Genomic DNA, 144,179 nt, shown 5'->3' with positions numbered 1-144,179 from the left:
AGGACCATGAGGCCGCGGCACACATGTCCTCCACCGACACACCGCGCAACAACGCAGAGGATGTCGCAACACCTCGCGTAGAAAGCGCCTTGATACCCTTCTGGGGAACCTTGCCCACGGCAGAGTATGCCAACGCGATCGCCTCCACTATCCAGTGTGATAAGCGATCCTTGGAAAGGGGCCCGCCCTGGGCCCTTTGCCCAAAGCAAACCAACAGCTGATCTGTAATGCGTAAAGAACGCGTCCTGGCCACATAGGCCGAGAGCGCCCTTACGGGGCACAGCATGAGCAAACGTCTCTCCTCGCCCGTCTCTAACTGAACGGCGGGGGACAGAATGCTGATAAGTCTATGACCATAGACCTAAAGCTGACATCAATAATCTTAGGTTGGTAAGCCGGGTTAGGTCGCAACGTAACCCTGCTCCCATCATTACCACACAGGCCTGCTGCACCGAGAGGGCAATCAGGTCACCAACTCTCTTTGACGACAAGGCCAGCAGCAGCGCGGTCTTTAAAGACAGAACCCTTAAATCGGCGGAGTCCAAGGGCTCAAACGGATGACCCGTTAGCCCGTCCAGCACCGTAAACCAGGTCCGGTTTGGGGGAAAAACGCACCGCGACGGCGGGCGCAGTTTACGCGCCCCCTTCATGAGGTGCAAGACCAAAGGGTACGCCCCCACGGGGCTCCCTTCAATTCCCCTATGGCAAGCAGAATCGCGGCTACGTACACCTCAAACGACTGCGGGGACTGACCCGCGTCAAGCAGGCTCTGAAGGAAACTGAGAACTGGTCGCACACTGCAGTTCACTGGATCCACGCCCTTACTTGCTGCATAGTGCATCCCACATTATCAGGCAAGCCATGGGCTAGCAACTGGTCCGGTTCAGGAGCCAGACCGCTAGCTTCCACCTGCCTGGGGAGGGGTGGAACACCTCCCCCTCCGCCTGGGATAGGAGATCGGCCCGTACCGGCAATGCCCAGGGCGGATCTTGCGCCAGGGAGACCAGGTCCGCAAACCATGTCTGCCTGTGCCAAACAGACTAAAACGAGCCGGCGGCGCTGTTCCCTCACCCTGTCCAACACCTGACGGATCAGGGGGGGTCGGGGGAAACGCATATGAGCCCCTCCCTGGGGCTGTCCTCCTGGATCGAGAACCACAGTGGGCAGTGTGTCGCGCGCCGCGATGCGAGAGATCGACGCAGGCGCGACCAACCCTGGCCCAAACCTGTTCCATCACCCGAGGGTGGAGGCACCACTCCGTATAACGGGGATTGCCTCGAGACAGCAGGCCGGTCGTAACTCCGCCGTTCCGGCAGATAGACCGCTGACACTGAAAGGAGACGGGGATACACCCACAGGTGAATCCCCGCTATGGTTCAGCGACCCCGACCGCACACCGCCCTGTTTGTTCAGGTGGGTGATCGCTGCCCCATTGTCCGAGCGAATCAGCACATGGTGCCCATGTGTGAGCCGCTGGAAGTGTTACCTCCGCATGCCGGGGGGACTGCGGAGGCAACGTTCTCTTTCGAGTCTGGCCGCACGCGGACTTGTCCGGCAGTGCGGTCCCCAAGAGAGCTCCCAACCAACGATGGGCCCATGGCGCCATTGATGGTGGGCCTGTCCTGAGGCAGAGCCCGGCGAATCGCCTTCAGCTCTAGCACGTTTATGTGGCGAAGCTCCTGAGCCTCCCACCGGCCGTTCGCCGAAAAATGCCCGCAAATCGCACCCCCTCCCCAGAGGGAGGCGTCTGTGCGAATCACCATCCTGAGCGGGACAGAGCACCACCAAGTACCTCTCGAGAGGTAACGGGGGTCCGCCCATATAGCCATCGCCCGCCAGGCCTGACCTGTCAGAGGAACCCTGCGATGACGGTCCCCGGCCGAGTCCAGGCGAAGCCTGAGAACCATATTTGGACCACGAGGGCATGTGTAGCCTCCCTAGCGGGAGCACATGCAGTGCTGAGGCCATCAGGCCCAACATCACTGTGCACTGATGCACTGACACCGAGGGCACAGACCTAACGTCCTTGGCTTGCTGTCCGAACCGTGCGAGCCTGTCGCTCTGGCGAAAGGCTCGCAGGAAGTATAGCTCGAGCCCCAGGAAGGTCGCCGCCTGCGCTGGGACGAGGCAACTCTTCTGCCGGTTCACCAAAAAACCCTAAGGTTTGCCGGTGATCGGTCACCACCTTGGTATGTTTCGCGGCACCGACCCTCGAGTCGGCCGCTAAGAGAACGACGTTGAGATATAGGAAGACGCAGATCCCCCTCGCGCGGAGGGGAGCCACGGCTGCCTCCACGCACACCGTGAGGGTTCGCGGGCTCAAAGACATGCCGAATGGCAAGCCACAGAACTCGTAAGCCTTCCCCAGGAAGGAGAACCTCAGGTATTTCCTGTGTCTCCTGACCATGTGGACATGGAAGACCGCACCTTCCTGGAGCCGTCCATGGCCTCCTCCTCCACGGCCAGATCGGGGGTCCCGTCGAACGTGGGTGGGCAAACTGTAGCGCGTATCCCCTCTGGAGGGTGCGCCGTAATGGGGACGGGGGAACATAGATGCATCTTGCCCTGTTGGGCAAGATGGTCTCTTGTGGCCAACGGAGCGGAACCCGTTCCACCACTCGGATCATACTCTCTCCCTCAATGTCCCCATAGGAGACAGTGAACGGTCATCAAAAGCAGAGAGCATATGAACTGAATCAAGTCTCTCTGCCCGCTTCGCGCTCAGAAAAAAGTATCACCGTCTCATCATCGTGGATAGCGAGACTGAACATTTTTAGAAACACATTTCTCAAGTTTAGAAACTATAGAAATGATCCCTGAAATATAGTCATGAGCATATTGCTGGGCCCCGGGACCTTTCGATCCGGTGCCCTGATGGGGGGGGCGGGACGTGAGAGGCTACGCCCCCCCGCCGCATGGACAGTTCCGTAGAAGCTGTGCATGCTGGGGGAGAACTTCTTACGCAAGCTCCGCCTACTGACGCGCTGTTGTACCGAAGTAACCCCCCCCCCCCCCCCCCCTGCCGTGCGCCTTTCGCAGGCTGGGGGGACTGCGGAGGTAACGTTCTCTCTCGAGACGCACGTGGACTTGTCCGACAGTGCGGCCCCCAGGCGAGCTCCCGACCAGCAATGAGCTGTTGGCGCCATTGATGGCGGGCTGTCCTAAGAGCCTCTAGCCGAGGCCAGGCCGTAGCCATGGACCAAGGCGAGCCTTGATGCTGGGTATGAGACCCTGGGCGAGCTCCCGACCGAACTCGGGCCATGGGCACCGAGGACGGTGGGTCCAAAGCTACAAGCCGCAGGCTGGACCTAAGCCCAGCCTTGGTGAGCCAACCGGTGGGCTTGCCTGCTGCCAACCGAGGCCAGGCCGTGGCCATGGACCAAGGTGCGCTGTGCCCCCAGCCAGGCTCCCTGCACTTGCAGGGGGTGCCCCAACAAGGGAGTGCGACCCATGGAGAGCTCCCAACCACCCCGGGCCTTGGGCACCAAGGGCGGTGGGCTTGTCCTTAGAGCTACAAGCCAAAGGCTGGCACTGAGCCCAGACCTTGGCGAGCTGTACGCCCTGCTGGACGCGTAGCGCCAGCAAGGAGCAGTATGTCTATTGTAGCGGAGGTATCTCGCGCCCAATGTACTTAGCACACAGGTACTAACTGCACGGGTGCACGCCAGTTATCTGCAAAATGCTATCGTTCTGTGCTAAACAGTACTAATATTGCTATCTGCACCTATGCAAGGCACGCTAGCTTTAACACTTCTTTGAGAGCGGACCTTGGTCAGCTCTAAAGAGCTTAGCTGCGGACAAAACCGAAGGTTCAAGGCGCCTGTGCAGCGTGCTCGTGCCCAAGGCCGAACACGCACTTAACGTGCCGATTCATACTCGGCCAAGTAGTTTTACACACGGCCCATCCCCTCCCTGACCTTCCCTGCTCAGTAGCAAGAGGAAGCAAGAAGCTAACCACTAATAGCAAGCTCCCGCAGGGCGCACCCTATTAGCGGGAGTACTGCTTAAGCAAGCTAGCGAGAAGCACAGGCTAGACAGTAAGCAACCCGGAGGCTAGCGAACGTGCGCGTGCAATGGTAACGTAAGCGGCAATAGCCCATCCCGAAGGGGGGGCCCCAATACCCACAACCTGTTAACCCGAGAGAACAGACGTGGAAGCCACTAGCTAAGCTAGCATAAGCACTGAAACAAGCGTGCGCTAACACAAGCCTGCGTACAGGCCGGTGTAGCGCGTCTCTACCCTGAGTAACACGGGAAGCAAGCGTGACCGCAAGCAAAGGCCAGCGGCCCGTGAAGCTAGTCAATCAGAAGAAACTCCTCAAAGGGAGTTGCAATCTAGTAGATGCTAATTGCACGAGGCAAGCAACACTTAGCAGACAAGCAAGCTGGCTAAAGGCCCAATTATACTCAACGTTAAAGACGGAGACGGACAGTGTCCGTACTCTGCGTTCATTTCGTCCGTTTTCTGTCATTGTCATTGTGTCTCATATAAAAATATTATGTCCACATTCTCCTCAGTGAAGTTTGGTGTACCGCAGGGATCAGTCCTGGGTCCCTTACTCTTTGGAGTTTACTTACTGCCTCTTGGCGAAATTTTCCGTAGATATGGCATTAACTTCCACTGTTATGCCGACGATACCCAAATTTATATACCAATTAGACCAGACGATCGCTCTAAACTCGCTAATCTTGAATCCTGCTTAATCGCTGTTACAGATTGGATGTCAAATAATTTCTTACGACTAAACGCCAACAAAACTGAACTACTAGTTGTTGGCCCAAAAACCCAACTTCCATTTCTCACTGATCTTAGTCTGAACATTGAGAACTGCGTAATTACTCCAAACTCAAAGGTGAAAAACCTAGGTGTTACCTTTGATCCTACTCTGTCATTCGATGCTCACATTAAGGACATCACTAAAATAGCTTTCTTTCATCTTCGCAATATCTCAAAGATCCGTCCCTTGCTAAATGCAACGGATGCCGAAACCTTAATACACGCCTTTGTTTCATCTAGACTCGATTACTGTAATGTCCTATTCTCTGGCCTTCCACTTTGTAGCACAAATAAATTACAACTCGTGCAAAACGCCGCTGCTAGAATTCTAACTAGAACTAAGAAGTTTGATCATATAACTCCGGTCTTAATCTCCCTCCACTGGCTCCCAATTCAGGCCAGATCAGACTTTAAGGTGCTTCTGTTAACCTATAAATCTTTGCACGGGCTCGCACCTCCGTACTTATCTGAGCTAATCATTCCTTATGTTCCCACGCGTACTCTCCGCTCACAGGACGGTAATTATCTTACCGTCCCTAAAATTAAGAAAAAATCAGCAGGTAGCAGAGCATTTTCTTACCGTGCTCCACACCTCTGGAACCAGCTTCCTCTGTCAGTTAGGGAAGCTGGCTCCATTGAAATCTTCAAAACTAGACTCAAAACCCATTTATTCTCCCAATCATTTGGTTGTGCTTGATGGTTATGTTTGATGATGTCATTCTCTAGAAATATTTATTAGCTCTTGAGTACATACAATCCTGAATTGCTGAGCGGGCTGTCTCAAGCCAGCAATATCAGTATAAACTTAGACTTTACCTAATTTAAATAATATGGCATCAGTCGACCCAGTAGCCTAGATAGAAAATCAAATAGTTGGTGAATAAACTTAGTCCTGAACTGCTGAGCGGGCTATCTCAAGCCAGCAGTATCAGTATAAATTTAGACTGGACCTAATTTAATAATATGGCATCAGCCGATCCAGTAGCTCAGATATAAAATCAAATAGCTGGTGAATAAACTTAGTCCTGAACTGCTGAGCGGGCTATCTCAAGCCAGCAGTATCAGTATAAACTTAGACTTGACCTAATTTAATTTAATAATATGGCATCAGCCGATCCAATAGCTCAGATATAAATTCAAATAGCTGGTGAATAAACTTAGTCCTGAACTGCTGAGCGGGCTATCACAAGCCAGCAGTATCAATATAAACTTAGACTTGACCTAATTTAATAATATGGCATCAGCCGATCCAGTAGCTCGGATATAATATCAAATAGCTGATGAATAAACTTAGTCCTGAACTGCTGAGCGGGCTATCTCAAGCCAGCAGTATCAGTATAAACTTAGACTTGACCTAATTTAATAATATGGCATCAGCCGACCCAGTAGCTCAGATATAAAATCAAATAGCTGGTGAATAAACTTAGTCCTGAACTGCTGAGCGGGCTATCTCAAGCCAGCAGTATCAGTATAAACTTAGACCTAGACTACCTAGACCTGAATTAGCAGTATAATATTAGTCATCCTAAATAATCCTAATAAATATTGATTTGACCTAATTTTTATTGCTGTCTATAGAGTTAGTTCCACCTCTGCGCAGATTCCCCCGCTCTCTTCTCTCTCTCCCCCTCAGGTGTCCTCATTGGCCTGACGTACACCCCACCGCTGCAGCCCTAGGTCCGGCCGTCATCGTCCTAGCCACCTGTCGTCATTCTAGGCCATCTACCCACTACTCCTTCTACTGTCTGACACCCCGGGCTCATCACCATCACCGACTCCTATCCTCATCATCCTGGTCACCTGCTTGCCTAAGGGAAGGGGGGGGCGCCCCCCCAGCCCCCCCCCCGCCGCCTCATCATCACCTCCAACTCCTATCCTCCCCTCCTCTTAATCATCACCTCCGACTCCTATCCTCCCCTCCCCTCCTCTTAATCCATGTCACCAACGCGGACTCATGGATTCCTCAGATCATCCTCATGGAACTCCCAATCTTGTTACCCTTTTTGTCACCTAGCTAATTAACTAGTATTCTCTAAACCTACGAACACTTAGAGACTGCATTTTCTATTTCTTTTTGGACTCTACTTTTTAGATTTTCAACTCCCTTCCCTGATCTTAGGATAATTTAAAAATTACATTTTTATATCCCTTCTGTTGGACTCTTTTTTACATTTTCAATTTTCTGTTCTCTTGTACATTTTATTTCCATAATAAACCATTCACAGAGTTTCATTATCGGAAACTCTGTGCATGGTTTAGCCCGGCATCTCTCGGCCTGTCTCGGAGGGGAGTCCCCAGATGGGGGTCCGCTGCTGTGGCCTGGTGGGTGGGCCCGTCCCCCGCGTGGCCTGCTCTCACGCTCTCAGTCACTATGCTGGTGGCTGGGGGCTGGGGGGGCGGGTCGCGTGGGGGCTGGGTCCGCCTGGGCCGCAGCAATTGGCCCCTAGCACAACGACCTCACAAGGTTCCTCCTCAGCCAAGTCACTGGGGCAATCCATGCGGCGATCCATATGGTGGAAAGGTTTTCTTGCGTTCACTGGGGGTGAGGGGGTGCCGCTGTGTCCCGGCCTGGCCTTCCCTCCCACGCCATATGTGGGCGGGGGCCGGGTCGGGGGGCATCGGTGCTCTTCATCACTGGTCGAGGGCTGCCGGTTGGTTTAGAACAGCTTAGGTAGGCGATAGATTAGCTACAGCCTAAGGCTGACCTGTTAGTGTTCAGGCTAAAATCAGACTAGAGCAGGGTAGGATAGGCCAGATTAGGCTGTAGATTAGCTAGATACTATGTCCCAGTTAGCTCTGGTTAATGCTTAGAGTAGTCAGTTGTCTGATCTTCTCCCCCCCCCCTCTCTTTCCCCCTTTCCCCGCTTCTTCCCTTCTTCCCCCTTCTTGTTCTCCTCTCTTTCCATGCTCTTTCCTCCCCCACATCCCACCGCCCCCCCCTCCCTTCTCCTGCTCTCTCCTCATTCTCCCCCCCCTCTGCTCCTTCTCCTCTTCTCCCCTATTTTCCTGAATCCCTGCCACTTCCTGCTCTCCCTTCTCTCACATTCCCCCTGCTCTCCTTCCCCTGCACCCTCCCACCTCTCCTTCTCTGCCTCTCTGTCCTCCTCCCTCTCTCACATTCCCCCTGCTCTCCTTCCCCTGCACCCTCCCACCTCTCCTTCTCTGTCCTCTCCTCCTCCACATTTCCCATTTTCCCCCCACCCTCGCCCTAATCCGGGCCCGTATCCTACTCCCTCCCTCCACCCTAGACCCTACCTCTACTCTCTGTCCTCCCCCCTCTCTCACATTCCCCCTGCTCTTCTTCCCCTGCTCTCCTTCCCCTGCACCTCTACTCTCTGTCCTCCCCCCTCTCTCACATTCCCCCTGCTCTCCTTCCCCTGCACCCTCCCACCTCTCCTTCTCTGTTCTCTCCTCCTCCACATTTCCCATTTTCTCCCCACCCTCGCCCTAATCCGGGCCCGTATCCTACTCCCTCCCTCCACCCTAGACCCTACCTCTACTCTACCTCCCCTGTACCCTTCCACCTCTCCTTCTCTGTTCTCTCCTCCTCTCTGTCCTCTCCCCTCTCTCACATTCCCACTGCTCTTCTTCCCCTGCGCCCTCCCACCTCTCCTTCTCTGTTCTCTCCTCCTCTCTGCCCTCTCCTCCCTCTCACATTCCCCCTGCTCTCCCTCCCCTGCACCCTCTCCTTCTCTGCTCTCTCCTCCTCCACATTTCCCATTTCTCCCCACCCTCGCCCTAATCCGGGCCCGTATCCTACTCCCTCCCCTCCCCCAACCCTAGACCCTACCCCTACCCTGGCTCTCCCTCCCCTGCACCCTCATCTCTCCTCCCCTGTTCTCTCCTCCCCTCCCCCAACCCTAGACCCTACCCCTACCCTGGCTCTCCCTCCCCTGCACCCTCATCTCTCCTCCCCTGCTCTCTCCTCCTCCACATTTCCTATTTTCTCCCCACCTCCCCCCTCTCCTCCCTCCCTCCCTCCACCCTAGACCCTACCTCTACTCTACCTCCCCTGTACCCTTCCACCTCTCCTTCTCTGTTCTCTCCTCCTCTCTGTCCTCTCCCCTCTCTCACATTCCCACTGCTCTCCTTCCCCTGCGCCCTCCCACCTCTCCACATTTCCTATTTTCTCCCCACCTCCCCCCTCTCCTCCCTCCTCCCTCTCCCTCCCTCCTCCACTCTCCTGCTTTCTTCAAATGTTAAAATGTTATCTTTATTCTGTATATTCTTGTTACTGTGTGTTAGCTAGAATCAGCTAGACATACTTTCTGTGAAGCCCTCTGAGACATGCTTGTGAATTAGGGCTATATAAATAAACTTGACTTGACTTGACTTGTCCGTCATCTGAAAGCTTACAGATACGCATGAAACGGAGGAAATCACACACACACTCATGCATTTGACTCTCTACTGTGGTGGATGTATTACTTAACATGATACCAACGTGAAAGACGCATGGAAGCATGTGGACAGTGACGATTACACCGTTTGAAACGGACGCTCTTAGTTACGGATGAAAATGGAGTATAATTGGGCCTTAAGATGGCGTAAGTACTGAGAGAAGCGGCCCACACAAGGTGCGGGGCTCGAGCTCACCTAGCTAGCGAATCGCCCAGCTAAAATCCCAGACGCCAGTAAAGCTACACTACATATGTAGGTCACAGCAACGTGCTCCTGCCTTGCATGCACACATCAAATTAATTGTGCTGGTCGTAACCGGCCGGCGTAGCCTCACAGCTAATACAGCACCTAGCTGTTTACAAGGTAGTCCAGGCTAGCTGCACTGAGCAAACTAGCTAACTATCTAACGCGCGCGCTTTAAAGCCGGCGCCTAAAGTACCTAGCACACGAAAACTACCCGCACGGGTGCCAAGGTAGCTATCTGCAACAACTGGGCTACTTAGCCTCTTTGTTCCTGTGCTACGTGGTACAAGCTATTTGCACGTATGCAAAGCTTAACAGTTTGAGCGCGGACCTAAATCGGCCCTCAAACGAAAACGCTGCCCCAGCCAGGGAAGCGAAGCAAAGCTACACAGCGGCAGCAATAACCACTATACGGCGATAGCAGTAGAGCTACACGGCGGCAGCTACAGTAACAACAGTTAACTAAGGAAGATACTCTTAGCTTTAGATGACTTGTTCCGACGCCGCAGGGTGAAGGGTACAGGGTCGGTCTCCGAAGCCTGCTTTATCCCGTCCACGCGACCCTCTTGAGGTGGGCCAGTCAGCCGGAACGAGCCTAGTATCTAACGCTATAATATAACTCCTTGTTAACCGTCGGAGCTTTCACAACACGTCTTCGCAGCGGGTGGAAGAAAGCGAAAGTGATTATTCCCTGGACTGGCAGGACGTGACGTAGTCACGTGGATCCGTGTCAGTCCCAGGGGGTACCACGCCACCTAGGGGTGGGTGGTCAGGTTTTAATGAAAAGTAATTTTGGAGCAAAATAACAGTCTTCCATAGGGCTGCGTTGCAGCGTTTAAGGCACTAGTGAGAGCTTGAGTTCGAAACGAAGTAAAACACTGGGATATACTCAAATGTGATCCTAACTTGAAAAACATTGCCAGCCATCCTCCATGATTTTGTTTCAGAAGAGGTAGAAACGTAAGGGACTCTGTTGTCTCGTCAGTCTAAAAATCTCTGAGTGATAACTCCAATTGGCTGCGTAAGGAGTGTGGCCAACTATACGGTAGCTACCGTTGTGGGAAGTGCACCCACTGCTCCAATGGAAAGTCGACCAAGTCCTTTCACCACCCACATACAGGGAAGGAATACAAGGTCAAGGGTTTCATGTGATACAACCCATGTGATATACTGTTTAAAATGTCCCTGTGGTATGGTGTATGTTGGACAGACGAAGCGTAGTCTTAAATTACGCATCGCCGAACACAAAGCCGCTATTAGAAACGGCAATATGTTATACGCCATAGCCAGACACTATAGTGAGAGGGGGCATGGTGCGGCATCTACTCTCAGATTCATGGGGATTGAAAAGGTTTCCCTGCCGACTAGAGGTGGCGATATTCACAAACTACTGCTACAGAGAGAATCTTATTGGATTTTTACACTGAATACTGTTGAACCTTATGGTCTAAATGAGAGTCTGGTACTCAATTCCTTTTTGTAGACTACCGTAAACATGTAGGCTAATTTATTCATGTCATTGGATTTATGGCCGTATGTTATTCCTCTCTACATGTATGCTGCGTAATGATCGTTTACTATGATGTAAACATATTTATGTATTGTTTTTTGTTTTCTATGATGTAAACATATTTATGTATTGTTTTTTGTTTTCTATGATGTAAACATATTTATGTAGGCTATTGCTGATTGCTGATTGCTGTCTTTCCTGTATGATCTGATGGTAATTGACAACCGGTGTGTTGGTGGGTGTGTCTTCCTGCCACACATTATATTAGTTTGACTGGAACAGTCACTCAGTAAGATATGAAGAAGCGCAAGCGAAACGTGTTGTCTTTTTAATAATACATTTTTTCTATAAAAGTCAAGTCCTGGAGTGTGCTGTCCCTCCCTGAAAATGCTCTGAAGTAGGCTATATGGGATACATTCCTTCTCTCTCATCAAGTACTCCAGCTTTCTTGACCAGCACCTCCAGCCTGTTTGGATGTGCACAGAATCTTCCTTTGTTCTAATAATAGATCAGTTTTAGATCAGTATGTAAATATGGCCAAATGGTGTGAATTAAAACTGCAGTATAACACAAAGAAATCAAGTAATCTAAAAAGGATGGGGAGGGCATCAAATCGAAATCATTGCGTTGTCTAAAGACAAAAAATAAAATGTATTAGAAATTGGGACTGGAGTGAAAAACCACTCCTGTGTCACCCTCTAGTATGAACCTTCACTCTGCCCACTGATACGCACAGCACAGTGACTGTGTGTGTGTGCTCCCTCTACTTTCGCTAGCAAAGAGAATAATGAAGTAGTCTGCTTGTGTGTGTGCTCCCTCTCCTGGCCAGTCATTGTACTTTCATAACTGCTGATGTTAATTGCTAGCAAAGAGAATAATGAAGTAGTCTGCTTGTGTGTGTGCTCCCTCTCCTGTCATTGTACTTTCATAACTGCTGATGTTAATTGCTAGTAAAGAGAATAATGAAGTAGTCTGTAGGAAAAGTAGAAAAAAGAAGAACGCTGCTTGGCTTAAAAATGTTGTTGTTTTTTGTATGAGTACAGGTTATATGGGTGCTTAGAACACGGCTCTCTTGAATACTCGATTTTGATTGGTCAATCAACAAGATTCACCGGTCATTATTTCTCGACAACCGACCGCTGCTCTGCCACACCTGGATTAATCAGTTGATAAGAGCTTTTTGTCAGCAAACACTACTAATTAGGCCAACCAGTTGCAGCTGTGGTGTCTTGTGTGCCAATTACGAATGAAACCACTTTGTCGTTGAAAACGCTATTAAAAAATCTATTTGAATAATTATTTTTGTCAGATTATTGAATGATTTAGTTGTAGGCCGTGTTCTAAGCGGGATAATGTATATTGAGGCGGTGATTACTGGGAAATAATGACCTTCAGGTGATGATTAAGCCCTCCGCTGCACGTCGGGCTCAATCATCACCTGTCGGTCATTATTTCCCCCGTAATCACCGCCTCAATATACATTATCCCTTACTTATTCACTGTCATCCTTGATTGCGTAATTGTCTTGTATGTTCCCTAGTAATTGGTCGGCTGATTGGCCCCTGATCACTCTTAACACACACCTGTGTACTGTTGATTTTAACCTACCCCTGATGAAGGCAGATGTACTGCTGACACGCGTTGGGTTAAGCCATTCCTAAATAAAGGCTTTTTAACTTGGAGACTGGGTGCCTTTGGTTTTTGTAGTAGCTAGGGCCCACTGCCCAGCTACTTTTCTATTTTTAATGAAGTAGTCTGCTTGTGTGTGTGCTCCCTCTCCTGGCCAGTCATTGTATTTTCATTACTGCTGATGTTAATTGCTAGCAAAGAGAATAATGAAGTAGTCTGCTTGTGTGTGTGTGCTCCATCATTTTACTGTTGTAAAATTGATGGCCAGGAGAATAATGAAGTAGCTGTGTGTGTGTGTGTGTGTGTGTGTGTGTGTGTGTGCGTCTGTGTGTGTGATTTGTACATGCATTTGTGTATGTTGCGTTTGAGTCTGCTACTGCGTGTACCTGTGTGTGTGTGTGTGTGTGTGTGTGTGTGTGTGTGTGTGTGTGTGTGTGTGTGTGTGTGTATGGGCGCGCACCATCAATCCCTGTCCTGTCGTTAGCGCTGGTGCTAATTGCTAGCAGACAGTAATGGAACGCTCCCTCAGGACTTCTCAGCAGCCTCACACCTCAATACAGTCAACACACTCCGCTCAGTGACTGTGTGTGTGTGTGTGTGTGTGTGTGTGTGTGTGTGTGTGTGTCGGTGTTTGTGTATGTGTGTGTGTTAGTGAGTTACCAAAGGTCCCCTACCACTGAGTAAACAGACGACCCCTGACGAAGTGACACATTATATTTCATATTAGATTCAATCAGACACTGTATAAAAATTGACGTACATTAAATCAGACACTGTATAAAAAATATTTACGTAGATTAAATCAGACACTGTATAAAAATATTGATGTCACATTTTATGGATATTCATTTATTTGCCGACTTTCTGAAAATTTGATTAAAATTTGCGATACATTTGGATGAAAAACCAGCTATAGTCAAGCTGGCAAAGATTGTTTTCCATACCAAAGTAAAAAGAAAGGGGATAATTTATACTTGTCCTTTAAACATACAGTTCTGGATTATTGTCTATTACTTCACATCTGACCTGTGAGATAAATATTATTTTATGTTTATGTAAAAATCTATAATAAACAAAGAGCAAACTCGGAAGTTGGAACTGTCTACGAATTTGAGCAACTCTATAAACAAAATACATGGTAAGTTGACACACAATCACCTTTCACCTCAGAGGCTTGCATGTACTGTAGTTCTATGTCTGACCTAGTTCTTCTGTATAATGGACATTGGACCATATGCAAGCACATGGAAAATAAGAACAGAATTGTTAAACCTGTAGTGTGGAAGATGATCAGTCGCAATGAGAAGCTAATTTGAAAACATAAGTGGTGGATTCAAAACAAAGCTGTCCCCACCCACTCCCCTTGGCAATAAAGACTGACAACTTTGTAAACAACTTGATATGTATCAGTTATGTGTGTATGTTGAAAAAAAATTTGGCTGCTGCCCTATGCCATCCTTATTTTTTTTACTCAAGTGCTGTACCTGCTGACAGCAATGTTGCTCATTGGACTGTCGTGTGTCTGTACAAGGTCCTGGGCCTGGGTTAGGAGATGTTCCCTCTTCATTGGACCGTAGTGCGTATGTCCGTGGTACTGGGCAAGGGGTAGGTGTTCCCTCTTCTTTTGACCGTTGTGTCTATGTATGAGGTTCTGGGACTGGGTTAGGAGATCCAGAAATCCATATCTGCAGATTTTGACTCTTCCACAAACACCACATCTCCCTCCTGAGCACAGAAGTAAAACATGTAAAGTTATGCAATTGTACTGATATGCTGAGGTTGGGGGTGGATTTGATCACAACAGATAACCCTAAGCTAAGGGATATTTCAGATGTTGTGATGTTGGGTTGTATGAGGTACTTGCCGACACTCAGTGGACTACATGCAGTAGAATGACACTCAGTGGACTACATGCAGTAGAATGCAGCCGCCGCGGTCCCAGTTTAGACAAATGGGAGAGTGGCCGCATCAGGCAAGTACTAGTGGCTACAGTGCAGATCTTAGCTAAAAACAGGGTGTAACTGATTTATTTTCAAGTCAACTTGGCATTTCAGGGCTTGTGGAGACTTGGATTACGCCAGGTGAGCAGTATGGAAGTTTTGTTTTGTTTGTGTCCCTATTCACACTCAACAGACTGCTCTACTTGCCTACAGCCGGTCTCCCATTTTTCAAATCTCTCGAGACAGACTTTCGATTTGCATCGGAAATCTGTCGGCAAGCTCGGTGAAAAGCCGGATAGCAGAGCTCCTAGTGGTAACTGTCTGCCTTTCCGAAACCCTGCCACTCCGAACGTTAACTTCCATTATTCGGACTGGCGGTCCTTCACCTTTTTTTCATAGGTCCCACCATTACGAAAATTCCTGCCTTCATTATTCGAAATGTCGGCCCTTCCTCTTTTTTCTAAAGTTTGGATATTGTGGAATATGGCACAAAAGTGCAGACATTTCACTGTGCGTCTCAGCAGCGCAGCAGTAGCCTATTAGAACTGGGCTTTTACTGATGCTTTCTGAAGGCTATTTACTTGTTAGACTTCTATTTTCGTTAGGATATTATTTTTTTCGTTATTGTTTAATTGTTTTCAGTTAATCAGGCAAGCTTATCCTATTGGAATTTATAATTATTTCGTATGACATTTTACACAGCTGCAGGGCGCATGGAGGGACAACAGAATTAGGCTATGTTCCCGCGGGCGTGTCAGCATGTGTGTGCGCTGCTCTCTAAGCAGGGTGTGTGCGTTGTGCACCCGCCTATAGAGACACATAGCCTATTACTATCTTGCACATTGTGGAGTTAGAGGGAGCGCCAACAAACATCTTTGAACAACATGTCTTTATTTTAATTTTGTTGGGCTCCACAATCATTTCGAGGATTCGAGGCAACCCATTTAGCAGCATCTGAGAGAGGTGCCTGCCTGAACGAGGTTCACCTGCCTGAACGTGAACTGGAAGTCAAATCAAGTTCGGATGGCGGACCTTATGTGTTTGAAATTGTATTTATTAGGATAAACCCCTTGAGATGAATCATCTCGTTTTCGAGGGGGTCCCATAAAATATGGAAATGTATTTTTATGAAAATCGGAGTGGCGGGATTTCTGAGTGCCGATATTTCTGAGTGGCGGAACGTCGGAGTGGCAGCACGTCGGAATGGCGGCATGTAACCGCTCCTAGTTTAGCAACCTGAGAAAGAACGTCGTCAAACAGCTCGTCTGTTAGATCCATGGTTCCTTTTGCTTGTCGGACTGTAAGGAAGAACCGGATACAGCGTAAGATAAGCATATTAGCATAAAGGGGCGCAGCCGAGAGTGTTGCCCATTGAGTTCTGTTTATTCAGGCATTGAAACTAGCCTGCGCCCAGAGGTTAGAGACGTTTTTTGTTTTTGTTTTTTACCGATGGATTCCCAGATTGCCATTTCTCCAAACTGGGACTGCGCCGGCTACATCCTACTATAGTATGCTGACTGTAGGCAAATACCTCATACAACCCAACATCAAACAAATCTTAACTATCCCTTCAAGTTACAATTGGAAGCTGGATTTGTACAGCTTTGATCTCACATGCAAGTGCCATGGGACATAAATAGTTTTACCTCAGTTTCTGAGTCTGATGTGTTGTCGCAATGGTCAACGTGGAGAGAGCCAACATCTGCAATGGCATCACTTTCTTGCATTGTTTGCATGTTTCTTTTGGCATAGAAGCAAATTCCAGAGCATCTGCTGGTAGTGGTGTTTCTAGCTCATCTTGGAGGGCCACTAATAATACATTATTATTACATGTGTTTTCCTCCACCTGACGCTCTTTTGATGATCCATCTGCCTCTAATGCGATTGGAGACAGTTTCCTCTTCCGTTTCCGCCTTTAAAAGCAAGCAACATTTAAAATGGTGCATAACCCTAAAGCATCGTGCATTTACTTTTTTCTCAATTTTTGTCCGGTGTGTGCAGCATGCGGCAACGGCCCGTCATCTCCACTCGTCCATACAATTTGCGTGCCTATCTGGGGGACCTCCTGCGTGCCCACCCTGGTCTGCTCACACTCCGTTTTCTGGGGTGCCGCGTCTATGTGCCGACAGGCCGCAATGCCGATAGCCCACAAGCAGAACCAGGTGAGCGAGGTGGTGTGCAGCGTGTCGGTGGAGCTAACCTCTCCCAGCCCCCACGCCAAACCTAACCTCCCCCCATGCCTAAACCTAACTTCCCCCAGACCCTAACCCAAAACCTAACCTCTCCCACCCCCCACGCCTAAACCTAACCTCCCCCAGACCCTAACCCAAAACCTAACCTCTCCCACCCCCCACGCCTAAACCTAACCTCCCCCAGACCCTAACCCTAAACCTAACCTCTCCCACCCCCCTCGCCTAAACCTAAGGTCGGCATTGCGGGTGATCGGCATAGCGGGTGGACACCTTTTCTGGTCTGCTCACTGGTCACCGCTGTACTCCGCTTTCAAGTTGTTGCCACGGTTAATGGCCGTTTTCCAGTTGTTTCCAATGAGGACAGAAAGTTGTGTGCCAAGGCGCTGGTACACACATTAACACACATTAGGCGCTGGTGTCGGCTGCTATTTTTAACTAATCATGGAATCATGGAAAAACTATCACAACAGAGGGGAGCAGATTGGCTACACACTTAATATTTCTGGTGAGTGCTTTTATCACAGTAGGCCTACGTGTCTTGTTAACTTGTTAGCTATCAAGCTAGCTCCAGCTGCTGAGCTAACATTGTTTTCAATCGGCTTAATGAGCTAACATTGTTTTCAATCTGCTTAATTGCATATTGCATGCGGACCAGCGGCTGCTGAGCTGCTTTCAATCTGCTTAATTGCATATTGCGGGTGGACCAGCGTGTTAACTTGTTAGCTGGTAGCTATCAAGCTAGCTCCAGCTGCTGAACTGCTTTCAATCTGCTTAACTCATTGAGTGCCAGCCACTTTTGGAAAACGGATGCTCCCAGTGCCAGCCCTTTCAGAGCGTTTTCAGTGATTTCTCAAGACCCACAGAATATTGTGTGATATTACTATGTAAACGCCCAAAGAACGATGAGACTCTATTGTATCATCAGCAAAAAAAGTTTATTGATATCATTTTCTGTTCTTTAGTTATCAGCAGTAGAAGATAGGTTGGTTTCACCAAAAACAGACGTTTCAAACTAGAAGCTGAGATAATGAGCCCTTTGTGAAATGGAGCATTTCAAGCACATCACTGACTCTGAAGCTAATATTTTCTGATGTAGTGACACCTCAAAAATAATTTCCTTCAATAAAACAGCGAAAACAAAGGAATTTTGATGGCAAAATAATATTTTTTAGCTGCAACCAGCAGCGCTGGCCCCTGCGTGCGCAGACCCTACACCTTCTTGCTGGTCTTGATTTACTGCTGGTGGGCATCAGGTATTCTAGCTTGTTTGCCAATCTGTCCATTGAGCCTGCTGTCTGGGTCGGTGTTGTATGGTGCCCGGCGTGCCCCACCCCCCTCAACTGCAAACTCCTCTTCCGTGGGAGTGTCTCTGGTGGCTCTCTGCTCTGAATTTTCCGCTGCACATTTCAAGGTGCGCTACACCCAGGTCTATTTTCACAGCGCTCCGCCGTTTTTGTCGCCGGCTCCCAGCGCTTCCAGCTGAGAATAATTTATCTTTTCAGAAAGACGCTGGTGTCGGGTGCTCCTTTTCTGGCAACTAATCATGTGGAGGGGCTGTCGCAGCGGAGACGGAGGGGCTCAATTGTGGGAGCAGATTGGCTGCTGTTCACAGGCACAGCTAACGTTACAGCATGCATCGGTTTCCGTGTCCCCACGGCTTCTTCTCTGTTTTTTTCCTCACCTTTCTCTAATCTGGAGAGCACTGTCGCCACCTAATGGGTCCGTAAAATAGCTTATACACCTTCAACATCCCCCATATTTTTACAGGAGATGCATCAGGCTTTGATCCACGTCCCACCGTCAAAAAACGCAATTGACGTCTTTAGACGTCATTGGCACTCTACGTTACTATTTGAATTGACGTCTTTAGATGTCATTGGCACTCAATGAGTTGCATATTGCATTGTGACCAGTGTGTTAACTTGTTAGCTGGTAGCTATCAAGCTAGATCCAGCTGCTGAGCTGCCCAGCGAGCACAAAACGTTTTTTCAACGTTGATTTTTAGTTGAAATCTGGGTGATATTGGGTTTGAACGTCTAAGACCTAATTTCACCCTCTTTTCAACCGGCTAAAATGCGGTTACAACGTCAACGTGTAAAAAAACACAATTTGGTTCATCATATTGTTAAAACATTTGTTGTAGCTTGGAATAGAGGCAATATTGATAGTGTGTGGATTGGCATTTGTCCATTTTATTGTGTAACTGAGCGTTGAAATCTGGTCTATACGAAAACTACATTTCAACGCATTTTATGTCACATGAAATATCATAAATATGGGACTATATAGGCTATGTGGTGCCAGCAAAAAGCTTCCAGGACACAACTATGGTTAATAGTTTAGCGCAATACTATAAAATAATGAATTCAGTTCCTGCCGCAACGTGCATGCGCAAGTACTTAATTGCTAGCTATACTAACCGTGACTGACTAGACTAGACCAAAGCAAGTCTGCACCGGTCTGCACCAAGTGCGGAACGCTATGTTATTGTAACAGACTGTATACAAGGCTCTGTGTACCTCCTCAGTCTCTGGTGTTAAATGAAGTAACCTCTGAAGCCATAGGCTACAGCCTATAGACAACACACACACACAACATAATTTTAGTCTGTTACATTAATATAATAGTCTCGTACACATCACATAAAATAACTTAACTCCCGATCGTCGACAATCATGTAGTCTACAAGTTGTGTGCGAGATAGAGTATATATGTGCCCAGCTCTCTATAGAGTATAAGGAAATGTATAGCTCAGCGCGTTAAGCGGACTCGCTTGAATGTGGGAAAGCGGGGTTCGAATCCCGTGTGCGCTGCTGAATTTTTAATTTAAGAACCTGGTGAAATATGGTCTAAATCTGAACGTTCAATAAACGTCTGCAAATAGTGGGTGAAAAAACTTTCACTTTCAAACCTTCCTTGCACGTTTTTTCAACGTTGACCCTAAACGTTTTTTAAACGTCTTTTCAACCGAAAAATGCTCGCTGGGTGCTTTCAATCTGCTTAATTGCATATTGCAGGCGGACCAGCGTTTACTTTCTGTCTCCTTGTGTTTGAAGCGTAGCAATGTTCATCCAAACACATTCACTTCAACTTGGCTATCCTGCATCTCTTTCTACAGTCTGTGGTCACACTCAGTGGGTCACACAGACAGCAGTTTTGCTTGCTAGCCTGCATGAAAGACACCACTATGTGTTTTATGTTTTTAATATCTAATGTCTATGTTTTATAACGCTGCCGCTACTCTTCAGTGCGGTTACATGCTGCCACTCCGACGTGCTGCCACTCCGAAATATCGGCACTCAGAAAGGGGGTCTATATTCCCCGTTTTTCACTAACCTCTCCCAGCCCCCACGCCAAACCTAACCTCCCCCCATGCCTAAACCTAACCTCCCCCAGACCCTAACCCAAAACCTAACCTCTCCCACCCCCACGCCTAAACCTAAGGTCGGCATTGCGGCTTCTAAGGTGAACGACCGCCAGTCCGAATAATGGAAGTTAACGTTCGGAGTGGCAGCATGTCGGAAAGGCAGAGGAACCCCCTTCAGTGCATGTATGGAGTCTATACACAATTCTGCTCATTAGGAGTGATGTATTTGAATTGAAATGTTAATCAGAGGAAACAAGGTGATGAAATTTACAATGACAACAAAAAATACACATTCAGATGAAAATGTGTTGGAACCCTGATCATAATCAAGTCTGGTTCCTTACTTATAGATGCCTCGCAGGAAGCTTCTCATTTGCTCCTTTTCATGTTCAAGGGCCAAACGTCCGACAGGCTCATCAACGCTTTACCACACCGGCCATATGCTAGGTTTCCACCTAGTTTATGAATAACTTGATGTTGGGAAATGTCAATAATGACACTTTAAGTGTACCTTCTGCTTTGAAAACAAGCCATCTGTCTTCAAGATCATTCATCTTCGGATATGTTGTCCTTAGTAGGATTGGATAACTAATCATTAAAATAAAAAATAAAGTCAATATTGCATTAGCTTGGTAGCTCTATTGCCACACAACAAATACTCTAGATATACAGTATGTGTGCATAAGTTCATCAGACATCACAGCTCTGTATGCGTCAACTCTGATGTGATAGACAATGTCCTCTTTCCCAGCCCTGCGTGCACAAGCTCCAGCTCGTAGATATGGATGGAGTTGTGTCCGGTTTTGAATCAAGTAAAAAAACAAAACAAAAAAAAGTTAAATCAAGTGGCTTATACTTGTCCTTTAAACATACAGTTCTGGATTATTGTCTATTACTTCACATCTGACCTGTGAGATAAATATTATTTTATGTTTATGTAAAAATCCATAATAAACCTTGACAACTTTTGCTGGTCTCTGGCATCTGATAAGGTGACTTTGGTTTCTTCCAAGTTTGAAAGCTCCAGGAAAGGATCTATATGATTTTAGAAAAATGTTAATGTTACAAATCGATCAAAATCAGTCACTAGGCCAAATAGATGTGTACTGTAAACTATGCAAACAATTGCACTAAATTGCTGAAGCAATAGCACTAGCATACAACTGTACTGCCTACTTACTCATTGTGCGGCTCACGAGAATTTGGCAGCTCTAGAAGCTTTCTTTGGGGGCTCACTGCCGATATAACGCACCATATATCTGGCAACACTGCAAACAACAAAGCAACGCCTTGTGAGGTGTCCTTGTAAACAGGGGAGATCGATCACACTGGCTGCTCGACGCTTCCGTGAAGCGCTGCTTCTGAGATGCTTTTGGACTCGGAGGTCTGAGCGCTCACACAGCAGCACTGTGGCAGGTGCTGCAGGGACTGACTGTAGCGCTTTTCTGCTAGCCCGTTCGCCCGGCTGGGTGGAGTCAACACTTAATATTAAAACGGGCTATGCCACAGCGTGCATATTGATGTGTAACTTATGTCAGCTGGCGACTTCTAGAAACTTTCTGAGCAGCAACAGTCCCTGGAAAAGCTGGCAACACTGCTTCAAACGGCTTCTTCAACTTGAAACGAGACACCATCCATTCCAGTTTATTCATTCACGACAGACCAGCGTCAGTTCACACGTAGCATTTCCCCTTTCCACCTTCAAAATTAAAATGTAAACTCCTTCTCTGTACTAAACTAATTCACTCAGAGCCTGCCTTCAGATAGGAGGCAGGTAACTCAATAAACTGAAGATTCAAGACTAGAATTTATTCACCACTTTGTGGCTGTATTACAGCCACAAAGTGCCACAAATAGGCTACATTAAAAAAAGCATTACAGCCGCTGTAATGTTTTTTTTTACAGTACACATGTAGTCTTAAAGAGGCATTGCGATCTGACCTTCCGTTTCCCAGAAAATATCAACATTTCTCTGATTGGATAATGCAGGGAGGTCGACGCCAAATTTGATCCAATCAGAGAAATATATTGTAGCGTTCCAGGTAATCCAGGTATTACCTGTAATGTGATGTGCAATAGAAGTGTCTAGATTGCACCTAGGAACTAATGTGTGTGGGTGTGTTCCTAGGGGGAAGGGGGTATATAGGACCAGCGGCCGTGGGCCGGATGTCAGTCTAGCTATGGAGCGAGCTGAGACGGTTGCTGTGTGTAGAGCTAGCTGTGTGAAGCTAGCTGCTAGGAGCTGATCGAGCCTGTGAATAAAGACCCTGTACCAACTACAACTCTCCGTTCCTTGGCGTATGAGCGATACGCTACATTGGTGTCAGCAAGTGAAGCGGTAACGCCTGATTCGGTCGAGAGGGGAGAGTGACGAGGAACGGCGGAGAAAAGTTGGAGATCAAAGGCTCGAGCGACCTAGCGGTAGCAAGCTAGCTGTGTGAGCTAGCTGCTACGGGCGCCACGTGTGATGGTGCACGGTGAAGAATGGCCATTGGCGAACGGGAGAAAAGAGGAGCTGACGACAGAGATCAGCGGCGGGCATGGAAGCCCGTGTGTTGAAAGAAGTCAGACGGCTGGTGGAAGAGACTCCTGCCTGGGCAGTAGAGGTGATGCGGACGCTGCGGGAAGTCATGCAGCGGGTGGATTTGATGAGCGCGGAGGTAATACAGTGTGGAGAACGGCCGGAGGAGCCACAAAATAGACTGTGTTGGAGCTGTGGAGAACCGGGCCACGTGGCGAGGTGGTGCCGAGGCGGTCCCGGGAGACGGACCGGGTATGCGGGACAACGACATGGACAGCAGGGAGCCTGCTGGGCATGCGGCGCGATCGGACATTTAGCCAGAGAATGTCAAGAAGCTGTCGGGGACTGGAGAACAGCGGGAGAGAAGAGACGTGCAGGCGGCGGACAGGTGAGGCTTTGTTGGACTTGCCAGTCACCTGAACATTTAGCTAGAGACTGCACTAAGAGTGTGAACGCTGGAAGAGACACACAGCCGGGGGAGCAGCCGGAGCAACAGCCAGAGGAGCAGCGGAGTAGCGGAGCAGTGAACAGCCCGAGGGAAGCGGGAGACATCACCTGCAATGCTGTGGCAGTCGGGGAAGCGACACTCGAGCCTGCGGGTGAGCCTGGGGGGTTACCGCCGGGGGAACCGGCCCAGCCTAACCGCTACACACCCCCCACGGTTGCACTGCAAAGAGCCGAGGTGGAGATCGACGCCGGTGGTGTTTGCCCTGCTGCCCTCAACACGCCGCCCCCTGGGGGAGTGGGACGGGAGGACGAGCGAGTGCAAGACCGGGAGGATGAGAACGTGACTATGGAGGATGTCGATCTGGAGGAGTGGATACGCAGACAGGCGGAGGACGCTAGCGTTGGACCGGTGCACAGGTGGGTGGCGGCCGGATGCCGGCCTCGCCTGGAGGAGATGTGCATGTGTTCAAGTACCACGAAGGAACTGTGGGAGTTGTTTCCGGACCTGAGGGTGAGGGAGTCGGGGATTCTGGGGTTGGATGGGCGCGGGAAGAGTGGCAGCGTCGTGGTGGTGCCCAGCTGCCTGCGGGGACTGGCGCTACGGGGGGCGCACAGGGGCCGCAGGGGTCAGGGGCATCGAGGGCCTGAAGAAACACTCAGCCGCCTTTGTCGAGTTTTCTACTGGGTACAGATAGAGGGAGACGTAGAGGACTACTGCCTTAGCTGTGTCGACTGTAATGTGCTTCAGGTGGGACAGAAGCTTTGAAAGGGGGGATGGAAATGATGGTGGTTTAAATGAATGTGTAAAGAAGAAAAGAGAAATAAGGTAAATGTTGGGGTTATTGTCGAACTGAAATGATATGTGGGTTGAATTGAAAATGAGTGTAAAGAAAAGAAGGGGAAAACGTAAATGGGTTTGAGTTAAATTGAAATGTGTGTAAAAAGATAATTGAAATGGGTTAGTTAGTGTGCTAAAAAGAGACTATGTGGGGAAATTGATGTGGTGATGGAAAAATGTTGTGGGGTGCTGTGTTTTGGTACAGGGGGGATATGTGTGTGGGTTGTTGTGCATGTCGCGTGGAAGCGACATTATTGTTGGGTGGGGAGTATGTAGCGTTCCAGGTAATCCAGGTATTACCTGTAATGTGATGTGCAATAGAAGTGTCTAGATTGCACCTAGGAACTAATGTGTGTGGGTGTGTTCCTAGGGGGAAGGGGGTATATAGGACCAGCGGCCGTGGGCCGGATGTCAGTCTAGCTATGGAGCGAGCTGAGACGGTTGCTGTGTGTAGAGCTAGCTGTGTGAAGCTAGCTGCTAGGAGCTGATCGAGCCTGTGAATAAAGACCCTGTACCAACTACAACTCTCCGTTCCTTGGCGTATCAGCGATACGCTACAATATATTTTTTTTTTTAAAGATTATGTTTTGGGCATTTTTTGCCTTTATTTAGATGGGACAGTAGGCAAACAGGAAAGGTGGGGAGAGAGAGGGGATGACGTGGCAAAGGCCCGCGCATCGGATTTGAACCCGCGTCGGCCGCACGAAGGACCGAGCCTCCGTGGTACGCGTGCTACCAGGTGAGCCACTCAGTCAGAGAAATTATTGACATTTTCTGGGAAACGGAAGGTCAGATCGTGATGCCTATATTGGACTATAGGTATTTTTTCACCCCGAATCCAAGGCCGCCATCCAGCCATGAGTCTCTACTAGTTATGGTTGCAGAGATACATCCGCCCTGCATGCAGGGCTACAGGAGAGATAGAGGACAGCGGGGGGTTGGGGGTTCCAAGTCACTGACCAAACACTCTATCTCAGTGATTGCTGTCAGAATATAGAGCCATTTAACACTTATTTTAACACAAACACATCGCTGAATGCAGCTTTAATAGCCAGTCTGACCCACTTACGTGGCTCGTCAAGTCAACTATTTGTCTTCAGGCAAGCTGGGCTATTTATTTACAGTATATTGGTTGTTGGTTGTAACTTGAGCTGCACGTCTGATGTTTGTTAAGTGATTGCTGTCAGAATATAGAGCCATTTAACACTTATCTTAACACAAAAACATTGCTGAATGTAGCTGTAATAGCAGCAGCGGTCACACATGGAAAACAGTCTCGTCTTAACCCTTTATGTTCCTCCTCTTACCGGCTGCCTCTCGGGATTTGTAGACGTCCTGCAGAGTTGCAGGGCCAGCTCGATGAGCCCGCGCAGCAGGCGAGCTTAGGAATCGAGCGCGCGAGATGCCTAGTTTCGTAAAATGCTCATAAAATTGTTTTACTTTGTGAAACCAATTTATTTATTTAGAATCAGGAGAGACCACATTTCACTCGTACCAAAACAACAACAAAACAGAAAAAATCTGCTGGTTTTTTTTAACGTTTTGGTCTGAGTGAAATGTTCTATGCTCTCTCGTTTCTAAATATAGCTGAATTATTTTGTTTAATCTTTTGCGAAATGTCTATGGGAAAATAAATGGCGGATGAACTCTCTTGGTGCGCATGCTTAACACATTCAGTGCCAGCGACGCCATATGGCGTCAAGAGAAATTTACCGTACAGTGCCAGCGACGCCATATGGCGTCAAGAAATCCAAAATCATATTTTTCCATATTTGTGCAGCTTAAGGTCGTACGCAGCCTGTCAACATAATTTCCTTCAATGGATCTCACGGCGCCACCTTAAAAAATGGACGCGATCAGAGCGCGCCGCCCCCCCCGACTCCTTTGTCTTGACTGAGTTTGGGAAATCGCTTCAGTCCCTTGGTGATAGCAGATGGTAGCATACGATAGATAGCATTGAGAATTAGCATTGAGAAATAGCATTGAGCATTAGATAGTTATTAGCGGTATATTTAGATCAGATAGGTAGATAGATAGATTGATAGCATCAGATAGATTAGTTTGTGAGATTGTGGTGAGTGTTGAGCGTTTGGTGTATTTCAGGTGAGTGCTTGGGTGTTTGAGGTGTGTGTGTGAGGGCCGCGTGTGTGTGTGAGTGTTTGTGATAGCGTTAGGTCGATTAGTTTAGCAGGCAGCAGTAGTAGCGTTAGCGTATAGTTATTAGTTAGTGTAGTGTGTGTAAAAAAAAAACAAAAAAAACAAAAAAAATACGTGTTTGTGCGTCTCTGTCTGTCTGTGTCTGTCTCTGTGTGTTGTGTGTGTGTGTGTGTGTGTGTGTGTGTGTGTGTGTGTGTGTGTGTTTAGTTGGCTAGTTGGCTAGTCTAGAGCTAGCTTAGCTGTAGGGATGCCCAGGCGCAAGCGTCCCCAGCCTGCCTTCGGGCAGCTCACATTACAGCAGGCCCTGGACCGCGCTGTTCAGTCGAGAGGTCTCCCGGAGACGGACTCCGACGAGCCGGTCTCTTCCTCTGAACATGACGATGCTAGGGATTCAGACTGGCAACCGCCTGCACCGAGTGGTGCCTTTTTGGACTCCAGCGATGGTGAGATCGATTTACGATCATCTGATATTGAAAACACTTTTTTCCTTCAATCATATATATCATATTTTTATAAACTCTCACTTTGGATACAGATGAGGAGGAGGAGGAGACTCCTGAGTTGCCCGTGGCGTCGTCTTCTAGAGGTAAGAACCTAGATATATATACGTTATTATTGATCCTTTGCAGGAAATTCATGTGTCAGGTATACAGCTAAATCTACATTTCAGGACAAACAGAACAATGTATCATCATCATCTTCATAGGAGAGCAAAAAGTAGCCTACTAAAAGTGACTTACAGTATATAGCAGTGATGCCCAACCAGTAGATCGGGAGAGAGAGAGAGAGAGAGACAGACAGACAAACAAACAAAGAGGGAGTGTGTTGTGGCGACTTTACTATGCAGGCTGGAAACTGTGTCTTTGTAGTATACGTGTGTGCATTTGCAATGTTGAAACTGGACTGGTAGATCTTGGCAGACTGGCTTCTTGAAAAGTAGAGGTACAAATGTAAAAAAAATAAACACACACACGCACACACACCTTTTATTATTCAGCCATTTATTTTCGTAAATAAAAGCTTGGTAAGAATAACAATCCTGAATTATTTAGCCTATTCTAATACCATGTAAAATATACAATTTCAGAGTTGGAGGACAGTGAGGATGACGAAAACCAAGGGGCTTCCTCCAGCTTCCCACGTGTTGCACGTTTGCACTCCAGTGATGAAGGTGAGATCAATGCCATTTTAGAATTCCAATTCAATCTGATAGTGAATGAAAACATAAACTTTTTTCCTTCAAGAAATTTCAATTTCATATTTTTATAAATTCACTTTTACGACAGAAGAGTCGGAGGATCCACCACCACCACCACCACCACCACCTTCTTCAAGTGCAGTTGGGCGCAAAAGAGGTGGGAACCTTTTTTATTCAGTTTATTTTTGTCAACACAAGGCTTCTAATTATTGGATTTTGTCAAAAAGACAGCTTGTTTACATATCACAATTGTCTGAAGAAAAACCTTTTATTTCATATTATTTTTATTTTATTTTATTTTTATTCAGCTGGCAAGACTCGCCATCAGGAGGACCCGCCAAGCTGGCGGGAAACGGGTGACTGGAGCCCCAAGAGCTTGCCGTTCACGGGAGTGGCAGGTCCTAGCAACGCGGCAGCATCCATCCAGTCCGACCAGCCTGTCGACTTCGTGGAGCTCTACCTCTGCGAGGAGCTGCTGCAGCTCATTGTTGAGCAGACAAACACTTATGCACAACAGTGCATTGCTGTCCTCCATCAGCTGCGTCTCCCCTTCTCCAGGGCAAATGCCTGGGTTCCGCTGACGGTGGTAGAGCTGAAGCGGTTTTTGGGTTTGCTCTTCCTCACCGGCCTCATAAAGAAACCCAGCATCGCGGAATACTGGTCTCTTGAACATGCACTTGAAACGCCCTACTTCAGAAGAACAATGCCACGGAACAGGTACCAGATAATCTGGCGCTTTATTCATTTCAGTGACAACCGGGAGGTCGATGGCAGCGACCCGCTGCACAAAGTGCGTCTCGTCCTGGACCTGCTGCTCTGCAAATTCAGGGAGATGTACCGGCCCTCACAGAACATCAGTGTGGACGAAGGCATGCTTCTCTGGCGCGGGAGACTGCGGTTCAAGGTGTACAACCCGGCAAAACCAGTCAAGTACGGGATCAAGAGCTACATACTCTGCGATTCTGAAAACGGCTATTGCTACTCCATGAAGCCCTACTGTGGAACAAGCAACACACTGCAGGACACCGTGCGCTTCCTGGTCGACGGCCTTGAGGGTTTTGGCCACCGCCTCTACATGGACAACTTCTACAACAGTGAGTCCATGTGTCGACTTCTCCTCAGCCTCCACATAGACTCAGCCGGCACACTCCGTGTGAACAGGGGAGAACCACCGTCAATCCGGCAGGTCAGCATGTCGGATCTGGCAGTCGGTGAACGACGCGCTCTCCACAATGACGCAGTGATGGTCCTGGCGTGGCGAGACAAGCGGATCGTGAGGATGATCACCACCTTCCACACGGATGACATGAAGACCGTAGAGGTGAGACAGAAAGGCCAAAGTGAGAGAGTCCCCCAACAAAAACCAGCATGCGTCGTGGCCTACAACCAGTACATGAATGGTGTAGATCGGCTAGATCAGAAGATCAGCTATTACCCATTCATCAGGAAGACGGCGAAATGGAGCTCCAAATTCGTGGCGTACCTGATTGAGATTGCGATCAGCAATGCCTTCATCCTTTACAGAAACCGCAACCCAACGGCCAGCTGCAAAACGCTCAAAGACTTCACCCTGTCGGTGATCAAGTCCTGGACGGAGGCATCTGTCCCCCCCCCCCCTCCTCCTCCGGCGGCAGGTGACCAACCTCCTCCTCGCCAAGCCACGCCCATCCACCCGCGGAAACGGTCCGCTTCCGCTTCCGCGACTGTGGACTTCGAGGGACATGTCCCACAGCCAATCGAGGTGCCACCCACGAAGGACAAGGCCTACAGGCGATGTGTGCACTGCGCAGAGAAAGGAGTCAGAAAAGAGACTAAATACGTTTGCCCCAAATGTGACTACCTCCCTCTCTGCCTGTACCCCTGCTACTTCGAGTATCATTCCCAGTGACAGTTTCATCCTCTCCCCACTCCCTCCCCCACCTCACCCCCCCAACCCCAAAAAAAAAAAAAAAAAAAAAAAAAAGTAGATGAGGTCTATTGTTTATAGTCCGGTGGGCTGTCGTCTTTTCACACACTTTTTCCCGCAGGTAAACTAGACATTCTAACCTTTCATTCCAGCTATAGCATTTTGTTCAACTCAAAGGAGAATTCATTATTTGGCCTATGTTTACATAAAGTTGTCTTGATTTCCAAATATTTTGAAGGTCCATGTGAAGAAGATAAAACAGTGCAGGACATGTTGTGTTTTGAATATTGTTATTATGTTACACATCAAATGAAAGCTTTCAATGTGTAGTTTCATAAAAATAAAAAATAAAGGTGATATATTGTTTCCCTATGTAAATAGAGACTTCAATATCCAGCATGACCTCATGAAAGTGAGCATTTTGATGTTAGACCAAGATGTATACAGATATTTGTAGAAAATAAACAAAACATTCTTTTCACATACTTTTTCCCACCGGTAAACTAGACATTCTAACCTTTCATTCCAGCTATAGCATTTTGTTCAACTCAAAGGAGAATTCATTATTTGGCCTATGTTTACATAAAGTTGTCTTGATTTCCAAATATTTTGAAGGTCCATGTGAAGAAGATAAAACAGTGCAGGACATGTTGTGTTTTGAATATTGTTATTATGTTACACATCAAATGAAAGCTTTCAATGTGTAGTTTCATAAAAATAAAAAATAAAGGTGATATATTGTTTCCCTATGTAAATAGAGACTTCAATATCCAGCATGACCTCATGAAAGTGAGCATTTTGATGTTAGACCAAGATGTATACAGATATTTGTAGAAAATAAACAAAACATTCTTTTCACATACTTTTTCCCACCGGTAAACTAGACATTCTAACCTTTCATTCCAGCTATAGCATTTTGTTCAACTCAAAGGAGAATTCATTATTTGGCCTATGTTTACATAAAGTTGTCTTGATTTCCAAATATTTTGAAGGTCCATGTGAAGAAGATAAAACAGTGCAGGACATGTTGTGTTTTGAATATTGTTATTATGTTACACATCAAATGAAAGCTTTCAATGTGTAGTTTCATAAAAATAAAAAATAAAGGTGATATATTGTTTCCCTATGTAAATAGAGACTTCAATATCCAGCATGACCTCATGAAAGTGAGCATTTTGATGTTAGACCAAGATGTATACAGATATTTGTAGAAAATAAACAAAACATTCTTTTCACATACTTTTTCCCACCGGTAAACTAGACATTCTAACCTTTCATTCCAGCTATAGCATTTTGTTCAACTCAAAGGAGAATTCATTATTTGGCCTATGTTTACATAAAGTTGTCTTGATTTCCAAATATTTTGAAGGTCCATGTGAAGAAGATAAAACAGTGCAGGACATGTTGTGTTTTGAATATTGTTATTATGTTACACATCAAATGAAAGCTTTCAATGTGTAGTTTCATAAAAATAAAAAATAAAAGTTGATATCTTCTTTCTTTGTGGAAATATGGACTTCATTATCCAGCATGACCCCATGAAAGTGAACATTTTGATGTTAGACCAAGCTGTAAACTAAAATTTGTAGAAAAAAAACAACACATTCTTTTGACATACTTTTTCCCGCAGGTGAACTAGACATTCTAACCTTTCATTTTAGCTATAGCATTTTGTTCAACTCAAAGCAGAATTCATTCTGTCGCCCTTTCTAACATAAAGATGTGATTATCTCAGAAACTAATTTCACCCTGCTTTTTTCGGTCGAAAACACTCTTTTTCAGAGGGGTGTATTTCCAAAATGGAAATGGTTTATAAACAAACTTTTTTTTTTAAATGAAACAGAAGGGTTCAAAGTTTCATTGAGGCTATTGGTTGTCCATATAAGAGGAACACAAAAAATGATATGGCTATATTACAATGCATTGCGGCCTATGTGGCACAGCAAGCAACCTTTTGCCCAAGGGCCGTGGCACTGAAAGTGTTAAGCAGGAAGTGACCTCGACAACAACAGGTATCCAAGCGTAACAGTTATGAAGCGGTGAAACTTGCTGTTATTCTTCAGGGAGCACCCAGGGAGATGTCATCATCATACACCTGCCAATTTACCTTTTAGCCAGGTGGCTGGGGGGAGGAACAGGGGCCAGCTGGGGGAGTGAAGGCAGCTAAGGGTTTTCAACAAAATGATGACATCTGGGCCTGGGGCTGTGAAATACAGGCTTACCAGGTGTTGTGTGTTAAATTAATTGATTTTGTTCAATTAAATTAATTGGGTTGAATGACAGGGGACCTTGCACTTTGAAAACATGCTAACAATAATTGGCAACACTACAGCAAGGTCCACCACATGCTACCTTAGTTTGATACTGCAGAAAAACAACAATTACATCAAATTAATATATGGGAATAAGCACTCTGCAGTTTCAAGAACTACATTGACCAAATGTGGCAAAACACATAATTCAGTCCCTTACCTATCTGACATAATTTGTTATTGTGATAAATGTAATCTTTTTAATTTAATGTTAAACCTGACAAATCTCGCACTCTCAACACCCATATAACTGTTCTACACTTAGTTTAGTCAAATCTGAGTCAAAGGCAGCAGGTCAAGTACGTGGCAGTTGAACAGAGAATCGGAGCGAGAGAGTAGGGAGACTGAAGCTAGACTGAAACCATCGCTTATATATCTTGGCAGGTGTGATATCACCGATGACATCACAGCTGCACTATGACATCACCGATGACATCACAGGTGCACCTGCTCTCGTCATCGCTAGGTCGCTGGTTTGAATCCAGCCCGTGGGTGTTTGGTTTCATCAGTCGGCATGAGAGGGCCTTTTCTACCAACACAGTCTCACAGACAATTGTAAAATAGCAATGTTTTGGACCAATGTTGCTATGTTACAATTTTGGCTCCAAAATTGTAAAATGGTAACATTCTGAGATTTTAGGTTTAGAGTTAGGGTAGGGGGAGGAGGGGTTAGAAACGGAAAATCTCCGGAACCCACGCCCACCCCTGTATAAACGTACGTTACCATTTTACAATTTCGGAGCCAAAATTGTAACATGGCAACATTGGTCCAAAAACGTTGCTATTTTAAAAAAAAATTGGAGATCGCGGGCAATGTATACAACAGTGGCTCTCAACCATCTGCCAAATCAACTGCTGTAATGTTTGTAATGAAAACATGCTGACTGGACCAAATGTATACAATGTAACAAACACATGAATTTTGATCGGACCTTGGTCTGGAATTTTAGGTGTGAAAGCGCCCTAAGAGTTTGCTCTCAACCGCTTGGTTCGCCAGCCTGCTCTCTCTCTCTCTCTCTCTGCTGCATGCTGGCTGCTCTCTCTCTCTCTCTCTGCTGCATGCTGGCTGCTCTCTCTCTCTCTCTCTCTCTCTCTCTCTCTGCTGCATGCTGGCTGCCTCTAGGTAGTTGCGCGCTGCTACCCTTTAGTGTCGCACTTTTATACACATTGCCACGGTGATGCCACGGTGTGGTAAAAGCTGGAATTCAATCTGGCAACCACTGTGTGTGTGTATGTATGTACAGTATGTGTATGTGTGTGTGTATGTATGTATGTACAGTACATGGGTTTGTATGAAGGGGGGTCCTCTCGCCATTCCGAAGTGTCGGCATTCCGATCATTGACTTCTATGCTTTCGGAGAGGCGGCCCTTTTTATCTCCAAAAAAGGTTTCGCCATTGCGAAAGATATTAGGTCCGCCTTTCCGACATAGCATCTTGAGTTATTTAGCCTACAGGGGTGGGAGAGGTTAGGTTCTGGGGGAGGTTAGGTTTAGGCGTGGGGGGTGGGAGAAGTTAGGTTTAGGGTTTGCAGGAGGTTAGGTTTAGGCATGTGGGGTGGGAGAGGTTAGGTTTAGACGTGGGGGCTGGGAGAGGTTAGCTCCAGCCGGTCCCCCGGGTTAGGGTTCTTTCGCAATGGCGAGACAGATCTCCATTCCGAACAATTTTGTCGGAATGCCGGTATTTCGGAGTGCCGACATTTCGGAATGCCGGGGTGTCCCCGTATGTATGTATGATGTACATGTGTGTGTATCATGTACACAATTCCACTTTCTTTTGTTTCTTCTGGGTGATGATGTCATTTGGTTTCACATATAAAGAGGGGCGGTGATATGATCAGAATGTATTGAGGATGTTGCCTATCTGTTTTATCCTCTTGACATGTGTTCAGGAGATGATGTCATTTCCTAGAGGAGGGCGCATGCGCTGTGCGTCCAGAGACGATAAAAGATGGCGTCTGGCAGGAAGTAAGCGGGAGATTTGAACTGCTAGCCAGACGCTAGACATGCCCCCACTCCATAGAGCGAGGGGAGTATTCTTTCCATGCCAGTAACATATTACCAGGCAGATAGTGCTCCGATAGCTTCGAGTGAACGTTTGCTAGACACACGTTTTAGCCAGCTATTAGGAGGCCGACTGCTATCGATGAGGAAGACCCAGGGACTTCAAGGTGTGTTGCGCACCACGCCGAAGAAAGCCTGAGAGAGGACCTTCTCGTCCACCACCATCGCTGGTATTTGATCAAACACCCACACACAGAGCGAGCTCGCCGTGTCCAGCAGTGACACACTCACCAGGGCTTAATGCCGATGGACGATGAGGGAGGCGCGCAACACCACCGCCGCTGCATTCTGATCATATGTGACACCAGCTGGTGTTTTGACCCTCAATTAGGCCTAGGGCATTTTTCTGATTTTTACAGATTCTGAAATGGCAGACTGTAAGCTTTCAAATGATGTGTCACACATTGTAATCTGAAAAAAATTGAAGGAGATATGCTTATTTGATTGTTCACAATCTGGGAAGGTCTGGGGAGAAGAAACCTGAGAAAACCCCTCTCAAAGATTGTGAACTTTTCACACCTGGATGAGCCAGGCAGGGGGGAGTTAACAATGGCTCCTCATTTACATTGACCACTCCCAAACCATTAAGCAGTCAGTCTCTGTCACTGAGAATGACAGATGAGAGAGAGAGAGAGTGCACACAACTGTGGGTAATTTATTTTCACTATTATTCCACTATTATTCCATCCATAAGTAACAGAATAATAGATGGTCATGGGTGTCATACATTTCTGTATTAAAATATCTAAAAGCAAAAATGGGGGTCTGCGGTCTATTTTTAGGTGAAGTTTTGATGTGAAAGTTTGAGAACTATTGACCTTTTCCTTAAAGTTGTAAGCAGAAAACATATACCATTCAGTCAGTGAAAATGTGAAAATAAACTACAAAAATATTATCCTAAAAAGGCATTTATTATAACAAAAGGCATTTAATATAAAACCAATATTCAGTAATACCAGAGATGCTCACAGGTCATTTTTTGCAAGTCAAAGTCAAGTTTCAAGTCTTTGGTCACAAGTCCAAGTCAAGTCTCAGGTCTTTGGTCACAAGTCCAAGTCAAGTCTCAAGTATCTTATGGATGAGCGTTCTATCATCTGCTGCATGCCATCTGGTCTGCTTAGAACACTGCATAGCTAAAACTAAGGAATTCAAAGCATGTACTGTATTATCCTCACTCCTTTATCTATTAGCATACATTATCAGCATTGATTGGATGACATCAGTATAGATTTCCTTAATGTTAATGCACCAAAAAAAAAGAAAAAAAAGAAGTAAAAAGTAAAAAAATTTACAAACGACAGAACACGACAGGAAGTGCCTTGCTATCCAGGTCGGTTTCGTATGACATTCTTAACTAAACCACCAGTCCTACTTAACTAAAAGTTAAGTAAAAAAATATCAAAAGAACTTTGACTTCAAAAGCTCAAAAACGTTTGTGGCATTGCCAAACCCCCCCGGAGCAGGGCTGGGTCTTGAATGCTGGTTTTTTCAGGCTGGCTAGCGAGGCCTCCCAGCCTGTAGACATGCAGGTGGAGGGCATGTGATGTCTTGTGCTTCATCAGAACAGAATTCTCTGATCTTCTCAAAAAGATACTTCTGCCTGGCCATGTCCAGTCCAGGCGGAGTCTGTACAGGAAGAGGCTTTAATGGCGGACGGGCATCTACGTTGCGTAGCAGCTGAAACTCCACTGGTTCTGCTTCACAGTGTTTTCTGGCGACAACCACACCAGGCCTCTGCGCATCAAAGCTGTAAAAGAAAGAAATGGCACATTTAAAATCTTAATAAAATAAAATAAAATAAAATAAAATAAAATAAAATAAAATAAAATGGGAATGATAATTACCTGAAGTGCTGGTAACTCTTTATGTGTGGCAGTTTTCTGAAGTATTGTGTCAGGTGTTCTTGCCAGTCGTAGGTTTTAAAACACACAGTGCCGTTCTCATGTCCGACAAGCTGGGGGATGTTCACATGTGCCACAGGAGAGCTGTCAGTCACAACCTTTTCGATGTCGGCCAAAGTGCACACTTTGCGCTTCCTGAAACACTGCTTGACCAGTCCAAAACACCAGTCGGGGCCAAACTTGGTGTGGCCTACAATCAGGAAGTGAATGCTCAGCTTTAAGTGTTGTTTGTGCATCGTTCTCCATGCGGCGTACCAAAGAACAAAGTTATTTTTGTTCTGCCCACTGCAGTTGTCACAGTGAAGGTCCACATCTTCTTCTCCAACTCCATATTTCTTGAAAAAATGATGCAGGTAATTGATGACTGCATTGCTTCCCTTGCCTGATGCCATGCCCTCATCAATCAGGTAATTCACTTGCTTAGGCATGCCTTCACAGTGGACACCAAAAAGGCCACACTTGCGTGGAGTCAAAAAATAGACAGGCCCAGGCTGTTGTGGATCAGAGGGGTAGTGCACCTGAGAGACGGAGAGATAGGAAAAAGATGAAATACAAACTGTAATCTGTGTGTGTGTGTGTGTGTGTGTGTGTGTGTGTGTGTGTGTGTGTGTGTGTGTGTGTGTGTGTGTGTGTGTGTGTGAGAGAGAGGTGTGATAAGATAAATATGTATTCTCACCTGTTGTGCAAAATCAAAACTGTAGTGCATGGTGATCGGCCTGGTTGCAGGTTTGTTCTTCCCTAATGACAGCTGCAACTCGTCACAGGTCTTTCTACAGGCGGCAGTCATCTCTTGATAAAGTTTTCGCTCCCTTGCAACAGAGTCGAGATGCACTTGCTGCTTCTTGACACTGTCAGATTTCAACTCATCTGGTTTGTTGATGCTCTGGATGATTCGGTCGTTGTTTTGTTGGCACTGCCAGCAGAGATCCGTTTTAGGCTTGGTGCTTGCAATGTGAGGGACCAGTGACTTCCACAGCCTTGTGAAGCTGCACTCGCCAACCGCACGCTGCCCTGCAAAGACAATGTTTTTATGAGCATCACTGTACTTTACTTATCAAAAACAGATCACATAGAATAGCCTAATGGTTAAAGACACACACACACACACACACACACACACACACACACACACATTCATGTCGCATGTTTTATTGGGTCAGAGGTTTGGAATGGAGAAGGCTGCGGAATGTTTGCATAACTATGACAATAGAAGTGTGTGTGTGTGTGTGTGTGTGTGTGTGTGTGTGTGAGAGAGAGACTAATACAAACTTACCAAGCTGTTCCATAGCATCTTTGTACAGGCGCCAGACTGAAGCTTTAGAGGCAGAAGTTGGCAGAAGCTTAGCACTAAAGTCTCTATGCGCGGCATGACGACCGGGCAAAGGAATAGCGTGGTCCTCTGCATAGTTTGCTATGAATGTAACGACTCTTTTGATGTCATCATAGCCGAGGTAATTCTTGTTTGTGCGTGGTTGTGTCTTCCTCTGCCGTGGGACCAATCCATTCTCTTTGTAGGATTTGATAAGGGCTTTCAGAAGCTTTGTGCTGATGCTGGAATAAACAAAATAAAACATTAATAATCAGATTTATATTTTTTGAAACAGTCTTTATCCTGACATTATAGCCTAAGCTAGTTTGCAATGTTTGTCCCTTGCTTAGGCTATAAATGTCACGATATATAACAAAGACTGTTTCAAAACTTTCAATCTGTTTCAATAAACTCTTTCAATAAACTAAATCTTGTTTGTTTGCAAGGTTAGAATAACACTAGCGACTATCAGCTTACAAAGAGTATTTAATGCAAGAGTCGGAATTTCAGTCCTGAAAAACAATAGCGCGAACGCCATTTTGGCGCGCAACAAACAAAGACGACCCAACATGGCGGGTCTGCACGTTTGCACACATAGGTTGCCGCCATTTTGACAATGACCAACAATGCCATGAAGATGGCAGCTCTACACGCTTCTCTTGCAACATACTATCTTTGTACTGTAAACATGGGCACGCTCTCACACTATCTCACACAGACAGACAGACACACACACACACACACACACACACACGAGTTAAGATAGATATGAAACTCACCCAAACGCAAAGCAGAAGGTCTCACGGCAAACAACAGTCGCCTTAACCATGTATTGCGTTCGGTTCTTTTGTCGCTTTTTATTCACTTGCTTTGTGGCTTGAGTCATGTCAGAATCATTCGTCAAAGCGTGATACACAGCCATAATAGCGATATCTCTACATTCTGGCGACATAGCAGAGTAATCCAGCCTCGTGTTGTAAATGACGTTGTCACAAAGTTTCTTACTGCAGGAGATTGGCTGGTGAATAGAGTTCTCTTTACGCCTGGCCTGGCATTTGCAGTCAAAGTTCCGTATTTTCTCGATTTCCTGATCATAATCTGTGTCCACGGTTATGGGATCCACTGATGTTAAAATCGCTTGCACGCTTTCAATGACTGCGCTGTCGGGCATGATCTCCGCCTCGTCTGGGTCTGGATCTGCCACCACGTCTTCAGGAAAATATTCTTCATCGTCCTCATCGTCGCTTTCATCAGCGCCCTGTGTGCCGCCGGTCATGTAATCCAGGACATACGAATTCATCAATTCTTCACTGTCCATTCCACCTGGAATGGTGAATTTGTTGAGGAGAGCAGCAACGGCAGAATCATTTTTCTTCATTTTCGCCTGGTGCTTGTCCATCTTGTCTCAGTCTCAGTCAGCTGTTGAATGTTGATGTTGTGTACAGCTCAGGTGGCTACTGAATATTTATGCTGGTGCGCGTCCTATCGCGCGCCGTGATTGGCGGATAGAAACAAAGGCCGGCCGACACCCAATCGATACTACTTATGCAAATCCAAGACACAGCCTGGCTCACTCCCGTCTCCTTGACAAAACAGGGACTTTTATTTTACAAAATTAACGCATTTAATGACCCCAAAACGTCTTCATTTTATATGGAATGGATAGTTCAAATAATATATTTTGTACTATTGGGAAAAAGAAAAAAAAACATTTTTTCAAGAAAATACTTTTGACGCTCTGCTGTGAAGAACGGCCACGGCCGAATTACGGTCCCTCTCGCCAGCTGGTGTCACATATGTCCGGTAGGCCGCCAGTCTTTTCACCTGTATATGTGAAACCAAATGCTTCTTCCTTTCTTTCTTTCAAGTTAGTGCATGCCTTGCTAGTGAGGGAGAGCTAGCTGCATAGCTACTAATAATATCATTTCTGACCACCCTAAGATACGTATCCGTTAAAGGAACACTCTGCCCATTTTTAACCAGCTTTGTATCATTAGAACATCATGAACTCAAATCAACTCTCAATAACTGTCAAACTAGATGAATGATGAATAGTTTGACAGTTATTGAGAGTTGATTTGAGTTAATGAGTTATTAATTTGAGTTAGTGTGGACCAGTGATGTCACTGGGGGGTCATCCCTATGTTCCCCGGGTCCTATGTTCCCCGGGACCTATGTTCCCCGTTTTTGTGGGACCGGGGAACATAGAAGCCGCAATGCCGACCTTAGGTTTAGGCGTGGGGGTGGGAGAGGTTAGGTTTTGGGTTAGGGTCTGGGGGAGGTTAGGTTTAGGCATGGGGGGAGGTTAGGTTTGGCGTGGGGGCTGGGAGAGGTTAGTGAAAAACGGGGAACATAGGACCGGGGAACATAGGACCCGGGGAACATAGGTACGCTCCCGTCACTGGTCCACACTTTAACACTCAATAACTGTCAAATTAAATGACAGACTTCAAAACAGTTTACAGTTTTCTGATATACTACTGATGTTCTAATGATACAAAGCTGGTTGAAAATGGGCGGAGTGTTCCTTTAAGAGATTGAGAGCCAATTGTTTGCTATCTCCTCATACCCTAGTAATCTCTGACCGGGCTACGTTACAGTATGTACAGTACATGTGTGTGTATGTATGTAGGTATGTACATGTGTGTGTGTGTATGTATGTACGTATGTATACATGTGTGTATGTATGTATGTATGTATGTATGTACCTACCACAGGAGGTTTTTCTAGTGAGGCAAGGGAGGAGCCCCCTCCTTTCTTTTTTGAGAAGAAAAGGGAGAGTTTATATATTTTTAATAAATAAACCAAAATATATTTTCTCTCCTCTTTGAACAAATTCCATTATTGAAAATGCTTTAATGGTGACACCTGCAGGCCAGGGAAGGAAAGGGCAGTCTCTGGAGGACGGAGGACCTCTGTTGCTCCTCAGGGGCACGGTCCATGGGCAGGGTCTTATGCCGTGTGTCATGTGTTGTGTGTATGTGCTTCAGTATTTTTCATGCTAACCTATGATTGGCTAAACAGATAAGATTGTGCAACAGTGGAGACATGCATGCCTTGTAGGAATGCCTCCCTGCAATGATTGACACCAGCCCTGACCAATGAGAACCAGACTGAGTAGCTCAGTAGAGTAGTACATAATGTGGCCAACAAGCCAAAGCCATGACAAGAGTCATGCAAATGGGATAATGTGTCAGACTATGGTTTGTATGTGGAAGATACAGCTACTTTCAACTGCAGCAGACAAGTGATCTGGCTGCCTACTAGTTAGCTACTGTGCTAAAAAAAAAGAAAGAAGAAGCCTGGTTTGATAAGTAGCGTGCTAATGCTAGTTAGCTCACGATGCTAACGTTATTAGCATTTCCAATGACGTTAGCATCGCAAGCTAACATACAGGCTTTTGCTAAACCAGATTCTGGGAGCATTACCCAGCATGGAATGTAAGTGAGCTAAAATGTATTGTTGACAATCTTACTGTGCTGACTATTAGCTAGCTAGAGCATCTTGGCAGCCAACCTGACAGCCAGAAGCTAGCAGCTATCTCAATACTTATCAAAAACAACTGTCTTTTGTAAACTAGCAGCTAGTTGGACACCCAGTCTGGCCAGTGCAGAATGCTACTGTAGCCAAGAAGCTTACTGCCTTAGTGATTTCAGGCTGTGATATTGTCACTATAAGTCACAGTATTGTACCACATCAGCATTAATACTGTTATGCAAAATGAATGTATTATAATTCAATAACCAATTGTTGCAACCAATGGTTGCATTAAACCATTCTAGTAGTAATACATGCCACATCATAAATTATGATGTAGTAATAATAGTAACAATAATAAACAATGATAATAAATAATAATACATTATAATAATACATTGAATTGAATTAAACTAAATTGCACCTATCTGAGATTGATTGAATCATATAGAATTACCGGTAGTGCTATATTGTTGAGATACACAGCCTAGGATAAACACATCACACACGGTCCCGGCTGTCCTAAATCTTTTGAGGTACCAGCCAAGTTGATGACAGTAGCTGATAGTCACTCGCCCTGTCTTTACGACAGCTACTGTAACCAGTACAGTAGTGGAGTGGTTTTAATTTATTTATTCATCAAACCTTTTACTGACAAACTAACTGTAAATAACTTACTTTATTTTGAGGTGCATTGCATTGCTCAGCCAGAAATTATTCCCAGATCAACTCTGTTTCTCCTGGGCCTAAAATGCACCAGATGACAGCTGTTTAATCCATTGTATTTGTTTCTTTAAATAATGCAGATTGTTTAATCAATCTGCATTGAAAATGTGCAAAAATGCACCAACTTCTCACAACAGTTGTAGCCTGTTTTCAAAGTGGGGTCCCCAGCAAAAAGGGGGGATAATCTATTTTCACTATAATTCCATCCATAAGTAACACAATCTAAGCTAGTGTAGAAGTGAGTAACTAAGCGAATAATAACCATAACAGCACAAATAATTGACAAAAATCTCGAAATAAATATACAGTATTTACTCTGAGAAATAAAATAATGAGAAAAGGAACAATTATGGATGGTTAAAACTGAATAATGACATCACAACAGTCTAATCCTAATGCTAAATTAAAATGAGATATTCCTCTAAATCTAAAAAAAAAAACGCCCTCCCTTGCTTTCAAGCTCAGGAGCCGCCACTCATACCTACGCACGTACATGTATGTGTAACTGCTTTATACCCGTCCCGCCAAGAACACACACAGAGGCGTTGGTTTGGATGATGTGGTACTTTAGTGAAGCTGCAATGGGTTGATTCAAGACACAAATCCTATGGTTAGCACCTCCACTGGTTCTGACTTCACAGCAGAGTGCAGGAACGGCTATCTCTAATACATATTATCTTATACATTCTCATAGTTTTTACACTCTCATGAAATGCATTACAAGATATGACTTTAAACATTGTGTTTACAAGGGTTTTAACAGTATATCTTTTTAACATGTGATCGTATAGTGGTTTTAACTGGGTTTTTAACAATAATGCTTTTACAATGAATTCAATACAATCTGTTTTAACTTGTTTTTAACCTGCATCATCCTTTTTATCGTTTTTATAAAGAATGAAATAAGAAAATACAAAAACATAGACGTCTGTGTGCAGCTACAGTATACTGCAAGCATTTTCAACCAAAATAGATAATAAGATGAACAAATGGCGCCCTCTAGCGGTAACCAGAAAATACAGCCCGCAGCAACGTGGCTGCTCTGCAATGGCGGACTTTACAACCACACATTTAGTCTTGTGAAAGTCTGACTTAATAGATACAAAACATTTAGTGCAACAACAAGTACCTGCAATGGGTTGATTCAAGACACAAATCCTATGGTTAGCACCTCCACTGGTTCTGACTTCTACCGGAAGAAATAATATTGTTTCAGTATCAAATACGTAGTGCATCTAACGTGAGTTATATCAACAAAACGAAAACACACAGGAACAAAATATCAACTGCTGTTACAGGACAGTGTATCTTACAGTAAATCTCACGTTAGCTTTAGTGCAATTTATAATACTTTTACAGAGCAGCATCAGATGCGACTTACCACAGCAGAGTGCAGGAACGGCTATGATAGTCACATGACCCGGTCAGCTTTATAGACTTTCCAGCTACCAATAGATGGCGCCAGCTAACCACTCATCGCAGGACGAACTATACAAAGATATTTTAGCAGGCATTTCACAATAAAAGACTACGTCTTTCTTCCACCTGTTACATACACCCCCCTGAAATCCTGCTAAACATGGGAAGTGCAACTCTTGAGACAAAAACAAACAAAACCCTAGGCAAAGAAATTGTATACTGAGGTAAAAGAAAAACTGTGCATTACAAGGAACAAAACTTAAGTACATGTCAGTTCAAAAACTCTCCCACCAAGGAGTGCGAAAAGAAAGGAGACGATCAAACTCCTGACTAAACACAGACACAGAGATGCCTGTTACACCTCTGAAATGTAAAATATAGTTCCCGTAGCTTCAAGTACTACTCATATACACTTCTGGTTACTCACTCTCATAACCCTGTCACTCAAACAGAAAGTGCATCTCTAAAGAGCTGAAACAAGGAACTAACTGACACTGTGGACATAGAATCCTCTTCTACTACTTGGTCATTCATCTCACAAACTAGACGTCTGGGAGGCTTAATGGACCTACGATCTCTGAGACTATGGCGGCTAGGCTGTGTGCAAATCACCTGAGGTAGAAGGCCTGGAACGTCAAAGTCGGGGCAGTGACTGTCTGGAATGGCTGTCTCAGGGGCGTTAGCGTCTGGGGAGTCAATGTCCGGGGCGGCAATGTCTGGAGGGCTACTGTCAGGAGGGGCTATGTCCATGGGGATATTGTCAGGAGGGGACATGTCTGGATAGACAGGTTCGGGGGAAGGGACTGCATTGGTAGTGACAGGTTCGGGAGAAGGGACTGCATTGGTAGTGACAGGTTCGGGGGAAGGGACTGCATTGGTAGTGACAGGTTCGGGGGAAGGGACTGCATTGGTAGTGACAGGTTCGGGGGAAGGGACTGCATTGGTAGTGACAGGTTCGGGGGAAGGGACTGCATTGGTAGTGACAGGTTCGGGGGAAGGGACTGCATTGGTAGTGACAGGTTCGGGGGAAGGGACTGCATTGGTAGTGACAGGTTCGGGGGAAGGGACTGCATTGGTAGTGACAGGTTCGGGGGAAGGGACTGCATTGGTAGTGACAGGTTCGGGGGAAGAGACTGCATTGGTAGTGACAGGTTCAGTTCCATCAGGTGTATCGGCCAAGCCATCAGGCAGGGAATCACTTTTTGAAGCTATGGATAGAACTTCATCCTCATCACTCCCATCATCAGGGTTCTCAATCCCAGGAGTATTCATGAGCCAGTCCATTGTCTGGACATTGCGATCCACACCGCCAACTGCCACTGACTCCGGGCCACTTCCATCAACCACAACACTGAGATCCGATCCCACAAGAGAGACTGGAGTCTCATCCTCATCCAAGTTTAGGAAGTCGACTGGGAGAAGAAGGTTCCTGTGCACAACTTTCTCCTTGCCAGTTTGGATGTCTTTTATCCTGTACACATTAATGCCGGGCCTCACTGACACAACGTCATAAGGAGCCGAGTCCCATCTGTCAGAGAGCTTCCTTTTGCCTTTCTCACCACGAGTGGCCAGCAACACTCGATCGCCCACAGCCAACGAAGAGCCTTTGACTCGACGGTTGTAGAGTCTGGCGTGACGTGCTTGTTCTCGGAGGCTGTGTCTTCGAGCAATCTCTGCAGCTGCACATAAGTCTCGCCTCAAGCGAGTAACAAACTCATTACGGCTCACCACCTTGTCATTCTGGCGGACATGTTGGAACATGATGTCAATGGGGAGACGCGGGATTCGCCCAAACATCAAAAAGAATGGGGCAAAGCCAGTGGTCTCGTGCACTGTACAGTTGTAGCAGAAGGTCAATGTCTGTAGCATCTGTGGCCATCTGGCTTTTGCAGCAGGGGCCAGGACTCTCAACATGTTCCCCAGTGTCCTGTTGAAACGTTCTACAACACCATTACCCATTGGGTGGTATGGGGTGGTGCGTGACTTGTGAACTCCCGCCATCTCCAGAAGTTCTTTCATGAGCCTGCTCCCGAAGTTGGCACCTTGGTCTGAGTGTAATCTTTGGGGAAATCCATAAATACAAAAGAAATCATCCCATAACCGCCGGGCAACTTGTTTCGCAGACTGATTTCGGCAGGGAAAGGCATGCGCCATTTTGGAGAAGTGGTCTGTTACTGCCAAGACATCGACTGTTTTCTTGTCACTCAGTTCGGCCGACCAGAAATCGATACACACCAATTCCATCGGGGCAGATGTCTGAATGTTCTCCAGGGGTGCACGGGCCTCAGGTTCAGGTGTTTTGCCAACAACACATCTCTCACATTGGCGTACATGGTTGGCTATGTCATTTTCCATTCCGATCCAGAAGAACCGTTCCCTGGCAAGGGAGAGGGTTCGTGAACGGCCCTGATGACCAGCATTATCATGGACGCCAAGGAGAACCTGACGTTTAAGGCTATCCGGTACAATGAACTGGAAGAGTTTCTTGTTGAGTCTAAGGTCTTTCTTTACCCTGTACAGAATTCCATCTTGTACCCGTAGCTTCTTCCAGTGTCTGAGGAGCTTGTTGACACAGCCAGGTTCAGACGCTGTTTCCCGCCTGGTAGCTCTCTTATGCCGCTGCACATAGAACATGACTCGGCTGATTGTGACATCCTGCTCCTGAAGACTCAAGATCTGGCTCTGGGGAATAACAGCGGAAGGGTCTTCTCCAGGTAACTGGGGCAACGGCGGACTAGCACTGGGCAGACTGGTCATTCCACTGTCACTATGGGCAATCAGTACCGCCGACACCTCTTCGGGGCTGATGGAGCCCTCCACAGATTGAGAGACAGCTCCAGCATCAGAATCAGATGATCCTGGTTCCACTTCTCGAACAGCTTGACAGTTGTTTGTCACCCGGAAGGTATCCTGTACTGTACCCCTGACAACACCATTGACTTCATCCAACAGCGCAATGTACGGCTCTTTCATCAGACGGTGACTGACACATGACTGAACGAATGGCTCACGGCTGAGCGCATCGGGGACAATGTTCTTAACACCTGGCACATACTTCAGATCAAAGTCGAACGCTGCAAGCTTAGCCACCCATCTTTGTTCACATGCATCCAAGCGAGGCTTCGTTAGGATGTAAGACAGCGGGTTGTTATCCGTCCAGGCAGTAAAGTGTCTGCCCTTCAGCCAGTGGCTAAACTTGTCACAAATGGCCCACTTCAATGCCAGGAATTCCAGCCTGTGCGCTGGGTAGTTCATCTGTGACCGGGACAGTGTCCTGCTAGCGAAGGCAACAGGTCGAGCGATCTTTTCACCTGGTGACACTTGAGACAGGACGGCGCCAATGCCATCGAATGACGCATCAACACCAAGAATGAAGGGGGCATTGAAATCTGGGTGGGCTAGAGTGACACTTGTCATGAGGTCGTTTTTCAGAGTCTCAAACGCGTTCTGGCACGCGTCGGTCCAATCAGCAGGCGACAACTTGACTTGACCTCTTTTCTTGACAGGTTTGCGACCTCTCTTGTGCTTGCGCTGATCACCAGGTTCAGCTGTGAGCCTGAACAACGGTTTTGCCTTCGCAGAACATGCCTCGATGAAACCCTGATAGTACATCACCATTCCTAGATACGATCTGATTTTACTAGGGCAAGGTGTTTTCCCATCAGACTCCATGAGGTCGATGACTTGGACATCATTTATGGCTCTCACTTTCTCGTGGTCTGTCCGAACTCCATCTTCACTGATGACATGCCCAAGAAACTTCACAGTCCTTCTGAGGAAGAAGCACTTCTTGGGTGCGAGCTTAAGGTTGTGTTCCTTGAGGCGGGCGAACACCATCTGCAGGCGTCGGAGTGCAGCTTCCTCTGTAGGTGCAAATACCATCAGGTCGTCTAGGTAACACAACAGGCTCGTGAAATTCTCGTCACCGAATATGGACATCATCATCCTCATGAACGTAGCAGGACTGTTGCATAGGCCTTGAGGGAGACGGTTGTATTCATGAAGTCCAAAGGGCGACGAGAACGCTGTATACTTCTTGTCATCAGGGTGCAAGGGGACGTTATAAAAACCTGATGTCAGGTCCATTGTGGAGAAGAAAGCATTCCCACCGAGTGCGGCCAGAGCGTCAGCTTGATGTGGCAGTGGGTAGGCATCCTTCACGGTTCTTGCGTTAAGCCATCTGAAGTCAGTGCAGACTCTGAGTTCTCCATTCCGCTTCCAAATGAGAACGAGTGCAGATGCATATTCGCTGTGCGACTTCTGAATGATGCCTTTCTCTTCCATCTCATTCAGAGTAGTCCTCAGTTTTTCATACTGGCTTGGTGGTATGCGTCTGTAAGGTAGACGGAACGGCCTGTCGTCGACAAGGTGGATGCGATGCACAAAGTCTTTAGCTTCTCCACAGTCCATCTTGTGTCGGGAGAAGATTGACTCATACTGTTCGATGATGTGAAGGAGCTCATCTTTCCACTGCAGCGACACTTCACATGACTTCAGATCAAGGTCTTGCAGTCCCAGAGTTTCCAGTGCACGCACCATGTCCTCTTCTGACCTTGGCCGTACATCTTCACTCTGTATACACTGCACATTGCACTTGACTTCGTCTGCTTTGGGCAAGTCCTCTACTGCGATACAGGGGGACACATCCGCAATTTTGGCGTTCCTTCTCAGCACCACAGTTTTGTCGGTAGGATTAATGACTTTAACAGGCACCCATCGGTCTCCCCAAAGAGGAGTAACAACTCTTCCAACGAGGATGTGTCTGGGTCTGGCCTTTGACTGTGTTGGCTCCACAACCACTGTACTGCCTGCTGACATCACGGCTGACTCCGGTAACTTGCCCCAGACAAGGTGCTCGCTCTGCGGTTTCAGGGTCACACAACTCTTGACCTTCACCGTGCCCACCTTATCTGGAATGCAGTCACCTCTCCATCTCTCTGTGTTAGAAAGCAGTGATAGGAATTGGCAGTGGTCATCGGTCTGACCATTGTTGGGTGAGGAAACTAGTCTCCAGTAGCTGTCAGTGCTCTTCAGTTGAGTTAGAATGTGCTTGATGGCATTGCTGCCAAGGATCATTTGTTCTGTCTGGCCTGGAACAACCATCGCTGGGATGATCATTCTGCATCCGTAAACGGTGACATCAAGGTCATACATATCTTTGGGGGAAACGCGGTGTCCACCACAGCCTATTATGACGTAATCATCAGCTGTGTTCCTTATCATGTCAGGGCATTGCTGCAGCAGGGACTCAACAGCAGACTCACTTACTGTACAGGCCATCGACCCGCTGTCCAACAGTGCTTTGAGGGTGGGACCATTCATCACAGGCACAGGCGTGTAGAACAGGCTGTTAGTCTCTGCTATTCTCTGGGATCCCTGAAAGATCAATTTCTTGGATGAGGGTATCGTACTGCTATACAGCTCATAGAGGGACTCACTATCTTGCATGTCGGGTTTCTCATTACTGTTGGGAGGCTTATTGGGTTGATCTGCACTGTCCTCCGTTGTGCGCAGACCAGTCAGTTTCCCTGCTGCTCCAGGACAGTCTTTTCTTCTGGACAGTCACGGCGTGAATGGCCTGGGGCGTGGCACTGGAAACAAAGCCTCTTCTCCCGGCAATGAGAGAATGCAGTGTGATCTTCGTCTTTGCAAATAATGCATGGCTTGTCAGTGAAGCCGTCAATTCGGTCTGCGGGTCGCCTGGGTGGAGCTCGCCTCCTCATTTGTGACTGGTCAGAGGCTCCACGCAGCAGGACCTTCTCCAACATGCTCATGACCTCTGCTAGGGGGACATACTGTGGGCCTTGTGTCTGAGGCGACACGTGACTGCTGTGGGTAAGGACTGGGCTATGGGTAGGGGCGGGGCTATGGGTCGGGGCTGGGCTGTGGTATGGGACAGGGCTGTGGTATGGAGCTGGGTTGTGGGTAGGGACTGGGCTGTGGATAGGGGCTGGGCTGTGGGCAGGGGCTGGGCTGTGGTATGGGACAGGGCTGTGGTATGGAGCTGGGTTGTGGGTAGGGACTGGGCCGTGGCTCACCTCAGCTTTGTGCATGGCAATGTCCATCCTCTTCACAGTGTACAATGGTGAAGTTGCTTTGCAGCTCATCTCAGCGTGGTATTCGTTCAGCACTTCCAATACTTCACATGCCGACCACCTGTCAATCGTTTTGGATCTGAAGGTGAGGGCTAGGTCTTTGCAGGGACAGTTCCTAATAAACATGCGAGTCACCTCCATTTCGGGGTTGTCAAAAGTTTTGCCCTGTTCTCTCAGGCAGTCAGTGGCGAGGTCAGCTGCTCTGTTTAGTCTCAGCCAGTAGTCATAGGGGTCTTCCTGGTCTTTGGGCAAAGTTGAGTAAAAGTCAGCTAAGGGGACAGCAGAGTACCTAGTACAGCTAAAATGCTTTCTGAGGAGACCATAAATCATGTCAGGGTGAGCATAAACATCAATGTTGCTGTTTCTAATGCCAAACTTAACCACATCCTTAGCCTTTCCTCTTAAATGCATAAGGATTTCCTCAGCTTGTTCCTCAACCCTCACATTAGTCTTCTTAATGAACGTTCTCATCAGATCTTCCCATTCATATACTGTGATTGAGTCTGAGCCACCCCCTACAAAAGATGGTGGTTCCTTAACCTTTCTCTGTGTAACCAAATGAACCCGGGATGCATCCATCTGACTGGGCTGACTCAAAGTGCTCGCTACATTTTGTGTGGCAGTAGAACTGGGAACCACTGTGTTGTGTGGCTGTATGCGTGACATGATGCTGTCAGCTAACTGATGTCCTATCTCCTGAATGACATTCCTCATCTGGTCAGCTACAAACTCTGAATTGTCACTAGCAGAATTTGGTGTAGATGTGACCTGAGGCATAGGTGGGCTGGTGTGATGGTCAGCTACATTACGGACCCTAGCACTAGGAATCTCCTCCAATGAGGGAATACTAACACCTGGAGTGGGACTATCAACTGAGAAAAGGATGGGAGCATGCATATATCTGCCCCTGCCAACACCCATGGGTGTGCTAAACTGTGACATATTTCCCAAAACAGTAGTCCACCCCAATAATGTGGATATCAACAGTAGAAAAATAGCAAATAATCAAAATGACAAAAACAATCTTTAGGTTGTGTGACACGTCACTGGTATGGCACACACAATTATCTGTGTCACTGTGACACCCTGTACTGTGTACAGTAATGAGCTTCACTGCTATGCTAACACGTAAACTGTACCCACAAATACTGTGTACTGATGGCCTCATGAAGTGATGTGGTAGGCAGGGCGGTCACCGGTCCGACGAGAAGTCACGGGTCACTGGCACCAATGTAACTGCCTTATACCCGTCCCGCCAAGAACACACACAGAGGCGTTGGTTTGGATGATGTGGTACTTTAGTGAAGCTGCAATGGGTTGATTCAAGACACAAATCCTATGGTTAGCACCTCCACTGGTTCTGACTTCACAGCAGAGTGCAGGAACGGCTATCTCTAATACATATTATCTTATACATTCTCATAGTTTTTACACTCTCATGAAATGCATTACAAGATATGACTTTAAACATTGTGTTTACAAGGGTTTTAACAGTATATCTTTTTAACATGTGATCGTATAGTGGTTTTAACTGGGTTTTTAACAATAATGCTTTTACAATGAATTCAATACAATCTGTTTTAACTTGTTTTTAACCTGCATCATCCTTTTTATCGTTTTTATAAAGAATGAAATAAGAAAATACAAAAACATAGACGTCTGTGTGCAGCTACAGTATACTGCAAGCATTTTCAACCAAAATAGATAATAAGATGAACAAATGGCGCCCTCTAGCGGTAACCAGAAAATACAGCCCGCAGCAACGTGGCTGCTCTGCAATGGCGGACTTTACAACCACACATTTAGTCTTGTGAAAGTCTGACTTAATAGATACAAAACATTTAGTGCAACAACAAGTACCTGCAATGGGTTGATTCAAGACACAAATCCTATGGTTAGCACCTCCACTGGTTCTGACTTCTACCGGAAGAAATAATATTGTTTCAGTATCAAATACGTAGTGCATCTAACGTGAGTTATATCAACAAAACGAAAACACACAGGAACAAAATATCAACTGCTGTTACAGGACAGTGTATCTTACAGTAAATCTCACGTTAGCTTTAGTGCAATTTATAATACTTTTACAGAGCAGCATCAGATGCGACTTACCACAGCAGAGTGCAGGAACGGCTATGATAGTCACATGACCCGGTCAGCTTTATAGACTTTCCAGCTACCAATAGATGGCGCCAGCTAACCACTCATCGCAGGACGAACTATACAAAGATATTTTAGCAGGCATTTCACAATAAAAGACTACGTCTTTCTTCCACCTGTTACATATGTATGTACTGTACGTAGAACTGTAGTCGAGTCCGCCTTGGCCGAGTCCAAGTCCACATCGAGTCATTGGTGAATCGAGTCCGAGTCTAGACCAAGACCGGGGGGGAGTTGTGGGGGTCGAGACCGAGTCAAGACCGAAACCGAGGGGGGTCGAGACCGAGTCAAGACCGAGACCGAGGAGGGTCGAGACCGATATAGGCATCCCACGTGCTACGTGCGCTCGATTCCTAGGCTTGCCTGCCCTGCAGCTCGCATACGCAGCTCGCCTGCTATGCGGCCTCGGCTGCTGCGTGGCCTCGCCTGCTCTATTGGGGCACGCGCATGCCCGGGTGTGTGTGTGTGTGTGTTGCTCACAAAATGTTATTGCCCTTAAAGGAGAATTCCTGTTTTTTACACCCCAGACCTTATTTCCAGCTTAAAATATGATGTTTTACTCACCCAAATAACTTTGGTTTCATTCTGATCCCCCAGAAGATATCCAGATCCAAGTAGAGTCCTGGAACTGACCAAAACAGGCGTAAATGGGGCATACGTCGTTCACAGTGTGAATAATGTATTTTCTGTCACGTTCATTATGGTTGTTGGCTACACAACACAACAGACGGAGTCAACTCTGACCTGCCCTGGATGTGCTTATGATCTTCTTCTGTGGTTTTCTCTTCTTCTTCTGTTACCAAACAGAAGCGCTTCTCGCTTCTTCTTCAGAAGCACATCCGGGGCAGGTCAGAGTCGACTCCGTCTGTTGTGTTGTGTAGCTTAGCAGCATGCTTAGCATATAGATATGATCTGATTTCACGAACACACTACAACACATGCATGCGGCCATTACACACACTCATGCTGACGGTGGCCGGTGAAATATGTCCTCTGCATTTGACCCATCCAGGCTTGTCCTTTCCTCCAAGGGGCAGGCCAGGAGCAGTGGTCGCTATTTCTTTCCAGCGCCCGGGGACCTTCATTGGACCATCATTGGACCAACTTCAGATGTTGTCGTCACTGGTCGGATGACGATCTTCTGCATGTTTTTAGTGGGGGGTTATGTACGGAGTGTATCATGTGATGGACACCCGGACAGCAAACAGAGCAGGCTGTCGGTAGCACGGAGGTTCGTTACATCATGTTCTCATAATTATATAACAAACTACAATGAACCGTGACGTGACAGAAAATACGTTATTTACAGTGTGAACGACGTATGCCCCATTTACGCCTGTTTTGGTCAGTTCCAGGACTCTACTTGGATCTGAATATCTTAGGGGGATCAGAATGAAACCAAAGTTATTTGGGTGAGTAAAACATCATATTTTAAGCTGGAAATAAGGTCTGGGGTGTAAAAAACAGGAATTCTCCTTTAAGTTTACATGCGCACACATGTGGGTGTGCCCCTTTTTACATCAGTGCCTATGACATCAGATGATTTTCTCTTATGACATCACTGATGATATCTTCAGTCTTATTACATCACTTATTACATCATCAGTGGTGTCACAATGTGTCCTATAACATCAAAAATGTAAACAAACAAACATTGCCAACTTGCTCCTTTTTATAATAGATAGATATGACAGTGTGTATGGAGTACATAGAGAAATTCCACAGGACAGAACCAGACAAACTGATAGGCTTCCTAGCCCACGTGGAGATGAATTACCTTCTGGAGCAGCTGTCTCCACAACATTACAGGGTTGCAATTCATCGGTTCATTCAAAGTTGAAGTTGATCGGACGAACGGTTCTCAAGTTAAACCAAACTTTTTGTGTTGCCAGTAGGTAGCGCTATGACTATGCGTATTTCCGAAATTGAGTACCTCACTCCTTCGGTTTCCCAGCAGTTTGAAGTCGATCGGATGAACGGTTCTCGAGAAAAAACGCTTTTTTAGATACAGCCAAAACTTATTAAGAACTTTCCAGTTTTGCACCTCCCTCCTCTGTCCTGTCCTCCCTGTGGAGCCATGGAACATCACTGTTCATGACTATTTGTCATGCTTTAATATCTATAAATACTGATGCAAGCTCTTCTCTGCTCCTGTTAGGGCACATCTGCTGCTGCCCCACAGTTTGTCTCTTAAGGTCTTTATACACGCACCTTTTTTTCAGATTAATTCGGACGTCAATAATATTTTTCAAAACTATATCAGTCAATGCAAACCGTGCATACCAATGGCGAAGTTTCGCTGAGCGATATTGCAGCGTTTATTTTTTTCGGACCAGGTTAGATTTTTGAGAAATTCGCTTTGGCTTGTACATATCTGTTGTTGTGATTGACAGGTGGGTCAAAATTCGCATCGCAATTATTGTTGTGTAATGAATGGTCTTTAGTATGATGTCCACCCAAAGGTGGCCAGAGCAGGGTTGGGCGCTTCTGCATCTGCTGCTGGTGGCATCTCTCTCTGGGGCTGAGGAGCCGGTGTGTCGGCAGATAGGGGAGCCAGAGATCCCCCAGCTGTCTAAGAATGGGGACATGATTTTGGGTGGAATCTTCTCTTTCCACAACAGCTGGAAAGGCAGACATGACACGCACACGTACATGAACAGACCACCGCCACTGCAGTGCACAAGGTAGATCACACTGTAGCAAGCTGTTTGACATAAGTAACATAGAAAAACGTGTAGAAAACGATAAAAAAAAGGTTTACCACAGATGTGAAATAAGAAATGTTTCGGCATATATTTTCGCTTTTAATTGTGTTTCATTTCAAATACTGGCTATAACACCAACTATTTATAACTGTCTGGGTCAAGTTTGAGTTTCAGAATGTTCCAGTTTGCTCAGACTATGCTCTTTGCCATTGAGGAGATTAACAACAGCACAGACTTGCTGCCTGGCATCTCTCTGGGCTACAAGATCTATGATGGATGTGGCAACAGTGCAAGGGCAGTAAGGGTGGCACTGGCCTTGGCTAATGGTAATGAGGATATATCCACAGCCTCCAAGGCACCCTGCACCAGACCAGCCCAGGTGCAGGCCATTGTAGGATCGACCGCCTCTTCTCTTTCCATGGCAATATCCACTGCCATCGGACCTCTTCATATCCCAATGGTGGGTGGCAGTTTTTTGTTTGTTTGTTGTTGTTGTTGTTGTTGTTGTTGTTCCGTGTGTGTGTGTGTGTGTGTGTGTGTGTGTGTGTGTGTGTTTTTTTACAAATGTATAATCATATACTGTAATCGACCTTGACCACAGTTTGATCTATTCATGTTGTTTTATTTTCCTGATAATATAGTAATTATTATACTGCATTTTTTCTGACTGCTCACAGTAAAGGCAGTTTGAAGAGAATTACTGCTAATGTGCTCTATATTTTCCTGTGTACATTGTTTTAGAATTTGCATGATCATCTTGGGAATATCATTCCTTTCTACTCCCTAGATCAGCCAATGGGCCAGCTGTGCTTGTCTCAGTGACAAAGTCCGGTACCCATCCTTCCTCAGAACACTACCCAGTGACTTCTACCAGAGCAGAGCTATGGCCCAATTGGTCAAACACTTTGGCTGGACTTGGGTTGGCGCAATTAGGAGCAATGATGTTTATGGCAATAACGGCATGGTCATATTCACAGAGGCGGCCCAAAAGCTGGACATCTGTCTAGAATACTCTGTAGCCATATTTAGAACAGATCCACCAGAAAAAGTACAGGCAATAATTGACATTATCAAAGCTTCCACTTCGAAGGTGATTGTCAATTTGCTCTGCCCCCCTGATTTGGAAATACTAATAGATGCGATGGCCTCCCACAACCTGACTGGGTACCAGTGGGTAGGCTGTGATGGCTGGATTGTTGATCCCTACGTGGCAACTATGAATAGACAACACCACATCCTGGATGGTGCTATAGCGCTGTCCGTCGCCAAGGTCCATGTCACAGGCTTGAGAGAGTTCATTTTGGATGTAAAGTCACTCAATTCATCTAGTAATAAATTGTTCACAGAATTCTGGGAGACAATGTTTGATTGTAGGTTCAAGCAGACGAAGGGCTCAGGAGGGAATCAGAGATACTGTACAGGGTCTGAAGATCTGTCTGGGCAGCAACACATTTTCACTGATATGTCATACATGCCCTACTTTAACTGTATGTATAAAGCAGTGTATGCTGTGGCTCACGCACTACATAGTGTTCTTGGCTGTAAAGAAATATGTGACAATAAGGTACAGCCAGATCCGTTCACGGTGAGTTGAACACTGAAGTCTGAATGATAGTTCAACATTATGTGCTTCACATGAACTTTTTTGTTCTTGTTGGTTTTGTTTTTTGCTTTAAACATTTTTAACAGTATTTAACAAATTGTTGCATGTCCATCATTCTGCAGAGATAATACGAGGTGGTTTACATTTAATGGAATAAGTAACGTAATATCATCTGCTTAGATTTTGCAGCACATAAAAAAGGTTCAGTTCAAGACAAAGGAGGGGGAGGACGTTTACTTTGATGAGAATGGAGACCCAGCAGCAAAGTATGACATTATAAACTGGCAGCCGGACGAAAATGGCAATGTGGAGTTTGTCACCGTTGGTCTTTACGACGGATCTTTACCTGCAGAAAAACAGCTAAATCTCCACACTAAGTCCTTAATTTGGGCACAGAACTCAGAACAGGTTAATATTCTATAATGATTCATGGATTGTTAATTTGCAGCATTATTGTATCGTAATGTCGATTTGATCAGAATTCCAAATGTAAAGATAACAGCATATCAAAGTGTATCTCATACTGCTTTTTTGTTCATGCAGGTGCCTGTGTCAGTGTGCAGTGAGAGCTGTCCCCCAGGAACCCGTAAGGTCCTACAGAGAGGAAAGCCGGTCTGCTGCTATGACTGTATACCATGTGCTGAGGGAGAAATCAGCAACACCACAGGTATGCTAGTGTATTATTAAATGGATCAGAGGATAATGTCTGTAAATTTAATATCAGCAATCAAATAAATGTTCAAATATATTACCAGTATTTATGTTTATATAGCCTACCATACAATTCATAGTAAAAATGGTTAATCATCAATGCATTTGAATATCAAATTTGGTTTAGGGTTAGGGTTAAGTCTTGTTCAGATTGATAAAAAATGGCATTATGAATAGCATTACTGTATGTGATTATAATGTAAACATTTATTGTTTACATTGTTTTTTTTAATAATTTTATTTAAATAAATTGTTTAGCAATTTATCAATTGGTTGTAGATAACAAACAACCAATTATGAATTTTTACTACTTGCTTAATCCTTTTCAGGGTCACAGGAGAATGGAACCTACCCAAGCAAATATTCGGTGTAAAATTATGTATAAATGAATTATGCAAATAAGCCTACATTCTCCCTCCTTATTCGCAGTCAAATACACAATTTCTTGCATGGCGAAGATGATCACATTTGGCCTACCACCACGACTTTAAAGGATATACTGGGGACCTGGTTGCATTCGGAAACGTTATTTCGGTCGATTATTTCTCCCCTTTAATAATACCAATTGGTATTGTATTTTATATCGTTGGAAAGCCTGATTAGCCACCTTTACAATGAGGTACAACTTGTAAGGATCGTGCATTCGTGGAATGAGCAACACAGCTAAACGTGTGGGTAGCGCCCCCAAAAAATTACGTACAGTAAAAAAATTGTTTTACATTTAACTGAGTTACCAATTAACCATCCCAATTTAGCAAACAAACCAGTAAACTAGTTATCAAAATTCCAGACATACTTTCACTAGTCTGTGTGACAAAACGGGATCTGTCTATCTGCCTAGAAATAAATAACAAGTGCAAAAACCTTGAAGCGTCTTGTGGCCCTTTAGGCAATATTTTGGGGGTACCTCAACATCACGGCTAATCATTTTCAAATGGTCCTACCCCTACCCTACGTCACCCACATCCCCACAGCTACTCCCCTTACCCACCCCTTGATTCCCAGCTCTCTATGACATTCCTATCCCTAGCTATGGCCCCGCCCCTTCCTTGACACCTCTCCACCGCGTTATTTCGAAACCCACCGTGGTTAAGACAAAACCACGCCCTGTGCCCACCTACGCAGCAGTCAAGCGCCGGGATTGGCCAGGAGCAAGTCTTTTGTCTTCTTTTGACAGCTCGAATCCCCCACACCACAAACACTGCATGGCACGCAGCCCAGCGATTTCATGAACCAACTGAATTGCTCTTGATAGCGGACATTGAAATTAATTATGGTCACATACCTTCCTTAGTGTATTAACGCTAATGAAAACGTAATACAAGCTTTTAACACATTTCCCACACCACAAACACTGCGCCCAGCCCAGCGATTTTATTAACCAAATTGCTCTTGATAGCGGACATTGAAAATAAATTACTGTAATATTTAACGTAACACGTAACACAAGCTTTTAACACACAATCGATTTCTAAACATATTTATTTCAAAATATCATTGTAAAATTCAGGGCTTTAGCCAAAGCTTCAATAACAGAGCTCAGCTGACAGTTTAACCTGCAAATGAAAAATATAAAATAAAAAATACAATAGGCTACAGCACATAGGCCTAGCTTCTTCTTTTTTGGCACAGCTAAAGTCCCAACAATCTACAAAAACATGCAATAATATAAAATCATAGATACAAAGTTGAATCATACACAATAAATACAACCAAAAATAAAGGGTTAGCCTTCCCAATGGCCAAGAGCAGCATCTGTTATTCTGGCCTCATAATAAGCACTGAGGCGGGTGGTCAGAAAGTCAAATAACTATGGTACATTGTATGCTTTGGTGCGATGTAGGATTTTGTCTTTCAATATCCTACAACGTTCAATATCCTATGTTGGTGTTGTTGCTACTCACAGGAATGGTGTCCCTGTAACAGAGAGCCCAAATGAGCATGGGCGCCTGGCCAATCCCGGCGCTTGACTGCTGCGTAGGCGGGCACAGGGCGTGGTTTTAGCTTAACCACGGTGGGTTTCGAAATAACGCCTCTCCACCCCCTCCCACCACCCACACCCCCCTAGCCACCCCTCAAATGCAGACCCTCTACAAAATTCCTATCCCTAGCTATAGACCTGGGCCCGTATTTATCAAGCGTCTCAGAGTGCCATTTTAGTCCTAAGTGCTGAGAATTTGTGAAATTTAGTCCTACTCTCACACTTAAGAATAAAAGCTTTTTATCAACCTTCTTAAGACTAGGAAACACTCCTACTCCCCCAGCTATTTAGGAGTCCTCAGGAGGTGTCCTAAGTGGTTAGGAGTTGCCAGCAGGGCAATGTTGACCAGTGGTGTAGTCTACCTTTTTTCAGAGGGTATACTGACTCTGACTGACATTTCCCACGGATATTGTCGTGTTTTTCTTTCATGGCTTGACAGAAAAAGTATGCCTTCACGCGCCTAGTTGGCTTGAAAATAGAACTCACGTAAAAATCGGCGCAGCTCAGGCAAGGCGTGGGTACACGGAAGGTTCACGTTGAGGCGCCCTGTGTACACAGCCTCATTGACTAAAAAGGACGCCTATTTAAAAGCGTGGGTAAAGGCAAGGCTTGGGTGCTGTGTGTGAACGTAGGGTAACACACAGAGCGCACAGGGTGAATTTTATAAATGGAAATTGAAAACGATACATATCATAGCGCATTTCCCAGTGCGCATATGCAAATCTGAGTCATTTCGCAGTGTGTATACGGCGTATACCTGCGTATCACGTAGACGACACCACTGATGTTGACATCATGGCATTCAGGAGACAGAGACGTGCACGAATCTTCTCCACTAAGCACAGCGTGTCATCCTCCATCCAATTCGGCTTTCTTTTGGATTCCATGTTTTCTCATCATACAGCCTATAGAACCTGGCTGTATAGGGTAGTCAATTGACAGCACACCAGTTTCGAGTCAGTTGTGGGATTAGGTAAATTGGGTGGATTAGGAAACATTTAGCCTATTCTTGAGTCATTTTCAATGTAGGCTATCTTGTATTATTTTGTTGATAATTTCTTCTGAAATTATTGGTGAATATATGCTACCATTGTGCATTTCACTGTTGAATCATCTCTATTTAGGATATTCGTGCATAAGGGATTCCATTCAGCGATTGGCCATTCCTGTGTACTTGGAATTGCGTCATCAACATTTCCCTTTACGGCACACACACCTGTCGTAAATCAGCTCTGAGATTGACACTTAGGATTCAGTCCTACACCTCGCTGAAAGAGGGAGTGAGATGCATAATAACTGACTTTTAACACATTGAGTGCCAGCCATGTTTTCAATCCTGTGGGTAAGTTGTGCCAGGGGTGTTTTTGACGATTCTGGCTCATTTTAAAATCGGCGAGGATTCTTTTCTGTTACGACTTCGTGAACACCAATCATCTAAAAAGAACTAATAGAATGTGTGCTTTCTCTGTCTAAAAGAGTTAGTTTGTAGAGTTAGTAGTTATGTAGATATTAGCCGTTGAATACAGCATGGTTTTGGCCTCTGGGAAGGAAAGCTGAGATAATCGCAGTTTTGTGAAATTCAATCAAATAGCCAGAACAGTCACTTTAACCATTTATTTTTGGCATCAGTGAGACATCAGACATCTGAACAATAGTTGTTTTCAATAATGGAGGAATAATACCATAATAAAATAAATAAATGTCAAAATAAATACAAAACAACAGCAGACCACAAGGTCACTCAGCTTTTTTTTTTTTTTACATGTTTTTTTTTTTTATAGGTTTTTTCAGTTCGTGATCAAACCGGTTTGGGCTCGTACACCGAATCCAGAACTGCTCCAAAATGTAATGGGTACTTCCTTGGCCCATGTTACACCCATCCACAAAGTTACATGAAAATCAGCAGGTACTTTTTATGTATTCCTGCTAGCTAGCAAACAATCAAACAAAGAGCAAAAACAATCCCTGGCAGGTTTTTTTTTTTTACAACCCATGCCTACTCAGCGCCTGCTCCGCTGAGCAAGGTTCTTGTTTGAGTGGTACTCCTCATAGCAGCTACCCCTGTGTAATGAGACCCCACATTTGACACACATGTAGCGTGACTCTCTTCTAACCTTTTTCTTTGCACACATGCTACACCTCCTCGTTGGGGTATCTTTTTTGAGTGTGGGTGGTATGAGGACCATTACATGGCCTGCTAGATTGACCTCCAGCCTGCATTGAGGGTCCAGGTATGGTCGCCGGGGTGGTTGGTCACTGCCCCCCGCCCCCACCTCCTCCCCGCCACCCCCCACCTCCTCCCCGCCAGCCCCCACCTCCTCCCCGCCACCCCCCACCACAGGTCTGGTCCATGCACCGACAACACTCAATATGAAATCCAGCAATGTTTGACACTTTCTGTGGCGTTTAGCTGGGTGTTTAGCTTTGTACAGAACAAAGGCGTTATAAAAAGAGATCTGAAACATGTACATGACAAATTTGAAGGGCCACCTGGCTGTCTTCCTGGCAAACGGATAGTATGCAATGTTCTGATCCAATCTGTCGACCCCATTCATGTACTTGTTGTAGTCTGCCACACACTTGGGTTTTGTGTGTGCGACCCTCTCTCTGCTGCCTTTCTGCCTGACCTGCACCGTCTCCATCGTGTCGTCGTGCAGCGTGGAAACCATTTTCACGATTCTTTTATCTCGCCAGGCCAGAACCATGGTGCCACCATTGTGGCGCATGACCGTTTCCCCCAGCTTCACGGTGTGGTTGGTGACCATGGTAGCAGGTGGCTCGCCTCTGTTCTTCCTCAGAGTGCCACAGACATGTGTCTGACACTCCAGCAGCTGTGCACACATTCCAACAGAGTTGTAATAGTTGTCCATGTACAAATGGTACCCCTGCCCTGCCAAGTCCCCGAGGAGGAACTCCACCGTCTCGCCTAGGGTGGACCGCTCACCACAGTACGGCTTCATGTTGTAACAGTAACCTGTCTGGGAGTCACAGAGGATGTAGGACTTTATCCCATACTTTGTTGGTTTTTGTGGGTTGTAGACTTTGAAGGCCAACCGCCCACGCCACAGGAGCATCCCCTCATCAATACTAATGTTTTGACTCGGTGTGAACATGTCTCTGAACTTTTCTAACAGGTCGTTCAAAACTGGCCGGACCTTGAACAACTTGTCTGCACCATCAACATCAAAATTGTCACTGAAATGGAGGAATCGTGTCAGGAGCTGAAAGCGGTTGCGAGACATGGTTCTGGGGAAGTGGGGGGTAGCAGTCAGTTCATTTGTGGTCCAGTACATGGCCAGTTTAGGCTTCTGGACGATCCCAGTGAGGAAGTATAGTCCCAAGAAGCTCTTGAGTTCTGCCACATCAGTGTCCTTCCACCTCCCAAGCCTCGAATGTGGCAGAGCCTCGCTCACCTGACTGATGCACTGGTGTGCATACAAGTTAGTTTGGACAACAATAGCCTGCAGCAGCTCATCGTCCAGGAAGAGCTGGAAAAAGTCAACTGGTTCAGCAGCACCACCACTATGATGACCCGGTTCAGCTGTGAAGGGGATGTGGGTTGGCTCCCAGTCAACTCCACTCCAGCCTGGACCTGCAGGCCGTTTCCCTCTTCCAGCTCCACTGCCACAATCTGCAAATTATAGAAATACATAATTACCATAAAATAGTGTTTTTTATATGTGTGGTACTGAATGCTGGCTGGAACCTGTGATGTGAAAATAAACCTGATTCTGAGGTGTGCTCTTACCCATTTTCCTGGCACCAGAGGCTGCAGCACCAGTACCGCTACAGCTGGCTGCCTCAGGCTCATCTTCAGACTGTTCAGAGTCTGAAATAAAAGTAAAATGAATTGACTGACTGCTGGCTTTTGTATAGTCATAGTAATTACATTTCCACAAGTTACACAAGTCATCTCAAACATCGTCTTACCACTGCTCTCTGGAGCTTCGCTCCTCGACGGGGCCCACTCCTCCTCAGAATCCTCCGCGTCTGGAGAAGACTGGAGGTCACTCGACTCGGACTCAGTCGTGAGCCCTGCAGCCGCAGCCGCGACATGCAGAGGCTCACCCCGTTCATCATCCGAGACCTCGGAATCGGTCTCCGGCACAAGCTCGTTTCGGACGGAAAAGAAATCAAGCAGTGATCTCTGATCGGCCGATCGCTTGCGTGCAGCCGCCGAAGACCGCTTGCGTTTGGCCGGCATGGCACAAACACGCCACCCGCTCCCAACTAAACTGAAATAAAACTACTGCTACGACTAGCTAAAACTGAACTGAAATAAAACTACTGCTACGACTAGCTCAAACTGAACTGAAATAAGGCTAATCTACCGGCTACCAACTCGATCAAACTGAACTAGAATAAACTGAACTAGAATAAAGGCTAAATACTAAAATGAACTGACGCTAACGCTAAATGTGCTAAGCTAACTACAATGAACACTAACTGTAACTACCGCTAACTATCTATCTAAACAAAGTCTTTATAAAGACTATACTAAACACTACTACTGTACTAACAACTAAATCAACTACGCTAACCAACTCGCTCTAAATCTGACTCTAAATTGCTAAATTGCTGAAATTCTCTATATATAAATCGCTATGTAATTCTGTCTCTGTCTACTCGCTCAATCTTACCTACACAACCCGCTGATCAAAGAGCCCGCCTTCCCTATATAGAAATCTTTGTTAGAGTACTTCCGGGGCAGCGGGAGAGGTCGGATCCACATTCACATATTGCCCAAGGGCGCCAGCTAGTGGAAACCACTGAAAAAGATCTAAGACGAGTAAACTCGGCTCTGGCACTTAAGCGTTGGATTATGTAAGACGAATTATTTCGGCTATGGCACTTAACTCATTCACTGCCAACAACGTATGAACACGTTTTCAGAATCCAGCTGTTCCCTGCCAACAACGTGTTTACACGTTTTTGGCATCGATTTTTTTTTTTTGACGGTGGGTTGTGCATCTAAGCCTTTTACATCTCTTATATAATTATTGGAGCCACCGAACGTTTACAACCCATTCCACCGACCCACTAAGTGGCAACAGTGCTCTCCTTGCTAGAGGAAGGAAAGCATTTTTTTAACTTGTCAAGCCATTCTCAGCCCAGCCATTCTCCTTTTCGCGCTGATTGCTGGCGATGCGGGATTGCAAATTTACATAATAGATTCAGCCGATCTACTATGATCGGGTGATAGATTACAGGTGGACGAACACACTTTGAAACACGCAGCATAAATATGACCAGAATCGCAAAAGCTTCTCTCAACCAAAACTCCAAACGAGTGAGTCCATCCCGACTTCCTCAAACAGCGGCTGTGCAGACAGGCACAGGAGAGCAGCAAAGCACTGACTGGTGACAAGCTTGTCCGCCCACGGAGGGCGGAGTTGAAGCAACTCGAGAGGGAGGGAGAGAGAGAGAGAGAGAGAGAGAGAGAGAGAGAGAGAGAGGGAGGGAGAGCAAGAGGGAGGGAGAGAGAGAGAGAGAGCGAGAGGGGGAGGGAGAGAGAGAGAGAGAGAGCCAAAAATGAATGGTTAAAGTGACAGTTCCATCCAATTTCACAAAAAGCCGTTTATCTCTGAATATTCTTTTTCACGCTAAAACCATGCTGTATTCAACTGCTAATGCTTACATAACTACTAACTCTACAAACTAACTCTTTTAGACAGAGAAAGTACACATTCTATTAGTACTTTTGAGATATTGTATGTTCACAAACTCCAAGCTGAAACGAATCCTCGGCTCTTATAAAATGAGCCATAATCCTCAAAAAACGGCTTGGCAGAAGCTATCTACAGCAAAAAAAAACGTCTGGCAGTCAATGTGTTAAGGTGTTAAGTGCAGCTTTTAGCTGGGAATTTTTTTGCTCATAAGTGTACTCTTAGCAGTGTTCTTAGGAGTAATTCTAGGAAGCTTGATAAATACGGGCCCAGACCAGCACATCCGGGTAATTTGCAAAACTTGAAGGCCGCGCCCCTTTTTAGGGGATAAAACAAGCCACTCGCGTTGACTTCAATGTAAAATAGCAGTACCCAAAACATCTATAGAAAAATAACAGAATTAATTTCCTTTATAAATGACCCAAAGACACCATGACATGACAATATATTTCAACTCGGCCGGCCATAGAATGCGCAAGATACATCGACACGAGGTACTTGCCTTATATGAACGCTGTATCCAGTTTCCACCAGGTTACATGCATCGTCCACATTGACGGTGTCACGCCTACCCTATCGCAGACCTTTTTTTTTTTTTTTTTTTTTATTGTTAGTGAAACTATAACAACACAGCAACTCTTCGGCATATCTCTATGAAATTAAACCGTTTTAAATAGTTTGTTTGAAGTGGTTTCGGCTTCTTGTACCGTCGTTTACTATGGTGGGTTTCCCCTAAAAAGGGGTGCGGCCTTGGAGCTGGATGCTTGAAGACGCGACGCAGTTCTGGTCTATGGTCCCTTTTCCATAGCCCCACCCCCTTCCATCACCACCCACATTCCCAAAGTGACTCCGCCTACCCACTCCTCAAATCCTGACTCTCCACGACCTTTCTATCCCTAGCTACAGCCGTTTATCCCTAGCCCCACCCCCTTCCTTGCCCCCACGCCCTCCCACCATCCATATTCCCATAGCCACTCCCCCTACCCACCTCTCGAATCCTGACTTGAGGACCTACCTATCCCTTGCTATGGCCCCTATTGCCTAGCCGCACCCCCTAATTGTCTATGAGTGACTGACTGAGTGTCCTGACTTTGGTATCTTCTGACCTTGGCCTGGCCTGCTGCCACTGCCATGGGAAAATAAGGGACCTACTCAGGAAATGTAATGTCTGTTTTGGTTTTTACTTGCAGATTCCATCACCTGTGAGCAATGCCATCCTGAATTCTGGTCAAATGAGAAAAGAGATGACTGTGAGAAGAAGGACACAGAGTTTCTATCATATGAAGAGATTATGGGGGCACTGCTCACAGCGGCGGCCCTGTTAGGAACATGCATGACCGCTATGGTGGCTTTAATTTTCTTCAGATACAGGAACAGCCCCATAGTCAAGGCCAACAACTCTGAGCTGAGCTTCCTGCTGCTCTTCTCTCTTGCTCTGTGTTTCCTGTGTTCTCTGACCTTCATCGGCCGGCCCACTGATTTGACCTGCATGCTGCGACACACAGCATTTGGGATCACCTTTGTCCTCTGCATGTCCTGTGTTCTGTTGAAAACTATAGTGGTGTTACTGGCCTTCAGGGCTACACTTCCAGGGAGTAATATCATGAAATGGTTCGGCCCTGCTCAGCAGTTACTCAGTGTCCTGGCTTTCACTCTCATACAGGTCCTGATTTGCATACTTTGGCTAACTATCTCTCCTCCTTTTCCTTTCAAGAATCTTAAACACTTTAAAGACAAAATCATCTTAGAATGTGCATTAGGCTCAGCTATAGGCTTCTGGGCTGTGTTGGGGTATATAGGAGTCCTGGCTATGCTATGTTTCGTTCTAGCTTTTTTGGCTCGGAACCTGCCTGATAATTTCAATGAAGCCAAATTCATCACCTTCAGCATGCTGATATTCTGTGCGGTCTGGATCACCTTTATCCCTGCGTATGTCAGCTCTCCAGGAAAGTTCAGTGTTGCTGTGGAGATATTTGCAATTCTGGCCTCCAGTTTTGCACTGCTAATCTGTATTTTTATTCCAAAATGTTACATAATCTTATTCAAGCCAGAAAAGAATACAAAAAAGAACATGATGGGTAAAATGCCATCAAAAGCATCATGATGAGTGCATATAATATGCATAGTAGAATGACAAGAACTTGTTTCAATAAAAAGACATTTCATTCATGAATGCAATAGGGTACCATTATGATTAACTGTGGTTGGGTCATTATCGGAAAACTTGCCATTTTATGTATCTCGAACAACAATCCTCTGTAAATCTGAATAAACAATAATTAAATTATATTGTACCAGATCAAGCAACATTTGACTTAACAGAGTAAAAATTAACATTAAATGTGTTAAGAGCATAAATGGTTACAAAAGCAACTTTTTCATTAGAAATTATCGTTTTGATGTAGGTTATTCAACCCTCTGAATCTCCCCCAGCACCTAAATTGGTAAATATAAGGTTGCAGCAAGCCACAATAAGCACCCCTTTCATTTTTTTGGAGGAAGAGGAATTGGCTAACACATAATATTTGTTCTGAAGTCTGTGCACATCCCTGCATCAAGTGAGATTCACTAACCATAGCAACATCCACTTTCTCCCTTCTCAAAAAGTCTAGAAAGCTTGCTCATTTATGGGGTGAAAGCCTCTGGCATTAAAGGAACATAATTTTAACGTAGACATTCAAGTAATGTGAAAATTAAGCATTATGCAATGAGCTGAGACAATAAGAACATAATATTGTTGTTGGTGAAAAAGGACCTGCATCACCCCCCCCCCCCCCCCCCCCCCTCCGACACAACACACACACTCTCTGTTAGAGAACAAGCCAGTCACACACAAGTCCCAAAACCACACACACACACACACACACACACACACTTGAGTAATTTATGTCCACAAACACAAGTATGCAAAGGACATAATCAAATATTGGCTGTCACTCAGTTATGTGGTTATTTATTTTAACTTCAGCTCGGGACAGCGTTGCCAGACGTACGATAATTATCGTATCTGTACGATAATTTCGACCTCTGTACGATGTACGATCAATAATCCCAAAATCCCCCAAATGTACGATAATTTCATCATTTTGTGACACTCAGTCGAATCCTACGTATATCACTCTATCTGTTTATACATCTCTTCACGCAACGTCTTTGCAGCCAATAAGTGCTTGAACGTGAGGCACATGATGTGAACGTGAGTCATGATTGGTTGGGAGGGAGAAGGAACTAGAACCCGGCACGGCCGCGCACAACCTGAAAACCATAAACACAGACAGTCACAGTAGGTGCGCGTCACAGAGCAGAATGCGGGAAGATACGGGGCGAGTCTTGGAAACTATCAAATAAAACATAAAGAAAACGAGTGGTGCCGACCAGGAGGAACGTGACGACAGGGGAGAGCCGGGAGGGAAGCCGCCTGGACAGCCGAAAAGTAAGTACAGAAAAACACATGTACCCTGACTGAATGGGAAAGTGACACTTTATTCACTGGCTGGCTCAAAGCTGTTGCAGGCTGTGACTCTAAAGCTTTTTGTTGTTGTTGCAACGCAGGCTGGGATCAGTGTTGAAAAATCATGCCAAGTCCAAAAAGTAGCCTGTGTCACAACGCAGTCCCCTCCGACATCGGCGCGCCAGCGCAAAAATGATCATTTTGACCCTCTGGTACGATAATTCAACATTTGCCATCTGGCAACACTGGGAACAAGACCACGCCTCAAGCTCACATTCAACTTCCGGGTTCCACACTACTAATAATACACGCCTATCACAACCTCTCCCTCTCTGTCATGGCTCAGTTCTCTCATCAGACCAACCGTGCTGCTCAGCTAAAGGCTTTCCACACTAGTAAACTTCGGCAAACGCTGTCATTTCAATTTCAAAACAATCAACTTACCATGGATACCGAAACACGGATCAATCCACCCGATTCAGACTGTGACCCATAACAACGTGGTTGCAGCAGCCGGAGTCCCAACAGAAGTCAACGTTGCTGAACTGAACCAGTTTGCTCCAACTCCAACCAGGACCCAAGCCTCCTCCTCTTCTCCTTCAGCGAGAGCATTAACAGACCTGTCAACCTGCATGCTTTTCGGAGCATGCATGCATTTTTACATCAAAGTACGCTGGTACGCTATCCCTGGCATCCACAACGCGCACTGCCCTCGTCCTCCATGCGTCAGTCCACGTCCATAAACAGAGCCAATGGCCACCGCAGCTACATCGTTTCAGCCCATCCAGTCAACTGGAAGTCATCAAATCACTCAACAACAACAACAAACACCGCTTCTGGGTTCACGAGTTCACCCGACGACACCATCACGTGATGCAGCAGGGCCAACTTAGCACTCAGCAGCCCCTAGGTCAGCAAGCTCACAGCTGCTGCGAGACAGCTACAGCCCAGTTCGTGACGTATCCTTACCCTCTGTTCTCGTCTCGTCGGCTTTCCTTCCTCTTCTTCTTCTTCTTCTTCACTAACAGCAGGTCGCAACCAACGTGTACAGGTGCATACTGCCACCTACTGTACCAGAGTTTTATATGTTTTATCTCATGTTAGAAAAAGAAAATCAGAGAATTTCAAAAATTCACTTGCAAAAACCCAAGTCTGAAGGAGGGCTGGCCTTACCAGTGTTCAGACACTGCTATTGGGCTGCTAATGTTAAGGCTTTAATGTTTTGGTGGCAGGGGATTCCTGGTAATTTAATTCTCGGGGCCCCCCTGTGGCTAAAAATGGAGGCCAGCTCTATTGCAAACTCCTCCATGTCAGCCATGTTATTTTCTAAGCTAGAGATGCCTGGGGCTTTAAGGAATTTGTTTTGTTGTGAAAAACTCGATCAGAATCCTGAACCAGGTCAGGAGAGTTTTGAATATACCAGATGTTTCTGTCAACACACCAATTTGCTTTAATCATTCTTTTCTAGCTCCATGGTCAGACAGAAACTACCATGCCTGGAGTGAGAAGGGGCTGGTTTCCAACAGAGACCTATATATAGATGGTCATTTCACATCCTTTGAACTTCTGAGGGGGAAATTTGAGTTGCCCAACACACATTGGCTCAGATATCTACAAGTTAGACACTATGTTCGATCCAAGATTTGTGGCTTTGAAGTTCTCCCAAATGAACATGTTTTTTTTTAATGTTTTGTTGAGCCCCCCTCACTCCCGGCATATTATTTCTAGATTTGTGTATCTGTTTGTTGACTGTATCAGGGCCTCCACTGAAAGGATTAGAGAGGCATGGCAGGAGGAACTTGGTGTTGAATTGTCTGAAATGATATGGGACAGGAGTCTATCTGTGGTCCAACTCTGCTCAATCAACAGCAGACACCAGCTGATCCAGTTTAAAGTCACTCACCGACTTCACTATTCCAAGTCTAGGTTGCACAGGATCTACCCTTCTGTCTCACCACTATGTGATTGGTGTCAAGAGTCAGATGGTACACTGTCACATGCTTTTTGGTTTTGCTCTTCACTATCTGGATTCTGGGCCAAAATATTTGGGCCTATGGCAGGGGCGTCCAACTTTTTTTGAATGGGGGCGAGATTAGATCATGTGAAAATACTGGAGGGCCAGCTGCTTCTCGCATCATATGGGTTATAAAAAACAAAGCAAAAACAAACCATACAATTGTACTTTAAGGATTTTGTTTACCGTCTGAAAACATTAGTTCCGCCTGCGTTGTTCCTACTTGGTGTTTGTCTACAAACTGTATGATAGTGCTGTCATCGTTAGGTGAGGTCATCGTTAGGTGAGGTCATCGTTAGGTGGGGTCATCGTTAGGTGAACGGGGAAATAAACACGCAAGAGGAACTTGCTTGATTAACCAATACTGTGTGGAGGGCCACATATAGTATATTCTGAGAGACAAGCCGGGGGCCACTTAAAATTGGTCCGCGGGCCGCAATTGGCCCCTGGACTGGACTTTGGACATGCCTGCCCTCAGCTAAGTTTGGAGGCAATGTTGTCCAAGTTATGGCCATTTAAAATTGAAAACATTGCCGTAGCGCCCCCCATACGCGCAACTTTTTTCTTTTTGTCTGGCAAAGTTTGGAGACGATCGGAGCAACGCGGTTAAGGCGCAAGGCGTTGCTCCCCCATTATTTTTCAAATTACTGCAAATCAGACCTTCAAATACTGAATGCAAAAACACCACAATTTGGTGTGTCTGAATAGGCTACTCATAACATACTGTGAAAACTCATTAATAACTTTTCAGCTTTGCACCTCCCTCCTCTGTCCTGTCCTCCCTGTGGAGCCATGGAACATTACTGTTCATGAATATTTGTCATGCTTTAATATCTATAAATACTGATGCCAGCTCTTCTCTGCTCCTGTTAGGGCACATCTGCTGCTGCCCCACAGTTTGTCTCTTACACGCAAATGTCCCCCCCTCTGCGATTAATTCACACATCAATATTTTTCAAAACAGCGAGGTTTCGCTGAGCGATATTGCAGCATTTATTTTTTCAGACCAGGGTAAGACTTTCAGAAATTCGCTTCCGACGTGTACATATATCTTGCTGTGATTGACAGGTGGGTCAAAATTCACATTGCTCTTGGTGTGTAATGGCCTTTAGTATAATGTCAGAGCAGGGTTGGGCCCTTCTGCAGCTGCTGCTGGTGGCATCTCTCTCTGGGGCTGAGGAGCTGGTGTGTCGGCAGATAGGGGAGCCGGAGATCCCCCAGCTGTCTAAGAATGGGGACATTATTTTGGGTGGAATCTTATCTTTCCACAGCAGCTGGAAAGGCAGACATGACACCTACAAGGACAGACCACCGCCACTGCAGTGCACAAGGTAAATCACACTGTAGTAAGCTGTTTGACATACTGTAAGTAAGATAGAAGATTGGAAAAGCTGGGTTAAGGTGACCAGACGTCTCCGATTTTCAGGGACAGTCTCCGTTTTTGGGGACCTGTAGCTGTCCCGGTAAAGTTCACCGAACTGTAAAGTTCACCTGTAAAGTTCATACCATGGAACTTTCCAACCACAAACTAGACACCTAGGGCAGTTAGGGCATGTTTGGCTTTCCTAGGTATATGTATTTATATGTATGTATGTATGTATATATATATATATATATACAGTATACTGTATACAGTACACACACACACACACACACACACACACACACACACACACACACACACACAATAAGAACATAAGTGCTTACCATTCAATGGCGAAAAAATTAAATTCTTAACAGAAATCTCCAAATGTATTTTTTTTTATAGCAAATCACAGCATGCTTTTTTCTAATGTTGTTCCTCAAGGTCTGGGTGTCTTAATGTGGTATTTTGGAGGGATATCAGTCAGCCTGCACCATGGTTTATTACAGTAGTTACATGGTCAAAATACATGAAAACGGAATTGACCCCCCTTTTTGATTTCATAATGATATTGGATATTTCTTATCCCCGATATTCATTTCAGAAATCTGGTCACGTTAAGCTGGGTAGATATCCTAAATGGATTAATTTTGTTTTACCACTTATTAAATAAGAATTGTTTGCTCATATAGTTTCACTTTTAATTTTGTTTAATTTCAAAGACATACTACTGGCTATAAGACCAACTATTTATAACTGTCTGGGTCAAGTTTGGATTTCAGTGCGTTCCAGTTTGCTCAGGCTATGCTCTTTGCCATTGAGGAGATTAACAACAGCACAGACCTGCTGCCTGACATCTCTCTGGGCTACAAGATCTATGATGGATGTGGCTCTATTGCAAGGGCAGTAAGGGTGGCACTGGCCTTGGCTAATGGTAATGAGGATAACGGTATTTGTTTATTTGTTTATTGAAAAGGATCCCCATTAGTCTTCACTAGACCACTAGTCTTCCTGGGGTCCAGACACATTACACATTACATTATAAGCAGTAGTACACATTACATTATAAGCAGTAGTACACATTACATTATAAGCAGTAGTACACATTACATTATAAGCAGTAGTAAAATGCAAAACAGACTAAAATGCAGTAGAAGATAAGAAATAGTAAAATACAATGAGCACAAAGGATAATTACAGAAAAGAGTAAAAGCAGTACAAAGACAAGATAGACAAAAGCTTGGCCAGCTAGTCCTGTAGCTAATAAGCCAAAGTCCTAGAAGTTTTACTATTTTTATTTGCTGTATAATTTCAGCCTCTATCAGTAAATTCAGTTTAGGATTGTGTGATCATTTATAATTAGAACCAACAATTATGGACTTTGTTTTTGATGTATTAAGTACACTTTTTGTTTTATTTGTCTTTATCCATATGTAAATAATGTGTTTATATATATATATATATATACATGTATATATATATATATATATATATATACACGTACATACATATATATATATCCACAGCCCCCAAGGCATCCTGCACCAGACCAGCCCAAGTGCAGGCCATTATAGGAGAGACCTACTCCTCTCCTTCCATGGCTATATCCACTGTGATTGGACCTTTTCATATCCCATTGGTGGGTAGGTTTTGTTTGTTTTGTTTAAAGTATAATCATGTACTGTAATTGACCTTGACCACAGTTTGATCTATTTATTTTGTTTTATTTTCTTGATAATTATTATACTGCATTCTTGACTGCTCACAGTAAAGGCAGTTTGAAGAGGATTACTGCTAATGTGCTCTATGTTTTCATGTGTAAATTTTTTAGAATCTGTGTCCTCATCTTGGGAATATCATTGCTTTCTACTCCCTAGATCAGCCATGGTGCCACCTGTGCTTGTCTCAGTGACAAAGTCCGGTACCCATCCTTCCTCAGAACAATACCCAGTGACTTCCACCAGAGCAGAGCTCTGGCCCAGTTGGTCAAACACTTTGGCTGGACTTGGGTCGGGGGTGTTAGGACCAATGATGATTATGGCAATAACGGCATGGTCATATTCACAGAGACGGCCCAAAAGCTGGGCATCTGTCTAGAATACTCTGTATCTTTCTTTAGAACAGATCCACCAGAAAAAATACAGGCAATAATTGACATTATCAAAGCTTCCACTTCCCAGGTGATTGTCACTTTCCTCTCCGACATTGATTTGGAAATACTAATACAAGAGATGGCCTCCCACAACCTCACTGGGCACCAATGGGTAGGCACTGAGGCCTGGATCGTTGATGCCTACATTGTAACTATGAATGGACAACACCACATCCTGGATGGTGCTATAGGGCTGACCATTCCCAAGGCCCATGTCACAGGCTTGAGAGAGTTCATGTTGGATGTAAAGTCACTGAATTCATCTAATGAATTGTTCAAGGAGTTCTGGGAGACAATGTTTGATTGTAGGTTCAAGCAGACGAAGGGCTCAGAAAGGAATCAGAGATACTGTACAGGGTCTGAAGATCTGTCTGGGCAGCAGCACATTTTCACTGATATGTCACTCATGTCCATCTTTAACAATGTCTATAAAGCAGTGTATGCTGTGGCTCACGCTCTCCATAGTGTTCTTGGCTGTAAAGAAATATGTGGCAATAAGGTACAGCCAGATCCATTCACGGTGAGTTGAACACTGACTGATTATTCAACATTATGTGCTTCACACACACACACACACACACACACACACACACACACACACACACACACACACACACACACACACACACACACACACACACACACACAATATTGTTTAATTAATTGTTGCATGTCCATCATTCTGAAAAACTAATACACAGTGGTTTACATTAATGGAATAAGTAACATAATATCCATCTACTTAGATTTTGCAGCACATAACACAGGTTCAGTTCAAGACAAAGGAGGGGGAGGACGTTTACTTTGATAAGAATGGAGACCCAGCAGCAAAGTATGAAATCATAAACTGGCAGCCGAATGAAAATGGCAGTGTGGAGTTTGTCACCATTGGTCTTTACGACACATCTTTACCTCCAGAAAAACAGCTAAATCTCCACACTAAGTCCTTAATTTGGGCACATAACTCAGAACAGGTTAATATTCTATAATGATTCATGGATTGTTAATTTGTGGGATTATTGTATCGTAATGTCGATTTGATCAGAATTCCAAATGTAAAGACAACAGCATATCAAAGTGTATCTCATACTGCTTTTTTGTTCATGCAGGTGCCTGTGTCAGTGTGCAGTGAGAGCTGTCCCCCAGGAACCCGTAAGGTCCTCCAGAAAGGAAAGCCGGTCTGCTGCTATGACTGTATACCATGTGCTGAGGGAGAAATCAGCAACACCACAGGTACTCTAATATTACTTAATGGAATGCCTTTAAATTCAATATCACCAATCAAATAAATATTCATAAACTAGAAAAGTGCACTCGGTGGAGTTCAGATCTCCGCCAGGCCCGCATTTTCCCCAACGCTGACCCATAGATACATGTGTATATACATGTATGCTCTGCTGTTTATATGTAGATTGCATTATGTGTTGCTGGTTGGATGACACACCGGAATGTTTTGTTAATTATTGAATGTTGATGTATCTTATAATCGTATGTAGGATGGTCAATTGTCGTGACACAAAAATGAAATATTCATTCATACTTATTGTTAATATTGTGTGTAATTGATTAATTTGAAGGTTTATTGATGATGAACTTGTAGACCTAGAGTAGGCATACGACAGGGTACCAAGAGAGGAGGTGTGGTACTGTATGAGGAAGTCAGGAGTGGCTGAAAAGTATGTGAGAGTAGTGCAGGACATGTATGAGGGCAGTGCGACGGTCGTGAGGTGTGCAGTGGGAGTGACTGAGGGGTTCAAGGTTGGGGTGGGATTGCACCAAGGGTCGGCCCTCAGCCCATTCTTGTTCGCAATGGTGATGGAGAGGCTCACAGACGAGGTCAGGCAGGAGTCCCCGTGGACTATGATGTTTGCAGACGACATAGCAATCAGTAGTGAGAGCAGGGAGCAGGTGGAAGAAAATCTAGAGAAGTGGAGACATGCGCTGGAGAGAAGAGGGATGAAAATAAGTAGAAGTAAGACAGAGTATATGTGTGTGAACGGGAGGGAAGATGGAGGGGGGGTGAAGATGCAGGGAGTAGAGGTACCAAAAGTGGAGGAGTTTAGATACTTGGGGTCAACCGTGCAGAGTAGTGGGGACTGTGGCAAGGAGGTAAAGAAGAGAGTGCAGGCGGGGTGGTGCGGGTGGAGAAGGATGACTGGGGTGATCTGTGACAGAAGGGTACCAGCGAGAGTGAAGGGAAAGGTCTACAGCAGGGTAGTGAGACCAGCCATGCTGTACGGTCTAGAGACGGTGGCACTGACAAACAGGCAGGTGGCAGAGCTGGAGGTGGCAGAGATGAAGATGTTACGCTTCTCTCTGGGAGTGACAAGGCTGGACAAGATAAAGAACGATTACATCCGAGGAACCGCCCATGTTGAGCAGTTCGGACAGAAAGTGAGAGAGGCAAGACTGAGATGGTATGGACATGTGCGGAGGAGGGAGGTGGGGTACATTGGGAGGAGGATGCTGGAGATGGAGCTGCCAGGAAAGAGGAGGAGGGGAAGGCCCAAGAGGAGGTTCATGGACGCAGTGAAAGAGGACATGCAGGCAGTGGGCGTGACGGAGGACGATGCAGAGGACAGAAACCGATGGAAACAGATGATCCGCTGTGGCGACCCCTGACGGGAATAGCCGAAAGAAGAAGAAGAAGATTGATGATGAACTATGCCCCGTCATTCATGTTCATTCAGGCATATTATGATGACAGTGGTGTGGGGGCCCAATTGTAAGATGTCGCATAGGGCCCCAAAAGGGCCAGAAACGGCCCGGGGCAGGGGGAAAACTGAAGCCACTCGCCGTTGACTTGTTGGGAAAAAAGCTGAATGGATTTTGTTTATAAATTATAACCAGAACGACCTCACCGCGGATATATGCCTCTGCCAACAAGTGAGCAGTCGACATACTGTACATGTCTGTCCAGACTTTGACGTCTGAGCCAAATGTGAAGACATTTTGTCAAGGTGTATGATATGGCGTTACCGAACTTGAAAATTACGTTTGTGAGGTCACAGTGACCTTGACCTTTGACCACCAAAATGTAATCAGTTCATCCTAGAGTCCAAGTGGACGTTTGAGGCAAATTAGATGAAATTCTGTCAAGGTATTCCTGAGATCTCACGTTAACGAGCATGACACGAGCGGTCGTGATGTCAGTGTAACCTTTAACTTTGACCACCAAAATCTAATCAGTTCATCCTTGAGTCCAAGTGGACGTTTGAGGCAAATTGAAAGAAATTCCATGAAGGCCTTGTTGAGATATGGCGTTAACAAGCTTGAAAATTGCATTTGTGAGGTCACAGTCACCTTAACCTTTGTCCTTTGACCTTCGAAATCTAAGTATTTCATGCTTGAGTCCAAGTCGACGTTTAAGCCAAATTGGAAGAAATTCCTTCAAGGCGTTCCTGAGATATTGCGTTAAAGAGTTTGGAAATTGGGTTAGTGAGGTCCCAATGTCCTTGAACTTTGACCTTTAACCACCAAAAGCTAATCAATTCATCCTTGAGTCCAAGCCGACGTTTGAGCCAAATTGGAAGAAATTCCATCAAGCTGTTCTTGAGATATCGCATTAACGAAGTTGGGAATGGCGTTCGTGAGGTCACAGTGGCCTTGACCATTGACCTTTGATCACCAAAATCTAATCAGTCCATCCTTGCATCCAAGCCGATGTTTGACCCAAATTGGAAGAAATGCCATCAAGCTGTTCTTGAGATATTGCATTAACGAACTTGGGAATGTGATGTCATAGTGACCTTGAAATTTGACCTTTGACCACCAAAATCTAATTAGTTCATCCTTGACTCCATCAAGCAAATTTGATGAAATTCCGTCAAGGCGTTCCTCAGATATCGTGTTAGGAGAGAAGAACACACAGACGCACGCACACAAACACACAGACGCACGCACACAAGCACACACACACACACACACACACACACATACACACACACACAAGCACACATACACACACACACAAGCACACACACGGCCAAAAACATGATCTCCGCCGAGATACTCAGGTGGAGAGAGAGGGGATGATATGCGCCAAAGGACCTCAGTTCGGATTCGAACCGACGTCGGCCGCACGAAGGACCGAGCCTCCGTCGTACGCGTGCTACCAGGTGAGCCACCAGGATGCACATGTTGCCTATTACGTATATTGCTGTGTTTTCTTCTTTTATTTCTACTTTATCAACTGTCTGTGTATATTTGATATTTGCCTGTTCACCACTTTGGTCAACCTTGGTTGTGTAAATATGCTATATAAATAAACTTGACTTGACATAAATAATATATATATATATATAAATATACTTATTATACATATATGTAATAAAAATACCAGTATTTATATGTTTATCAGTGCATTAGAATAGCAAATTTGGGTGTACTGTGAAGTCTTGTTCTGATTTATAATTCTTTTTGTAGCATTATGTAACTATACTGTAAACAACATGTAGATTAGTTGTAGATAATGAACTAATACATATACTTTTTATGCCTCCGCCGGCGATAGGGGTTGTCCGTCCATCCATACGTCCGTCTGATGTTCGTTAACGTGATATCTGACGGAATTTCATCAAATTTGCCTCAAACGTCCAGTTGGACTCAAGGATGAACTGATTACGTTTTGGTGGTCAAAGGTCAAGGTCAGTGAGGCATAGGAGGATGGTCCTCCTCTATTAGATTGGGGATTTTATATAAAAAAAAATATTATCATTTTTTATTTTTATTTTTATATGTTTCATTTTTCATTTTTCATTTTTTTTTAATAATAAAATATCAATCAAATGTGTTTTTTCTTATGTGCAGACGCTCATTTTTTCATTCATTATATTCTTAAAATGCTTCAACAGTGACCTGTGTAGGGCAGTGATGGAAAGGAGAGCTCCATGCAGACGAGTCACTCTGGCCCTGGTCCCAGCGTGGGGGTAGGCAGATAAAAAAACATTTGCCCTGTGGGCGTTTATTTATTTGGTAATTTATCTAATGAAAAAATATGATTGGTTGAAAAACACTTGCAATTCACAGAGAACACGTGAGAGTGATGTGTTTTCCAACCAATCAGATTGAGCTGGAAGGGAGCACGCCCTTAGCCTGGTGAAACCAGGTGAAATCTAATTGGTTGTTGGTTGGATAGATTGCTGACATTGATTGACATTGTATTGTCCACTGGTCTCTCACGCTGAATCAAGTAGGAAGTGAAATCCACTGCCTGTGATGGGGTCATCCCTATGTTCCCCGGGTCCTATGTTCCCCGGGTCCTATGTTCCCCGTTTTTGTGGGACCGGGGAACATAGAAGCCGCAATGCCGACCTTAGGTTTAGGCGTGGGGGTGGGAGAGGTTAGGTTTTGGGTTAGGGTCTGGGGGAGGTTAGGTTTAGGCATGGGGGGAGGTTAGGTTTGGCGTGGGGGCTGGGAGAGGTTAGTGAAAAACGGGGAATATAGAACCCGGGGAACATAGAACCCGGGGAACATAGACATGATCCCCCTGTGATGACCTGACAGGAATGATTTACGACATTTACTGAGACAGTAGCAGCATATTATATTTCCCCCTTATTTTTATTTACTTTTTTATCAATCAGTAAGTGTTCACAAGCCAGACAGTCGTTGCATTGGATTACGACCCAAAACGAGTTTCGAGTTGCGGGAGCCTTGTGCTGCGCAGCACGATACTGGGCTTTTTGCAATGTCAGAAAACTGGAATATTTGCAACATCTCGGCTGCAGCCGTTCCACTACAGACAGCATGGATATACAAGTAAGTCAATTGATTTCAAGTTATCCGAGCCTTCTATTAAATTCGGCGTGGAAATGGTTCACCGAGCAGCGCTATTTTTGTCGTATTGAAGTTTCATCCTGTAATTTTTTATAATAAAACTCGCAACCTTAAATTCCCACATTTTTTTACTGAATTTGGCCTGTAAATCGATGGCTGACAGCGAGCTCAATTTTAAAGCTTGAGTGGTGATCTTTATACCATATGAAAGTAGAAGAAATAAGGAATCGATTGGGACGAAGCATGTCAACCTAGCATGTCGGGAAGGGGGGGTAAATAACGCTCCAAAGTTGATGAATTGGAATGTAACTAAACGAGTATGTTGATAGTGCAGGGGAAGACACTCTCGTTCCAGATGCAATAAAGTGTAATTTAACGCTATTTGACAACAGTTTCGGCCATAGACTTTGTCAAGTATCATACAAACAGTGCAAGACAGCCATTATAAAGACAGGTGGGCTGATTGAATGGACAACACCTGTCTTGTGAAAGCACACCTGAGTGTGATTACAATGACATCATAGGATCAGTCATGCAGTAATAGGCTACATTTTCGGTACTGGCGCAGATTAATCAAAACATTGATGTCACAGGTAGGCTGTATACCATAATATATCATGAATCTATGTGAATAAATAGATTTATATAAATAGTAATCACAGCCTAATGCATAGAGATAAATCCTGAAACCTTCTCGCAACAGTTCTAGCCTAACGGCCGGTTCACACACACGCCTAGAGCGACGCTTTAAGCAATGCTTTAAGCTACGCCTACGCATATAGGCATTGCTTCATGCACGCCTGGTGCCTATTTTCGTTCACACAGGACGCCACACTGAAGCCCCGCTCTGCCTACACTGATCACATGAGCAGCTGTTTTTTTTACACTTTTCAGATCTGATTTATAGCATGGGTGAGTCCTCTTTTTTATTGTAATGTGCAAGTGAGGATGTCTGTCTATTTCCTGGCCCGCTGTAATTGTTATTTTCCCTCGGGTAATCATGTGACTATGAGTCATCAACACCATGAGTGATACATGCATTGAGACAGGGGGGGTATATATACATCTGACAGAAAAGACGTTAATAGAGGAACACATGAAGGACAGCTCTCCTACTATGCACTCGTTAATTCACGCTCCACACTCCCTTTTGGGCAAACTCGGTAGAAAATATGGCCCAAGTCCATCAGAAACAACAGCCAGCTTGACAGTTCAGCGCGCCTAGACGTTGAAAAATAGAACAGACGCCTAAACGATAAATGCAGCGCAGCGTAGGCACAGCGCGAGCGTGGCTTCAGCACAGCGTGGCAGCGGTATGTGTGAACGCTCTCGTCTGTTAACAAGGACGCCTAAATTTTAGGCGTTGCTTAGGCGTTGCTTAAAGCGTCGCTCTAGGCGTGTGTGTGAACGTGGCGTAAGCCAGTGGTTTTCAAAGTGGGGTCCCCAGCAAAAAGGGGGGATAATCTATTTTCACTATAATTCCATGCCATCCATAAGTAACACAATCTAAGATAGTGTAGAAGTGAGTAACTATGCTAATTTTAACCATAACAGCACAAATAATTGACAAAAATCTCGAAATAAATATACAGTATTTACTCTGAGAAATGAAATAATGAGAAAAGGAACAATTATTGATGGTTAAAACTGAAAAATGACATCACAACAGTCTAATCCTAATGCTAATTTAAAATTAGATTTGGGCGTTTTGGGCAAAAAAGAAAAAAAAAACGCCCACATTTTTTTCGCCGGTGACCTTTGGTCGCCACCGAAGCTACCTCCCCTGTTTCCAATCTCCCCAGCCGCCACTGGTTGAATCGCTGCGCTCCGCATACTACATCAGTGAGTCTGTGCCACTTCACAGCCACTTCTGGTTTTTGAAGGCGGGTTAAAATTGAATGAGTGACAGGTCGTAGCACCGATGAGAGAGCGGTTCGAAAAATGGCCTGCACCTCCCGTGTCGTCTGATCGCAAAGTCATTACTGATTGGGGAGGACTGAATCCACCACTGGCATATCACTGGCCAAGTGAACGGTTCCCTCCCATAACCAGCCGGCTGAGGGAAAGTGTCCCAGACCCAGAGAGAGCTCTGCAGCATGCAGTAACGTAGTGTATCAGCGTAAGAACTCTCATGGGTCTGGCGTTGAGTATAAGGTCACTGTTACCTCACGAACGCCATTTTCAAACTCGTTAATGCGATATCTCATTAATGCCTTGGCGTAATTTCTTCGGATTTGCCTCAAACGTCCACTTGGACTCAAGGATGAACTGATTAGATTTTGGTGGTCAAAGGCCAAAGTTCAAGGTCACTGTGACCTCACGACCGCTCGTTTCTTGTGAATGCTATTTTCAAGCTCGTTAAGGCAATATCTCAGTAATGCCTTGACAGAAATTCTTCACATTTGGCTCAAACGTCAAAGTCTGGACAAACATGGATGTGAACTGCTCACTTGTTGGCGGAGGCATATATCCACAGTGCGGTCTTTCTAGTTGCTTGTTTATACTACCTGCTTAATCATTTTCATCCAAGCATACATTGGGTGTAAAATTATGAATCAATTAATTATGCAAATAAGTAGCCTACATTCTCCCTTGTATATTTTCTCCCCTAGTCAGACACAATATTTCTTCAGTGTCAAATTGTTATTTTAAACAGACTTAGTAGCTTTGTTTGTCATACCTGACTGTTTCACACTGGTGAAGTTTCTGCAGTCTTCCTCAGAGGTGTCACCTGATGTTGCTGTGACGAGTCCTGTTGGCTGAGTCATGTAGCTTTGGCCATCTGCATTGATTGGTAGGATGACCATGCCCCCTGTTGGCCGAGTTTATGGAGGACTGCATCCCAGGTATGAGACAACATGTAGGCCCCCTCATCACGGTTTACAGTCCTATGGGCACGTTTCCGGATCTCTATGGTCTCCCAGATCCAACGGTGGTATCTGTTGTTCTCCGATCAAATGACCTTGGCCATTTCCATTACATTACATTACATTACATTACGTCATTTGGCAGACGCTTTTATCCAAAGCGACTTACAATAACACATTTTTGTCAGCAATAGAGCAATCAACTATGCAACACAGTATATGACAACTACAACTTCTGAAGGAACAGTGGTACAAGTTTAGTTTAGTTTTTTTTTTTTCCTTTTCCTTTTTTTTTTTTTAGAAAGATAGAGAAAGAAGTTAAATCAAGAAGGGCCCAGATGGAGCCTGAAAAGGTGTGTCTTTAGTCTTTTCCGAAAGATCGGCAGTGATTCAGCTGTCCTGACCGAAGGTGGAAGCTCGTTCCACCATTGAGGTGCCAGGGACGAGAAGAGTCGAGATCGGGATGAGCGACTTTTGAGCCCCCGAAGCGAGGGAGGGGCGAGGCGTCCTGCACTGGTGGAGGAGCGAAGGGAGCGCTGAGCGTTTTGGAACCTGACCATAGATTGCAGGTACAGGGGAGCTGACTGGTGTACTGCCCTGTAGGCCAGGACCAGTGTCTTGAATTTGATGCTGTGACGAGTTTCCCAGACCATGATGTTCTCTCTTTTGTAGTGATCTGAGATAGAGGTTAGAATTTCTGCCCGAAACTGAGACCGGCCAGACCTGGGCCCGTTCCCCCTCCATTCCCGGGTTGGATCAGTATATCAGTATTTATGCTGTATCAATACAGCAGAAATGCAGTCTGTCTAGCCTGTTGTGTGTTCCCTTATGAAAAACAATTAACGTTATAGTATTACTGTGCATTTATAGCTTACTACTTCCCCAAGTTTTTTTTCTTTCTCTTTTTTCTTTCATCTGATAATCTGTGGCGAGGCTGCAGCTGTTTGACACAGGGGCGTCCAACATGCTTTCAGAACCGACTTAATTAGGCTACTTCACAACATGGGAATATTTGCTTTACAATTTTTTTTAACCAAAGGTAAGAATTAGCCTTGTGTTACCTGTAGCCTACATGTTTCTTTCTTCTTTTTTGTGTGTGTCTGATAAATCCCTCTGTAAGTCATAGGTGAGGATATCCCCTCTGTCCATCCACAATAAGAATAGAACGTCATGCTGGAATGCCTCCTCACACTGTGTAAAAGCATTTTCTGTGTAAAAGGGCAACGCTGACTCATTTATGGGCCTTTGTAACGGCAATATTGTGGGATCTCTCTGTAAAAGTGGCTAATGAGTGACTGACTGAGTGTCCTGACTTTGCATCTTCTGACCCCGGCTGGCCTGCTGCCACCGCTGTGGGAAAATAAGGGAGCTACTCAGGAAATCGAATATCTGTTTTGCTTTTAACTTGCAGATTCCATCACCTGTGACCGATGCCATCCTGAATTCTGGTCAAACAATAAAAGAGATGACTGTGAGAAGAAGGACACAGAGTTTCTATCATATGAAGAGATTATGGGGGCACTGCTCGCAGCGGCGGCCCTGTTAGGAACATGCATGACCGCTATGGTGGCTTTAATTTTCTTCAGATACAGGAACAGCCCCATAGTCAAGGCCAACAACTCTGAGCTGAGCTTCCTGCTGCTCTTCTCTCTTGCTCTGTGTTTCCTGTGTTCTCTGACCTTCATCGGCCGGCCCACTGAGTGGTCCTGCATGCTGCGACACACAGCATTTGGGATCACCTTTGTCCTCTGCATGTCTTGTGTTCTGGGGAAAACTATAGTGGTGTTACTGGCCTTCAGGGCTACACTTCCAGGGAGTAATATCATGAAATGGTTTGGCCCTGCTCAGCAGAGACTCAGTGTCCTGGCTTTCACTCTCATACAGGTCCTGATTTGCATACTTTGGCTAACTATCTCTCCTCCTTTTCCTTTTGAGAATCTTAAACACTTTAAAGACAAAATCATCTTAGAATGTGCATTAGGCTCAGCTGTAGGCTTCTGGGCTGTGTTGGGGTATATAGGAGTCCTGGCTATGTTATGTTTCTTTCTAGCTTTTTTGGCTCGCAACCTGCCTGATAATTTCAATGAAGCCAAATTTATCACCTTCAGCATGCTGATATTCTGTGCGGTCTGGATCACCTTTATCCCTGCGTATGTCAGCTCTCCAGGGAAGTTCAGTGTTGCTGTAGAGATATTTGCAATTCTGGCCTCCAGTTTTGCACTGCTAATCTGCATTTTTATTCCAAAATGTTACATAATCGTATTCAAGCCAGAAAAGAATACAAAAAAGAACATGATGGGTAAAACGCTCTCAAATTAATCATAACGAGTGAATATAATAGACATAGTAGAATGACAAGAACTTTCATTTCATCCATGAATGCAATAGGGTACTATTATACTTAATTGTTGTGATTGACATTAATCCCAATCATTAATACAGTACACTATGTGTTGTTGTTGTTGTTGAGGTTTATTTCTCAGACTGGCAAACTCCTCCTTCATCTTCTTCTTCTTCATTTTATCTTACAATTGTATCAGAATGTCAGCCATTGAGACACTACTCCAGTTTCTTCATTCTCAAAATGGGACAATAAATAATGATTGTATTTATTGTACTATTTTATATGCATAAAACAACTCTGGTGTCTTGTAGTCTCCTGAGGCTTTGAGAGTTCAAACCTTGTTTTTTAAGGTTTATGGCCCTATCTTCCCAGTGCCCTTAGGCGCAAAGACTGGCGTTAAACGCAAAAAAACACGCCTTGCCCCTGCCTCTGGAAGATAGCAACATGGTTTTAGGCCCCGAAATGCGCTTTACGCCAGGCCTTATTCAGTGCGCCGCGGATATTACTGTGCTGTGGGTATTTACGCACAGCTCTCCTCTGCTGATCTCACGCTCTCTCCCCCCCTCTCTCTCTCACTCCCTCTCTCTCGCGTGTCAGACAGGCACAAAGACCGATGGAAAAAAAAGTAGTTATATCGTAGTTTTGAGCCCCTGTCATTCAGAGGCTGTTGAGCCACATGTGAAATCCTCTCCCCCCCCCCCCCCCCCCCCTCTCTCTCTCTCTCTCTCCCTCTCGCGCGTCAGACAGGCACAAAGGCCGATGGAAAAAAAGTAGTTCTATCTAGTTTTGAGCCCCTGTCATTCAGAGGCTGTTGAGCTACATGTGAAATCTCCCAGCATGCATTGAGGCTAATACATTTCGACAATAAATGTCAACCAAATCAGCCTAAATTGCCTAAAGTGGTAGATAGAAATAATGTTTCTGTTCACACAACATGCAATTCTCGAACATTTCAATATTGGCCAAAATAAAACATAGAACTCCAAACACAACCCTATGTGAAACATATATGTAATCCAGCTGGTATATATATCCCTCGCAGATATAACGTGATTTAGATGAGTGACAGTCATAACACGGTTCTACTGTGATGTCTGCTCCGCTCCAATAAGACTTTGCTTACTTCACTATTTACTTTTTCAATAAAAACACATTTATGCAATGACTTTACATAATGTAGGCTATATGTATGTGCATAGCACTGGAGAAGAAAAGGTAACGAGAGAAAACGATATCATTCTAATCTGGACAAACTTTCACCAATCGAATCTCATCATGACATAGGCCACATAGGGATAGGCTATATTTTTCTAGCCAATGCGTTTAGAACATTCTTTTCACTTTGATCTTGTTATAGTGTAGTGTATTTACATGCTTGCAGTATTTAAACTGCAGTGAGATTGGTTTGAGAAGCATAATAATATGGAATATTATATATGGAGCCAAACGGGGATGAAACAGGGAGGGGGGGAGCTCAGAGCGCTTCGGTCGGCTTTTCTGACCGGACTGGATCGCTCCGTGGAATTGGAGCTTAAAAGGGAAGCTTGTGATTCGTTTACTGCACTTCTCCAATGAGCAGGTTGTACATAATTTTACACTTAAAAGGCGTGGTTATAATGCTTCAGGCCGCGTGTAGCGCCAACACCAAAATATCGAGTGCGCTGGTCCATGCCCACTAATCTGCGCTACGCCTGGCACTAAGCGCAGTTTTTAGGCCGATGCAACGATAGAGACCTGAGCCATGCCTTGAGCTGTAGAGCTGTTTAGCCTGGCCTGCACAGCAGAGCAGACTGCGTGTGCCGGCTACAAGGGTGGGCTCTTACCTAACCCAGATCAAATGAGGTAGATTAACAAGATAAGATATCAGGATAGTGTAGAGTGAACATATACTGTATATGTTTACACTGTATATGTTTACTCTACAGTTAACACACTACCCCAGCAAGCACAGACAGACCGGGAACAATCAGTGAGAGCTGGATCGGGTCCATATCAAGTCATGATGACTAGTCAGATCTGGCGCAGAATATAACCCTATTTCAACTAACATAAATCAGAGAGAAAAACTACTAAATTTAATTGTGCTTGCTGTCCTCGTGACGCCCCTGCCCTCGACCCCGCCCTTTGATCCAGTATAAATGCAGCTCCAATCGACAATGTGAAAGTAGTCGGTTGAAAGGGTGTACTCTGGTTGCTAGGGTGTTTCCGGCTGGTCACTAGGGCATTTGTAGATGGTTGCTAGGGTGTACTAAGTAGTTATGGGTGGGAAATGGGCAGGCCTATGCGAGTAGAAGTGGGAGGAGCTAAGGAATCCCGGGGCAAAGTAATTTTGACTGTAGACGCTACAGTTCAAAAGTTATGGACCAAAATGTAAAGATAGCTCTTATAGCGCCACTGTCAAGTCAAGTCAAGTCAAATGTATTTGTATAGCACATTTCATACACAGATGCAGTTCAAAGTGTTTCATATAAAATGGATGACATAAGTCAGTCTGCTTAGGGCCTAAGCAGACTCCCCAATTTTGGCTGTGATCGGAACAATGGTGTGCAAGTCATGGCCACTTAAATCCTAAATCATTGCTTTAGCGCCCCCTATGGGCAATTCTTTCTTCATGGCAGACCCCTGAAAAGTGTTTCGGGAGGCAATCAGACCAACAGTGCGCCTTGCAACTACAGACAGACGGACAGACAGATACAGTACATACATACACGCAGCTCCCCAATTATGGTAGTAGGATGCCTGAATCAGCAACACCTATGACTTGTATATTTACAGTACAACTAGAATATATTTTGCAAGACTGAATGTTATGGAATACAGCTGTAGGGCATTTCAGTTAACCCATTTCCAATATAATTTTCTAGGCTTTACCTTCATCTCCCATTATTGTCAAATTACAGCAAATTAGACATTCAAATATTGAATGCAAAAACACACTTTTATGTGAATAAGATACAGCCAAAACGGTTACACCCCGGCATTCCGAAATGTCGGCACTCCGAAATATCGGCATTCCAACAAAATTGTCGGAATGGAGATCTGTCTCGCCATTGCGAAAGAACCCTAACCCGGGGACCGGCTGGAGCTAACCTCTCCCAGCCCCCACGTCTAAACCTAACCTCTCCCACCCGCCATGCCTAAACCTAACCTCCTGCAGACCCTAACCCTAAACCTAACCTCTCCCACCCCCCACGCCTAAACCTAATCTCCCCCAGAACCTAACCCTAAACCTAACCTCTCCCACCCCAAATAACTCAAGATGCTATGTCGGAATGGCGGACCTATATCTTTCGCAATGGTGAAACCTTTTTTGGAGATAAAAAGGGCCGCCTCTCCGAAAGCATAGAAGTCAATGAAAGAAGGAATGCCGACACTTCGGAATGACGAGACGACCCCAGCCAAAACTCATGAAGAACTTTCCAGTTTTGCACCTCCCTCCTCTGTCCTGTCCTCCCTGTGGAGCCATGGAACATCACTGTTCATGAATATTTGTCATGCTTTAATATCTATAAATACTGATGCAAGCTCTTCTCTGCTCCTGTTAGGGCACATCTGCTGCTGCCCCACAGTTTGTCTCTTAAGGTCTTTATACACGCATTGTTTTTTCGTGCGATTAATTCGGACGTCTAATATTTTTTAAACCTATATCAGTCAATGCAAACTGTGCATACCAACGTGGAGTTTCGCTGGGCGATATTGCAGCGTTTATTTTTTCGGACCAGGGTAGATTTTTGAGAAATTCACATTGCATCGCAATTGTTGTTGTGTAATGGTCTATATGATGTCCACCCAAAGGTGGCCAGAGCAGGGTTGGGTGCTTCTGCAGCTGCTGCTGGTGGCATCTCTCTCTGGGGCTGAGGAGCTGGTGTGTCGGCAGATAGGGGAGCCAGATATCCCCCAGCTGTCTAAGAATGGGGACATGATTTTGGGTGGAATCTTCTCTTTCCACAAGAGCTGGAAAGGCAGACATGACACATATACCTACAGACCACCACCACTGCAGTGCACAAGGTAAATCACATTGTAGCAAGCTGTTTGAAATAAGTAAGATACAAGATTAGAAGAGCTGGGGACATGTACAAAATTGATTAAAAAAGGTTCTCACCTTTAGGTGGTGAAATGTTTGCTCATATAGTTTCACGTTTAATTTTGTTTCATTTCAAAGACGTACTGGCTATAAAACCATCTATAACTATTTGGGTCTAGTTTGAGTTTCAGAATGTTCCAGTTTGCTCAGGCTATGCTCTTTGCCATTGAGGAGATTAACAACAGCACAGACTTGCTGCCTGGCATCTCTCTGGGCTACACGATCTATGATGCATGTGGCAACAGTGCAAGGGCAGTAAGGGTGGCACTGGCCTTGGCTAATGGTAATGAGAATATATCCACAGCCTCCAAGGCACCCTGCACCAGACCGGCCCAAGTGCAGGCCATTATAGGATCGACCGGCTCCTCCCTTTCTACGGCTATATCCACTGCCATCGGACCTCTTTATTTCCCAATGGTAGCAGTTTTTTTGTTTCTTTGACAAATGTATAATCATGTACTGTAATGGACCTTGACCACAGTTTGATCTATTCATGTTGTTTTATTTTCCTGATAATACAGTAATTATTATACTGCATTTTGTCTGACTGCTCACAGTAAAGGCAGTTTGAAGAGAATTACTGCTAATGTGCTCTGTTTTCCTCTGTACATTGTTTTAGAATTTGCATGATCATCTTGGGAATACCATTGCTTTCTACCCCCTAGATCAGCCACTGGTCCAGCTGTGCTTGTCTCAGTGACAAAGTCCGGTACCCATCCTTCCTCAGAACACTACCCAGTGATTTCCACCAGAGCAGAGCTATGGCCCAGTTGGTCAAGCACTTTGGCTGGACTTGGGTCGGGGCAATTAGGAGTAATGATGATTATGGAAATTACGGCATGGTCATATTCACAGAGGCGGCCCAAAAGCTGGGCATCTGTCTAGAGTACTCAGTACCCTTATTTAGAACAGATCCACCAGAAAAAATACAGGCAATAATTTACATTATCAAAGCTTCCACTTCAAAGGTGATTGTCAATATGCTCTGCCCCCCTGATTTGGAAATACTAATAGATGCGATGGCCTCCCACAACCTGACTGGGTACCAGTGGGTAGGCTGTGATGGCTGGATCAATGATCCCTATGTAGCAACTATGAATAGACAACACCACATCCTGGATGGTGCTATAGCTCTGTCCGTCGCCAAGGTCCATGTCACAGGCTTGAGAGAGTTCATGTTGGATGTAAAGTCATTTAATTCATATAGGAAGGAGTTGTTCACAGAATTCTGGGAGACAATGTTTGATTGTAGGTTCAAGCAGACGAAGGGCTCAGAAGGGAATCAGAGATACTGTACAGGGTCTGAAGATCTGTCTGGGCAGCAGCACATTTTCATTGATATGTCACTCATGTCCATCTTTAACACTGTCTATAAAGCAGTGTATGCTGTGGCTCACGCTCTGCATAGTGCTCTTGGCTGTAAAGAAACATGTGACAATAAGGTACAGCCAGATCCATTCACGGTGAGTTGAACACTGAAGGCTGAATGATAGTTCAACATTATGTGCTTCACATGAACAGATTTTGTTGTTTTGTTTTTTGCTTTTTACATTTTTAACACTATTCTTCAATAAATTGTTGCATGTCCATCATTCTGCAGAGATAATACGAGGTGGTTTACATTTAATGGAATAAGTAACGTAATATCCATCTGCTTAGATTTTGCAGCACATTATAAAGGTTCAGTTCAAGACAAAGGAGGGGGAGGACGTTTACTTTGATGAGAATGGAGACCCACCAGGAAAGTATGACATTATAAACTGGCAGCCGGACGAAACTGGCGGTGTGGAGCTTGTCACCGTTGGTCTTTATGATGCATCTTTACCTGCAGAAAAACAGCTAAATCTGCACACTAAGTCCTTAATTTGGGCACAGAACTCAGAACAGGTTAATATTCTATAATCATTCATGGATTGTTAATTTGTGGGATTATTGTATCAGAATTCCAAATGCTGACTTCTGCTGACAACAGCATAATAACGTCTATCTCATATTGCATTTTTGTTCATGCAGGTGCCTGTGTCAGTGTGCAGTGAGAGCTGTCCCCCAGGAACCCGTAAGGTCCTCCAGAGAGGAAAGCCGGTCTGCTGCTATGACTGTATACCATGTGCTGAGGGAGAAATCAGCAACACCACAGGTATGCTAGTGTATTATTAAATGGATCAGAGGATAATGTCTGTAAATTTAATATCAGCAATCAAATACATATTCAAATATAGTACCAGTATTTATATGTTTATATACAGTAGTAAAAATGGAATTCAACATCAGTGTATTTGAATATCAAATTTGGGAGTGCTGTGAAGTCTTGTTCTCATTGATAGAAAATGCTTGAGTAGCATTATGTTATTATACACAACATGTAAATTAGTTGTAGATAACAAACAACTAATTATTCATTTTTACTACTTGCTTAATCCTTTTCGGAGTCAAAAGTATGAATTAATTAATTATTTAAATAAGTAGCATACATTCTCCCCCCTTATATATTTTCTCCCCTCATCAAATATACTATTTCTTGCATGGTGAATTGCCTACCACCATGACTTTAAAGGATATGTTCACCCGAAGAATGAAAATTCAGTCATTAATCCCTAGAATATAGCTTTTCATAGCTTTCTTTATTCATTTCTGCTGATTTATTTATTTCACCTTTATTTCACCAGGTAGTCACTTGAGATCAATGATCTCTTTTTTTAGCAAGACCTGGCCAAAATGGCAGCATTTAAAATAAACAACAAGACACAAGCACAAGCAAGAACATAAAAGGCTCTTAGAGAAGAGAGAAGCCAGCACTCCAAATGTCTTTTCATGTGATTTAATTCCTCAAACCTGGGCAGCAGACAACGGACGTTTCAGTCAAAGACCTTCCTCAGCGTTGTGCCAATGGTTTTTCTAAAGAACATAAAAGGCAACATGGCATGAGGGAATACATTTGAGCTGGAGCAGTTAAGACCAAGCGGAATTTAGGGAAGACTGGAGGGTAGGGTAACAGTTAGGATAAGAGAGAGGAAAGGGGGGTGGGGTGGCGGACTTGGGGAGGGGTTGCTGAGAGAACAACTTAATGAAAATTAGATATAAAAATACACATTATACAGAAAAACATTGACATTGTCCCATCTCATTCTTTAAAATGTCAGTGATTTGACTTTTAAAATCAGAAATGGTGATGAGGTTCTGCCATTTTAGAGTTTTTTTAAGTCCATTCCAGGCAGAGGGAGCAGAGAACATGAAAGCCCTTTTCCCAAACTCAGTGCGAGGTCTGGGTAGGTACTGAGGCATGTAACTAGTCCTGTGACCGTAAGCTGTAAGATGGGCTTGGTGTGATGGAGACGTAGGAGCAGAGGTAAAGGGGGAGCTTACCAGTGATTGCTTTATAAATGAAGATGTACCAATGATGCAGCCTGTGGGCAGTCAAGGATGGCCAGTTTACCTTAGCCCCCGTTCACACTATACGCCGAAGCAACGCTCAACCTAAGCTCAACCTACGCTGAACCAACAAGTTTAATTTAGGCATCCTAACAGGTGAAGCCATTCACACCACCGGCATGTGTCACGCTGAAGCCATGCCGATCGTTCACGATTGACGCCTATTTTCCAAGCGTGACACGTGAAGCTTGAAGCTGCCAGGCATGAAGTCAATGGGAGTTGTGGACAGGTTCAAGGCGCCCGAGGAGGCGCTGAGAGGAAAAGAGAAGGCTTCTTGTGTGAACGGTTCGGCATCAGTTCAACTTGTGCCTGCCTCAAGCTTCAACTCTACTTACGTTTGGCGTCCTGTGTGAACATGGGCTTAGCATACAGAGGGCAGTACCACCATGTGGTTTAGTGCTGGCAACACTGGTTGCTCAGGATCCACCTCTTGGCTTCACGGGAGAAACCACTGTAGTTTGGAAAATTCTTTATACTACTGGGTAACCTATTCCACTCCTTTATTGCTTTAAAGGAGAAAGCAGTCTGGGCGAATACTGACTTTCTCAGAGGAACGTTACAGTCCCCTCTCGATGCAGACCTCAGCGCTCTAGCTCTTATCCCGGAGCAGGACTGTACAAAGGTCTGCAATGGTGGAGGGGCAGCATTGTGGAGTATTTTATAAATTAAATTAAATTAAACAGAGGTCATAAAACGTAATTAAATTATCAAGGCTCAATAAATTATATTTACTAAGTACGTTACAATGGTGAAACTGTCTAGGTTTCCTGTCTAAAACTTTAAGAGCTTGTCCAAGAGAACGGATTGGGCTCAGTGCCGTTTTATTAGCCTGAGTCCAACAAGACATACAGTAATGTATATAAGATAATATCATAGCATTCAAATAAGTCATGGCAGCCTCAGTAGATAGTGAATTTCTAATATGCCGGAAATTTGTAATGTTATATTTCAAGACATGGACCATTTTTTAATGTGTTTTTTGAAAGATAGGTCGGACTCAAGTATGACCCCGAGGTATTTAAATTAATCCACAATTTTTATTTTCTGACCATTCACATATATGTGTGGGCGTTCTTTTAGCCTTAGCTGTTTGGTAAAATACATAGCAAAGGTATTTTCTGTATTCAAAGTAAGGCACGATTTACCCAGCCACTCTGCAACTTTTTCCATTACTAAAGATCATTTGGATGCAACTACTTCTGCATTTTTCCCGTGCGTGAACAAGACTGTATCGTCTGCATACATTATTGTGTCCACGTCACCAGAAACTGCAGGGAGATCGTTAATATATGCACCAAATAAAAATGGACCACATATCGATCCCTGCGGCACTCCCATGCTACAGATTTTCGGGGAGGATTTTTTATCCCTGATTCTGACGCATTGGAAGCGGTCTACTAGATAAGATTGGAGCCAACTTAAAACATTAACAGAAAGTCCAAAGTAAGATAATTTAGAGAGAAGCACAGAGTGGTTTACCGTGTCGAAAGCCTTACGTAAATCCAGAAAAACCACCGCTACGACTCCCCCTTTATCAAGATTGGCCTTGATGACCTCAAGGAAATAGCAACAGGCCGTCTCGGTTGAGTGATTTGTTCGAAACCCAAATTGCATCGGGCTTAATAATTTTTCTTTGTCGAAGTGGACTTTTAATTGTTCTACTACCACTTTTTCAAAAAACTGGAGACAGCTGGTATTGGCCTATAGTATATAGTAAAGATAGGGGTCACAATGGCAGATTTCAATGACGATGGAAAAACAGACTCGTTCAAGGATTTATTTATAATGTGCGTTATAGGGGGGGCCAGACCGTATAATTTAAAAGAAAATGCCGAATCAAGCCTCCAAGTGTCCTTTGCCTCGGATCTTGATAAGGACAAGAGGATTTTTCTGATGCATGCTTCATTAACATGTGAGAAATCAAGCAGAGGGGCTTCCTGAGGCTGTACATGTACACGGGGGGCATTGCCCATCTGAGAGGCTGGGAAGGCTCTGCCTAATTCCTCCACAGAGCCAATGAAATAACTATTAAAATAATTTGCGACCACTAGACTCTCACTCAGTACGATACCTACACCTGGCGTGGGGGCTGAGCTGGCTTGGCTTGTAACTTTAAGCTCTATGGGACTGCTATTTTCCCCATCTCTACCTGCTAATTTGTCAATGCAGTTCCATATTATCCTACCGTTCCCTTTGGCCTGCTTTATAATATCAAAAAAACTAGAACGACCGCAACGCAGACTTATGCCATTAGTTCATTCTTGAGTCCAAATCGCCATTTGAGGCAAATTGGAAGAGATTCCGTCAAGGCGCTTCTGTGATGTTGCGTTACAGAGCTTGGAAATTGGGTGTGTGAGGTCACAGTGACCTTGAACTTTGACCACCAAAATGTAATCAGTTCATCCTTGAGTCCAAGTGGACGCTTGAGGCAAATTCAAAGAAATTCCATCAAGACATTCCTGAGATATCGCGTTAACAAGCTTGATAATAGAATTCGAGGTCACAGTGACCTTGACCTTTGATAACCAAAATGGAATCAGTTCATCCTTGCATCCAAGTCGATGTTTGAGCCAAATTGGCAGAAATTCCATCAAGCCGTTCTTGAGATATCGCTTTAACGAACTTGGGAATGGCATTCGTGAGGGCACAGTGACCTTGACCTTTGACCACGAAAATCTAATCAGTTCATCCTTGAGTCCAAGTCGATGTTTGAGGCAAATTTGATGAAACTCCGTCAAGGCATTTCTGAGATGTTGCGCTAACAAGCTTGAAAATGGTGTTGGACGACACGGAAGGCGCAGCCCATTTTTCGAACTGCTCTCTCATCGGTGCTACGACCTGTCACTCATTCAATTTCAACCCGCCTTAAAAACCAGCAGTGGCTGTGAAGTGGCACAGACTCATTTATGTAGTATGCGGAGCGCAGCGATTCAACGTAATATTTGAGTCTGGGGAGAGACTACAGTGACCTTCACCTTTGACATTTGACCACCAAAATCTAATCAGATCATCCTTGAGTCTAAGTCGATGTTTGAGGCAAATTTTATGAAATTCCATCAAGGCATCCTTGAGATATTGCGTTAACAAGCTGGACAATGGCGTTTGAGAGGTCACAGTGACCTTGACCTTTGACCTTTGACCACCAAACTCTAATCAGTTCATCCTTGAGTCCAAGTCGATGTTTGTGACAAGTTTGATTAAATTCCGTCAAGGCATTCCTGAGATATCGCATTAACAAGCTTGAAAATGGCGTTCGAGAGGTCACAGTGACCTTGACCTTTGACCTTTGACCACCAAAATCTAATCAGATCATCCTTGATTCTAAGTCGATGTTTGAGGCAAATTTGATGAAATTCCGTCAAGGCGTTCCTCAGATATCGCGTTAACAAACATCGGACGGACGGACGGACAACCCAGATGCATAATGCCTCCGCCCTGGCTGTCGCCGGCGGAGACGTAATAATTGGCTTTTGCCTGTCTTGTTTCTAAAATAGAAGCCCAACCTCACTTTTAGCTTCCTTGCCAGACTTTATATGTGCGGTTTAAAAGACAAGCTGTCATCCAGTAAAAAGCCTAGGTATTTAGAAGTTGAAACAGATTTTATTTGGAGAAAACTATGCATTTGCGCTTTGGATTTGGTAAAAACCATAATTTTTGTTTTACCTGGGTTTAGAACAAGATTTAATTGCTGAAGTTGGGATTCTACTTCTTTAGAATCAGAATCAGAATCAGAATCACTTTTATTGCCACAGTATGCAAGTTACATACGAGGAATTTGTCTTAGTGTCTGTATGCAGCGTAGCGGTCACATCAATATACAGAGATAAGAAGTAGGAAGATAACTAAAGACAATCTAACTAAAGTTGCAAGTGCAATCAAATCGAGTCAATATATACAATATGTATATGAGAGGTGAAGTGTTCTGTGGATGATAAATATGAATTTACGTTACTTTAAAAGCATTTTGCAGATTATCCAGAGCCTTTGACAGAGAGGTGGCACAACAGTAATTGACAGTGTCCTCAGCATAAAAATGAAAGTTTGCATGTCATTTTTTTTACCAAGGTTATTGATATAAATTGTGAACAGCAATGAACCTAGAGCCTTGTGGCACCCCTGTGTGGACAGATAAAAATGTCAGAATGAAAACCATCAGCCTGAACACATTGGGCCCTATCTTCCCAAAAGCGATAATTTAGCGTTTGAGCTCATGGGGGCGGGCACAATCGCATGCCTCTTATAATTGTACTGGGCATAGGCGTGCCACATGTCAAAGCAGGCGTTTCAGCGCTAAAATGTGGGGATAGATGGCATTATCCTATTGTCAGCAGCTTGCAATTACTTTGCGCTAAGAGCTTTGAAAAGGACCTCTTAGCGCTAAATACCTCGCTGCACTGGAGCGCACCATAATCTCCCTGCTGCGCAGCGCAAAATAATTAATTCCTTTTGTGTAGGACAGTCTAATTATGCAGATGCTGATGTTTGGTGTCTTTTGAAGAAAAAATAGATTGCAGTGTACAAAGGTTTCTCCTCACTTGGGTCCACATTTCGGTGAAAGTTGCAAAGCTGTAGCACATCTGCCTGATTTGTTATGAATTTTCAAATTTTGAAACTTTAGATGGACGCTGTAGCGTGGAACAGAGAGCCCGCAGATGTGGAAAAACTTAAGGGGTTGAGAGCGTGATCTAAAAGTTTAAAAGGCTACGCTGCTGCTGCTACCCCATGCTGCTTAGCTAGGTAAAAAAAACATGTACTAGTGGGATTTTTGATGTCAAAAAGGTATTGGGTGACACCTATGGTGATGATAGGTAATTGCAGGTGAGATCCAAACAGTGTAATGTCACATAATGTCACTATATACTGCAAAGGCTTCCATCAATGGGCCATTGCCTCAATGACCATTGTGTTAACTCACTATGAGATAGATCATGTCTTTTATTTTTGGATTCTGAGAATAAAGTCAGAATTCTGAGAATAAAGTCAGAATTCTGAGAATAAAGTTGCAATTCTGAGTTCAATGTCAGAATTCTGAAAGAAAAAGAAGTCAGAATTCTGACATTAAAGTCAGAATTCTGAGTTACTGTCAGAATTTTGAGAAAAACAGTCTGAATTTTTAGATTAAAGTCAGAATTCTCCGATTAAAGTCAGAATTCTGAGGGGAAAAAAGAAGCATACTGTTACATGTGACATCACTGACAATGTCAGTGATGATGTCACTGATGATATTATCGATGGTGTGACGTCAAAGTCGGGTCACAAGCCAAAAAAGGTTGGGAACCCCTGTGTTAGCAGTCTTGCATAGCTTGGCTGCTGTATCTCTTTGGCTTGTCCGGACAGCTCATTCTGGTGTGTTGAACATTACGCTCTCTACAACCTTCCTATCCCTAGCTACCACCTCGCCCCTTCCTTGACCCCTCTCCACCCAACCACACCCCACTAGCCACCCCTCAAACCCCGACCCTCAACGACCTTCCTATTCCTAGCTATGGTCCTTTTCACTAGCCCCACCCGCTTCCATCACCACACCCCCTCCCACCACCCACATCCCAAAAGCCACTCCCCCTACCCACTCCTTGAATCCTGACTCTCCACGACCTGTCTATCCCTATCTACGGCCTCTATTGCCTAGACCCACCCCTTCACTAAATGTCTATAAGTGACTGACTGAGTGAGTGTCATGACTTTAGTATCTTCTGACCCCGGCCTTCCCTGCTGTCACTGCCGTGGGAAAATAAGGGAGCTACTCAGGAAATCTAATATCTGTTTTGATTTTAACTTGTAGATTCCATCACCTGTGAGCGATGCCATCCTGAATTCTGGTCAAATGAGAAAAGAGATGACTGTGAAAAGAAGGACACAGAGTTTCTATCATATGAAGAGATTATGGGGGCACTGCTCACGGCGGCGTCCCTGTTAGGAACATGCATGACTGCTATGGTGGCTTTAATTTTCTTCAGATACAGGAACAGCCCCATAGTCAAGGCCAACAACTCTGAGCTGAGCTTCCTGCTGCTCTTCTCTCTTGCTCTGTGTTTCCTGTGTTCTCTGACCTTCATCGGCCGGCCCACTAAGTTGACCTGCATGCTGCGACACACATCATTTGGGATCACCTTTGTCCTCTGCATGTCTTGTGTTCTGGGGAAAACTATAGTGGTGTTACTGGCCTTCAGGGCTACACTTCCAGGGAGTAATATCATGAAATGGTTTGGCCCTGCTCAGCAGAGACTCAGTGTCCTGGCATTCACTCTCATACAGGTCCTGATTTGCATACTTTGGCTAACTATCTCTCCTCCTTTTCCTTTCAAGAATTTTAAACACTTTAAAGACAAAATAATCTTAGAATGTGCATTAGGCTCAGCTGTAGGCTTTTGGGCTGTATTGGGGTATATAGGAGTCCTGGCTATGCTATGTTTCTTTCTAGCGTTTTTGGCTCGGAACCTGCCTGATAATTTCAATGAAGCCAAATTCATCACCTTCAGCATGCTGATATTCTGTGCAGTCTGGATCACCTTTATCCCTGCGTATGTCAGCTCTCCAGGGAAGTTCAGTGTTGCTGTGGAGATATTTGCAATTCTGGGCTCCAGTTTTGCACTGCTAATCTGTATTTTTATTCCAAAATGTTACATAATCTTATTCAAGCCAGAAAAGAATACAAAAAAGAACATGATGGGTAAAATGTAGGGATGCACCGATATGAAAGTATTGGCCGATACCGATAAGGGACCGTTCGTTATTTAGAAGGCGGGGGGGATGGGGGGGTCACTGGAGGAATTTGGAGCGCTCTGAAATAAAAGGCTATGACCTTTCTCTGATCAAAATATATTTTCGTTTACCCTCCACAAGTGATTGGAAATATATGATTGACCCTCCCCGAACAAATGTTATACTATTTTAGCTTGTGAAACAATGGTCAGTGTCAATAAAATCGAGGGCATCACGCATATGACAAAATTAGGCAATTGAAGCACGTAAACTCCTCGACTTGCACTTGAGATAGGAACGGCCACATCTGACCATGAAATAAAATATTAAATTAGGATGCATATTAAGCCCAAACTTATTACAATTATCGCCAAATTGAGATAGTACAGTATGCTAGAATAGCATTTTCCATTCCTTGCTCACCTCTATTTCGGTCAAGGCAGTGTCACGGTGAGTGTTGTAGAGGACCCAATTTGCAGGACAACAGCAGGAGGCGGATGATGAGTAAACCTACAACTGGGTATATTTAATGAAATAACAGGTAACAGAACACACGTGAACTTGCTGACGACCAGACAAAGACTCAGAGGGGAACAGGAACATACATACACAGAGGGAAGTGATTAAACATGGGTGATTACATACAACACACAGACTGGAGACTAACATAGATCTGCTGGACCTAGACAGTGAAACATGAGGAACCTGAGGGGAGTAGATACATAAGGAAAGTCTGTCACAATCGTGACAGGCAGCCAGTGCAGCTGTCCATAGGCATGCCCTGCGCATCCACAACAAAACAACCAGATTTTTAATTTGTTTTGTTTTCTGCAATAGATAGTCCTGTAGATAGATATAGTCACATAACTACCTGCATCCACTACAGTTTGGTTTTCGCTCCAAGTACTCCACTGAGAGCGCCAACTGCTTCTTTGTAGATCAGCTTAAAGGAGAATTTTGGTTTTTTACACCACGGTCCTCATTTCCAGCTTAAAATATTATGTTTTACGGATCTTCTGTGGATGCCCACAGAAGATCTGTCGCACCGAGTACACTCCTCAAACAGGCTATAACGGGAGCATACGGGGCAAGCTCCATGCGCTCTGTAAATAACACTTTTTCTGTCACGCCACAGTACATATCCTCATTATATGATACATAAATACACGTGAGGCTGTTTGTACGCCTCCGGGCTGTTCAGGTCTCCTCTAGCGGGGTCGAAACCGAAATTCTCCTTTAAGATAATGATTGACAAGGGTAATCTGGTGGGGGCCGTCTTCCTGGACCTTAAGAAAGCTTTTGACACCATCAACCATGACATACTCATCTCCAAACTCGCTAACTATAACTTCTCAGACACAACATTACAATGGTTTAAATCCTATCTGTGCACCGTGAACAATGCGTCATCATCAATAACAAACAATCAACCTCACTAGAATGTAGAACATGTATTCCGCAGGGATCCATTCTTGGACCAATTCTCTTTAGTCTATATATAAATGATCTCCCAGCATCCTGTCCAGGAGCTGGTCTACAAATGTACGCAGACGACACTGTCATTTATGTGCCCGGTCGGACCACTACTTCAATTACCGCACAGCTGACAGAACACTTGGAATCGGTATCAGAATGGCTTGCATATTCCTGTCTCACATTGAACATCAAGAAAACTGTCAATATGCTTCTCATCCAGGAGATGGCCCACACCAGATGGTGTGAGTGAATTAAACAGGCTCAACCTAAAAGTCAGTGGTCAACCTATAGACCAGGTATCTGAGGTAAAATACCTCGGATTGAGGTTAGACACTCATCTAAAATTTGAGAAACACATACAGGGGGTGAGCAGAGTTGCAAAGGCAAACCTGTATGCATTTAATTTGATTAGGAACTGTCTACCATCTTATGCTGCGAATATCTTTATGCACTCTATGATTTTCTCTTACCGGAGTTACTGTGCAACTGTATGGTCTCAAGCTGGTCTGACAGTAACCAGACCTCTTGAATTGATTTATAATCGTGCAATAAAAATCTTGGACAGAAAGCCAATCAGGTTTCACCATTGCCGGGTTATCAAGAAACTAGATATCTTGAATGTAGAAAATTTCATCAAATTTGCTAACTTAAAATTGATCCATAAATGTATCCATAATCAGGCGCCACGTGTTCTCGGCGATATGGTGGTACCGCTTGGGGTTTCTGGCACAGCCACTAGGGGTGCTGTGGCAAGGAACTGCAAAGTCCCTTTCCGAAAATCCTCCTTAGGACAAACAGCTTTTTCTGTACAGGGGGTTAAGGACTGGAACTCATTACCTACATATCTTAAACAAGAACACAACTGGGATCATTTTAAACTCAATGTGAAACAGTATTTGAAGAGCCAGCAGTCATGCTCTCACTAGTAACTGATCTGCTGTGCATGTGTGGGGTGGGTGTGTGAGTGTGTGTGTGTGTGCCTTGTTTAGGTGTGTGTGTGTGTGTGTGTGTGTGTGCGCACTGCGCACCATGTGTGTGTGCGCACCATGTGTGTGTATGTAGGATAGATGGATGTTGCCAGTGTATTTCAGTAAGTGTGAGAGTGGATGGGTGTGAGTGTGGATAAAACTCCCCATTTTAAGTTGCTAATCGTATGTTGTTATCCTTAATGTCATGTCATTAATGTAATACATTAACACACTAATGTATACTTACTACATATCTTGTATACTGTACATAACAGATGTATATTAGTTTTATGTTTTATATTTTGTGTAACCTAACAGCTGTATTCTATAGTCTGTATTCTGTACCCTGTTTTTTATATTTGCCTTATAACATCTAGGGACAAACATTGCAAACTAGCTTAGGCTATAAATGTCAGGATATATAACAAAGACTGTTTCCTGTGAATGCTCTATGTTTATGTATCTGTCCCTATAGAAATAAACTTTTCAATCAATCAATCAATTCTGGTTTACAACACGGTTCCTTACTTGTCCCAGTTGTTGCTGTGGCATATTGCCTGCTGGTAGGCTAGATGCGTTCCATAACACACAGAATAGGCTGTCTACTGTCTTATTGCGAAGTTGCCGAGCATTTAGCAATATACAAACCTTACAAGAATATAGAAGTTGTTCATATTCTCAGCTTGTAGTGTGTGATTCGGGGGCTGTAACAGATTAAGGCCCCTATCTTCCGACAGCCGATATCCCCTAATAGCGCTTGGGCGCCTGTTTGCACATGCCTTAAGTCACGGAAGATAGCATTCCGCCTTGCGTCGTCTGCCGAGTTTTGCTCCCCCGCCCAGCAGAAAAAAAAGCATCCCCACCTCACGGGACCATACTTGTAATGATTTTGTCAAGTTGTAAATGGTGGTGTGATGTGTGGACCCAAATGCAGAGGAGAGAGAGGCAGAGGGCAAGGCAGTGCAGACCAGGCAGGCAAGGTTTTTAGGAGAAAATAGTCTTTACTGAATCATTCAAAAAAAAAAAAAAAAAAAAACACTAGCCAGAGGCTAGGCTAAACTCAGGACCAATTGTTAGAATAACTCAGAGCACAAGGAAGACGATACATACCAACCAGGGGACAGATAGACAATGATTCGACAAGGACACAGACTGAGACAATATATACACAAAGGGATCATCAGGAACATGGGGGAGAGCTGGGGAGGTAGGAACATAGGGGGCAAAACGGGAGAGCTGATTGGTGGGGAGAACTCAGGTAATGGGGCAGACTAACGAGACACATAGGCAACAGGTGGGAGGAATTAAGACAGACTAACAAGGGAACATGGGCAACAAGTGGGGAGAAGACAGACTAATACACAAGGGAAAAACATAACAAACTCCTTTCTCTACAAAAGGTCCACTGAGTTAACTCCTCAGAAATCACACACACACAGCAGGCCGTTACAGATTTATACAGAAATGTAACTGTTTAAAAGTGATATAATTGTCTGGTAGACATGACCTCCCTGATTTCTAAGTTAAAACAGCCCCGGAATATGTTGGGGATGCAATTCTCACCGGGATGCGGAAAGGTTCATGGCACCTGTCGCAAGCGCAAATTAGAGCCATGCCAAAATCATCTGCGCCCCAAAATGCCTGCGCAAACGGGATTTGGGCGGTATTAACTACCAGAATTATTCACAGTCGTGGCCAGGCAAGGCTGGGCATTACGTCAATCAAAACCAATCAGATTCATGCATGCAATAAGCTGTAATTCTCTCCATGCGTAATACAGTGTACTCACTCGTGCGAGGACAGAGAGAGCTTATTGACAGATCGTCTGTGGTGCCAACGAACCTCCGGGTGGTTATGAAGGTAAATAGCCTATGTCCATTGTCCAACAAGTTTTCTCAATTAATTTCCCTCTTTGCGATGTGATAAAAGTTTCTCAGTGAGTTATAGTTGATTACCTCACTGATTTATCTGCTAATACCCAATACCCACACAAGCCTCCACGCCACGACAAGGCAGATTCCATGTGGAGGGATTTTTTTTTTGTTTTTTTGTTGTTTTTTTGTTTTTTTGGCTCCGCTTACGCAGGTTTTTTTTTTTTTTTTTTTTTTGGCTCCGCTTACGCAGGTTTTTTTGTTTTTTTACATAGAACATACAACGACACAGACATACAACATACAACGACACAGACATACAACATACAACCACACAGACATACAACATACAACCACACAGACATACAACATACACAACACAACACCAAACATAGAAACACATAAAAACAAATCAAAGACAGGCCATAAAACAAAAGAAAAGCAAGGCCTTAAACCACAAAAGAAAAAAAACAGGCAATGTTAAATAAACAAAGAAAGAGCAGGGATCAGTCCTTCTTCATGGCGATCCGTTTCAGTTTAAAGGCCGCCCTGGTCCTGATAGCCAAGTGCCTTGTCTGGCAGTCCTTGGCATACTGTCTGTACGCCTCTGCCAGTGTCCCCCCCAGGCCGATGAGAGAGAGCTCCTCACTGGACCACCTGGTGCTGGTGGAGGCTGCAGCCATGATGCTGGCTGATGGAGCAGGCACAGTGAGTTCGGGGTCGACGGCCTGGACATCAGGGTCGTGCTCTCTCTCCTCCGGCCCCTCCTCCTTGTGGGTGAGGACACCCTTCCTCTTGTCCCCCACCTTGAAAGGTATGGAAGGGTGGAGCCCCCACACTGCCTGCTTGCAGCTTGGCAGGGTTAGTGTGAACCTTGACAGCACTTGACAGTCCTGCAGTTGTTTTTGGGTCCACTGCATCTTCCTGGTAAGCTCCTCCAGTTTGGCAAAGTCAATGTAGGCGCCGTTCATTAACATCCCAATGGCAGAGCAATATGTGGTCAGGTTCACCCTCTTCTGGGGGTCCCGGCACTCTGGGAGCCTCCTCCCCAACTCCGCCAACCAGGGCATCCCATGCTCCCGGTAGCGCTCGAGGTTGTTGGGGTAAGAGAGCCCCCAGCGCTCTATCTCGTTGCAAACCAGGGCTAGACTCCCGCCAGCTGTCGCCTCTTGCGAGGGCGCCACACTGGCGGGGTGGAGCTCAACGAAATGGAGGTAGTTCCAGCTCGGTCTGCGGCTCCCCTTGAAATCCCGGTACTTGATTTCTGGGAAGTACCGCAGGCCGAGCTGGACCAAGCCGGCATACAGACACTCCACTGGCTCAAGGCCCCTCACCCTCATGATGGCGACAGCTCTGCCAAAGGCCTTTGGCTGGGAGAAGTAGCTGGCTTTGTCGACTAATGTCTCCGCAAAGTCCCGGTACTTCCGGGACCCTACCAGGACACCCGGGGCCTCCCTCTGCTGCAAGCTGGACAGGCTGGCTGTCCGAGTGATGTCGTATACATCCTTGAGGGCAGTGAATAGCATTTGGGCCCCCACAACCCCTGGCAGCGCCCCCAGGTGGTCCGAAAAACCAAACAGGTTACTGATTCCCTGTTTTGTTTTGACATCAACAAACCAGTTCTCCAGGGGAGGTGGAGAGAGGTCAGAGCTGGCGCTGGAGGAGGGAGCCAGCCCTATGAACTGCCGTTCATAGGTCAGGCTCCTGTATGAGGTGGTGCTGGTGCCCAGGCTCGCAGAGTAGTGGGCGTCTGTGTTTGAGACTGGACACCCATACACTATCTCCTCCAACGCCAGCTCCGCCTGGAAGGCCTGCCAGGCCGCGTAGAACCCACCATAGAGGCCATTGCTCACATACAGCGCGCGAAGCCTCTCTGTGAGCAGGGTCATGACGGCGTAAACCACCGTCTGTATTCCCTGCCCACGGACGTCAATAAAGGGCAGGAGCAGCGGGCGAGCCTGCAGCAGACGCCTGAGGTTGGGCGTATTGAAGAGGGCAGCTGGGTCGAGGATGGGGGGAACCACAGCACCCTCTAGCAACATGACTACCTCCACCCGAGCCTTAACCTGCACGCAGGTTTTGTCATTGAGACCCTCAGCATGTTGCATGTACATGAGTGCTCTGTGGGCCATGGCCTTGTTGCGGTCATTGTGGAGCAACCCACAGGAGACTATCAGGCCACTGACAGGGTGCTTGTAGGCTGGGCGGAGGTGGGTGTGAGCTGTGTCAGCATACAACTGGAAAAAATTCACCCTTCCTCCGTTCACCAGTGAACGGATTTGGGGTGACAGTTCTATGGGCCGGTGGGTGAGGTCACTCTGGTAGTTGGCCGCTTCGTGAAGCGACCACACTGACCAGAGTGACCCCCTGGGGCTCACCACACTTGCCAGCCCGCCCCGTGACCAGAACAGGTGCTGGCTGCTGTCCTTGAGTGAGACAGTTGCTGCCACATGTGCACTGAGTCTAACTATCATCTCAGTCCTGACCAGCTGGCCAAGGTCCAGTGGTTTAGGTCTTTGTTGTCCAAACTGGCCTAAGGTGATCAGGACCCTGTAGTCAGGGTCCAGACCAGCATCCTCAATCGTTTGGTCCAGCAGACTGAGGATGAAGGTCTGGTCACGCTCCAACACCCTCATTTGAGACAGGTCACGGAGCGTACTCTTCATGAGGGTGGGGCGGGCTAAGGCCTTGGCAGGCAAAGCCTGCAGCTTTGCCTTGAACATACTTGTGATTTTCTCGACATAATCAGATGTCATCCTTTTGGCTGTTTTCACATCAGTGAAGGTGTGAGAAACCCTCTTCTTCTCCTGCGGGAGAAGGGTGAGGGTTAGCACATAGCCCCCATCGACACTGGCCACCTTACACCCATGGACGTGTTTGAAGGTGTCCACCACTCCGGCACTGTAATCGGATAGGACCAAATGCTTCTTTAGAAAGCGCCACTGACCTGTCACGTAGGGCTGGTCAGGCAGCATCAGCATGTTTACCCCCCCAACGACAGCACCGAAGTGGCTTACTTCAATGACGACACCGTCTATGTCGTGAGACACAACAAGCCTGTCTGCCTCCCCACCATCCACTGTTGTGGCGTGCACGCACACCCTAATGTCGTCGTCAGCCAGGAACACCTCGACACTGGGAGCACTGGCATAGGGCTCCAGCAGTGCCAAGGTGTTCTCCTCCCCTACCTCCCTCAGTGACATGCTAGCAGCAATGTACACTCAATCAACAATCAACAATCAACACAAAACACAGAACAAACAAGGACAAACTGTGACAAAAACGATGTAAAACAAGGGTTAGGGGATACAGACAGGGTATGGCGAGACAAACAGGGTACTGACAGGGGGCACAGGGTATGGGGGACAGCAAGAGATCAACAGCAATGAGCAATATGAGGAGCAAAAGTAGCGTGGTGTTTCTACTAGAGAATACAGCAGCCTAATGAGAGAAAACGCCAGTTTCCTTTTATAGTGTTCCGAAAATAAGAAAAAGTTAGTTATTACATTAACGAATTTTATGATTTAAGGACTCAAACCAACTTATTCTGATGTAGAATTTGACGAGGAATCCAATGGTACTAATTAGAAAATTATTCGAGCAGCGGAAATGGTCGAAATCGGCCGCGGAAGTTGGTCAAGTTTGATAAAATTCGATTTGGCAGTTTTTAGCAAATCGCGCCCCCTATTGTTGATTTCGGGACTTCACCACACATCCTATTTGACGTACAATTTGAAGGGCTTTCGAATGGCGTTAGTCCCGTGTCTGTACGTGCTTCCGTTCAAAAGATACGGCCAAAAAACGTTTAGGGACGATTTCGTTTTTGGCAAATAGCGCCCCCTAAAGTTGATGTTGGGACTTCACCACACATTCTGTTTGACGTAGAATTTGAAGGGCTTTCGAATGGCGTTGGTCCCGTGGCTGTACCTCCTTCCGTTCCCGAGATATCAAGCGTTGTTGACATGGTGAGAAATCAGAAAAAACGGTTTTTCGCGTTTATCTCGGAAACTAAGCCCCGTTGAGCAAAATTTACAAGTAAGTAAAACTGATTAGATGTAAAACTCGACGATCTTTCTAATGGCGTCAGTCCCGTGTCTGTAGGTGCTTGCGTTCCCGAGTTACGTCCAAAAAACAGCCAAAAACGTCCAAAAATATTTTTTGCTCCAAATGACACCAAACTCAAATCGAGTCTTCTATGCCATGAGAGGGATTCAGGCACAAAGTTTGAAGCAGTTTCATCCATTTTCCTAGGAGATATGAGCATTTGTTGTTGTTGGCATTTTCAACAACAAATGCTCATATCTCCTAGGAAAATGGATGAAACTGCTTTAAACTCGGTGAGGGGATTCTTCTCATCATGATGAAGCTTCCCTGTAAGTATGGTGTCATTTGGAGCACTTCCTGGTTTTGACCACTGTTTACTTCCTGTTTACACAGGAAGTGGTCTAAACCAGGAAGTGCTCCAAATGACACCAAACTCACAGCGAGTCTTCTATGCCATGAGAGGGATTCAGGCACAAAGTTTGAAGCAGTTTCATCCATTTTCCTAGGAGATATGAGCATTTGTTGTTTTTGTCATTCCCAAAACACAAATGGTCATAGCTCCTAGGAAAATGGATGAAACGGAATGAGACTACTTCAGGGGATTCTTCTCATCATGATGAAGCTTCCCTGTAACTTTGGTGTCATTTGGAGCACTCCTGCAATTTGCCCCGGCTCGGATCCAGGTAAAAACTAGTTTTTCGGGATCCTCGCCCAATTTCGAGTCGTTAGAGTGGTCACATGGCTATGAAAATATATATTTTTTTAGCATGCTAATGCTAACTAGCATGCTAATGCTAACTAGCATGATAATGCTAACTAGCATGCTAATGCTAACTAGCATGCTAATGCTAAGCTAACATGCTAACAACATTAGCATGCTACCTAATTAGCATAATGGCGGCCACTTCCGGGTTACTTCCTGGTTACACAAAAGAACTACAAAAAAAAAAATAGAACTACAACTCGGGTTACTTCCTGGTTACACAAAATAACTACAAAAAAAAATAGAACTACAACTCCGGCTAGGAAGGTCGTAGAGAGCTCGTGAAGGATGCGTTGGAATCAGCGTCACCTAATTAGCATAATGGCGTCCACTTCCTGGTTACAAAAATAAGAACTACAAAAAAATAAAGAACTACGGCTAACGGCAAGGCTGTGCGTAATGACATATCCAAAAGGGATTTTACTTGCACTGCGCTGCGCTGCACGGAGATAATGGTGCGCAACCCAGTGCAGCGAGGTATTTGCATGTAAAAGGTCCTTTTCAAAGCTCTTAAAGCAAAGTAATTGCGCGCTGCTGACGATAGCATAATCCCATCTATCACCACATTTTAGTGCTGAAACGCCTGCTTTGGCTTGTGGCAGCCAATGCCCAGTACAATTATCACAGGCATGCGCTTGTGTCCGCCCCCAATTTGCATTGTGCACAGCATTAACGAGCGCAAATGCTAAATTAGCGCTTATGGGAAGATAGAGGCCAAAAGCTGCTGGATGGGTGAGCTGAATTGTACGTAATTACGAACAGATTTTTAATTATGTCAACCGTTATATTATGTTTTAATATCTTATATGATTTTCAAAAAGGTTTTAGTCTTATTCAACTGATACCTGTCTGACCTTTTTAACTTATTTTATTAAAAAGCAATTTGAGAATGGCAAGTTTTGCAGAATGGCAATGTTCGACCTTCAAAAAGCTTTTGACACTGTCAACCACCAAATCTTAACCTGTAAAAAAAAAAAATCCCAATATGTTTATTGTAATTTTTGTTCTTATACACAACATACAGTGACAATACAACTTTAACACATTGACTGCCAGCCGTTTTTTTTTGCTGTAGGTAGCTTCTGCCAGGCCGTTTTTTGAGGATTCTGGCTCATTTTAAAAGAGCAGAGGATTCTTTTCTGCTTGGAGTTTGTGAACACAAAGTTCAGAAAAGTACTAATAGAATGTGTGCTTTCTCTGTCTAAAAGAGTTAGTTTGTAGAGTTAGTAGTTATGTAGATATTAGCCGTTGAGTACAGCATGGTTTCAGCTGTCTGAGAGTGAAAGCTGAGATAATCGCAGTTTTGTGAAATTCAATCAAACAGGCAGAACAGTCACTTTAACCATTTATTTTTGGCATCAGTGAGAGATCAGACATCCAAACAATATAGTTCCGAACGCCCTCTCCTTCAACTCCTCCCTCCGTGGGCGTGTCTAGTGGCTTTCAGCCTGCGTTTGTCACAAGCGAGTGGTCTGCTGCTGCTGCTGCTGCAGCGAGTTCGAGCAGCCTCCCTCCCTGGCAGCGAGTTTGAGCAGCCTCCCTCCCTGGCAGCGAGTGTGGATAGGTCTCACTCGTCTCTTGGGTTTGAGAGCCCCGATGAAGCCCCGTGCGACTCTAGGCTTATGCAAATTTGCAATCCCCCGTGTGCTGCTGCTGGCGCGGCCCGAGAGCGGCGAGTCTGGTGACTGATGACTGTAAAATCGGCAAGCCATTTCCTTGAGAATGGAGGAAGCAGCCGCGGGAGGCGGCTGCTTTTGGTTGACTTTCTCTCTGTCGGGAGGGCACCGTCGCCACCTAGCTGGTCGGTAAAATAGATTATACACATTCAATACTTCCAATATCTCCATAGGAGACGCGGGGGGCATTGATCCACGTAGCACCGTCAAAAAAAAATTCTACGTTTTAATACGTCAATGGCAGTGAACCGCTGGATTTTTTTTTACGTATATATACGTCAGTGGCAGTCAACGTGTTAAAGACCAGATGCCTTACAACATACACACACACGCACACACACACACACAATCAACCTGCACCAATTCAAACTAAATACTGATAAAACAACAAATCAAACCCTTCCTTAATCTGTAAATTGAAGGCAATAGGTTTTAAAGAGAAGGCCCTGAACTGGATACAGTCTTACCTCTCTGACAGAGTCCAAAAGGTAGAAGTAGGAGGTGTACTCTCCAACCCCAAAAATCTTACCTGTGGGTGTCGGGTCCCTCAAGGAAGCATTATTGGTCCACTTAGATTTTTATTGTATATTAATGACATGGAGTCAGCCTGTTCATGTCCTCTATTTCTATATGCTGACAATTCTGCCTTGTTGGTAACCGGAGAATGCTTAGAATAGTCAGAGCTAACAACAACACAGCAGTCAGCGTTGATCTGCCCCGGATGGGGTTACAGTGCGTATCTTCCCCCTTCTGTGGTTTCTCTGAAGAAGGTTTCACAGAGGGGGAAGATGGGCACTGTAACCCCATCCGGGCAGATCAACGCTGACTGCTGTGTTGTTGTTAGCTTAGCTTCTAGCTATTAGCTAAATAATTATATTTACAACCATAATGAACCGTGATCTGACAGAAAAAGTGTCATTTAGAGAGCGCGTGCAGCATGCCCCGCACTCGCCGCAGGCTCTCGTTATAGCCTGTTTGAGGAGACTACTCGGAGCTGAAAATCTTCCGTGGGCATCCGAATGAAGCCAAACTATTTCGGTGAGTAAAACATCATATTTTAACCTGGAAATGAGGACCGTGGTGTAAAAAACCGAAATTCTCCTTTAACTTACATTATAAACACTTTATTGGTACTCCCAGCAAATTTTCACAAAAGTAATGGATTTTATTTTCTTCTGCTCTCATCCTGGACCAAATACCTTGAAATTTGACCTTGAAAAGAGATTTGGGAGTTGGTTGAAAATTTGGGGGAGTTACATGGTCTCAAAGTCCATTCCATAGTTTTCCCATTGGTTTCAATGTTAATTTTGCACAAAAACAAAAACAAATTTTGGACTCCCAGCTAATTTTCCAAAAAATCATTATTTCCTTGATGTTACACATCTCACCTTGACTCAAGGGGTTAAAATTGTAGTTTCTACTGTGTTTGGCTATTTCCCCATATTCCCCCAGTTTTGGCATAGCAATCAATTCCATGCAGTTTACATGAAATGTACAGAAAATTGATTCCTATGCCAAAGATGGGAAAATATTAGAAAACTGAATTTGACGGTCCACACTACTGATTTGAAGCCTTTAGACCAGGATGGATGCTGGACTAAAGCTCATTTGTGTGTTTTGGGGAAAATGGCTGGTAGTCCAAAACATGCGCTTTTTTGATTTTTGGCTCAAAATATGAAAAATATAATTTTTACAAAAAAAATATGAAAACCCACTGATGATGTCACACTGTCTGTGAAATCATCAGTAATGTCATCAGTGACATCATTATTGACCAAATGACATCACTGATGATGTCATAGGCTAGTGATGTCATAGGTATTGTGACTTCATTCTAAGATGGATCCTGCCAATCTTTGGCACTAGGCATCTTGCAGTGGTGACTTTTGTAAAACACCCCAACCTGCCCATAATATCAGACCAAAATCCAGTTTGCCTTTATGGGAAGGAAAATAATTCACTTTTTGTGTTTGTATGTCGTTTTTCATTGTATTGTACTTACTGTACACTGGCATTTGAGGGGTTAAAATTCTGAGTAAGTATGAAATGTTGATACGAGGTATTAGGGAGGAGTTACCAATGAATTATAAACAATACAAAATAAAAAAATAAAAATGTATATTCATAAATGAATACATTATAAATATGACGGTCCATCAGATGGACCAATGGTAAATTGAGGATTTCATTTGCAAATGTACATTTCTTGAAAAACTAAAGAGTGATCAGAATAAATGTTGCTGCCAATCTTTGACATATCCCAAGCCATGATAATCCCCCCAGGGGAAATCCAGTTTGACTTTATGGGAAGGAAAATAATTCACTTTTTGTCTTTTTTCTGTACTTTTTTATTTTTACTGTACTTACTGTACACTGGCATTTGAGGGGTTAAAATTCTAATAGGTATGAAATGTTGGTATGAGTTATTAGGGATGAAGTTACCAATGAATTATAAACAATCAAAAATTAAAAAATTAAAATTAATAAATTAGTACAGTATTACCCTTAAGGTCCATCACATGGACCAATGGTAAATTTAGTTTTTTTCATTATTGGGGTACAAGGGTTAAGTATTGAAAGTAAAAGTACAAGTAAATGCTGTTAAAAGAAAGCAAGCAAAAGACATGCCTGGGCTGTTTATTTCTTCTTCTTGAGTTTCATAGTGGTTGACAAACAACGTTATGTTGCATTACAGCTACCAATTGGAATGATGTGTGGATCGGGATTAAGGTAACTTGCAAACTAGGAGCACTGATTTGCCAAACCTTATTGGCTTGCAGGCTACCCAACTTCTTCTGATTTTACTTTGTAACTAAGATTCTTGGGGGAAATGTAGTGGAGTAAAAGTATCCATTTTATTTGTGAAATGTAGTGGAGTAAAAGTGAAAGTGGACTGAAATATAAATACTCAAGTAAAGTACAGATACTCTGAAAAAATACTATAATACAGTATAGTAATACTGTATTTAAGTATTAATACTTTGTTACATTACACCACTGCATGCACGCTTCACCTTCCACCCTGAAGCCACTTGATGCAGTATTTCATAATGCTCTGCGGACTGCGGATTATTACTGGCGATGGGTTTCAAACTCAACATTGTATTTTATATGAAAAAGTGGGTTGGCCTTTTCTTGCCGTTCGAAGAGATCAACATTCTCTTTTAGAGATGCACCGATTCCCATTTTCTTGGCCGATTCCGATTTCCGATTTTTGAATAGTCTGACTTGCCGATACCGATTTTGGCCGATTCCGATTTTCTTTCTAAGAACAATAATTGACGGGTTATTTTTTGACGTTATATATATATTTTTACTTTGCTTTAATAGAAAATTAAGGGGAGGGGGCGTCCCTTATTTTTCTGGATGAAAGGTGGAAACCCTACCAGCGCCTCACGGAAGGGAGGGGAGGCTGGCCAGCAAGACTAGGGGCGCCATGACTCTGCACGGCACCGCACCCCTTAGGGTTTCTGGCATCAAATTCCCCAAGTTTGAAGTCCACGAGATTAACAGTTCTCGAGATAAACTACTTTTCGTGTTGCCAGTTGGTGCTATGACTATGCACGTGTCCGAAATTGGCCACCACGCTCCTTCAGGTTCCTGGCAGCGCACACTCCTAATGTTTGAAGTTGATCGGATGAATAGTTCTCGAGAAAAACAGCTTTTTGTGGGCAGTAGGTGGCGCTATGACTTTGTGTTGCTAGTAATTGGCGCTATGACTATGTACGGCCCCTATCGTTGCATCGGCCTAGTTTCTATGCCGAGCGCCTGGCGCAGTGGGCGTGGACCAGCGCACTTGATATCTTGGTCTTGGCGCTACACGCAGCCTAAAGCATTACAACCACGCCTTTTAAGCGTAAAATTATGCACTGTCATGCTCATTGGATAAGTGCAATAAACGAATCGCACGCTTGCCTTTTAAGCTCCAATTCCAGTGCTCCAGCAAAACCAGACAAAAGCCAAGCGCTCTGCCCCCCCCCCTCCCTTCATCCAGTCTGTCTGTCTCCATATATAGGCTATTATTCCATATTATTATGCTTCTCAAACCAATCTAACTGCAGTTTAAATACTGCAAGCATGTAAATACGCTACACTATAGCAAGATCAAAGTGAAAAGAATGTTCTAAAGGCATCAGCTAGAAAAATATAGCCTATCCCTATATGATGAGATTAATTTTATATTGGTGAAAGTTTGACCAGAAAGATATCGTTTTCTCTCCCCTGCTGCAGGTAGAATGATGCACATAAATATACCCTACAACATTATGTAAAGTCATTGCATAAATGTGTTTTTATTGTAAAACTAAATGTGAAGTAGGGCCAAGTTATTGGAGCGGACATCACAGTATAGCACATGACAGTAGAAGCGGTTCCGCAGTGCGTTCCGCTGTCACTTATCTAAATCACGTTAAATCCACAAGAGATATATATAGTCCCAGGAGGACATATATGTTTCACATAGGGTGGTGTATTCATTTCGATGTTTCATTTGGTCCAATATTGAAATGTGTACAATTGCAGGTTGTGTTACCATTACACATTAATTTAGATTGACCTTTTATATCTATTTCGCCTCATTTGGTTGCTATTTAGTAGCGAAATGGAGAAGCACAATGCATGCTGGGACATGCCAGGCAACTTACAACTTATTTTTCCTATATGGGAAGTGTGTTGTGCCTGTCTAAGCGAGGGAGTCAGAGAGAGAGAGAGAAGGGTGACAGAGAAGAGGCAGAAGAGCACTGGCGCACTGAATAGACCTGGTTTCAGAGAGAGACAGAGAAGGGTGACAGGGGAGAGGCAGAAGAGCGCTCCTTGCAACTGGCGCACTGAATAGGCCTGGTTTTCAAAAGCGCAAAGCGCTAAATTTACGCCAGGTGGGAAGATATCAGTACGCCGAGATTTAAGGCCGACACGCCCATTCTGGCCCATTCTGGGACTGCGCCACGCCCATTCGGCCTAAAGCGCATTTGGCAGCGTAAAGCCATATTGATATCTTGCCGAGGCAGGCGCAAGGCACGTTTTTTTGCGTTTAAGGCCCGTTTTAGCGCCGAAGGCCTGTGGGAGAATAGGGCCCTACGTGTCCAAAACTGGCCAGCGCACTCCTTTAGGTTCCCGGCAGGGAAGTCCCCAATTTTGAAGTGGATCGGATGAACGGTTCTCGAGGTAAACCACTTCTTGTGTTGCCAGTTGGTGGCGCTGTCCAAATTTCACAAAATTCCACGGTGAACTCAATCAGGTCCACCTAAGCAGACTCCCCGATTTTGGCTGTGATCGGAGCAATGGTGTGCAAGTTATGGCCACTTAAATTCTAAATCATTGCTGTAGCGCCCCCTATGGATGATAATTTTTCAAATTACTGCAAATTAGATGTTCAAATATTGAATGCAATATGCAATTGCAATGCAAAAACATCACACCTTTATGTGAATAAGATACAGCCAAAACTCATTAATAATGTTCCAGTTTTGCACCTCCCTCGTCTGTCCTGTCCTCCCTGTGGAGCCATGGAACATCACTGTTCATGAATATTTGTCATGCGTTAATATCTATAAATACTGATGCAAGCTCTGCCCTGCTCCTGTTCATCTGCTGCTGCCCCACAGTTTGTCTCTTAAGGTCCTTAGACACGCACCTTTTTTTCAGATTAATTCGTATGTCAATAATATTTTTTGAACCTATATCAATGCAACCGTGCAAACCAATGGTGAAGTTTCGCTGAGCAATATTGCAGCATTTATTTTTTCAGACCAGGGTAGAGAAATTAGCTTCCGACGTGTACATATAATGTTGCTGTGATTGACAGGTGGGTCAAAATTCACATTGCAATTGTGTGCTGTATATTCGCATTGCTCTTGGTGTGTAATGGACTTTAGTATGATGTCAGAGCAGAGTTTTGCAATTCTGCAGCTGCTGCTGGTGGCATCTCTCTCTGGGGCTGAGGAGCCGGTGTGTCGGCAGATAGGGGAGCCGGAAATCCCGCAGGCTTCTAAGAATGGGGACATCATTTTGGGTGGAATCTTCTCTTTACACAACAGCTGGAAAGGCAGACATGACACGCACACGTACATGAACAGACCACCGCCACTGCAGTGCACAAGGTAAATCACAAGCTGTTTGACATAAGTAAGATAGAAGAGCTGGATAGATATAGAGAAACCATAAAAAAAAGGTTACACACTGAGTTGTGAAATAAGAAATGTTTGCTCATAGTGTGGCTTTTCATTTCATTTCAAATACATACTGGCTGTAACACCAACTACAGTATTTATAACTGTCTGGGTTAAGTTTTGATTTCAGAATGTTCCAGTTTGCTCAGGCTATGCTCTTTGCCATTGAGGAGATTAACAACAGCACAAACTTGCTGCCTGGCATCGCTCTGGGCTACAAGCTTTATGATGCATGTGGCAACAGTGCAAGGGCAGTAAGGGTGGCACTGGCCTTGGCTAATGGTAATGAGAATATATCCACAGCCTCCAAGGCACCCTGCACCAGACCGGCCCAGGTGCAGGCCATTGTAGGAGCCACCTCCTCCGCTCTTTCCATTGCTATATCCACTGCCATCGGACCTCTTCATATCCCAATGGTAGATAGCATTTTTTTGTTTGTTTGTTTGTTTGACAAATGTATAATCATATACTGTAATGGACCTTGACCACAGTTTGATCTATTCATGTTGTTTTATTTTCCTGATAATACACTAATTATTATACTACATTTTGTCTGACTGCTCACAGTAAAGGCAGGTGGAAGAGAATTACTGCTAATGTGCTCTATATTTTCCTGTGTACATTCTTTTAGAAATTGCATCCTCATCTTGGGAATATCATTCCTTTCTACTCCCTAGATCAGCTACTATGCCACCTGTGCTTGTCTCAGTGACAAAGTCCGGTACCCATCCTTCCTCAGAACACTACCCAGTGACTTCTACCAGAGCACAGCTATGGCCCAGTTGGTCAAGCACTTTGGCTGGACTTGGGTCGGGGCAATTAGGAGCAATGATGCTTATGGCAATAACGGCATGGTCATATTCACAGAGGCGGCCCAAAAGCTGGGCATCTGTCTAGAATACTCTGTAGCCATATTTAGAACAGATCCACCAGAAAAAGTACAGGCAATAATTGACATTATCAAAGCTTCCACTTCAAAGGTGATTGTCAATTTGCTCATCCCCCCTGATTTGGAAATACTAATAGATGCGATGGCCTCCCACAACCTGACTGGGTACCAGTGGGTAGGCAGTGAGGCCTGGATCGTTGATCCCTATGTGGCAACTATGAATAGACAACACCACATCCTGGATGGTGCTATAGCGCTGTCCATCGCCAAGGTCCATGTCACAGGCATGAGAGAGTTCATTGTGGATGTAAAGTCACTCAATTCATCTAGTAATAAATTGTTCACAGAATTCTGGGAGACAATGTTTGATTGTAAGTTCAAGCAGACAAAGGGTTCAGGAGGGAATCAGAGATACTGTACAGGGTCTGAAGATCTGTCTGGGCAGCAGCACATTTTCACTGATATGTCATACATGGCATTCTTTAACGCGGTGTATAAAGCAGTGTATGCTGTGGCTCACGCACTACATAGTGCTCTTGGCTGTAAAGAAACATGTGACAATAAGGTACAGCCAGATCCATTCACGGTGAGTTGAACACAGAAGGCTGAATGATAGTTCAACATTATGTGCTTCACATGAACAGATTTTGTGTTATTAACCCTAACCCTTGTTTTTTGCTTTTTACATTTTTAACAGTATTGTTAATAAATTGTTGCATGTCTATCATTCTGCAGCAAATACAAGGTGGTTCACATTCAATGGAATAAGTCAAGTAATATATATCTGCTTAGATTTTGCAGCACGTAAAAAAGGTTCAGTTCAAGACAAAGGAGGGGGAGGACGTTTACTTTGATGAGAATGGAGACCCACCAGGAAAGTATGACATTATAAACTGGCAGCCGGACGAAAATGGCAGTGTGGAGTTTGTCACCGTTGGGCTTTATGATGCATCTTTACCTGCAGAAAAACAGTTAAATCTCCACACTAAGTCCTTAATTTGGGCACAGAACTCAGAACAGGTTAATATTCTATAATCATTCATGGATTGTTAATTTGTGGGATTATTGTATCAGAATTCCAAATGCTGACTTCTGCTGACAACAGCATAATAACGTCTATCTCATATTGCATTTTTGTTCATGCAGGTGCCTGTGTCAGTGTGCAGTGAGAGCTGTCCCCCAGGAACCCGTAAGGTCCTCCAGAAAGGAAAGCCGGTCTGCTGCTATGACTGTATACCATGTGCAGAGGGAGAAATCAGCAACACCACAGGTACGCCATATTATTTAATGCAGCTGTCTGTATGTTCTCTGAGGGGAGGCCCACTCTTCCACACTTTGAAAACCCCTGCTTTAGGCAATAATTTGGGGGTACCTCAACATAATGGCTAATCGTTTTCAAATGGTCCTACCCCCTACCCTACGTCCCCACAGCTACTCCCCTTACCCACCCCAGGAATCCTAGCTCTCTAAGACCTTCCTATCCCTAGTTATGGCCCCGTCCCTTCCTTGACTTCTCTCCACCCAACCACACCCCCTTAGCCACCCCTCAAACCCTGACCCTCTATGACCTTCCTATCCCTAGCTATGGTCCTTTTCACTGGCCCCACATCCTTCCATCACCACCCCGCCCCCCAACATCCCCAAAACCACTACCCCTACCCTCTCCTCGAATTCTGACTCTCCACGACCAGCTACAGTCGTTTTTCCCTAGCCCCATCCCCTTCCTTGGGGGACTGCCCCCTAGTCCGATACCTCACGAGTCCGATACCTCACGAGTCCGACACCTCATGGTTTTGGGTTAGGGTCTGGGGGAGGTTAGGTTTAGGCGTGGGGGTGGGAGAGGTTAGGTTTTGGGTTAGGGTCTGGGGGACGTTAGGTTTAGGCGTGGGGGTGGGAGAGGTTAGGTTTTGGGTTAGGGTCTGGGGGACGTTAGGTTTAGGCGTGGGGGTGGGAGAGGTTAGGTTTTGGGTTAGGGTCTGGGGGAAGTTAGCCTCTTTTTTCGGACTCGTGAGGTGTCGGACTCGTGAGGTATCGGACTCGTGCCATGGCACCCTTCCTTGCCCCCCACCACCCATATTCCCTTAGCCACTCCGACTACTCACCCCTCCAATCCTGACTCTACGACCTTCGTATCTCTAACAGCACCTCTTCCCTAGTCCCACCCCTTTCTGACCACGCCCCCATGCTACCGCCCACATCCCCCTAGCCACTCCCCCTACCCACCGTCGAACCCCCGACTCGACAGCCTACCTATCCCTCACTACGGCCCCTATTGCCTAGCCCTGCCTGAGAGTGAGTGAATGTCCCAACTTTAGAATCTTCTGACCCCGGCCTGGCCTGCTGCACTACCGTGGAAAAATAAGGGAGCTGCTCAGGAAATCTAATATCTGTTTTGGTTTTAACTTCTAGATTCCATCACCTGTGAGCGATGCCATCCTGAATTCTGGTCAAATGAGAAAAGAGATGACTGTGAAAAGAAGGACACAGAGTTTCTATCATATGAAGAGATTATGGGGGCACTGCTCGCGGTGGCGGCCCTGTTAGGAACTTGCACGACTGCTATTGTAGCTTTCATTTTCTTCAGATACAGGAAGAGCCCCATAGTCAAGGCCAACAACTCTGAGCTGAGCTTCCTGCTGCTCTTCTCTCTCGCTCTGTGTTTCCTGTGTTCTCTGACCTTCATCGGCCGGCCCTCTGAGTTGACCTGCATGCTGCGACACACAGCATTTGGGATCACCTTTGTCCTCTGCATGTCTTGTGTTCTGGGGAAAACTATAGTGGTGTTACTGGCCTTCAGGGCTACACTTCCAGGGAGTAATATCATGAAATGGTTCGGCCCTGCTCAGCAGAGACTCAGTGTTCTGGCTTTCACTCTCATACAGGTCCTGATTTGCATACTTTGGCTAACTATCTCTCCTCCTTTTCCTTTCAAGAATATTAAACTCTTTAAAGACAAAATAATCTTAGAATGTGCATTAGGCTCAGCTGTAGGCTTCTGGGCTGTGTTGGGGTATATAGGAGTCTTGGCTATGCTATGTTTCTTTCTAGCTTTTTTGGCTCGGAACCTGCCTGATAATTTCAATGAAGCCAAATTTATCACCTTCAGCATGCTGATATTCTGTGCGGTCTGGATCACCTTTATCCCTGCGTATGTCAGCTCTCCAGGGAAGTTCAGTGTTGCTGTGGAGATATTTGCAATTCTGGTCTCCAGTTTTGCACTGCTAATCTGTATTTTTATTCCAAAATGTTACATAATCTTATTCAAGCCAGAAAAGAATACAAAAAAGAACATGATGGGTAAAATGTAGGGATGCACTATAGTAATTTACACTACACATACATTTAATTACACACACAGGTAAAATTTGCAGTTACTAACTTTTATGGCCCTTCAGATAACATGTCAACATGAGTTGGAATCGTGGGATAGTTTGTGCAAGGACCACATTTGCCTTATCTCAGGAAGCAAAACAATGGGCCACAGAGAACAGTAGCGTGGCCCCTTTCATTTCCTGTTTAGGAGAAGATGATGTGGTCACACGATCTCAAGGACTATAAATGCTTGTATGCTTTGAAATAAAATTAGACCTAGTCTTCCCTTCAACCTTGTCTTGGCTTTTCTGATGGATTTTAACTACGACAGCACAGATATGAAAATATTGGCCGATACCGAGGGGGGGGGGGGGTTCACAGGAGGGATTTGGAGTGCTCTGAAATAAAAAGCTCTGACCTTTCTCTGACGAAAATATATTTTTCCTTGACCCTCCACAAGTGATTGGAAATATATGATTGACCCTCCCTGAACAAATGTTATACTATTTTCGCTTGTGAAACAATGTTCATTGTCAATAAAATCGAGGGCATCACGCATAGGACAAAATTAGGCAATTAAAGCACGTAAACTCCTCGACTTGCACTATGAGATAAGAAAGGCCACATCTGACCATGAAATAAAATATTAAATTAGGATGCATATTAAAGCAGCTACGAGCAAGATTTTCGATTGTTATTAAACAGTCTAAATTTAATATTGATGCATCACATCTTACCTCTAATAGTAGACGAGACCTGATGTAGGCTGATGTAAACACTGACATGCTGTGCAAGAAGGGCCAGCAACGCCTTCACTGTCTTAGGAAACTAGCCAGGTTCAATGTCGACAAAAACCTGATGAAACTGTATTATAGTGCCTACATTCATTCGGTCATTTCCTTCTCCTCTATCTGTTGGTACGGTAACCTCGCTATCAAAGATAAAAACTCTCTTTGGAGAATTGCGAAAACCGCTTCCAAAATTATTGGCATCCAACTGGAAAGCCTCGATCTCTTCTATAATCAACAGCTCCTCAAGAAAGCCCTGACCATCTGTTCCGACAGTGCCCACCCACTCAGTACAGAGTATACGCTACTGCCTTCTGGCTTTCGTTTTCGTGCCCCTAGGACTACAAAAAATAGGTACAAACATTCCTTCGTCCCTGCCTCGATCCGAGCAGTCAATGTTGCCAGAGGTAGGTAGAAATCGTACGTGATGTTTCAGTTCCTGATACTGACACTTGCACTGGCACTTTTATGATGGCACTTTTATGATTTTATGATTCTATGATTTTATGATTTTTATTTTTATTTAAGATGGCACTTTTATTGTTTACTTCTTGTCTCTGTGAGGATGTCTTATTATCCATCCACCAGAGTTGGTTGCATTTTAATTTGTATTTGTCCCGTTGACCTTACTGATAATTTCGTTCAATTTTTTTCTATTCAATTTTTTTCTATTCAATTTTTTTCTTTATCATTTGCACCAGACTTGCTCAAGTTAGGTTGTCCCATGCTATGTTGTCAGTCACATGTCTGTTGTTGTTTTGTTTGCCTGCACTACTGCCTGCTGTAAACCAATTTGCCCTTCCGGGACACTAATAAAGAACTTGAACTTGAACTTGACCAACGCCGAGTAGTCTCGCTTGAACCCCGAGTGAATTGGCCAGTGTTGTCTTGACGATTAGTCTGTCTGCGGCCGGGGCAGATCAGGAAGTGAAATGAAACCGTTTGCGGCAGCCACTTCGGCCATAACCACAAAATAACAAAATTACTTCCAAGCAAACTGTTAGAATATAACAAGAGATGTTCGCGAGAGTAGCAAGCCCCTGCATGGCGTTCTCCATGTTTATGGTCTGTTGCTAGGCAGAGCAAAATGGTTGAAGGCAGGCAGCTGCCATAAACCGTTTCGTTTCACTTCCGGGTTTATCCGGCCTGCAGGTAGACAGACACACACTCTATAATCATCAAGAGAGCAATCTCCGATTCACACGGCTTTGGTCTCAGCTACTATTATAGGTAAGATGTGATGCATCAGTATTATAATTATACTGTTTAATAACAATCGAAAATCTTGCTTGTAGCTGCTTTAAGCCCAAAATTATTACAATTATCACCGGTATGGCCAAATTGAGATAGCGCAGTATGCTAGAATAAAATGTTCCATTCCTTCTTCACAAAGGCAAGGCAGCCAGTGTAGCTGTCCATGCAGGCATGCACTGTGCATCCACAACAAAACAACCAGATTTTTCATTATCTCCGCCAGGAGATCATGTTTTCGGCCGTGTCTGTCTGTGTTCCTTCTCTCCTCTAGCTTGGCCTTCGCGTATCTCGAGAACCGTTGGTCGGATCGACTTCAAACTTTGGGAGTGTGCTAAGGAGTACGTGACAGAGTGCAGTGACCAGTTTTCATGCAATTCGGCATAGCACCACCTACTGACAAAAAAAATGTTTATCTCAACAACTTATCTCAACAACTGTTCGTCCGATCGACTTCAAATTTGGGGAGTGCGCTGATGGGAACTCGGCACGGTGCAGTGCCGAATTTCGTGCAATTCGGCACAGCTCCATCTACTGGCAACACAAAAAGTGGTTTATCTTGACAACCGCGCTTAGGGGGACCGGAGTGCAGGGAGCTGAATTCTTGCAATTCAGCAAAGCGCCACCTACTGGCAACAAAATTAAATTAAATCTCAACAACCGTCCCATTGACTTCAAATTTGGGGAGTGCGCTGATGGGAACTCGACACAGTGCAGTGCCGAATTTTGTACAAATCGGCTATGGGTCAGCTTGGGTGAAAATGCGGTCCTGGAGGAGATCTGCACTCCACCGAGTGCACTTTTCTATTTGTTTTGTTTTCTCCACTAGTCCCGTAGATTCTGGTTTACAACAAGCTTCCTCTAAATTGGCCCAGTTGCCCGCTGGTAGGCTACATGCGTTCCATAACACACAGAATAGGCTACTGTCTTATTGCAAAGTTGCAGAGCGTTTAGCAATATACAAGCCTTACAGGAATATACAAGTTGTTCATATTCTCAGCTTGTAGCGTGTGATTCGGGGCCTAAAATAAATATATGTGACAGCTGCTGCTATTTCGAGCAGTAGGCCGAGGTCATTTTTCAGTTTTTACACGTTATGAAATTGCAGATTGTAAGCTTTCAAATGATGTGTCACACATTGAAATTGAAAATAATTGAAGAAGATATGCTTATTTGAATGATCAAGGAAGTTACCAAGTGGACCAGGCGGGCGGTAGATCACCACAATGTTGAACTTGACAGGTAGGGAAACAGCAACAGCATGGGACTCAAAAGAGGATATAGAGAGATGAGAGAGATGAGTGACCGTGTAGGTCCATTTTGGTGAAATGAGGAGACCAGTACCGCCCCCACGCCCAGAGGCTCTGGGGGTTTGGGAGAAAGAGTAAGCCACAGAGAGTGCGGCTGGAGTAGCAGTATTCTCAGATATGATCCAGGTCTCTGAGAGCTAGAAAGTGGAGGGATTGAGATAGAGCATGAGCTGAGATGGTCTCAGTTTTCTTAACTCATTGAGTGCCAGCCACTTTTGGAGAACGGACGCTCCCAGTGCCAGAGTTTCAGAGCGTTTTCAGTGATTTCTCGAGGCCCACAGAATATTGTGTGATATTACTATATGTAAACACCGAACACGCACAAAGAACAAGGAGACTCTATTGTATCATCAACAAAAAAAAGTTTATTGATACCATTTTCCGTTCTTTAGTTATCAGCCGGAGAAGATAGGTCAAAAACAGCAAAAATATGCTTTTCTATCAGGAAGCTGAGATATTCAGCCTTTTGTGAAATGCATTATTTCAAGCACATTCACTGACTCTAGCTAATATTTTCTGATGATGTGACCTGGTTTAGTTCTGTGGTGCATGCGTGCCCCACCCCCCTGTCCCCCCCTCTCCCCGCCTCTCCCCGAGTCAGCTGCAAACTCCTCCCCACACGCACAAAGTCTATTCGGAGCCTCTGTTTTTGCGCCGCGCGGCTCCTGGCAGCTCACAGCAGCAACAAGGAAATGCCCAACGCGACTGCAGGTAAGGGTTGGCCCTTCGGCGTTGGGTGCTGCCTTTCTGGTGGGTAATGTGTTGAGAAACTATATGCAGACAGACAGACAGGCAGAGGAGCTGCAGTTGTGTGCGCGGATTGATTGCTGTTGGCAAGCAGCCCAGAGCCATCTACATGATGGCTCTGGGCTGCAGCATGAGCGCGGTTTGTCTTTGATCACGGCTTTGTCAGGCTGTATTCCTGACACTTCTGTCATCTGGAGAGCACTGTCGCCACCTAATGGCTCGGTAAAATAGGTTATAGACATTCAACATGTCCCAAAATTTTACAGGACATAGATCTGGCTTCGATGGACCCCCCCCCCCCCCCCCCCCCGTCAAAAAACGCAATTGACGAACATGTTTGTCCTTGGCACTCTACGTTACTAAACCAAATGACGAACATGTTCGTCCATGGCACTCAATGAGTTAACAGCTGACCGACAGTTCCAGAGTCCTGCAGTAATAGTAAAGAGTCTTCGTGCCCAGAGGCTGCCACTTACAGCTGCCGCTTTAGACTGACTATGCTAAGAAATATTGCCAGTAGGTGGCGCCATGACTATGCACATGTCGAATTGCATAGAATTTGGCACTGTACTCCAGCGAGGTCCTAGCAGCGCACTCCCCAAGTTTGAAGTCGATCGGATGAACATTGACTGCTTTTTGTGTTGCCAGTAGGTTAAGTTAAGTTAAGTTATCCTTTATTTATCCCCATGGGGAAATTCATCCTCTGCATTTGACCCATCTTCTACTAGGAACCTTCCTAGAACTAGGAGCAGTGGGCAGCCACAGTGCAGTGCCCGGGGACCAACTCCAGTTATTTCACCAGTGCCTTGGTCAGGGGAACTGACAGGAGTATTAACCCTAACATACATGTCTTTCTTGATGGTGGGAGGAAACCGGAGCACCCGGAGAAAACCCACACAAACACGGGGAGAACATGCAAACTCCACACAGAAAGGACCTGGGACAGACCGGGGTTCGAACCCGGGAACTTCTTACTGTGAGGCAACAGCGCTAACCACTGAGCCACCGTGCTGTCCAGGTGCTACTGTATGACTATGCACATGTCCGAAATTGGCCACGCTCCTTCAGGTTCCTGGCAGCGCACTCTTGAAGTTTGAAGTCGATCGGATGAATGGTTCTCGAGAAAAACTGCTTTTTGTGTGGCCAATAGGTACCACAATGCATGTGTCAGAATTTCGCCACCGCACTCCGCAAGTTTGAAGTCGATCGGACAAATGATTCTCGAGGTAATGCGCTTTTTGTGTTGCCGGTAGTTGGCGCTATGACTATCCATGTGTCTGAAATTGGGCACTGCACTCCTTCAGGTTCCCGGCAGCGCACTCCCCAGGTTTGAAGTCGATCGGATGAACAGTTCTTGAGATAAACAGCTTTTTCATTTAGAACTTTTTCATTAATTTTCAGTTGTAAAGACAAGTACATGTAAGTATATTTCAATTAGAATCATATACAACATCACAAGGACCTGTGCATGCATGTAACAGCTGTAAAGAAATGTACAACATCATGCCAAACCCTGAAAAGTGTTTTGGGAAAGTTTGAAGGCGATTGGAGCAATGACAGTGCACCTTGCAACTCTGGACAGACAGACAGACACATACACACAAGCATACAGCTCCCAAATTATAGTAGTAGGATGCCTGAACCAGGAACACTTATGACTTGTATCTACAGTACAAGTAAAATATTTGCAAGATGTTATGGAATACAGTTGTGGGGCATTTCAATTAACCTATTCACAGTATAATCTTCTAGGCTTTACAGCTCCTTCATCCCCCATTATTTTTCAAATTACTGCAAATTAGACGTTAAAATATTGAATGCAATATGCAATTGCAATGCAAAAACACAACACCTTGATGTGAATAAGATACAGCCAAAACTCATTAAGAACTTTCCAGTTTTGCACCTCCCTCCTCTGTCCTGTCCTCCCTGTGGAGCCATGGAACATCTCTGTTCATGAATATTTGTCATGCTTTAATATCTATAAATACTGATGCAAGCTCTGCCCTGCTCCTGTTAGGGCACATCTGCTGCTGCCCCACAGTTTGTCTCTTAAGGTCCACACGTTTTTTCTTGCGATTAATTCACATGTCAATAATATTTTTCTGAAGCTATATCAATGCAACCGTGCATACCAACGGCGAAGATTCGCTGAGCAATATTGCAGCATTTAGTTTTTTCAGACCAGGGTAGAGAAATTCACTTCCAACGTGTACATATAATGTTGCTGTGATAGACAGGTGGGTCAAAATTCACATTGCAATTGTGTGCTGTATATTCGCATTGCTCTGGTGTGTAATGGACTTTAGTATGATGTCAGAGCAGAGTTTTGCAATTCTGCAGCTGCTGCTGGTGGCATCTCTCTCTGGGGCTGAGGAGCCGGTGTGTCGGCAGATAGGGGAGCCGGAGATCCCGCAGGCTTCTAAGAATGGGGACATCATTTTGGGTGGAATCTATTCTTTCCACAACAGCTGGAAAGGCAGACATGACACGCACACGTACATGAACAGACCACCGCCACTGCAGTGCACAAGGTAAATCACACTGTAGCAAGCTGTTTGACATAAGTAACATAGAAGAGCTGGATAGATATACAAAAACGATTAAAAGGTTATCACACTGAGTTGTGAAATAAGGAATGTTTGCTCATATAGTCTCACTTTTAATTGTGTTTCATTTCAAAGACATACTGGCTATAACACTAGTTACAACTGTCTGGGTCTAGTTTGAGTTTCAGAATGTTCCAGTTTGCTCAGGCTACGCTCTTTGCCATTGAGGAGATTAACAACAGCACAGACTTGCTGCCTGGCATCTCTCTGGGCTACAAGATCTATGATGGATGTGGCAACAGTGCAAGGGCAGTAAGGGTGGCACTGGCCTTGGCTAATGGTAATGAGAATATATCCACAGCCTCCAAGGCACCCTGCACCAGACCGGCCCAGGTGCAGGCCATTGTAGGATCGACCGCCTCTTCTCTTTCCATGGCAATATCCACTGCCATCGGACCTCTTCATATCCCAATGGTGGGTAGTTTTTTTCTTCTTCTTTTTTGTTACAAATGCATAATCATGTACTGTAATGGACCTTGGCCACAGTTTGATCTATAAATGTTGTTTTCTTTTCTTGATAATACAGTAATTGTTATACTGCATTTTGTCTGACTCCTCGCAGTAAATGCAGTTTGAAGAGAATTACTGCTAATGTGCTGTATATTTTCCTGTGTACATTGTTTAGGAATTTGCATGATCATCTTGGGAATATCATTGCTTTCTACTCCCTAGATCAGCCACTGGTCCAGCTGTGCTTGTCTCAGTGACAAAGTCCGGTACCCATCCTTCCTCAGAACACTACCCAGTGACTTCTACCAGAGCAGAGCTATGGCCCAATTGGTCAAGCACTTTGGCTGGACTTGGGTCGGGGCAATTAGGAGCAATGATGTTTATGGCAATAATGGCATGGTCATATTCACAGAGACGGCCCAAAAGCTGGGCATCTGTCTAGAATACTCTGTAGCCATATTTAGAACAGATCCACCAGAAAAAGTACAGGCAATAATTGACATTATCAAAGCTTCCACTTCAAAGGTGATTGTCAATTTGCTCTGCCCCCCTGATTTGGAAATACTAATAGATGCGATGGCCTCCCACAACCTGACTGGGTACCAGTGGGTAGGCTGTCAGGCCTGGATTGTTGATCCCTACGTGGCAACTATGAATAGACAACACCACATCCTGGATGGTGCTATAGCGCTGGCCACCCCCGAGGTCCATGTCACAGGCATGAGAGAGTTCATTTTAGATGTAAAGTCACTCAATTCATATAGTAAGGAGATGTTCACAGAATTCTGGGAGACAATGTTTGATTGTAAGTTCAAGGAGACGAAGGGCTCAGGAAAGAATCAGAGATACTGTACAGGGTCTGAAGATCTGTCTGGGCTGCAACACATTTTCACTGATATGTCATTTATGCCAGCCTTTAACAATATCTATAAAGCAGTGTATGCTGTGGCTCACGCACTACATGGTGCTCTTGGCTGTAAAGAAACATGTGACAATAAGGTACAGCCAGATCCATTCACGGTGAGTTGAACACAGAAGGCTGAATGATAGTTCAACATTATGTGCTTCACATGAACACATTTTTTTTTTGGTGTTTTGTTTTTTGTTTTTAAAATTTTTAACAGTAGGCTATTGTTTAATAAATGGTTGCATGTCCATCATTCTGCAGCAAATACAATGTGGTTTACATGCAATAAGTCAAGTAATATCTATCTGCTTAGATTTTGCAGCACGTAAAAAAGGTTCAGTTCAAGACAAAGGCGGGGGAGGATGTTTACTTTGATGAGAATGGAGACCCACCAGCAAAGTATGACATCATAAACTGGCAGCCGGACGAAAATGGCAGTGTGGAGTTTGTCACCGTTGGTCTTTACGACGGATCTTTACCTGCAGAAAAACAGCTAAATCTCCACCCTAAGCCCTTAATTTGGGCACAGAACTCAGAACAGGTTAATACTGTATAATCATTCATGGATTGTTAATTTGTGGGATTATTGTATCAGAATTCCAAATGCTGACTTGTAAAGACAACAGAATGTGTCCCTCATATTGCTTTGTTGTTCATGCAGGTGCCTGTGTCAGTGTGCAGTGAGAGCTGTCCCCCAGGAACCCGTAAAGTCCTCCAGAGAGGAAAGCCAGTCTGCTGCTATGACTGTATACCATGTGCTGAGGGAGAAATCAGCAACACCACAGGTACTCTAATATTATTTAACTCATTGAGTGCCAGCCACTTTTGGAGAACGGACGCTCCCAGTGCCAGAGTTTCAGAGCGTTTTCAGTGATTTCTCGAGGCCCACAGAATATTGTGTGATATTACTATGTAAACACCGAACACGCACAAAGAACGATGAGACTCTATTGTATCAGCAGCAAAAAAAAGTTTATTGATATCATTTTCCGTTCTTTACTTATCAGCCGGAGAAGATAGGTCAAAAACAGAAAAAATTGGCGTTTCCATCTAGAAGCTGAGATATTGAGCCTTTTGTGAAATATAGCATTTCCAACAAATCACTGACTCTGAAACTAATATTTTCTGACCTGAAACATCTGAACAGTAATTTCCTTCAATATAACAGCACCTCCACCCCCCCTCTACTGCAAACTCCTCCTCCGTGGGTGTGTCATGATGTTGCTGCTCGCTCTGAGTGCTGCTTGTGTCAGGCGAGTCTGCTGCCTGGATGGCGGCCGCTCGTCGGGGCAGTCTGGATCGGGCTCGCTCGTTTCTGGGGTTTCGGTTGTGAGCTGTGAAGCTGCGTCCGATTCTGTGCTTTCTGGGCTTTCTGCTGCCCTGTGTGCCCCACCCCCCTCCTCCTCCTCCTTGGGAGTGTCTCTGGGCTGCTGCGTTTGCTCTCGCTCTGCTTTTGCTCTGACTCTGCACTGAAAAGTGCGCTGCATCCCCCCGCTTTTTCACATCGTGTCGCCGGCTCCCAGCTGAGAATAATGTAACTTTTCAGAAAGACGCTGGTGTCGCCAACTAAATCATATGGAGGGGCTATTGCAGCGGAGACGGAGGGGCTGTGGCAGCAGATTGACTGCTGTTCACAGGCACAGCTAACGTTATGCTTCATGCATATCCATCGATGCGATTTCCGTTTCCTCATGACTTCTTATCTCTTTTCTCCTGGCCTTTCTCTAATCTGGAGAGCACTGTCGCCACCTAATGGGTCGGTAAAATAGCTTTTACACATTCAACATGCCCCAAAATTTTACAGGAGATGGATCTGGCCTTGATCCACGTCCCACCGTCAAAAAACGCAATTGACGACTTTAGTCGTCTTTGGCACTGAACGTTACTAAAGCAATTGACGACTAAAGTCGTCATTGGCACTCAATGAGTTAATGTAGCGGTTTTACTTCATTTCGAACTTCGGATTCTCACACTATGCCAAGCTGCACTACACAGCGATCTAAATGGAAAAACGTCCATTTCTCAAGAAATTGACCATTATAAAACCACCCATTATGCCTGAAGGCGTCTTGGCGTTGGCGGAGTGGTTGGCGACCCGCTCCGGCCCCATGGCTGATGCCACGTCCGTGCCAATAGCCAAACTGCGCCACTCTCTGCTTTTCCAGCGATCCCTGAAGACTGTCCTTGTCTAAGACCATTGCTAGCATAGTTAGCTCTTAGCTAGTTGCTACTCCCGTCTCAACTGTTCCACAAACCAGCACCAGAACAGCGGACAACAGCGGTGAGACCTGCTTCCCAGACCCAGTCCGGTTCACTACGGAACAGTGATGACCAGCAGCTAAAGTATTTTTTCGCATGGTTTTCTGCTAGCTTTAGCAGTCTGTGAGCTAGTCTGCTGCACAGCGTGACAGTTACATGCTGCCACTCCGACGTGCTGCCACTCCGAAATATCGGCACTCAGAAAGGGATCATGTCCTCCCCCAGACCCTAACCCAAAACCTAACCTCTCCCACCCCCACGCCTAAACCTAAGGTCGGCATTGCGGCTTCTAAGGTGAACGACCGCCAGTCCGAATAATGGAAGTTAACGTTCGGAGTGGCAGGGCTTCGGAAAGGCAGACAGTTACCCAGCGTGACTAGCTGGGTTTGTTACATTAGCTTGAGCTAGCGTGTTTCTGCCTTCCCGGCTGGGAAGTGTCACTGCTAAACTATTAGCTGCTAGTTTCGGCGAGGTTCATCTGTTATTCTAGCCTCCCCTGGATAGGGTGAGTACGCTTCGCTAGCGGGCTTGTGATAGTTGCTAGCCTCTGCGAGGTGCACCTGTTAGTCTAGCCTCCCCTGGATAGGGCGAGTGTGTTCGTTAGCGTACTACGTTTCGCTAGCGGGCTTGTGCTAGGTTGCTAGCTTGGTGAGGTTCGCCTCTTAGCCTATTCACCCTAGGGTGACCATACGTCCTCTTTTGCCCGGACATGTCCTCTTTTCACGTCCTGTCCGGGGTGTCCGGGGGGGGTTTATTAATTATTGAAAATGTCCGGGTTTTCACAAGACCATTAGGCATAACAGTGCCTGGCGCTTTAAATAGTACTCTGTTGCGTGTGACGTAATCCCTGAGAGGCTGTCTCCCTTGTGGGCGGCTCTTGTGTCACTCACAAACACAGAGAGCTGACATCGGAGCAGCAGCACTGGCTCCGAGCCTCCTACTACAAAATGCCGAAGCGTAAATGTGAATTAAGATTCCCCACTTACCGTCCTGGTCGGGACAAATGGGAGGCGGAGTGCACTGTGTGCAAAGCTGGCACATATGTGTCCCTTTCAAATAAAGGTGCGGGGGATCTGAAAGCTCACATGGACACAGACAAATATAAGAAAGCTGTGCGGGGGGAGAGTTAGTCTACAAAATTAACGGACCCGGGAAAACGGAGGATTTGCATTTCATACTGTGAAACACCACAACAGCTACAGGTCCATGGATTGCACTATAGTGCCTTGAAGTAATATTGATAGTATTATATTAATATTGAAGTAGCCTAATTTTTGTTTTGCTACGGTTTTATTATTTACATTATTACGTTGACAATGTAAGAGATATTTTGTTAAAATATTTTCTAATACAGAAGAGGTATTATTTATAACATTATTTCATATTTTTGTATTTATTTTTCCAGTAAGACTTGAAAAGAGTCTTTTTTTTGTATTATAGGCTATATAATAAAGTATCTCGAGGCGGAGCCGAGTGTCCTCTTTTTGGAAATCAAAATATGGTCACCCTAATTCACCCCCCTTAGATAGGGTATGTGTGTTACGCTAGCCCTCGCTACGGTTTGCTAGCTAACTATTGTTAGGCTGCTAGCTTAATTCTCTCTGAATAGAGTGTGTGTGTTACGCTAGCTTTACCAACTGTACCTAGGAGGCTAGGTAATATTACGCTAAGTTTCCAGCTGTTGCTTAGGCACCGTTGGTCGGCCCGCTTAGCTACGTGCCTCGTTTGCTTCCCGGCTGGGTTAAGCGAGCTTTCCCTCTGTCGATATGGCTGCGTCTACAACCCGCCTTTCGGACATGGAGGATGACGGGCCATTTAGAAAATGCGCCCGGTACGGGGCCGAGTTGGCATTGGACAAATGCTATCCGGTGCATGTGCGCTGCTTGCTTGCCTTGTCTTTGGTTATAGCAAGTTTTCCCTGCCGCTAGTTAGGCTGTGTGCAAACCTGCCTTCCCCTAAGAATAGCAGGGTAGAAGTGTGTTATGCTGGCTTACTGCTGTATGCTAATGTAACTTCGCTAGGTTGCCATCCGGTGCGCGTGCACGGTTAGTCGCTCGCTACTCGCTGGCCTTCTTGCTTATAGCAAGTTTCCCGTGATGCTGGGTTCGCTATCTTAAGCTTGCCTTCCCTCTGCTTAGGTTGTTTTCCTCCCCACCTAGCTTTGATATGGAAAGGTCAGAGCCGCTTAGACCATGCGCTCAGCATCTGTGTGGACGCTGCTAACACAGTTAGCTCAGAGCGAACATTGCTCCTTAAAAAAGAAGAAGAAAAAGAACTTGCTTGTTTACTAACCACTCCGGAGTCGGGCACTGGGGCGGCTACATAATGTGTCCGTTCCAGATCTGGTTCCTCATTCACCGCCTGGACCCGGCCAAGGACCACCATTGCAGAGTGGCTTTGTTGAGTCTACCCTGTCGGGCACTGGATGTTTGGTCGGACTCCCGTTGGTTCTTTCTTGACTCCACCAGATGGGGCGGTATTTAGTTCACAAGTTCACAATACCACCACCATCTGATCCCGGTTCAAGGATTGGATTTTAAACCGGCTCGGGCCCGGCTCGGGCCCAGGCGACCCAATCAGCGGCAGCTATGGGCATGTTCTAGGCAAGACCGGGTGTGATGCCACCGAGAAGATCCTGTGCCTTGTAGTTCTTTCACTATTCAACATGAGGCTAGTTCCAGTGGGCTAGCTACAACAGCTATGTTGTATGTTGGGGTCAAACATTCCATTCAAAACAATAAGCTAACATAAACGTTAAACACTTGATCTTACAGTGAGTACGAAACTGTCAACGTATTGCTGTAACGTTATCAACTATGAATGTTAGTAAACTTTATTATGAAGACTCATTGTTGTAGGATTTGGGGAGCCAGCCTTCAGAGCTTTGGAAGCTCCCAGGCTGGGAGAACTTCGATTTATGTCAGAAGGAACAATGCAGAAGAGTTGTGCATATATGGGACTTACTCCATAGAACTGAAGTGGTAAGTTCAGAAAATGTGTTTTATTACTGCAGCTAACGTTATCGGTTTTAAGGGGTGCAAGCGAACAGCTTGTTCAAGCTAACCGTCTGTTCATAGCAATGTCCAAATCAACAGGCTGTTAGCTTGCAAGCGCTAGTCTTCACGGTCTGCATACCATTAGAAACAACCGATAACGTTAGCTGGAATAATGCAACAGAGACCTATTTTCAGAACTTGTGCTAGGTCGTCCCTCACCACTGGTGGGGGGCACAGCTGTCTATACGTTCTCTGAGGGGAGGCCCACTCTTCCACACTTTGAAAGGTGCTGCGTCTATGTGCCGACAGGCCGCAATGCCGACAGGCCGCAATGCCGATAGCCCACAAGCAGAACCAGCTGACCGAGGCGGCGTGCAGCGTGTCGGGGGGCCGGCTGGAGCTAAGCTCTCCCAGCCCCCACGCCTAAACCTAACCTCTCCCCACGCCTAAACATAACCTCCCCCAGACCCTAACCCTAAACCTAACCTCTCCCACCCCTCACACCTAAACCTAACCTCCCCCAGACCCTAACCCCAAACCTAACCTCTTCCACCCGCCATGCCTAAACCTAAGGTCGGCATTGCGGGTGGTCGGCATAGCGGGTGGACACCCTTTGAAAACCCCTGCTTTAGGCAATATTTTGGAGGTACCTCAACTTCACATCATTTTCAAATGGTCCTACACTTACCCTACCCTAACTCACCCACATCCCCACAGCGACTCCCCTTACCCACCCCTTGATTCCCAGCTCTCTAAGACCTTCCTATCCCTAGTTATGGCCCCGCCCCTTCCTTGACCCCTCTCCACCCAACCACACCCCCTTAGCCACCCCTTAGCACCTCTTCCCCACCCCCTTTCCTGGCCATGCCCTTCCCATCGCCCACATCCCCCTAGCCACTCCCCCTACCCACCGTCGAACCCAGACTCAACGGCCTACCTATCCCTCACTTCGGCCCCTATTTTCTAGCCCTGCCCCTAATTCACTTCACTAGTTGTCCATGAGTGACTGAGCGAGCGAGTGAGTGAGTGTCCCGACTTCAGAATTTTCTGACCGTGGCCTGGCCTGCTGCACTACCGTGGAAAAATAAGGGAGCTACTCAGGAAATCTAATATCTGTTTTGGTTTTAACTTGTAGATTCCATCACCTGTGAGCGATGCCATCCTGAATTCTGGTCAAATGAGAAAAGGGATGACTGTGAGAAGAAGGACACAGAGTTTCTATCATATGAAGAGATTATGGGGGCACTGCTCACGGCGGCGTCCCTGTTAGGAACTTGCATGACTGCTATGGTGGCTTTAATTTTCTTCAGATACAGGAACAGCCCCATAGTCAAGGCCAACAACTCTGAGCTGAGCTTCCTGCTGCTCTTCTCTCTTGCTCTGTGTTTCCTGTGTTCTCTGACCTTCATCGGCCGGCCCACTAAGTTGACCTGCATGCTGCGACACACATCATTTGGGATCACCTTTGTCCTCTGCATGTCTTGTGTTCTGGGGAAAACTATAGTGGTGTTACTGGCCTTCAGGGCTACACTTCCAGGGAGTAATATCATGAAATGGTTTGGCCCTGCTCAGCAGAGATTCAGTGTCCTGGCTTTCACTCTCATACAGGTCCTGATTTGCATACTTTGGCTAAGTATCTCTCCTCCTTTTCCTTTCAAGAATTTTAAACTCTTTAAAGACAAAATCATCTTAGAATGTGCATTAGGCTCAGCTGTAGGCTTCTGGGCTGTGTTGGGGTATATAGGAGTCCTGGCTATGCTATGTTTCTTTCTAGCTTTTTTGGCTCGGAACCTGCCTGATAATTTCAATGAAGCCAAATTCATCACCTTCAGCATGCTGATATTCTGTGCTGTCTGGATCACCTTTATCCCTGCGTATGTCAGCTCCCCAGGGAAGTTCAGTGTTGCTGTAGAGATATTTGCAATTCTGGTCTCCAGTTTTGCACTGCTAATCTGCATTTTTATTCCAAAATGTTACATAATCTTATTCAAGCCAGAAAAGAATACAAAAAAGAACATGATGGGTAAAATGTAGGGATGCACTATCGTAACTAGATACATTTAATTACACACACGTACACACACAGGTACAATACATATGGAACATTTGTGCCTTAAAGGAGAATTTTGGTTTTTTACACCACAGTCCTCATTTCCAGCTTAAAATATGATGTTTTACTCACCGAAATATGTTTGGCTTCATTCGGATGCCCACGGAAGATTTTGAGCTCCGAGTAGTCTCCTCAAACAGGCTATAACGAGAGCAGGCGGCCAGTGCGGGGCATGCTGCACGGCAGTGCACGCGCTCTCTAAATGACACTTTTTCTGTCAGATCACGGTTCATTATGGTTGTAAATATAATTATTTAGCTAATAGCTAGAAGCTAAGCTAACAACAACACAGCAGTCGGCGTTGATCTGCCCCGGATGGGGTTACAGTGCGTATCTTCCCCCTCTGTGAAACCTCTTCTTCAGAGAAACCACAGAAGGGGGAAGATACGCACTGTAACCCCATCCGCGGCAGATCAACGCTGACTGCTGTGTTGTTGTTAGCTTAGCTTCTAGCTATTAGCTAAATAATTATATTTACAACCATAATGAACCGTGATCTGACAGAAAAAGTGTCATTTAGAGAGCGCGTGCACTGCCGTGCAGCATGCCCCGCACTGGCCGCCTGCTCTCGTTATAGCCTGTTTGAGGAGACTACTCAGAGCTCAAAATCTTTTGGGCATCCGAATGAAGCCAAACATATTTCGGTGAGTAAAACATCATATTTTAAGCTGGAAATGAGGACCGTGGTGTAAAAAAACGAAATTCTCCTTTAAGAAAACCTACATACTTATATTCACAGCTAACACACACACACACACCAATTGATAGACACTGTTATAACACCAGACATGCCTTTATGGGACATTTCACATTACCATTACCCAAAACCAATGCTCTAAAGAAGACAGTAATGTATAGAGCTATGTCAAACTGGAACAAGCTACCACTACACAGGGCTGGACTGCAATGTAATTCTACCGGTGCAATGGCCGGTGGGCCGCTGCCTAGTGGGCCGGTCAGGTTGGTGAAAAAGTATGTATTATGTATTTGGTTGGGCCGGTAGCGGCCCATTCAGGCGTCAATAATGAATGATTCTGGTCTCTGGAGTGGCCCTCTAACCAATCAACGTTGGTCCACGTACAATTGGGCCAGCCCATAGCAACTGTCTGTCACTTCAATCACAGTGTTTGAAAAGTAGCGCTGCATCATGGCACCACCGTCCACCTAAACGGATTAAAATCACTGACTTCACATCGGCATCGTCGTCTGCGTCTCACTCGTTTGAGGTAAGTGTAGCAGCTATTTGAATTTGACCAAGCGATAGGATTCTGAGCTGGCTTGTAGCCTTGACGCGGTACACGCCAAACTCTATTAGAAAATGTGGCAATTTAGCACACTGCCTTCCTTGATATCAGCAATCGCACCTACCTGGTAGAAAACTACCTAAAGGCCTTCACAAATTCGTAGAGCCTGCTGGTAAATTCGGCGTACATATGATGGACCAAGCACTACTTAATTTCAACAAAATGACAACTTTTAGGATTGGTGCACACTGCTAGGTAATCGATGAGTGAGCTAGCTAACGTAACGTTATTCATGGTGGTAGCCAGGTGGGTTAAACGGCAACAACGACGTTATGATTTTCACGTTTTTATAACGTTTAGATTAATATCTAAACTGTGCTTATTAGAGTAACTTATAAACAATATTTCATTTCCAATGATTTGCTTGCTTGCTCCATCAAACACAGGCATGGAATGAGTTGAGTTGTAACAGACTATGGGGAAAGATACATCAGACATATGGGAAATGTTTGTGTGGCTATATTATGTCCAAAGTAATCTACTCTATATTTTTTGGTTTTGAGTATCTAAGTTTTAGTTAAGTTTAGTTTTATAGTTTCACCTATAACAATACTGATTCCTAGTGGTAGGGAGTGACGCCAACATGACTACAATCAATACACTTGTACTTGCGTAAAAAAAAATCAGTGTTGTTACTGTACTTATGTCTATTTAATAAGTAAACGTTGAGTTCTCACTGGGCACGTTTATTCAATGCTGCAACATCATTACACCTAAAACCCCTAGACCAGGTCATAACATGTGGCTTTATGAGTAAATCCCCAACCCATGCGAGTGCGAGCGCAAGCTCGAAAAATTGGGCCGATTCGAAATTGTGGGCCTGTCTGACACATGGCAGGTAGCTTTTTTGGTCCCAGTCCAGCCCTGCCACTACATCTAACCCAGATTTCAAGTAAGACAAGTTTAAAAATAAATAAATAAATGAACAGCATTTGTTAACAAATAAATCAAATGTTTAACATCATGAATCTAGTTGAAATTAGTGTTATTTGGTATTGAATCTGAATCAGCGATCTGACATACATATCTGTTTTATTTAAATTTTAATTTGTTTTTAACTGTTGATGTGACATGAATGTGAGAGAAACATCTACTTTGTTTTGTTGAGATTAACTGATCAATGTGTGATGTTTGAATGATATGTCTTGTTCGTTGTGGACCCCAGGAAGAGTTAGTTGTTACTGCGGTAATGACTAATGGGGATCCTAAATAAACAATAAACACGTAATGCAGTTACTAACATTTAAAGCCCTTGAGATAACATGTCAACATGTGTTGGAATCGTGTGCATGTTAGGACCACATTTGCCTTATCTCAGGAAGCAGAACAATGGGCCAAAGAGAACAGTAGGGTGGCCCCTTTGATTTCCTGTTTAGGAGAAGATGTGGTTACACGATCTCAAGGACTATAAATGCTTGTATGCTTTGAAATAAAATAAGACCTAGGGCCCTATCTTGGTGCAGGCGATATCCCCTATTTGCGCTTGCGCACCTGTTTGCGTGCCTTAACGATAGCAGACCACCTTGCACAAGTGTCCAGGGGTTATGCAGAGTTTTGCACCCCCCGGCAGCAGCTAAAAGCATGCCCACCTCACGGGAGCATATTGTAATGATTTATACAGAAATGTAACTGTTTAATTATTAAAAGTGATATCATTTTCTGGGTAGACATGACCTCCATGTTTTCTAAGTTAACAGCCCTGAAATATGGTGGGGATGCAATTCTTGGCAGGGATGCGGAAACGTTCACGGCACCTGCTGCAGGCGCAAATTAGAGCCGTGCCAAATCATCTGCGCCCCCAAAATGCCAACGCAAACGGGATTTGGGCGGTCTTAAGCAACAGAATTATTCATAGGTGTGGCCAGGCAATGCCTGGGCGTTACATCAAACAAACCAATCAGATTCCCGTCTCGCAATCGCTGTGCGTGCGCGAGGCATGCAATATCCTGTAATTCTCTCTGTGCGTAATAGAGTGGACTCACTCTATTATTCACAGATCGTCTGTGGTGCCAACAACCCTCCGGGTTAATCATCTCGGTTACATGCTGCCACTCCGACGTGCTGCCACTCCGACGTTCTGCCACTCCGACGTTCTGCCACTCCGAAATATCGGCACTCAGAAAGGGATCATGTCCTCCCCCAGACCCTAACCCAAAACCTAACCTCTCCCACCCCCACGCCTAAACCTAAGGTCGGCATTGCGGCTTCTAAGGTGAACGACCGCCAGTCCGAATAATGGAAGTTAACGTTCGGAGTGGCAGGGCTTCGGAAAGGCAGACAGTTACCAATCATCTCCATGCGTAATAGAGTGGACTCACTCCTGTCGAGGCCAGAGAGAGATGGAGAGAGCTTATTGACAGATCATCTGTGGTGCCAACGACCCTCCAGGTTATGGGATAGGTGAAGGTGAATAACCTATGTCCATTGTCCAACAAGTTTTCTCAATTAATTTCCCTCTTTGCGATGTGATAAACGTTTCTCAGTGAGTTATAGTTGATTGCCTCACTGAATTATCTGCTAATACCCCATTTTAGCAGCATAATTTGATGTCCTGGCGTGGCAAGGCTGTGACAAATCCAAAAGGAATTTTACTCTGCACTGCACTGTGCAGCATGGAGATTATGGTGTGCTCAAGCGCAGCGGGGTATTTAGCGCGTAAGAGGTGCTTTTAAAAGCTCTTAGCGCAAAGTAATTGTGCGCTGATAATGCAACCCCACACTTTTGCGCCGAAACGCCTGGTTTGGCATGTGGCATGCCTATGTCCAGTACAATTGTAACAGGCATGCGCTTGTGCACGCCCCCAATTTGCACAATTATAATAAAAACGGCCTGAATTCGGTAGCCTTCCATTGGCTGTACTCAGACAAAGACAGTGGCTTTCTGGAGAAGCTCTGTGGTAAGCTTTGTCTACACTGTTTCAAGTGATCAGAGATGGTGGATAGAACAGAGGATGGAACCCAACACTAGGGTTGCCACCCGTCCCTTAAAATACGGAATTGTCCCGTATCTGACAGTTAAAAGATTCGTCCCGTTTTGAACCAATACGGGACGCTGTTTGTTCCGTATTTTCATTCCACCCGCATTGCGTGATGAAAACCCGCCCTATATACGTCTGGTTGAATATTACATGGTGCCTCCGTTCCTCAGATGGTTAGTCCGACAGCACATGAACGCAGCATAAGCGTCAGTCTGCCCTTCTGGTCTCGCAGAGTAGGGGCGGGTCTTCTACTCAGAATGTAGTGGGAAGAAGATGGCTGAACCGGCTGCTGCTGATTCTGAACATGATACTCCGCCTCGTCCTGCAAAACGAAAGCGTATGCATAAATATAGACGTGAATGTGAACAAGCAAACACATGGCTGGACAGCGTGAGTGGACCTGAAAATGAATACAAAGCCAATTGCAAAGTATGTCGGCGGGTGTTTTCTGTGGCACATGGTGGCCTGGCCGACGTCAGACAGCATGCCTCTGGAGAGCAACATTCCCGTAATGTCAGGACCCAGAAGAACCAAGCTGCAGTGACACAGTTCTTCATACCACAAGCATCTCCTGAGGCTGATACGGTAATGATAACTTTTGAATCCCTGATGAGACGTCATGTTCTGATCGATTAGATTTAATTTCCTATTATTTACTAGGAAAATGAATCACAGCACAAGGGACTGACTCCTGGTTTTGGCTGCTGAGGGGGGCGTGGCGCCATTATGCATTGGCTGGCCTCTAGGCATGATGTTATTGTTTGTTTACAGTCTATGGTTTATGTTGAGTTTTACAGTTTAATACATAAACATTTATTTAATATATATGTATCAATATAAATATAGTGTACAATGATAAGAAAATAAACAATGTTGATGTTATGTTAATGTTATATGATCAACTAATCTGGAAAATTGCATTTATTAACAGGATAAAGAAAAGTAAAAAGAAAAAAGTGCTCAGAGAAAAAACATTTTATGTATTAATATGTTTTTCTCAGATTACAAATGTTTGTGAAGATTTCTGTGTGGTATCACTGTTTGGATGGTGTGACTTAGCTACATAAGACAGGCAGATGACAAACCTGTGTTCACACAATTAATACTGTTCAATTTCATTAACAATTTGTCATCCCACTCCTCCCCTCTAGGTTACAGCAGCTGAGTTAACACAGGTGTACCACACGGTTAAGCACAACCTCAGCTCTGAGTGCGGACTGTGGACAGAAACTCAATCAAACAATTCTGCATGATTCCAAAATCGTAAAGAAGATGTCTCTAGGGAGAACAAAGGCAGAAGCAATAGTCAAAGACGTCCTTGCGCCGAAGGCAGTGGGTGAAGTTCTCAATGTCTTGACATCAGGGCCCCTCCCATTCTCCATCCAGACAGATGCATCAAATAAGGGGAACAGGAAGATGTTTCCCCTTGCTGTACAATTCTTCAGTCCAGAAAGTGGGGTCACCAACAAAATGCTTGACTTCATAGAGAATGCAGATGAGTCGGCCGCTGGGATTATAGATTCCATACAACAATCCCTTGATAAATTTGGCTTATCCTTAGATCAAGTGACAGCATATAGTGCAGACAATACTAATGTAAATTATGGAATCCATAACTCTGTCTTCACCAACCTGAAGAAAAAGCAAAAGGATCTGCTGCAAGGAAACTGCCATGCCCACATTATGCACAACACAGTGAAACATGCTCTGGACAAGCTCACTGTAGATGTTGAAAACATTGTGCTGAAGGTCTGGGCACTTCTCCGTATCAGCCAAACGAAGAGAATCCCTCAAAGAGTTTTGTGAATTTTGTGATGTAGAATTCCGGGAGATTCTACGACATGTCACAACAAGGTGGCTTTCCCTCAATCCAGCCATCACGCGGCTTATGCAAACCTGGACTGCTCTCAAGTCTTACTTCATCAGCCTGGGGGATGAGTGTCCCAGACAGATCAGAGATTTGTTAAAGCTCAGTGAAGACTCAACCGAGGAAGATCCCGGCATTGTGGAGGTTTACCTCCTGTTCTGCAACAACATCCTCACCCTCTTTGAGGAAGTTGTAAAGAAGCTGGAAAGCAATTCAACCACCTGTGTTGAGTTATATTCCATTATGGAGGACTTCAAGCAAAAACTGACACAAAGACGAGGTGACCAGTTCTATGGCTACTTAACCAAAGTGAAGCTGCAGCGTCTCCTTCCACATGATGCAAACAAGGCAAGGGCAGATTTCACTGCATTTCTTAACACAGCAATCTCATATGTTGAGAAATGGTTTGACTTTTCAACGAACAAATGGTTGTTCTCCCTGCAACCTCTCTCTCTGCAGCATGGAATGGTTACCTTCAGCGATATTGAGAGGGTCACTGGTAAGCTCAACCTCATCCATAAAGTCAACATGGATCAACTATATGATGAATGCACCACAGCAAATACCATTCTGAAGGGGCTCAAGGAGGATGCAGAAGATGAGTGGAAGTCCAAAGGTGTGGCTGCCAGGTGGGTGGCTATCTTTCAAGCAGCTGACCTGCCTAACATGCTGTCCATTCTCAGCCACATCCTGAGCATTCCAGCATCCATTGGATATGTGGAAAGGATCTTTTCCAGAATGACCAGCAAATGGAGTGACTGCAGGAACAAGTGCTCTGTGGATCTCATGAGGAGTGAGCTCCTGATCACTCTCAATTTTGAGCAGTCCTGTTCAGACTTTTATCGCTGCGTTTTGAAAGACAAACAGCTACTCAGTGCAGCAAGGAGTGATAAGAAGTACACATGGAAAAATAAATACACACAGTGAGAGAGAGAGAGAGAGAGAGAGAGAGAGAGAGAGAGAGAGAGAGAGAGAGAGAGAGAGAGACCTGTTGACTGTTTTCACAGAAAAATAAGTAACAGTGAGGAAGAGAGACCTGTTGACTGCTCCACACAGAAAATAATGAATGTATGTGTGAATGAATAAGTGTGTGTGTGTGTGTGTGTGTGTGTGTGTGTGTGTGTGTGTGAGAGAGAGAGAGAGAGAGAGAGAGTGTGAGTGAATGAATGAAAGACAGTTGAGGGAAGTAGGAATGTTTTGCAGTTTTATAGTTTCATAAATAGTTATTTGCATACCCAGAATGTGTCTAGGGTTTGTTCCATTTGTAGTGAAACAGGGAGCATAAAGGATATTAAAATATAAACTTGGGAAGTCAAGAGAAATGTGTCACAATCCTGAGATGTAAGATTATGCCTTCTTTCTAAAAGTCCATCTGTTTTCCTGCACTATATATTTTTGCACTATATTTCAAAGCATTTGTTTAATTTTAAGTTATTGAGCTAAGTTAATAAGTTATGGTTCATTTAAGTTTAATTGTTATGTGTGTTTCATTGTGCATATAATACTGTATGCTAAGGTTGTGTGTTTACAGATTGGGCTATTTATTGAAAGCCTGTATAGATTTTGTGAAGATGAGGTGTTGGCTTATTGTACTTGCAGCTATGACAAGAAGACCACTAGAGAAACCTGTTATATATTTAACTGATTTTCAATGTTCAGTGTTAATAGAGCACTTTAAACTTTAAGTATGAATCTAAATGCTTTATTGAAACAATGTTTTAATTTATGATTTACTACCACTGGCGCCCCACCGTGCCCTCGGGCCTGTGGTGGTCGTGGGGCCGTAGCCAGGGGGGGGGGGGGGCTTTGTGGACGATTCCAAGGGCCCTTGACTGACAGGGGCCCCAAATGGCCAAAATTTCCCCCCCAAATGGGGCGGGCACAAGCGCATGCCTGTTATAATTGTACTGGGCATAGGCGTGCCACATGCCAAAGTAGGCATTTCAGCGCTAAAATGTGGAGATAGATGGCATTATCCTATCGTCAGCAGCGCGCAATTACTTTGCGCTAAGAGCTTTGAAAAGGACCTCTTACGTGCTAAATACCTCGCTGTGCTGGAGCGCACCATAATCTCCGCGCAGCGCAGAAACGTCATTACGCACGGACCTGCCACCCCATGACATCAGATTCTGCTGCTAAAATTGGGTAACCAGCAGATTATTCGGTGAGGCAATCAACTATAATTCACTGAGAAACTTTTATCACATTGCAAGGAGGGGTTATGGTAAATTAATTGAGAAAACTTGTACATTGTCTGTGATTCTTTTAACCTTACACAACATGTATCAGTACCTACACATGACCGAGGCCACACGCTTGACCTCGTTTTTACCCTCAGTTTGCCTGTAACTAGCCTCTCTGTTGAGGATTGTATCTCTGACCATAACATTGTTCTCTTTGAATCCTGTTTTTATGTTACCCCTTTGAATAGACGTACCAGACACTCGCATTTTTAATAATCAATCTGCTGCTAAATTTTCTTCTGTTTTTACTGAATGTCGTAACAGTCTCCTCCTCCACTCAGATTTAAACAACCTGGTCAGCTGTTTTAATGACATTTGTGCACAAACTCTTGATGCCATTGCCCCTCTTACTACCAGGTCGGTACGTGCCATGAATCCCTCCCCGTGGATGAATGACACGATACGTAATTTGAAAAGGAACTGTAGACAAGCGGAGCGCATTTGGAAAAAGACTAAACTTCACGTTCATCACCTCCAAATGAAATAACTTTTATTTAATCTCAATTGCACCATTAAGAATGCGAGAACAGAATACTTTTCTGGTCTAATTAATGCCAATAAGCACAATTCGAGATTTCTATTTGATACAATCAATCAACTTCTTAATCCAGCTCCTCAAAGTGACATAGCTTGCCCTTTAATTAACTGTGATGACTTTTGATCATTTTTTGTGGAAAAGATCAATGGTATCCGATCGAATATCACCCTCCCTACTTCATCTATATCTCCCAACGGTACCTGCCCTATTCTCCTCACCCAATTTACTCAGATTTCTCTACAAGATCTACTTGAGGTCGTAGCTCATATGCGCGCATCCTCCTCCCGCTTAGACTGTCTGCCTACTAAATTTCTTAAAGAGGTTATTGATGTCATTGCACCCTCTTTGCTGCATATTATTAATACTTCACTCTCCTCTGGTTGTGTCCCTGATGATTTCAAACTCGCAAGCATCCATCCCCTCCTCAAAAAACCCAGCCTTGACCCATCCGAGCTACATAATTACAGGCCCATCTCCAAGTTACCATTCCCATCAAAAATTCTGGAAAAGGTCGTTGCTAAGCAACTCCTGGAGCTGATAAATGGAAACAGTGCTGCTTGATTTAAGTGCAGCATTCGATACCATTGATCACTCCATCCTTATAGAGAGGCTAAAACAATGAGTTGGTATCTCTGGCACTGCTCTGGAATGGTTCTCCTCCTACCTTTTAAACAGGTCATTTTCTGTGTCTTTTGGTGACTGTGTTTCTGTATCTGCTCTTCTGTCGTGCGGGGTCCCTCAATGATCAATTCTTGGCCCCATCCTTTTTGGTTGTTACATGCTTCCCCTTGGTTTATTAATAAGTAGTTTCCGTAACATATCCTACCATTGCTATGCTGACGACACGCAACTATACTTGTCAGTCAAACCAAATGATCACAGCAACCTGAATATCCTCCAGGACTGTTTGGCTGCCATAAAGAATTGGATGTCTCTCAATTTCCTCCAGCTAAACTCAGAGAAAACAGAGATTCTGGTCATTGCTCCTGATCATTTTGCTAGAGATATTAATCAGGATTTAAGTCCCCTTGCAAATAACATCAAACCCTCAGCCAGAAACTTAGGCGTTATTTTCGACCCATATCTGAACTTTCAATTACAAAAAACAGTTCAGTCCTGCTTTCTTCACCTCCGTAATATAGCAAAAATTAAATCAATCCTCTCAGCTAAGGATATGGAAACACTCATTCACGCTCTCATTTCCTCACGCGTAGATTA

At 44.9% G+C, this 144,179-nt stretch overlaps 4 protein-coding genes across 4 annotated transcripts; 3 read left to right on the top strand and 1 right to left on the bottom strand.

Annotated features, from left to right (window-relative positions):
* Nucleotides 1–34,419: 34,419 nt before the first annotated feature.
* LOC310799131 (uncharacterized protein) lies at nucleotides 34,420–36,125 on the bottom strand. Its single transcript, XM_083661697.1, has 3 exons — nucleotides 36,077–36,125; nucleotides 35,344–35,918; nucleotides 34,420–35,246 (listed from the first exon to the last, which is right to left on the bottom strand). Exons 1-3 carry the CDS (start codon nucleotides 36,104–36,106, stop codon nucleotides 34,997–34,999), a joined length of 855 nt encoding a protein of 284 aa, XP_083517823.1. The 5' UTR covers nucleotides 36,107–36,125; the 3' UTR covers nucleotides 34,420–34,996.
* Nucleotides 36,126–53,466: 17,341 nt separating this feature from the next.
* On the top strand, nucleotides 53,467–83,196 carry LOC310799059 (vomeronasal type-2 receptor 1-like; the record flags this gene model as incomplete). The annotated part of the gene is made up of 10 exons (XM_083661625.1): nucleotides 53,467–53,751; nucleotides 55,438–55,561; nucleotides 64,443–64,572; nucleotides 69,830–70,048; nucleotides 70,851–71,029; nucleotides 71,607–71,719; nucleotides 71,958–72,752; nucleotides 72,979–73,206; nucleotides 73,342–73,465; nucleotides 82,289–83,196. The coding sequence occupies 10 exons, from the start codon at nucleotides 53,467–53,469 to the stop codon at nucleotides 83,194–83,196; spliced, it is 3,105 nt and encodes a 1,034-aa protein (XP_083517751.1).
* Nucleotides 83,197–86,999: 3,803 nt separating this feature from the next.
* LOC310799015 (extracellular calcium-sensing receptor-like) lies at nucleotides 87,000–118,601 on the top strand (the record flags this gene model as incomplete). Its single annotated transcript, XM_083661587.1, has 6 exons — nucleotides 87,000–87,232; nucleotides 114,523–114,820; nucleotides 115,082–115,879; nucleotides 116,086–116,313; nucleotides 116,440–116,563; nucleotides 117,703–118,601. 6 exons carry the CDS (start codon nucleotides 87,000–87,002, stop codon nucleotides 118,599–118,601), a joined length of 2,580 nt encoding a protein of 859 aa, XP_083517713.1.
* LOC310799334 (extracellular calcium-sensing receptor-like) lies at nucleotides 88,328–97,418 on the top strand (the record flags this gene model as incomplete). Its single annotated transcript, XM_083661931.1, has 4 exons — nucleotides 88,328–88,360; nucleotides 88,977–89,108; nucleotides 89,322–89,445; nucleotides 96,520–97,418. The coding sequence occupies 4 exons, from the start codon at nucleotides 88,328–88,330 to the stop codon at nucleotides 97,416–97,418; spliced, it is 1,188 nt and encodes a 395-aa protein (XP_083518057.1).
* Nucleotides 118,602–144,179: the final 25,578 nt, after the last annotated feature.

Source organism: Poromitra crassiceps (assembly GCF_964638095.1).
Source record: "Poromitra crassiceps genome assembly, chromosome: 27".
NCBI lineage: Eukaryota > Metazoa > Chordata > Actinopteri > Beryciformes > Melamphaidae > Poromitra > Poromitra crassiceps.
Note: the sequence above shows the minus strand (reverse complement) of the source record. Positions and strands in the feature narration are given on the sequence as shown.

Bases quoted from the DNA above. Each gene is read 5' to 3' on its own strand.
- LOC310799131 (XM_083661697.1), bottom strand. From the start codon at position 36,106: ATGCACTACAGTTTTGATTTTGCACAACAG. The intron at 35,919-36,076 runs GTGAGAATACAT...TCCGTCTCTCAG, and splicing joins GTTTTGATTTTGCACAACAG to GTGCACTACCCCTCTGATCC. The intron at 35,247-35,343 runs GTAATTATCATT...TTTCTTTTACAG, and splicing joins AAGAGTTACCAGCACTTCAG to CTTTGATGCGCAGAGGCCTG.